Source organism: Triticum urartu, chromosome 3 (genome assembly GCF_003073215.2).
Source record: "Triticum urartu cultivar G1812 chromosome 3, Tu2.1, whole genome shotgun sequence".
NCBI classification, from domain to species: Eukaryota; Viridiplantae; Streptophyta; class Magnoliopsida; order Poales; family Poaceae; genus Triticum; species Triticum urartu.
This window is the reverse complement of record NC_053024.1, coordinates 564,223,817-564,367,995: the sequence shown is the minus strand read 5'-3', so window position 1 is coordinate 564,367,995 and position 144,179 is coordinate 564,223,817. Positions and strand designations below refer to the sequence as shown.

At 46.0% G+C, this 144,179-nt stretch overlaps 1 protein-coding gene across 1 annotated transcript; it reads left to right on the top strand.

Annotated features, from left to right (window-relative positions):
• The first annotated feature begins 43,312 nt into the window (after positions 1 to 43,312).
• On the top strand, positions 43,313 to 46,719 carry LOC125545027 (disease resistance protein RPS2-like). Its single transcript, XM_048708866.1, has one exon. It carries the CDS (start codon positions 43,743 to 43,745, stop codon positions 46,467 to 46,469), a length of 2,727 nt encoding a protein of 908 aa, XP_048564823.1. The 5' UTR covers positions 43,313 to 43,742; the 3' UTR covers positions 46,470 to 46,719.
• The last annotated feature ends 97,460 nt before the right edge of the window (positions 46,720 to 144,179 follow it).

The following is a 144,179-nucleotide window of genomic DNA, read 5'->3' as shown; positions in this document are numbered from 1 at the left end:
CAGAAGAAGGGCAAGAAGCGCAATAAGAAGCCAAGAGATAAGGCAGTAATGATTGTGGAAGGATTGGGCATGCCTGGTACCAGCAAGAAGGCCAAGGCTGAGGTCCCCGGCAAGGAAGCTACCGTGTGCACTGCCCGCCGGGAAGCCGCGGCCGCCAAAAAAGTTGGGAAAGGCGATGGGTCGTACTGCAAGATCCATCGACCAAAGGCCACAACCTTTAAGAGTGTTATCAGGTTGAGCAGCTCGTCAAGAAGAACATGGCAGAGTATGATAAGCATGACAAGGAGAAAGGTCAGAATGCTTCTGGCGATAAGGGCCAGGGTGGTGAAGCAAATCGCCCCAGTCGACCCATTCGGAACCAAGGAAAGCCCATCAGGGGTCAAGAGAAGGAAACATGTGATGATGCCAGTGATGGAGGGGATGAAGAGGAAACTAGTGAGCAGGAATTTCAGAAGGCCACTGACGCCCTATGCATTGATGAGGGTGCATCTTTGCACACCTCTCATCGCCAACTCAAGCGATGGGCACGAGAGGTCAATGCTGTGGAACTAGCGCCAGAGGCCCGGAAACTGCTCAAATGGTCCCGCCCACCCATCATATTTGACGAAGAGGATCACCTTGATCACACCACTGCGGTAGGGTGTTTTCCGTTGTTGGTCTCCCCAACAATTCGCAACCTCAAGGTTACAAAGATGCTAGTGGATGGCGGGGCCGGGTTGAATCTGATTTCCCCAGCAGTTATCAGCAAGCTTCAGATAGGAGAGGAAGAGCTAGAGGTCAGTGGCATGTTTCAAGGAGTTAATCCCAGCAGGAGTCATCCTAAGGGGAAGATTACATTGTCGGTGACATTTGGGGGAGAGCTGAACTATTGGACTGAGAAGATTGTGTTTGATGTGGTTGATCTCCCCATGCCGTAAAATGGACCAGCCCTGGCCATGTTCATGGCAGCATCTCACTATGCTTACAACACCTTGAAAATGTCTGGTCCACTGGGGGTCCTCACTATCCCATCTGATGAGAAAGATGCAATTATCTGTGTGGACAAGATGTATCGGGATGCAGTTGCAGCGAAGGCGGCAGCAACGGCAGTTTCCACCAAGGAAAGCAAAGGAAAGAAGAGGGATTGTAGGACCTCTGGCAAGGATTCCAGGAAGCGTGCCCCCTCTGAGTGCACGGCACCCGTTGACGACGTGTTGGAGTGTTCCAACAGCAAGAGATCCAAGGTTACTGCACCCCAAGTGAAGAAGGTCTCGGCAGAGCTAGCTGGCATTGATGGTACTTTCACTATCATAGCCACCCTCGATGAAAAATAGGAAAGCGCGCTCGTTGCCTTCCTGCGGGCAAATATCGATGTGTTTGCTTGGCAACCATCTGATATCCCCGGTGTTCCCAGGGAGGTAATTGAGAACCACCTTGTTGTCTGCCCACATGCCCGACCCGTCAAGTAGAAAGTACGGAAGCAGGCGTTGGAAAGGTAGCAGTTCATTGCCGAAGAGATCAAGAAATCGGAGGCAGCTAGTTTGGTCAAAGGAGTATTGCATCCTACATGGTTAGCAAATCTAGTAGTGGTCCTGAAGGCTAATGGGAAGTGGAGGCTTTGCATTGATTTCACATACCTCAACAAGGCTTGGCCGAAGGACCCATTTCCCTTGCCGCGCATCGACCAGGTCATGGATTCTACTTCAGGATGTGATTTTCTCTCCTTTCTGGATGCATACTCAGGATATCATCAGATCATCATGTCCAAGGAAGATGAACAGAAGACATCATTCATCACTCCGTGTGGTACGTACTGCTTTGTCTGCATGCCGTTCGGATTGAAGAAGGTCGAGCCTATGAAGTGGACCCCGGAAGCAGATGTAGCTCTGCAAGAGTTAAAAGCCTACCTGTCGTCCATACCTACCTTGGTTGAGCCCAAACCTCAAGAACCATTGCTTCTATACTTAGCGGCAACCAACCAGGTGGTCAGTGCGGCTTTGGTAGCACAGCGGGAGGTGGATGAGACAGGGACTGAATAGAAAACAACAGAGTCAGAGAAGGATCAGGACAGTAGTGAGCACGACAACGAAAACAACCCCAGGGACACGGCAAGGAATAAAGTGGTGCAGTGCCCGGTGTACTTTGTCAGCTCCTTGTTACAGGGGGCTGATTGAGGTACTCTGGTGTGCAAAAGTTGATCTTTGGTCTCATTATGGCCTCAAGGAAACTACGCCACTACTTCCAAGCCCATGAGATCACAGTTGTTACTCGTTTTCCGTTACAAAGGATACTCCAAAACCCTGAGGCAACTGGCAGAATAGTGGAATGGGCTTTGGAGTTATCCAGCTTTGGTTTGAAGTTTGAGAGCACTTCAACTATTCAGAGTAGGGCATTGGCAGAGTTTATTGCAGAATGGACGTCAACCCCTGATGAAGAATGGACACAGACAGCCGTCCCCGGCAAGGAATCACCCCAAGAATGGATCATGTATTTTGATGGTGCTTTTTCCCTACAAGGTGCAGGGGTTGGCGTGCTTCTTGTTGCCCCCTATGGGGAGCACCTGAAGTACGCCGTCCAGATGCACTTTGCCTAGGAAGAAGCCACCAACAATACAGCAGAGTATGAGGGGCTCCTCGCCGGGCTCAGGATTGCAGCAGAATTGGGAATTAAGAAGCTGATCATTCAAGGAGATTCATAGCTTGTGGTGAGACAAGTCAACAAGGATTACCAAAGCCCATTGATGGAAGAATACGTCGAGGAAGTAAGGAGATTGGAGGAGCACTTTGACGGGTTGCAAACAGAGCACGTACCCCGTGCGGAAAACAACATAGATGATCACCGGTTAAAGTGTGATGCGCAGAAGCTTCCTGTGGAACCAGGAACTTTTGTTCTCCATCTCTCTCAACCCTCCGTATCACTAGCCATAATGGCCCGAAAGAGGAGAAAGTTGGACTACGGTAAGCCTCTCCTGGCAGAGCCATCCGCTCCTAAAAGTGCTAGTTATCGACTAGAGGGGGGGTGAATAGGCGATTTTTATGAAAGTCTTCAAAACATGGGAGTTTCGAAGACAAACAATAGAAATGAACCTATTGACATGCAGCGGAAGGTAGACTACACTAGACAAGCCATAGTCAAGCAAGTAATGAAGCTTAAAGCATGAAGACTATTAGCAGCTAGGAAGTATGGATCAAGATGGAAGATGGTATGAAGCCAAACAACAATAGTCATCACACTGTGAAGTCAAACAGATAAGACAAGCAAGAAAAATACTTCACGGAGACAAACTGTAAATAAGTGAAGGAATAGATCGAACCAGTTGCTTGGTGAAGACAAAGGATTTCTTGGACCAGTTCCAGTTGTTGTGACAATTGTATGTCTGGTTAGGGAGGCTGAGATTCAACTCAGAAGACCGCGTCTTCACCTTATTCCCCTTGAGCTAAGGACACTTAGTCCTCGCCCAGTCACTCTGGTAAGTCTTCAAGGTAGACTTCCAAACCTTCACAGACTTCGTTCACCGGCAATCCACAATGACTCTTGGATGCTCAGAACGCGACGCCAAACCGGCTGGAGGATTCATAGTCCTCAAGTGTAAGTCTTTAGATCACGCAGACAAAAAGACTTCAGTGATGCCTAACACTCTTTGGCTCTGGGTGTTTAGGGCTTTGTCCTCGCAAGGATTTCTCTCTCAAAGGCTTCGAGGTGGGTTGCTCTCAAACGACAAAAGTCGTGCACTGACTCTGAGCAGCCACCAATTTATGGTGTAGGGGGTGGGCTATTTATAGCCACTAGGCAACCCGACCTGATTTGTTCGAAATGACCCTGGGTCACTAAGGAACTGACACGTGTTCCAATGGTCAGATTTCAAACACACGCGGCAGCTTAACTTGGGCTACAAGTAAAGCTGACTCATCCAGCTCTGGATAAGATTTGCTCTCATTGTCTTCGCTAGAAGACTTAGGATCTGGTTGAGCATCACTTCAGTCACTCTGACTTTGTTCACTTGTACCCCATTTAACAGTACGGTGGTTCATATGACTCAACAAAGAAGAAAAGGAAAACTTCGAAACGGCTATGTCTTCGCACTCCATAGTCTTCACGTGAATGTCTTCTCGAGTCATAATCTTCATTGTGAATATCTTCACATACCACCATTGTCTTCAATGTCTTCACACATTTTTAGGGATCATCTCCGGTAGGTAAACCAAATCAATGAGGGACTACTACATGTGTTATCCTGCAATTCTCACAAACACATTAGTCCCTCAACCAGGTTTGGCGTCAATACTCCAAAACCAACTAGGGGTGGCACTAGATGCACTTACAATCTCCCCCTTTTTGGTGATTGATGACAAACTGGTTGAAGTTTTCAACGGGGATAAAAATATGTGAAATTGTAAGGGTTAAGACATTGTCTTCATAAGTAGCAAAAGGCTCCCCCTGGAGATGTGCATATAAGTAATTTGCATTTGAATGCAAATGCACATGGCAGATTTTAGTTGTGGAGACCCTCTTCAACTAATGAAGACAATTCATCATGCATGAAAGGATATAACAAAGGTAATGACATGCATAATGGAAAATGGACGTCCGCAGAATGACTTCATGCGGGATTTATCATCGCACATGTGGAATTTATCATCGCATCACATAGTTGATAGAAAGGTAGCAGACGACCATCAAGTTTAAGTGTTACAACTCAAAGAACCAAAAGTATCAAAAGTGAGAGTTGTAAACACTTGGCAAAAAAATATAGCAACCACCCATAAAGACCCGCTTGAAGACTGTCAACTCATATGATTCTCCCCCTTTTGTCAGTAAGGACCAAAAAGGTTTGAAGACATAGAGCGTCTACTCGTCCCCATGAGGAGTAGGTGAAGCAGCAGGGTCGTCGTTGAGGTTCGGTGGCACAGAAGAACTTGGTGCAGTGTCGATACGCGGCGACGTTGTAGTTGGCGAAGTAGCATCATCTTCATCATCGATGACTCTTGCATTGACAGTTGCCGCTGAGGAGGAGTAGTCAGAGTCTTCGAGTGAGGGAGTCCGACGCAAGAAGGAATTCCTAGGAGGAGCTGAATCAAATTTGAATCTCTCTGTGAAGCCATCTTGTTGAAGATTATCTTTAGAGGTCATTAATGTCAGACTCTTCCACGACCGCCGACAGGTTTCATCAGCGACAAAAGCATTCTTGGTGGCAAGATTGTGACTGCGATTGACATCCACCAAGAGGCTTTGCATCTGACGTTTCAACTAGTCATGATGCTTATCCTGTTTTTGATGCAGGGCGACAAGAAGCTCTCGGTCATTGAGAACACGAGATCTCTTTCGAGGTCTTTGCGCAATGGTGCTTTCAGTGGCTTCGGTATGGGCACGATGAGGTGCACGTGTATTGCCAGCCAAAGGATAAACACGAGTTGTAGCAAGAACTCCTCCAATAGGTTGAGTGAAGCTTTGGTGATCAGCGTTGTGAAGATAAATTGGCTCCTTGGCAGGATCTGGGTAAATAGCATCGACAAACAGATCAACCTCCGACAAGAATATGAGATGATTGCACGCAGAAGGCTGATAGTTGATAGCCGAGTGAAGCTTGATGAGGCGCATTACCCATGGAGCATAAAACTTTAGACCAAATAAATCAGAGATAGATGCAGCCAATTGCCTGATGAAGAAGTCTTGAGCATTGAAGCTGATGCCATTGAAGATATAGAAAACCAATGTCTTCATTGCGCCTTCTAGCTTAGCTGCTGGAGAATGTCCTTTGACAGGCCATAGAGTTCGCCGTACGATGTGATAGATGGTGCGGGGCAGATACTCCAGGTATTCAACAAAGAACTCCTTTGGATATTCAGCATCTTGTGGCAGTGGCTTCATCATACTCAGCATTTGGCTCATGTCCGGCTCTGACTTCTGGAATATGCTCTCCAAAGCATTTATGTGTAGCTGACAACTAGGTTCATAGTATTCACCTGGAGTGGGCAGGGCAGTAAGCTCAATTATATCTTGGGCTTTGGCTTCATGGTGTACATCACCTGTCATCCACTCAAGGACCCCAAGTCTTCGGATCCCTGTTGTAGCCGCGAATGTGAAGAGTTGCATAGAATTGCAGCAGAAGTTCTTCATTCCAATTTTCCTTGTTGGTCACAAACTGTAGAAGGCCTGCATCTCTGAAATAGTCGAGGGCTTCTTCCAAGCATGGCAGACCAGCAATGGCTTCGCAGTCTAGAGCATATGGGGGGAAATGCGCCCCTGATTGTATAGAATACAGGAATAGTAACTGCGCTGCTGATAACTCCAGAACTGATCCGATGAGATTCTTGGCTTGGAATATGAGTTCTTGGCGCTATCAAAGAAGGTGTTGTGTGCCTTGAAGCCATTCACATTGAACGATCCCGGTGAAGTTGCAATACCTGGAAACCTTGGCAACCTTGGTTTAGGCTTCTGGACCTGAGGCATGTGCTCCACATGATAGTCAAATTGAGGTCCGAGAGCAGGAGGAGGAACCAGAATAGGCCAACGAACCATGAGAGGTTGGCCGCGGTCAAATTCTAGCTCAATAGTGTGAGGCCTTGGAGGAGGTACAGGAGCATCGGCATTGACATGGGCTTCAAGTTGTACAATGGCTTCAGGTGCAATATTGGCTTCAGGTGCCACGTTCCCTTCTGGCGCCACATTCCCTTCAGGCGCCACATTAGCTTCAGCCATGACAACGTCATTGGCTTCAGTATATGTGTTGGTGGTCGCGTCTGTATTTTAAACCTCCACATGTGTGGATGGAAGGTATGGCACAGACTCATTCTCCTCGAGAACAACTTCTTGGTTGGGAGGTGGTGTGGCAACTCGCTCTTCTTCTTGACAGGGTTCTTCTGGGTCATCAGTTGATGCAGCCGTAATGTCTTCAGCAGCTCTGGTTGCAGACGCAGAGATGTTCACAGTTGGAGTGGCGTCAGGAAACACTTGGCGTGCCACTGAGTTGTGTTGCTCTTCTCCTTCTGGAACACTCGACAGAGTGACTTGTGGCCTTGGTCCTTTGTGAAGCGTACGAAATGTGGGTGATGCTTCCGGAGAGGGTGTTGGCTGGACCACATAGTCGTCATCGTCAAGCACCGGAGTGGTGAGTTGAGGTGGGGGAGTACTTGGTGATTCTTCTTGACGGGGGGAGTCTTGAGGGTGATCAGCCCATGAATCATCCTAAGCAATTGGTGTCAAAGGACGACAAATGCTGATGAGTTCGTTGTTCGTGAGAACAGGCGATGATACCATTTGGTGCTCAATCTGAGGAAGGACTTCATCATCATCTACATTGTCTTGAGAACCAATGTCTTCAGCTATGATGGGATCAGTAGCTGGAATGTATTCAGCTTCAGGAGCCTCTGTGGAAGCAGGCTCGTGAACAATTAACTGACGCTCTTGGTGTTCAGATGAAGGACGAGCAACAGAGATGGGCTCGACAACAAGGGGCTCTGTGGGAGCAGCTCGATCTTTCTTCGAAGACTTTGTCTTCCGCTTCTTGGGTTGTGGGGTGTCATTAGTGGCATGCTTGGTCTTTCGCTTTCTGGCTTTAGCCTCGGCTGCCCTTGTCTTCTTCAGTTCAGACGCAGGTGTGGGGACCTTAGGCTTCGAGCCTGTCATGCTGGCAGGGAAGACAATGCTTGGTGCTTCCTGCCTTGATGCTTCAGCTTGGGCCACAGTAGGCTTCTCCTTCCTTTTGGCAGCCATTCTGGGGTCGATGCCAGGGCGCCCCAGAGCCTTGCGCTTTTCTGCTTCATTGTGAACACTTTTCTCAACAAAATACTTCATTCTCTCTCTTGAACCTTTGGCTTCCTGACGTTTCTGGTGAAACTGCTCCTTGAGCTCATGCATCATCTGCTTGAAGCTTTGAACATCATCCACGCTGAGATTGGCCATATTCTTCTTGAGCTGAGCTTTCTCATGATCAATCTTGTTCTTTAGTTCAACGATCTTCGGAGCCAGAGCCAGCTCAGTAGCAATGGCACTGTGAAAAGAGACACTGATGCCAATTGGAAGCTCAAGGTCATCGATGTTGATGATGGGGTTTTCAAACCACTCATCAATGAAGTTGTTCAAGATGTCCACATCGAAAAGGAGCAAATCATTGAAGATCTCCGCCTCCTCCTTGTTCTTTATGAGCATCTCAAGAGCATCATCACCAAGATCATCGTCGCTGGACAGATCAATGGTGGCTTCTTCATTCCGCAAAATATCAGCAGGGGTGAGCTCTTTCCCAGAGCGCTGGATTGGTTTCATCTACTTTGAAGACTTCTCGGTCTTATTGGAGATGCAAGAAAGATCTTCAGACTGCACACTTGCTTCAGGTGGTGCAGTGGCCAGTGGCTTCGCATGTGAAGCTTTTGGTGCAGTCGAGGCCTTTGAAGCCTTTGGTTTCTTCTGCTTCTGTTGCTTAGCTGGAGCAGGCGCTTCATCAGAAGAGTGCTCCACGGCTGTCCCCTGAACAGTAATGTATGTGATGAGACCTTCGAGGTTGTAGAAGGGCCCGACAATGTTGGGTTCAGCATCACGGGTGCCATCAGCTCGAGGAGCAGATGGACCGGGGTTGAAGTCTAATCCAAGCGATTTCTTGTTATCTTTGGCAGATGCCTTTGCAGTCTGAAAGTTGCGCTTGAACAGATTATCGTCACGACACCATAGCAATGATGATGGGTCGGCATTAGCAGGCTGTGGTCCACGGACCATACACGGGTAGAAATCCTGAGCAATAGCTTCAAATCTGTTCTTGGGTTGAAGATTTCAAAAGAGAATATCACCCCAACGACACTTGATGGCATTCTTCTCAGCATTCTCCTTGGTTACGAACCTGTATTTGAACCATTGCTCGGCAATATCTTCGAATCCATTGGATTCGTGTTTTGCACTGATTGTAATCCTCTTCGGGATCAGTCTTGTACAACTCATAGAGATCTTCGGGCAAATCCTTTGATGTATCCCCACGGTGCTTCCTACCGCCCTTTCTTGCTGACTTTTTTGTGGCCATTGTATTCAAGCAGAATGGCTTCAGTACTGTGAATGGCTTCCACTTGCTGGTCAAACAGGAACTTGCTGATGGTGAATGAATGTGATGCTGTAGGAACTCTGCAAATGAATGCAGACTGTGAGAACCAAGGGATTCTCCCACGGACATGTACCTGTGACAGCATTAGAGATGCGGGGGAAGGGGAAGAGGTCATATGCATTCTCAGACGATTTTGAAGATAAAACAGTTTGAAGACATTGACCTCATAGCACGAAGACATTCACTTATATGTTGAGTGTTGGTTCCAGATTTGTACGAATCCAAGAATAAGTACAAGTGAGGAATCTAACTATGTGTGAAGCATAAGTGAATATACTAGGCATGTTATGAGATGCAAAACAGGATAGATCCAAATTTGTAGGCACAGAAACCTGGTGGAGAAGGATGAATCTATCGGATCAAAAAGGCAGTAAAAGCAAGCTTTAATTACCACACGAAGAACTGCTAGATGGAGTAGAGAGGAGGCCGAGCAGTTCGATCTTCCATGCCCTAACTTGGCGACGTAGGACACCTACGGCAGCGGCGGAGGCGACGAGGTCCGCGGTGTGACACCCCGAGACCGATGCGCCAAGTGTCTTCTAGTTATTCGTTGTTGTTGCCTTGTCATCCGCTTGTGTGTTGCATTTTTTCATGTCATCATGTGCATTGCATCATCATGATTTCAAAACTTGCATCCGTCCGGGTTCCCCAGTTCTCTCTGTTGTTCGTTCTGAGCCCAGCCACACTTGCACGCGCCCGCGGCACGTCTGAAATATTATTTTATAAGTGGCCAGAAAATGTTCTCTGAATGGGTTGAAAGTTGGCGTCTGGTCTCGTTATGTTGTAGGTAGGCCGCCTGCCAAGTTTCATCGCATTCGGGGTCTGTTTGATGCCCCAACGGATAACTATAGCGACAATAGTAGCCAGTCATACGTCGGACGTTTCCGATATCCGGAAACATGTGCCGGGCTTTCCCTCTCTTTCCTCCCTAGACCATCTACACAATCCATTACTTACCGCCAGGCCCAATCTAACCTCTCTCATCAGCCCGCGGCCCTCCTCGCACGCGTGTCCGAAAGCTGTCCCGGACCCGACCCGGGCAGTCGTCACCGTTGGGTCCGGATCATCCCCAAACATCTATAAAACATCTCCGTTTTTTCTGTTTGGTCTTTGAGGGAGTCCTAGATTAGGGGGTGTCCGGATGGCTGGACTATACCTTCAGCCGGACTCCTGGACTATGAAGATACAAGATTGAAGACTTCGTCCCGTGTCCGGAAGGGACTTTCCTTGGCGTGGAAGGCAAGCTTGGCGATACGGATATGCAGATCTCCTACCATTGTAACCGACTTTGTGTAACTCTAACCCTCTCCGGTGTCTATATAAACCGGAGGGTTTTAGTCCGTAGGACAACATACACAATAACAATCATACCATAGGCTAGCTTCTAGGGTTTAGCCTCTCTGATCTCGTGGTAGATCTACTCTTGTACTACCCATATCATAAATATTAATCAAGCAGGACGTAGGGTTTTACCTCCATCGAGAGGGCCCGAACCTGGGTAAAACTTCATGTCCCTTGCCTCCTGTTACCATCCGGACTAGATGCACAGTTCGGGACCCCCTACCCGAGATCCGCCGGTTTTGACACCGACATTGGTGCTTTCATTGAGAGTTCCTCTGTGTCGTCGCCGTCACGCTTGATGGCTCCTACGATCATCAATGGCGATGCAGTCCAGGGTGAGACCTTCCTCCCCGGACAGATCTTCGTCTTCGGCGGCTTCACACTGCGGGCCAATTCACTTGGCCATCTGGAGCAGATCGAAAGCTACGCCCCTGGCCGTCAGGTCAGATTTGGAAGTTTGAACTACACGGCTGACATCCGCGGGGACTTGATCTTCGACGGATTCGAGCCATTGCCGAGCGCGCCGCACTGTCCCGACGAGCATGATCTAGCTCTGCCGCCGAACAGTGCCCTGGAGGCCGCACCCGCATCGGCTTCGACCCTTAATTCGGAGCCAACTGCGCCGATCGAGGATGGTTGGTTGGACGCCGCCTCGCGGGCTCCGATCCCAACGGCGATCGAGCCGAACACCAGCCCCGCACTCTGCGAGACTCGTGACTCCAAGGAGCCAGACTCCTCTCTGGACTCCGAACCCTCCGCGCCCCTGCCGATCGAATCCGATTGGGCGCCGATTATGGAGTTTACTGCCACGGACATCTTTCAGCACTCGCCTTTCGGCGACATTCTGAAGACACTGAAGTCTCTCTCTTTATCAGGAGAGCCCTGGCCGGACTACAGTCAGCAAGGTTGGGATTCGGACGATGAAGAAATTCAAATCCCACCCACCACCCACTTTGTAGCCACTGTCGACGACTTAACCGACATGCTCGACTTCGACTCCGAAGACATCAACGGTATGGACACCGATGAAGGAGACGATGAAGAACCAGCGCCTATCAGGCCCTGGAAAGCCACCTCGTCATATGACATATACATGGTGGACACCCCAAAAGAAGGATATGGCGATGGAACAGCGGAGGATGACCCCTCCAAGAAACAGCCTAAGCGCCGGCGTCAGCGGCGCCGCTCAAAATCCCGCCAAAACAAATACTCTGGAAAGTGCCGAAGAAAACCCCCTCCAGCAAGATTTAGCACAGGAGGATGGAGAAACTAGCCCTCATGAGAGAGCGGCAGACAGAGAGGTCGAGGACGATAACTATATGCGTCCCTCCGAAGACGAGGCAAGCCTCGACGACGACGAATTCGTCGTGCCAGAGGATCCCGTCGAGCAAGAGCGTTTTCAAGGCAGGCTTATGGCCACGGGAAGAAGCCTCAAGAAAAAATAGCAACAGCTTAGAGCTGATCAAGATTTGCTAGTCGACAGATGGACTGAAGTCCTTGCGGACGAAGAGCATAAACTCGAACGCCCCTCCAAGAGCTACCCAAAGCGCAGGTTGCTACCCCGATTAGAGGAGGAAGCACTTGATGCGGCCGACCGGCCACCTCGTGGCCGCGACAGAGAGGCCTCTCGGCCCTCCACTCAAGCCGCACCCCGTACCAAGGCACGGGAATATGCGCCGGACTTACGAGATATGTTGGAGGACAAGGCAAGGCAAACAAGATTGATTTACGGATCGCGTGGGCGCCCCACGACTCAAGACGGTATCCGTCACGCCAGCCAAAAATTCGGCAGGGCCGAACACAGTAGACAAAGCTCATTGGAGCTACGTCGTGATATAGCCCGGTACAGAGGCGCCGCACACCCACTATGCTTCACAGACGAAATAATGGATCATCAAATCCCCGAGGGTTTCAAACCCGTAAATATCGGATCATATGATGGCACAACAGATCCTGCGGTATGGATCGAGGATTATCTCCTTCATATCCACATGGCCCGCGGCGATGATTTCCACGCCATCAAATACCTCCCACTCAAGCTTAAAGGACCAGCTCGGCATTGGCTTAACAGCTTGCCAACAGGATCAATCAGTTGTTGGGAGGACCTGGAAGCCGCATTCCTCGACAATTTCCAGGACACTTATGTGTGACCCCCAGACGCCGATGACCTAAGTCACGTAATTCAGCAGCCAGAGGAATCGGCCAGGCAATTCTGGACACGGTTCCTAACAAAGAAAAATCAAATATTTGACTGTCCGGACGCTGAGGCCCTAGCAGCCTTCAAGCACAATATCCGTGACGAGTGGCTTGCCCGGCACCTTGGAAAGAAAAAGCCGAAGTCTATGGCAGCACTCACGACACTAATGACCCGCTTTTGCGCAGGAGAAGACAGCTGGCTTGCTTGTAGCAACAATATGACCAAGAACCCTGGTAATTCGGATACCAGGGACAGTAGTGGCAGGTCACGTCGCAATAAGCAGAAGCGCCGCATTAACGGCGACAATGCTGAGGATACGGCAATTAATGCCGGATTCAGAGGCTCTAAATCCGGTCAGCGGAAAAAAGCCATTCAAAAGGAATCCTAGGGGCCCGTCCAGTTTGGACCAAATACTCGACCGCTTGTGCCAGATACATGGCACCCCCGAAAAGCCGGCCAATCACACCAATAGGGATTGTTGGGTGTTCAAGCAGGCAGGCAAGTTAAACGCCGAAAATGAAGACAAGGGGCTGCATAGCGATGACGACGAGGAGCCCCGGCCGCCGAACAATAGTGGACAGAAGGGTTTTCCCCCACAAGTGCGGACGGTGAACATGATATACGCAACCCACGTCCCCAAAAGGGAGCGGAAGCGCGCGTTAAGGGATGTATACGCGGTAGAGCCAGTCGCCCCAAAGTTCAACCCATGGTCCTCCTGCCCGATCACCTTTGATCGAAGGGACCATCCCACTAGCATCCGTCATGGCAGATTCGCCGCATTGGTTCTAGACCCAATTATTGACGGATTTCATCTCACTAGAGTCCTTATGGACGGCGGCAGTAGCCTGAACCTGCTTTACCAGGATACAGTGCGGAAAATGGGCATAGATCCCTCGAGGATTAAGCCCACCAAAATGACCTTTAAAGGCGTAATACCAGGTGTAGAGGCCAACTGTACAGCCTCAGTCACACTTGAAGTGGTCTTCTGATCTCCGGATAATTTCCGAATCGAGGAGTTAATCTTCGACATAGTCCCATTCCGCAGTGGCTATCACGCACTGCTCGGGCGAACCGCATTCGCCAAGTTCAATACGGTACCGCACTACGCATACCTTAAACTCAAGATGCCAGGCCCTCGAGGAGTAATTACGGTCAGTGGAAACACCGAACGCTCCCTTCGAACGGAGGAGCACACGGCGGCCCTTGCAGCGGAAGTACAAAGCAGCCTCTCCAGGCAGTTCTCCAGTCCGGCCATTAAACGATCGGACACCGTCAAGCGCGCCCGAAGTAACCTACAACAAGACCGCCTGGCACGATCCGAGCAGGCGTAGCAATGCGGCCCCAACCCCAGCCCTCGCAAAAATGCGATACCAGTACTTCGCGTACATAACTACACTCTAGAAATACCATGGGTACAGGGGAAGGGGCACCATCATGGCACGCCCGAAACACGGCTTAAACCGCACCAGGGGCTGCCGATTTTTTAATTTTCTCTTACTTTCAGGACTCCACACTTCGGAAGGCCTGTTCGGCAGTTCAATTGCCGCACAAACGATGCAAGAACCAGGGAAGTAGACAAGCCGCGCCGCATTACGGAACTCCCAGGTGGTCTCTATCACGAGCAGTATACCTGTTTCGCATACTATTCCGCAGCTTGCCCCTGGAACAGACATGTTACATAGTCCAACCTTTTGCTTATCGCATTATTTTATCATTCTGCTTTGATCACGGCCCTCTTTAATAAACAGTGCATAGCTTTTGTCTATTTTTGCATTACTCTTATATATATATATATATGTTCCTTAACGATATATTGCACCCGTACACTTTGGTACGGCCTAAATACGCCAGGGGCTTTAGTACCCCTCAATATGGTGTGAGAAGTCCGAACACTTTAACAAGTGCGGCACCCCGAACTTATAGCATTATATGCATCGGCTCCGAATCATGTCTTGGGTCAATAGTTGGGTTTGCCCGGCTCCTATGTTTTGGTGCCTTACGTTCCGCTATATCGGCTAAGGTAGCACTAGGAGAACCACTGCGATTGTGCCCCAATTGAGCTGGGTCGAGCACCTCAGTGGAGAAAGCTAAAACTGACTATCATGATGAAGCGAGAGCTGGTCGCTGTTCGAGAGGTTTTTTTGAGTCCCTAACGACTTATGCCACTTAGAGCGAGGAGCCGGCTCTGTCCGGACAAGGCATGGATAGCGCCCCGAACTCGGTCTTCGGAATACCAGGGGCTTTGCCGAAATTTAAAATTATAGAATTCTATGGCTAAGTGAGAGTGTTCACGCATTATAGTCTGATTGCCTTGTTCGTTGGGCTGAGCGCCTCCCTCGAAGGACCCAAACATGGGGAAAAGAGTGCTCAGGTTTATCCCCGAACACCCCAGCACTAGCGGCACGGGGGCAGAAGCCGACGACTTGCCATCTCTCAGAATTGATAAACAGCCGCACAGAAGGTAATATTTTAAATTCCAACAGCATTGCTTAGCGCATATGAACAAGTTTTCAGCGCACAGGACAAAACGAGCAAGTTTCACTCAAAAATTACATCCCTAGAACATTCATTCGCCACAAGGCAGGCACCCTTCAGAACATCCTTATAATAATTCTCGGGCTTGCGATGCTCTTTCCCCGGCGGTGGCCCGTCCTTCACAAGCTTCTCAGCATCCAGCTTGCCCTAGTGCACCTTAGCATGGGCAAGGGCCCTACGGGCACCTTCAATGCAGACGGAGCGCTTGATGACTTTGAGCCTTGGACAGGCCTCCACCAGCCGCCGCACCAGCCCAAAATAGCTCCCAGGCAGAGCCCCTCCAGGCCACAGCCAAACTATGAGGCCCTTCATGGCCTATTCGGCCGCCTTGTGGAGCTCGACCAGTTGCTTCAGCTGGTCGCTCAGGGGCACGGGGTGTCCGGCCTCAGCATACTGAGACCAGAACACCTTCTCTGTCGAGCTGCCCTCCTCGGCTCGATAGAATGCAGCGGCATCGGACACACTCCGGGGAAGATCTGCGAACGCTCCTGGAGAGCTCCGGATTCGGGTAACTAACAAGTAACTCACGTTTATGTGTTTGCTTTGCATAAAGAATGCCTTACCCGCCGCTATCTTCTTCACCTCATCCAACTCCTGGAGGGTCTTCTGGGATTCGGCCTTGGTAGACTTGGCATTTTCAATAGCCACCGCGAGCTCGGACGCTCGCGTCTTTGAGTCAAGCTCCAAACTCTCATGTTTTTCCATGAGAGCCTGGAGCTCTTGTCGTACCTTGCCAACCTCGGCCTCATACTTCTCCCGCTCGGTGCGCTCCGTGGCCGCCCTCTTCTCGGCCTCGACCAGCGCTTGCTTAAGGGTCGCCACCTCAGACGTGGCCCCTACAATAGCCACGATAATCCTGTCATTTTTTGCAATTGCACCTTTTTATATATGTTTAAACAAGGTATTTCTTACCTTCATTGTCCTCGAGTTGCTTCTTGGCATGCCCAAGCTCTTGCTCGGACCGCTCGAGGTTCTGCTTTAGCGTGTCCACTTCCGCAGTCAGTGCGGCGGGCGCAAGCAGAGAAGCCTGCATACGCATATTGACTCCCTTTTGTTAGGCTCCTGTGAATTTTATTTGATCCTCTATTCGGCTTTTCTTCCCAAACGCCAAACAGAGTATCAGGGGCTACTGTCTATGTGGTAATATTATTTACACATTCTTTACTTACCTCAAAGCCTGTTAAAAGGCTAGTACAAGCTTCAGTCAGTCCGCTCTTGGCGGACTGAACCTTCTGGACCACCGCACTCATAATGGTGCGGTGCTCCTCGTCGATGGAGGCGCCTTGGAGCAACTCCAACATATTGCCCGGCGCCTCCGGTTGGACGGGGCTCACCGGCATGGTGGGCTTGCTCCTCTTGGAAGGAGGTCCCCCGCCGGACTCTGGAACCTTTGAAGGTTTCGGAGCGGTGTCCGGCCTAGAGCCGGACTTGGAGCCCTGGGGGGTTTCATCCCCTTTACTCCTGGAGTCCGGCAGGTCGCCTTGCGGCGCCTCCAGGACCACCTCCTCCCGGCTTGGAACCTATTGGGACAACACTTCGGTGTCGTCCATAGGGCGGGGGGAGGAAGCCGTCGGAAGCGAGTTCACATCCGACGAGTCCAGTGAGCTGCTCGACGACGCGTCGAGCCGGTCTTTGGGTGGGCTGCATAAACATATTCGACATAAGGGAAAGTTGTGCAATAAACGAATACTATGAATTACTCTGGTATCCGGATACTTACGATTTTGTCAGGGGCTTGGCCCTGGGCGGCCACTCCTCTCCGCCATTGTCGGCGTCGGTGGAGTAGTCCAGAGGAAGGGTTTTCCCCTTCTAGGACCCTCCGGCCTGCCCAGAGAGGGAGGCCTTCCTTTTCTTCTCTCCTCCCGCTGGAGGGGGAGAGGTCTCTTCTTCTTCCTCCGCGTCTTCACGGGAGGAATGCGCCTCGGAACCGTCGGATGATGGATCCGACACCTCCTGGCGCCGGGCACTCTTTCGAGTCCCCGTGGCCTTTTTCGCGGCCTTCTTCTCTGGCACCACATTGGGTGCCGGAACCAGCAGCTTCGCCAAGCGAGCGTCCGCTGGGCCTTCGGGCAAAGGAGTCGGACAGTTGATCTATCCGGACGTCACCTGTCAATCCTGTCAAAAGTAAGGGAGCTTAGATCCTGCATGGAGTCAAACTATGAAAAACTGATACCCTGTAAAAGGGAAAAAACAGCTTACCGCATGAGCGTGACGCTGCATACTGAATCCGCGATCCTCGGTAGCGGATGCGGGGGCCTCGGCGCCCTTGAAAAGCACCTTCCAGGCATCTTCGTACATCGTGTCGAAGAGCCTGCTCAGAGTTTGGTGCCGCGCCGGGTCGAACTCCCACAGGTTGAAAGCCCGTTGTTGACACTTGAGGATCAGGCGGATGAGCATAACCTGGACTACGTTGACAAGTTTGAGCTTCTTGTCCACCAGGGTTTGGACGCATGTTTGGAGTCCGGTCAGCTCTCCTTTTTTACCCCACGACAGGCTCGTCTCCTTCCAGGAGGTGAGCCGCGTAGGGGGTCCGGATCGAAACTCGGGGGCTGCGACCCATTCGGGGTCGCACGGCTTGGTGATGTAAAACCACCCCGATTGCCACCCCTTCAGGGTCTCCACAAAGGAGCCCTCGAGCCATAAGACGTTGGCCATCTTGCCCACCATGGTGCCTCCGCACTCCGCCTGGTTGCCGCGCACCACCTTCGGCTTGACATTGAAAGTCTTGAGCCATAGGCCGAAATGGGGGTGGATGCGGAGGAAAGCCTCGCACACGACGATAAACGCCGAGATGTTGAGGACAAAGTTCGGGGCCAGATCGTGGAAATCCAGGCCATAGTAGAACATGAGCCCCCGGACAAATGGGTGAAGAGGGAAGCCCAGTCCGCGGAGGAAGTGGGGGAGGAACACCACCCTCTCATGGGGCCTAGGGGTGGGGATGAGCTGCCCCTTTTCGGGAAGCCGGTACGCAATGTCGTTAGACAAGTATCCGGCCTTCCTTAGTTTTTTTATGTGTCCCTCCGTGACGGAGGAGACCATCCACTTGCCTCCCGCTCCGGACATGGCTGGAGAAGGTTGAGGTGGGGAGTGCGGACTTGGGCGCTGGAGCTCGAGTGCGCGAGAATGGATAAGCAAGGGAGGAAGAAGGCGTAGGTGAAAAGGTGGATCCTTATCCCCTTATATGGGTAGACGCAACTACGTGTCCCCACCAGCCTGGTAAAACTCGCTTATCTCCAAGCGCCGTAATCAATGGCGCGGTAGGGTTACCCACGCCCGTATTGATGAGAATCCCGGAATAAGGGGACACGATCTCTGCTTTAACAAGACGTGCCAAGGAAACCACCTCGCATGACGCGCTCGGGTGGGATAATGAAACGACTCGGATAAAGGCTTGGCCGTGGTGTGTCACGCTACGGAATACGTCAGCAGATTAGATTGGTGTAAATATTATTCTCTCTATGGCAATATGTGGAAACTTATTTTGCAGAGCCGGACACTATCTTTGTGTTCAAAATCTTCTATGAAGTACTTGGAGGAGGAACCCGCCTTGCAATGCCGAAGACAATCTGCGCGCCGGACTCGTCGTCATTGAAGCCTGGTTCAGGGGCTACTGAGGGAGTCCTGGATTAGGGGGTGTCCGGATGGCCGGACTATACCTTCAGCCGGACTCCTGGACTATGAAGATACAAGATTGAAGACTTCGTCCCGTGTCCGGAAGGGACTTTCCTTGGCGTGGAAGGCAAGCTTGGTGATACGGATATGCAGATCTCCTACCATTGTAACCGACTTTGTGTAACCCTAACCCTCTCCGGTGTCTATATAAACCAAAGGGTTTTAGTCCGTAGGACAACATACACAACAACAATCATACCATAGGCTAGCTTCTAGGGTTTAGCCTCTCTGATCTCGTGGTAGATCTACTCTTGTACTACCCATATCATCAATATTAATCAAGCAGGACATAGGGTTTTACCTCCATCGAGAGGGCCCGAACCTGGGTAAAACTTCGTGTCCCTTGCCTCCTGTTACCATCCGGCCTAGACGCACAGTTCGGGACCCCCTACCCGAGATCCGCTGGTTTTGACACCGACAGTATCCCTAGCCTATTTTTCCTGACCGTCCGATTCAAATCGAAGGGACCGAATACCCCTAACCAAAAACCCACTTAATATATATACAGGGCAAACCCTAAAATCTAGGCACATTGTCCCATCCACCAAATCCCCTCACCCGCCGCCGCCAGTCCTCACCTCTCTTTCTCGGGATCTTCCCCTATCCATCCGCAGCACCACCCACCTCCCTCGTTTTCTTCACCGGACCAACCAGCACCCCTCTCGATCCACCTCGCCAGCAGCCTGCTGCTCAGGTGTCGCGCCCGCAGCTCTTCTCGAGCGAGGGCCTCACGCTACTGGAGCCCCTGCCTCCTCTCGTCCAGGAGGAGAAGAGCCTTCCCGAGCTTCTCCTCACCTCCTCGGAGCACACCGCCGCTAGCGACCCCGACCATCAGGCCATCCCCTGCTCCCTTCCTCGTTCTCTTCATTGAAACTCTCTTTGTCTCACCCGTCTACCTCTATCTCTCTGATCCGTCCACAGGAGGAGCATCACCCTCGTCGGAGCAAGCGCGTCCCCAAATCCAGTCCTCTCCGACGCCTCCTCGCCGGATCCGGTCATCCCCGGCTCATTGAACCCCGTCGTGCCGCCGACGCCCACTTCCAGTCTCGCCGTCGTCGCCTTCGACCCTGCGTCGTCCTCCTGCTCGCCGCCAGGTCGCCGCTCACATTGACTGCCTGCAGAACGACCGAGTCACTCGCCCCTGCTGCCATGGCCGCCGGTGACCAGAGTCGTGTGTCCTCTCCTTCCCGTCCCGGCTGTCCTCGTCGCCAAGTTCATCTTCGAGCCCAGTCGCCGCCTTGGAGCTTCTCCGCTGTTGCGCCAAGTCCCTCTGCTCGATCCTGCTCGGCCCGTCGCCTCCTTTGCATCGCGGCCTCCCCTGCTTTGGCCTACAGACGCCTCTGCGAGCTACCTCCTTCCTCCTCGAGTTCCCCGCCTGGATCCATGCCACCCTGGCCTCCATCACGCCATCGCCGGAGTCCCAAGCCGCGCGAAGCCACCGCTCCATCCTCTGCTTCGAGCAACTGAACGAGCGCACTAGCGAGGCCGGTTGACTGCGTCGTTGCCTCCAGATCCGCAAGGCCCATTCGGCCCACCCAGCTGCCTGCCTCCTTCTCCACCGACTGGGTTTGGCCCGTGGTGGGCAGCCAGCTCCTCCAGTTTTGGCCCGATGTGAGCGCCCCACCTTATCCTGCGCACTGTGCGCCCTGTTGCTATCTTGTGCCATAGTTTTGCCCAGAGTCTATTTATTTTAGACTCTGCGATTTGTCTATTTTTCCAAATAATGTTGTTTTGCAGAAAAACCCCTAAGCTCCATGCATATCGTAAATCACTAACCGTGCATCGCATGTAAATAATTTATATATGTAACTTGACTAGAATTTCATCTAGTTTCATAATATCCAACTTTCATGCATGTTTGAAATGTTTAAAATGTTGTTTGTCTAATTTTGCTTAAATGCCATGCTAAAATGATTTAATTCATAACTAAATAACCGTAGCTCCAAACCCAACAAACTTTATATGTAAATGGGGTAGAAAAATGCCTAGTTTAACATGGAGTACTTACTTTGCATGTTTAGAAACTATAAAATGTGCTTTAGGACAGAATAGTACCAAATCTAATATATGCTCATGAGGATTTCTCCGGACTTGTTGCGTGTTGGTCCGGCCTCATTTAAACTTGCCTAGATAGGTAGTTTTCATATGCTTCACCTCTTGCCATGCTAACCAACATTTAATATTGTTGAGTACTTAAACGAGAAAGAACTAAATAAGTCACGTGGTGTTTTGTCAATATGCAACGGAGTTGCATATTGAGCTCCACTTAATTTGTTGGATTGTTTGTGCACTTTGCCATGCCATGAATCATTAAACCGGACATGCATCATACTTGGTTGTGCATCATGCCATGTTGATGTGATGGTTGTTTACCATGTTGTTTGCTTCTTTTCGGTGTTGCTTCTTCGGGTTGGTTCCGATAACGTCGCGTTTGTGAGGATTTGTTCGACTACGTCCGTTTGTCTTCTTCATGGACTCGTTCTTCTTCCTATCAAGATCTCAAGCAAGATGGCCATACCCTCGAAATCACTACTATCTTTGCTTGGTCTCCATTTGCCTTGATTTCCATAGCTTTTGGTGATCATAGCCTTGGTTTCACAACCTTGGAGAGTATGGCGTCTAGCGAGGGAAATTACCACCATAGAGATGGTACTAATTTTACTAGTTGGAAGCATAAGATGAAAATGCATATTCTTGGACATAACCCCGCCGTTTGGGCTATTGTGTGTGTTGGCTTGCAAGGTGAATTCTTTGATGGGAGAGAACCGAATCGTGAAGCTACCGAGGAAGAGTTGAAGATGCTGCAATACAATGCTCAAGCTTGTGATATCCTCTTCAACGGATTGTGCCCCGAAGAATTCAACAAAATCAGCCGTCTTGAGAATGCAAAGGAAATTTGGGGTACTTTGATTGATATGCACGAAGCTACCGATCCCGTCAAGGAATCCAAGTTGGATGTGCTTCAAAGTCAACTTGACAAGTTCAAAATTAAGGAAGGTGAAGGTGTCGCTGAAATGTACTCTAGGCTTGCTCTTATCACAAATGAGATTGCCGGCTTAGGAAGTGAAGAGATGATCGACAAATTCATCATCAAGAAGATCCTAAGAGCCTTGGATGGAAAATACGATACCGTATGCACATTGATCCAAGTGATGCCCAATTACAAAGATCTCAAGCCAACGGAAGTCATTGGAAGAATTGTTGCTCATGAGATGTCACTCAAGGATAAGGAGGAGCTCCATAACAAGTCAAGTGGTGCTTACAAAGCCTCATGTGAAGCTCCCACATCATCAAGTGAGAAACAAACCTTCAATGAAGAATTGAGCCTAATGGTGAAGAACTTCAACAAGTTCTACAAGAATAGAAACAAAAGATCTTCTAGTCGAGAGCGAAACTGCTACAATTGTGGAAGACCTGGACACTACTCCAATGAGTGTATGGCTCCCCACAAGAGAAGAGACAATTCTCCCAAAAGAGGAAGTAGATGAGAAGAATCACCATCAAGGGAGAGAAGGAGTAGGGATGATCGTTATGAATGAAGACCCTCTTGGAGAAGCAAGGATTCGGAAAGGAAGGACAAGTCATCAAGGAGCTACACAAAACGAAGACATCAAGCTCATGTTGGTGAATGGGTATCCGGCTCCGACTCCGACAGTCACTCCGAGAGAAGCTATCACTCCGACTCCGAATATACTCAAGATGAAGGTGTTGCCGGTCTAGCACTTGTGTCAACCAACTCCTATGACATATTTGATTCACCAAATGAAGGAATTGGAAGATGCTTCATGGCCAAAGGCCCAAAGGTATCACACCCCGAGTATGTTGATTTCAATAGTGATGAAGATGACTTGTTAGGTGATGATGATTTACTTGTTGACAACTCTAGTGATGAATACTATGATGAAACGTCAATTAATCATGCTAATCAAGATGAAACGAATGACAATGATAAGGAGAAGATTGAGTCTCTAACTAAAGAACTAAACACTCTTAAGTTAGCTCATGAAACTGTCTTAGGAGATCATCAAGAACTTTTAAGGACTCATGAGAAACTACGGTTTGAGAAGCTCAATCTTGAGCAAGAGCATGAGTTCTTAAAGGCAATCAATGATGATCTTCGCAATAAAAGGTCCTCTTACATTGCCAAGAGTTTGCTCTTATCCACTTACATGCCTCAAGTCAAGTCTAGCAACAAGAACAAGAAGGATTCTTCCTCTAGTAGTAACAATAATCATGCTAAAACCAATGTTGTTGCTTCTAGTAGTTCTCTTGATTCCACTAATGATTCTCTTAGCCAAGTTACACTTGAGCAAGAAAATAGCTTATTGAAGGGAATCATAGAGAAAGGTGTTTACAAGAGCCTTGCCGGGAGTAAGCAATTTGAGGAAATTGTACGCAAGCAAGGAAGGCACCGGAAGAATCAAGGTATTGGTTTTGAATGAAAGTTCAATGCCAATGGAGTTGAGTGGGAAGAAGATCAATACCCCAAGACGAAGTTTGTTCTTCAACAAGAGAAGTATGATCCTACTTCCTTCAAAGGGACACAAGCTCAAGATGATCTTCCACCACAAGACCACAAGCAAAAAGGCACGGACAAGCTTCAAGAGGAAATTGATGCATTTGAAGAAGCTCCTAAGGCCTTGGTCAAGTGGGTTCCCAAGACTACATCAAGTTCCACTTCATCAAGTACAACTACAACTCCGAGGATTCCCATCAAGATGGTGTGGATCCCGAAGAAGAAGAACTAGAGAGTTCTTGAGGGTGACTCCGCCAACACACTTCACTCTTATCATTTTGGCAAGAACAAGTTCAATCAACTTCCACATCTTGCACTAGTTCAAGGAGTCACAAACCCTCTTGTTGGTAAGACAAGGGACAAGGTAACCTAATGCTCTCATAGACATCATCTTGTGTGTGCATCACTCTATGTCTATGGATATCCTTGTTTGTTCCTTGTGGGACTAACCCGTGTAGGTATTGAAAGTGCAACTCACTCCAAAGGACAGCTCCGAATGATCTACATCAACTTAGAGAATCCACATCTTCAACACCTACATGAACTCATCATCGACAAAACCCAAGGTTACTGCATCCCTCTTAGGGGGGATCTCACATCTAGGGGAGCTTTGCTCTAACAATTGAGTTAAAGCAACTTTAATGGTGTGAACACAACAATGCTTTATGTAAAAGTGGTAACCCCACTTGTGCTTAAACGATGAGTATGACCTATGATCAAATGTTCTCATTTGACTCCTTAGTCAATATACTCATATATAGATGACCTAGTCATCGCTAATTGCTTGATAGATGCTAGAATTGTCTGTGCATGCTTTGCCACATATTTCATTTGTCATTTTATTGTGTGAGCATGTTGGTTGCATAATTTACTCATTCGAGGACATCCACTTGTTGTTTTGATTGGTTGGTTTCTTTTTCTTTTGGCCAAGTGGATGGACAAGAATGCCTAAGAACCTTCTCTAGCTATCTATGCTTTTCTAGTCTCAAACTCTATTCATGTTGCATCACAAAGTTTGATCAAGTCAGATTCGAACCACTCTGTGTGAGGAGCACTCGGAGTCCCCGATTCGTCATAGACTTAAACTTCCAAAACTTCTTTGTGCATTTCGGTCTGACCGATTCATCCATTTCGGTCATACCAAGATCACTAAGTCGATCTAGGTTTTCAATCTTGGTGCAAACGATTTGAACTTTTTGGTCACACCGAGTTTCAGTAACTGCTTGCAGTTATGAATCTCGGTGCCACTGAGTTGTTCCACTCGGTCACACCGACAGGGTAGGCTATATATATCCACGGGTTAAATTTTGGAAAACTTTCCGAACCTCCTCACCCGCGCTTAGCCTGCTCTGGCTCCCTGGGTCTCCGGATCATCCTCCTCGTCGCCAGCCGCCTCCTGTCGCTGGTCTCCGCCGCCGTCAACGGGATCGTCTCCGCCGTTGCCGCCGTAGCAAGTTCATTGCCGAACTAGGGTATGGACTTGAAATTTGTGCTGTTCTAACTCCGATTCCCCAGCACATTGCTTTGCCATGTATCTTGCCACGATTGACATCAATCTATCCATCAAAACACTCCATAGTTTAGTCATGAATTGAAAATTTAGGGTTAGGTTTCCGCCGAAACCATCTCGGACCGACCGAGTTGATGAAATCGGTTCCACCGATTTGGCTCAGGCCATTGCACATGTGATTCTCGGTCTGACCGAGAATTGCAAATCAGTGTGACCAAGTTCAGCACTTTGTGAAACCCTAGCAGTCTCGGTGCCACCGAATGTGACTCGGTCTGACCGAGTTCACTAGTTTAGGTTCCAAAAGCTGCTTCGGTATCACCGAGTTTGCAAATCGGTAGATCCGAAATGCTTTCTGTGGAAAACTAAAACTAAGTTTTTAACTCATTCTTTTGTAAAAACCTCTGTACTTTGTGATGCTCGTCCACTCTACCCATCTATAATCTATTCACAGGGTCTGCTATCAGTGTTTGCATCATGTCAGATCAAAGTGACAGTCAGAACATGTCTGAGGAACAGGTTCACATGAGTGAGGGCACTAGTCCCTCTAGCAGCTCAAATGATGGAAGCAGGAGCACACCCAGCAATCTGCCAAAGGCTGCCACAAGGGCCAGCAAGAAAAGAACCTCAGAGTCAGAGGATGAGGACTATGTGGCTGAGGAAGAAGAAACCACCTCAAAGAGGAAAGTCCTGAAAAAGGAATATGGCACAGCTGCTGCCACCAAGCCAGGGATGAAGCAAAAGGTTCCTGCCAAGAGAGCTCCAATGTCTAAAGCCAGAGCATCTACTCAAGAGACTTTGGGATCTGTACCCAAAGAGCAGGTTGTGGCAGAAAAGAAAAGGAAGGAAAGGGTCAAGAAGACCACTGCCAGAGTGCTTGGGAGATCTTCAATCATGAAAGACTCGGAAGAAGAGGAAGAGGATGCAGTACCAGCACCCAAAGCTCAAAAGCTTATGGGAGATGCCATAAGATCAGGGGCTGCTCCATCTAAGCCCAAAGGAACTCCTAAGCCAGCTGCTCCAAAACCCAAAATTGCACCCAAGAGGAACACCAGGAACATCCCAGCAGCAGAGAAGAACAAGGCCCAATGCCTGAAGCTGCAATGGAAGAAGAAGATGATTCTGTTGTCTTGAGGAAATTGAAGCCAAAAATTCCAGATCACAATGATGCTCATCCAGTTGCAGAGAACATGAAAGTCAGGAAGGACTCTGGTCTAAGGCTATGGAGAGAGTCTGATCCATATGCCACCAGGAGAAGGACTGTTGTGGACTATAGGTTCCATACAAAGGAACAGCAGGACTTCTATGAGACCATCTTGCTTGACAAGAAGCCCATAGTGTGTGACATGAGATGGGTCGATTGGTCATTCATTGAGGAAAATGAGGATCACTTCCCTGGTGTATATGACAGCTTCAAGGCTTGTGGAGTTGATGAGTTTGTGGCTCAAAAGCTCACAAAATGGAATGATGAGCTCATCATGAAGTTCTACTCCACGGCTCACTTCTACCCAGATGGAAGGATTGTCTGGATGTCTAAAGGTACTAGGTACCAATCCACAGTTGCAGAATGGGCTAAGTTGATCAATGCCCCAGAAGAGAGTGAAGATGACTTGGATGTTTATGCCAAGAAGAAGAAGGATCACAACACCATGGCACACATGTACAAGGAGATCCCAGATGCTGCTCTTGAGACACACAAGTTTGGATCTGTACATTACCTTCTGTCAGGCTTGCCCACTATCAACTGGATCATCAGGCACACTCTCTTGCCAAAGTCAGGTGATCACAAGATGATCAGAGGCCATGCAATTAACTTGCTTCACATCTTTGATGTCCCACAGAAGTTCAAAGTCATGAGCCTAATAGTGGAAACCATAAAGAGGACAGCTGTAGATCAGAAGAGGAGTTGTGGGTATGCCCCACAGATCCAGGAGCTGATCAACTCCAAGATGGGCACTGACACATATCTGCTGGACAAGGAGCACCTGCCCATCTACCTAGACTTTGAGGACAACACTGTGGTGATGGATGAAAATGAACCATCTTCTATGCACGCACAGCCAAGAAGGAGAAGGCAAAGGCTGAAAAGGCTGCAAGGATGCCAACTACTGAAGAAGCATCTCAGTATCTTCTAAAGAGCAAGCAAGATTAGCTTGGCTACTTGATTGCCTCCACCCTGAGGATTGAGAAGGGATTGGCTACCCTGACTCAAAACCAGGAGAGTTTGGAGAGGATCGTGGAGCAGAAGTTCTATGACTTAGATGTGAAGGTCACTGAGATCCAGTCAGTCGTTGAGAAACTTCAGGATGAAGTCGAGGAGAAGAAGGGCAAGACAACCGCTGATGCTTTTGCTAGAGTGCCCAGAGGTCAGAGGTCTGCTGCAGTGCCTATTCCAGACACCGGAGCTACTTCATCTGCACCAGCTACAGCTTCAGTGCCACCGGCTCCAGCATCTACTCCACTAGCTCCATCTACATCGACCGATGCCTTCGTTCTTGGAGTTCTGTCTACACCACCACCTGAAGACCAAGCCTGAGTGTCAATCTAGCATTATGCATTCTTTATGAACTTTTTGGTAACTTGTTACCAAAGCGGGAGAAAATGTATATATCATAGGCTTCGAGAGAGTGTTTCTTTTTATTCTCTCTTTTTGTTTGGTGGTTAAACTTCGTTTGTTTGCTTGGTTGAGATACTTTATACTTTGTGCTTTCTTAGATGATCATGTGTTTGATCATATGCTACCTTAATGCTTGTTGGATGACATTATCCTTTTATATGATCATTCACTTTTCTTGGTGATGAGTGCATGTATTTTAATTATTATCATTTTGAGCGCTCCACCAAGATGTATGTGACATGGAAGAGTAACCCATGATCCTAAATCTTTGTGCATTTGCAGTCCAAAGCAAATCTTAAACTATGCACAAATTTAGGGGGAGCTTTTGCTTTTCACATACTTCTCAAAGCGACAATGTTTTTCACTCTTATTATCATTTGTCGAAGCTTTGATCTATATGTTGTCATCAATTACCAAAAAGGGGGAGATTGAAAGTGCAACTATCCCTAGGTGGTTTTGGTAATTCCTAACAACATATAGCTCATTGAGCTAATGCTACTTCAAGATTAATATCTCAGGAAAGCTCAATGATTGGCATGGCAGGGATGAGAAAAGTGGACCCCTCAAAATGCTAAGGACAAAGGATTGGCTCAAGCTCAAAGCTCAAGACTCTACATTTTCTATTTTAGTGATCCAAGATCACATTGAGTCTATAGGAAAAGCCAATACTATCAAGGAGCGATGAGGTGTTGCTTAATGAGGTTCTTGCTCAAAATGCTTAATGATATGCTCCAAAACCCTCAACTACTTTCTCACATCCACATATGACCTAAACCAAAAGTCAAACTCGGCTCCACCGACTCTTTCTATCCGGCGCCACCGAGTTTCAAATGTCATAGCCACTGCCACAAACCCTAGGCAAATCGGTCTCACCGATAGGGATCTCGGTCTCACCGAGATGGGGTTGTAATCTCTCTGTTTCCCTTCATAACATTTCGGTCTCACCAAGATGAGCGATCGGTCCCACCGAGATTGCAATATAAACTCTCTGTTTTCTCTTCGTAACGTTTCGGTCTCACCGAAATGAGCGATCGGTCCCACGAAGTTTACCTGACCAACTCTCTGGTTAGCTTATTGCCAAAATCGGTCTCACCGAGTTTGTGTAATCGGTCTCACCGAGATTACGTTATGCCCTAACCCTAATCATATCGGTCCTACCGAGTTGCATGTCGGTCCCACCGAAAACCCTAACGGTCACTAGCTTTGCTGAATCGGTCCGACCGAGTTTAACCATTCGGTCCCACCGAGTTTGGAAAGTTATGTGTAACGGTTAGATTTTGTGTGGAGGCTATATATACCCCTCCACCTCCTCTTCATTCGTGGAGAGAGCCATCAGAACAAACCTACACTTTCAACCTATATTTTCTGAGAGAGAACCACCTACACTTGTGTTGAGACCAAGATATTCCATTCCTACCATATGAATCTTGATATCTAGCCTTCCCCAAGTTGCTTTCCACTCAAATCTTCTTTCCACCAAATCCATATCCTGTGAGAGAGAGTTGAGTGTTGGGGAGACTATCATTTGAAGCACAAGAGCAAGGAGTTCATCATCAACACACCATTTGTTACTTCTTGGAGAGTGGTGTCTCCTAGATTGGCTAGGTGTCACTTGGGAGCCTCCGACAAGATTGTGGAGTTGAACCAAGGAGTTTGTAAGGGCAAGGGGATCGCCTACTTCGTGAAGATCTACCTCTAGTGAGGCAAGTCCACGGAGGGCTCCACCCACGAAGGGTCCACGAAGAAGCAACCTTGTCTATCCTCCAAACCCTTCCCTTTACATTCTTGCAAGTTGCATGCTTTACTTTCCGTTGCTCATATACTCTTTGCATTCTTGCTTGAATTGTGTTAAGATTGCTTGACTTGTTCAAAGTTGCTAAAATCTGCCAAGAACTAAAATTGGGAAAAGGCTAGATTTTTATTTGGTCAAGTAGTCTAATCACCCCCCTCTAGACATACTTTTGATCCTACACACCCAGATCTTAGGTGGTCCATTCCTGCAGTTAGTACCAATATACCTGGCGAACACTTCACCATTCTGATTCTTAAACAGTTTATAGTTTGCATCAAAGGATTCATCAATGACAATCGGGTTAGCACAAGTGAAGCCATGTGGTTTTGGGGTACTACTCAGGCTTCCAGTAAGAACTATCAACATTCATTTTTCTCTCGAACCCAACACCCTCTTTTCTAGGGTTTTGGTTCAGAATCTGCTTATTGAGGACATATAGTGTCTGATGCCCTTTGAGACTTTTGTACATCCCAGTCTTAAGCAATGTCTTCAACCTAGCATTTTCATCAGCAATAGTAGTGGCATCCTCAATAGAGGGGATATTTACCACATCAGCAGTTGAAGATATTGTGACAGTAGTAGCAGTAGAACATTCAGCAACAGAAGTAGCGTTGTCACGCTCAAGGCATTTTAGACATGGTGGTTCAAATCCTTCCTAAGCGGGACTGATATGTTGAGCGCGAAGTGGCTCATTTTCTTTTTGAAGATCTTCATGAACTGCTCTCAATTTCTCAAGTTCTTGCTTCCTTTGAAGATAATCATAGGATAGCTTTTCATAAGTTGTTGAGAGCGTTTCATGACGACTTTCAAGTTCCTCGTACTTAACATGAAGATTTTTTATGTCTTCAATTAAGGACTGAGATCGGGTCATTTCCGCGTCCAACAGGTCATCGCTTTTGTCTAACAGTTTTTGAATATGTTCCATAGCTTTCTGTTGTTCAGTTGCAATTTTAGCAAGTGTTTTGTAGCTGGGTTTGGATTCACAATCAGAGTCATCTTCACTTGATGTTTGAAAGTAAGCATCGCGTGAGTTTACCTTGGCACCACATGCCATGAAGCAGTAGGTGGGGGCAGAGTCATCCTTGTCATTAGCATCAGCGTTGGTGACGGAGCCATTGTCTTCAGTGTTGAAGATGGACTTGGCAACGTAGGCTGTGGCTAGAGCCAGACTTGCAACCCCAGAGTCGGACTCCTTCTCAGACTCCACCTCTGCCTCCTCAGAAGCAGACTCCTCCTCCGAATCCATCTTCTTGCCAACAAAAGCACGAGCCTTGCCAGATGAACTCTTCTTATGTGATGAAGACTTGGAGGAAGACTTGGAAGAAGACTTTGAGGATTTCTTCTTCTTCTTGTCATCAGAATCATATTCCTTGCTCTTCTTCTTCTTATTGTTCTCATTGTCCCACTGAGGACACTCAGAGATGTAGTGACCAGATTTCTTGCACTTGTGGCATGTTCTCTTCTTGTGGTCATGAGTGGAAACTTCATCATTTCTTGAGCTGGATCTTGAAGACTTTCGGAAGCCTTTCTTCTTGGTGAATTTTTGGAACTTCTTCACAAGCATAGCAAGCTCCTTTCTAATGTCTTTAGGATCCCCAGAACTGCAGTCAGATTCTTCTTCAGATGAGGAAACAGCCTTTGCCTTCAAAGCGCGAGTTCGGCCATAGTTGGGACCATAGATGTCTCTTTTCTCAGATAGCTCAAACTCATTTGTGTTGAGCCTCTCAAGTATGTCAGACGGATTGAGTGTCTTGAAGTCAGGGCGTTCTTGAATCATCAGGGCTAGGGTGTCAAACGAGCTGTCAAGTGATCTCAGGAGTGTCTTGACGATTTCATGCTTGGTGATCTCAGTGGCGCCGAGAGCATGAAGCTCATTTGTGATATCAGTGAGGCGATCAAACATGAGCTGGACATTCTCATTGTCATTTCTCTTGAAGCGGTTGAAGAGGTTGCGAAGTACACTGATCCTTTGATCTCTCTGGGTTGAGACGCCTTCGTTGACCTTGGAGAGCCAGTCCTAGACTAGCTTCGACGTTTCCATAGCACTCACACGGCCATACTGTCCTTTGGTCAGATGACCGCAGATGATGTTCTTGGCTGTAGAATCCAGTTGAACAAACTTCTTGACATCAGCAGGGGTGACACCTTCACCAGTCTTGGGAACACCGTTCTTGACGACATACCATAGACCGACATCAATGGCTTCAAGATGCATGCGCATCTTATTCTTCCAGTAGGGGTAATCAGTGCCATCGAAGACAGGGCACGCAGTGGAGACTTTGATTATCCCTACAGTCAACATAGCTAAAACTCCAGGTGGTTAAACCGAATCACACAGAACAAGGGAGTACCTTGCTCTGATACCAATTGAAAGTGCTAGTTATCGACTAGAGGGGGTGAATAGGCGATTTTTATGAAAGTCTTCAAAACATGGGAGTTTCGAAGACAAACAATAGAAATGAACCTATTGACATGCAGCAGAAGGTAGACTACACTAAACAAGCCATAGTCAAGCAAGTAATGAAGCTTAAAGCACGAAGACTATTAGCAGCTAGGAAGTATGGATCAAGATGGAAGATGGTATGAAGCCAAACAAAAATAGTCGTCACACTGTGAAGTCAAACAGATAAGACAAGCAAGCAAAAGACTTCATGGAGACAAACTGTAAATAAGTGAAGGAAGAGATAGAACCAGTTGCTTGGTGAAGACAAAGGATTTGTTGGACCAGTTCCAGTTGCTGTGACAATTGTACATTTGGTTAGGGAGGTTGAGATTCAACTCAGAAGACCGCGTCTTCACCTTATTCCCCTTGAGCTAAGGACACTTAGTCCTCGCCCAGTCACTCTGGTAAGTCTTCAAGGTAGACTTCCAAACCTTCACAGACTTCGTTCACCGGCAATCCACAATGACTCTTGGATGCTCAGAACGCGACGCCAAACTGGCTGGAGGATTCACAGTCCTCAAGTGTAATAAGTCTTCAGATCACGCAGACAGAAAGACTTCAGTGATGCCTAACACTCTTTGGCTTTGGGTGTTTAGGGCTTTGTCCTCGCAAGGATTTCTCTCTCAAAGGCTTCGAGGTGGGTTGCTCTCAAACGACAAAAGCCGTGCACTAACTTTGAGCAGCCACCAATTTATGGTGTAGGGGGTGGGCTATTTATAGCCACTAGGCAACCTGAACTGGTTTGTCTGAAATGACCCTGAATCACTAAGGAACTGACACATGTTCCAATGGTCAGATTTCAAACACACGCGGCAGCTTAACTTGGGCTACAAGTAAAGCTGACTCATCTAGCTCTGGATAAGATTTTCTCTCATTGTCTTCGCTCGAAGACTTAGGATTTGGTTGAGCATCACTTCAGTCACTCTGACTTTGTTTACTTGGACCCCACTTAACAGTACGGTGGTTCCCATGACTCAACAAAGAAGAAAAGGAAAACTACAAAACAGCTATGTCTTCGCACTCCATAGTCTTCACGTGAATGTCTTCTTGAGTCATAATCTTCATTGTGAATATCTTCACATACCACCATTGTCTTCAATGTCTTCACACATTTTTAGGGGTCATCTCCGGTAGGTAAACCAAATCAATGAGGGACTACTACCTGTGTTATCCTGCAATTCTCACAAACACATTAGTCCCTCAACAAGGTTTGTCGTCAATACTCCAAAACCAACTAGGGGTGGCACTAGATGCACTTACAGCTCCCGGCAGAGACCTTGCTGGAAACAACTCCTCACAGCCTGCCGGACCACCCCCTCCAGCTGGGCCTATGGACCCTCGAACGAGGCTGGTGCTCCCGCATCAGAGGAGGTGCCGCTAGTCCTTTTGCCGAGCCCTAGGCTCCAACTTGGGCAAGGCACATTGTCCACTTCCTCCATACCGGAGAACTCCCTGGCAACCAAGATGAAGCTGAAAGAGTAGCCCAGAGGGCCAATATGTATCAGTTTGTCGATGACACTCTATACAGAAGGAGGCCCAACGGTGTGAAATTGAAGTCTGTTTGCCGGGAGGATGGAAAGGAACTGCTGGCTGAGATTCACAAAGGAATGTGCGGCTCCCACATTGGATCAAGGGCATTAGTTGGGAAAGCATTCCGGCAAGGATTCTATTAGCCCACAGCCCTCCAAGATGCGGTTAAGTTAGTCACGAAATGTGAAGCATGTCAGTTCCATTCCAAGAAAATACACCTGCCTACCCAAGCTCTTTAGACAATCCCTCTATCATGGCCATTTTCGGTCTGGGGGCTCGATATCCTCAGCCCCTTCCCCCGAGCAATCAGGGGCTTTGAATTCTTGTTTGTTGCCATCGACAAGTTTACAAAGTGGCCGAAAGTGACTGCCGTGAGAAAGGTGACTGCTCAGTCAGCTATCAAGTTCTTGAAAGAATTGGTGTGTCGTTTCGGGGTTCCAGCAAGGATCATCACTGACAACGGCACCCAGTTCACGAGCCACGCCTTCATGCAATATGTTCATACCCTTGGATGCAAAATCTGATTCACTTGTGTGGCACACCCCCAGAGCAATGGACAAGCTGAGAGGGCGAACGCTGAAGTGCTTCGTGGACTCAAGGCATGAACTTTTGATACGCTGCGGAAGCACGACAGGCGGTGGATCGAGGAGCTGCCGGTAATTCTCTGGTCCCTTAGAACTACACCTAACCGAGCTACCGGGCAGACTCCCTTCTCCCTGGTCTACGGGGCAGAAGCAATTATCCCGACGGAACTCATTTACGGGTTCCCTCAAGTGCTTGCCTATGATGAAGTAGTGCAAGATCAGCACCGGCGTGACGATGATGTGCTACTCGAGGAAAACCGTCTCCGGGCTGCTACGCGTGCTGCACACTACCAGCAAACCCTGCGTTGCTATCATAGCCGCAGGGTTCATGCCCGGTGTTTTGAGGAAGGTGACCTTGTCCTTAGGCGCGTTCAGTCCGCCAAGGGTACAAACAAGATGTCGCCGAAGTGGGAAGGCCCTTACCAGGTGGTACGAGTCACCAGACCTGGTGCAGTCCGTTTGGAGACCGGAGATGGCACACAGTTGCAAAACTCATGGAATATTGAGCATCTCCATAAGTACTACCGTAAGGTGCAAGGCCATCGGGCACTGCCCGGCAACCACCCTTTTGTACAGGCCTTGCCTCAGTTGCATGTAACCCTTTGTACAAAGCCAGGGCGATGACCCCGTGCAAGAGAAAATAAAGAAGCGATATGGGGGCCCCCGATCAAGATCGCATGCATGTACAAGCACACCCAGGTCACTGCATAAGCACTTCATGAGCATTTGCATATGCATATAGATAGGACTGCATCCTGCATTCATTCTCATCTACATGAAGCTGCAGGTTCCTGCCGTGAACTTGACTCCGGTAAAGGACGAGAAGATTGCACGACACAGCGATCCCTGGCAAGCCAAACAGATAAGTTTACCTCTTGTCCATTAGTGTTCTATAAGCTATAACTTGTGCATATAGAAACCTTGTCGCTCTCTTGAAACCAGGGTGCTCCCATCCTTGGCTTGAACGCTGCTTTGGCGTGGATGGTCGCGGTAGCCCTTGGTAAAAAGGGAGTGGGCGGGGGGCTAGCACCTCAGTCTGTTCCCCGGCAGACATGGTTCTCCAGCAGCCAAAAAGGGTGTCAGAAGGATATCCTACCGGGGAAAGCTCGTTTAATTACAGTAAAGAGGCACTCCACCTCTGCATGGACATATACATGCACGGGTTCCCGACAAGGCTTATCTCTTTCATTGACATGCAGATACAAGTATAAGCATTACAGAACACAAACATGGATGAAAGGATTACATTATTTGAATTAAAATTTGGCGATTGCCTACAAGTTTAAGATTGAAAAAAGATAAGTGCCATGTGATCCCCTCTATTCGTTTTCCCCCCTTCAGGCACTCTGGCGGAAGGAGGAAAAGACGAGAAAAGGAGCACCCAAGCAGGAGCCCACCTTGGTCTTGTCAGGCAGGGCCCGTCGGGCACGGCTTGACAAGACCGGGAGTGTCGAGGTTGCGAAGGAGGAATGCGGGGGATGGGGAGGCACCTTCTGGTCACCAGCTCCAGAACCAGCAAGAAGCCCCGGCTTGAGCGCCGGTAGAGTCATCCACCAAAGCTCAATCGGAAGACTGATGGAGGCGAGGAGAAGGCGCCAAGAGAACATCCCTCCCCGGCTACCACCCGAAGAGGCTGATGATGATGGTGCCGGGGAGGGAGGGGAAGAGCGGGAAGACGAGGCGGCAGGACGACGGTTGGAGGCGAATGCATCCACGCCATCGTACTCCGACCTGACCCCCCGCCACCCGCCTTCTCCGTCTTCCCTCACTTTCTCCTCACCACCGCTGCTCCTGGGAAGCGCCAAGACTCTGGTCCGACGCCTCCAGCGGAGAAACAACAAGCATCCAGAATGGCTAGGGGGCTCGAGGTGTGCCGCGCTCCACCTTGGAGGGCAGGAAGACGCACCCCTCGTCGACATCGGCTCCAAGGCCTCCGAGAGGGGCAGTGCTGGGATTACCAATGATCTCCGGCCCCTCCTCCCAAATGAGCATCGAAGATACCAAAAGACTCGCCACGCCAAGGACCAGGCTCACTCCCCAAGCATCAGCACCGGCATGAGGCAACAAACGCCCCGAGCCAGAGCCCGGGGGCTGGACCCAGGCTTCCTTCTCAAACATAACAAGCAGAAACCGAAGGTGGGGAGAGGAGGATTATGAAGGTGGGTGACTCCGCCCTCCCCCGCCCCTCCCTTTTTATAGACCAAGCGAGGAAGGGAAGTTGCTCCATCCACGGGTGACCACCGCCCTCCTCCACCAATTCAAGATGGGTGGGCCCTTTCCAAGGTACTCTCCCGTGCCACACGCCTCCGTTACCTACCCTGCGCGATGCATGCTGCATACGTGGCTAAGGATAAGGGCGCGTTGTGGGAAGAGTAAATTGGCAGTTTCTACCACGTGCGTTAAAGTCATTCACGGGCCATCACTAGAGCGGCCCCACCACTATTGGCTTTACACCACGCGCGGGAAAACCAAAAACTGGCCTGGAATCAAGGCTGGTGAAACAGCAACGGAAAACTCAAGGGGCCAACCCCTTCGGCAATCTTGCATGTGTACTTATTAGGCCCTACCCCGACGACGCTCAGCAGTGCGTTCGGGGCAGGCCCGGGGGCTCCTGTCGGTGCAACAAACCCTAGGTCTATTTCCCAGACTGTGCATAGGCACGAGATCAAGATTGAAGCACCAACCCAAGTCAGAGATTGAAGGACCATGAGACTGGAGGAACCAACATGCAGTTTGGAAGGACCAAGATCAAGCCAGAAGAGCAAGATATTGGCAAGAGAAGGGCCTCCCTTGCCGAGCAGGTGAGCCCGGCAAGGGGCAAGGCCATCGCAAGAAGCAGCCAACCAAGGCACCCCGGCAAGGTCTACCGGGGCTTGCGGGGGCAGAACCACTCCACCAACCACTCAAGCACGACCATGTCGTCAATCAGTGCGGTGTCAAGCCGCAAGATGATTAAGTGGTAGTCATTCGCCACATGGCAGCCATTTCCTACAGAAGAAGCCTACAGATGACACCCGTCCTGCGACGTGTCAAGGAAACAAGCGCGGAGCTAGCAAGATAGCCCGACAAGACTTCCAGGCGACCAGTGATGTGACACCAAGCGGCACATTTAATGCACCCTGTCAGCCCGCAGAGTTAGGTATGATAGCACTGTTCGCTATAATATCAGTGGATAATGACTACTTTGCCATTGTGGTGACCCCTTAATCTATAAAAGGAGGCCCATGGCACCCGTAGGAGGGGTTAGAGGGTTGGAAAGTTGATGAACCCAAGCCACCACACGCGCGTAGTCGGTGCAGCCCCTAGGTAGACCCTGCTGGGCAAGTGTACTACACATCACCATATTCATTCCACCATCAATCCACCAAAGCAGGAGTAGGTTCTTACGTCTCGCGACGACCCGAACCTGGGTAAATTGCTTGTGTGCTCTCCCCCGCACTGCCGAGCGCTGGTCTGCTCTTTGTGCAACGCGACGTCCCCCCGTCAAACTAGCAAGGGGTCGCCCGGTCCCATAGGTGGCCGCGGACATCCCGCGACAAACTCATTAAGCAAATCATCATGTGCCTTAAGTACTTCTTCTACTTGATTTCTAACCATGGAAGCATGTTTACTAATAAGCTTAAGATCATTAACAGTTCTACTCATGTAATCACCCAAGTGGTCAAGCATGTAAGCATTACGTTTCAATTGTCTACTAACATAAGCATTGAAGTTTTCTTGTTTAACAATAAAATTATCAAACTCATCCAAGCATTGACTAGCAGACTTATTATGAGGAATATCACCTTCATCAAATCTATGGAGAGAGTTTGCCTCTGATACCTGTGTCGGGTTATCAAGACCATGTTTTTCTTCAATAGGCGGTAAATTCTTAACATCTTCAGCTTTAATACCTTTTTATTTCATAGATTTCTTTGCCTCTTGCATATCTTCAGGACTGAGAAATAGAATACCCCTTTTCTTCGCAGTTGACTTAGGAGTTGATTCAGGAAGTGTCCAATCATTATCATTACTCAATATATTATTCAATAGCAATTCAGCTTGCTCAACAGTTCGTTCCCTGAAAACACAACCAGCACAACTATACAGGTGGTCTCTGGAAGCATCGGCTAGTCCATTATAAAAGATATCAAGTATTTCATTTTTCTTGAGAGGATGATCAAGCAAAGCATTAAGTAATTGGAGAAGCCTCCCCCAAGCTTGTGGAGACTCTCTTCTTCAATTTGCACAAAGTTAAATATTTCTCGTATGGCAGCTTCTTTCTTATGAGCAGGGAAATAGTTTTGAGAGAAGTAGTAAATCATATCATGGGGACTATGCACACAACCAGGAGCAAGAGAATTAAACAATAACTTAGCATTGCCCTTTGATGAGAAAGGAAACGATTTGAGAATATAGTATAGCGAATTTTTTCCTCATGAGCAAATAGGGTGGCTATATCATTCAATTTAGTAAGATGCGCCACCACAGTTTCAGATTCATAACCATAGAAAGGATCAGATTCAACCAAAGTGATTAACTCAGGATTGACAGAGAATTCATAATCCTTATTAGTAACAAAGATAGGTGAAGTAGCAAACATAGGATCATATTGCATTCTAGCATTCAAAGACTTTTCTTTCAGCTTAGCTAACAGTTTCTTAAGATCATCTCTATCATTACAAGCAAGAAAGTCTCTCGCAGTTTCCTCATCCATAATATAACCTTCAGGTACAACATGCAATTCATATCTAGGGGGAGAATCATAATCTTCAGTTTCAATAATATCATCAGTTTTAGTAATTTCGTTCTCTCTAGCCCTAGCAAGTTGTTCATCAAGGAATTCACCTAGTGGCATATTATTATCAAGCAGAGAAGTAGTTTCATCATAAGCATCATGCATAGCAGAAGTGGCATCATCAATAACATGCGACATATCGGAATCAATAGCAGGTGTAGGTGTCGCAAGTTTACTTAAAACAGAAGGAGAATCAAGTGCAGAGCTAGATGGCAGTTCCTTACCTCCCCTCGTAATTGAGGGATAGATCTTGGTTTTGTTGTCTTTCAGATTCCTCATAGTGATCAACAGATATAAATCCAAGTGACTTGGAGAATAGAGCTATGCTCCCCGGCAATGGTGCCAGAAAAAGGTCTTGATAACCCACAAGTATAGGGGATCGCAACAGTTTTCGAGGGTAGAGTATTCAACCCAAATTTATTGATTCGACACAAGGGGAGCCAAAGAATATTCTCAAGTATTAGCAGCTGAGTTGTTAATTCAACCACACCTGGAAGACTTAATATCTGCAGCAAAGTATTTAGTAGCAAATCAATATGGAAAAAACGGTAACAGTGGCAGAAGTAACAATAACAGTTTTGTAGCAATCGTAACAGTGGCAACGGAAAAGTAACGGAGCAAAGATCAATATGAGACGAACTCGTAGGCAATGGATCAATGATGGATAATTATGTCAGATGGCATTCATCATGCAACAGTTATAACATAGGGTGACACAGAACTAGCTCCAATTCATCAATATAATGTAGGCATCTATTCCGAATATAGTCATACGTGCCTATGGAAAAGAACTTGCATGACAGCTTTTGTCCCACCCTCCTGTGGCAGCGGGGTCCTATTGGAAACTAAGGGATATTAAGGCATCCTTTTAATAGAGTACCGGACCAAAGCATTAGCACTTAGTGAATACATGGACTCCTCAAACTACAGTCATCACCGGGAAGTGTCCCGACTATTGTCACTCCAGGGTTGCTGGATCATAACACGCAGTAGGTGACTATAACTTGCAAGATAGGATTAAGAACACAAATATATTCATGAAAACATAATAGGTTCAGATCTGGAATCATGACACTCGGGCCCTAGTGACAAGCATTAGGCATAGCAAAGTCATAGCAACATCAATCTTAGAACATAGTGGATACTAGGGATCAAACCCTAACAAAACTAACTCGATTACATGGTAAATCTCATCCAACCCATCACCGTCTAGCAAGCCTACGATGGGATTACTCACGCGCGATGGTGAGCATCATGAATTGGTGATGGAGGATGGTTGATGATGACGATGGCGATGATTTCCCCTCTCTGGAGCCCAAAACGGACTCCAGATCTGCCCTCCTGAGGAAGAATGAGGCTTGGCGGTGGCTCCATATCGTAAAACGCGATGAATCCTTCTTTCCGATTTTTTTCTCCCCGAACGTGAATATATGGAACTGGAGTTGAGGTTGGTGGAGGTCTGTGGGGCCCAAAAGGATAGAGGCCCCAGGGGGTGGGCGCACCCTCCACCCTTGTGCCCAGGGTGTGGGTCCCCTTTGGTTGATTCTTTTGCCAATATTTTTATTTATTCCAAAAATGATCTTCGTGAAGTTTCAGGTCATTCCGAGAACTTTTATTTCCTCACAAAAATAACACCATGGCAATTCTGCTGAAAACAGCGTCAGTCTGGGTTAGTTCCATTCAAATCATGCAAATTAGAGTCCAAAACAAGGGCAAAAGAGTTTGTAAAAGTAGATACGATGAAGACGTATCAGGTTCCTCAATATCCCTGAGAACTATGGAAACTACTCACACATTGATGAAGGCATAGACATTGCGGGGTGAATCATGATGAACATGGTGGTAGTGTCAACATAATACAAAAGTGTCCACACCGACTAATGTATTACATAGAGATTGTGATGGGATGGTAATGAATGGGGAGTTGTGGCGGCGGAGTCCCTGGATCAATTTCTCCACCGAAATCCTTCTCAGGCCTAAGGTTCTTTGTTCTGGATGTGTTTTCTGGTGGCTGCCTGTCTCTGATCCGCAATCCGTCTGCACGGGGATGAATTAGCTGACCAGGCAAAGGGGGTTGCAAGCGGCAAGACCAATGGTACAAGCGTGTGCGCTTGTACCTTGCATTGTCTTGCGCTCTGGAGGCTCCTACATGACTCCTTTCTTCTCCCAAGTGTTTAAATCTTATATGACAACATTCTATCACTTTAGTTGACAAGATTTTATCACCATAAGTTGGTGTTCTTTCCTTAAACTCTGAAACACTTCCATTCATGACAACCTAACAAAAACATATAAAAGAGGTGCAGGAACGGAGTAAAATCCGAAGAATCCTATAGCTACGGAATGAAATAAGGGGTGTAAAACATCGCACAATTTGGACTCATCAGAGTCACCCTTGTCTTCTGGTGCCTCTGGTCGCATAGGAATGTGATAGACTTTGATGATCGATCTAGAAGTCTCACACCCCGCCAACGTGTAGGTTCTTCTCGTGGCTCGTGGCTTGCGGCTCGTAACCGTTGTTGGATGACGAACCGACTCTTACATCATGGTCTGCCTCATTCGACTTATTTCCTATTTGGTGATCAGCAACCAGAGTCCATCCAACATCTTACGATCGATTGTGTGTTGATACGACAAATGTGGCATTGGTTGCTTGCTAAATGGGGACGACATGGGTGTCGAAGAGTGATTCACAACTCTTGGAGTGGTAGACGTCCTTGCAGCGGATACGAGGGCATTCAAGGATCTATGTGTGGGAGTCACCCTTGTCTTCTAGTGCCTCTAGCCACATAGGAATGCAACTGAATTTGATGGAGTTGTGGCATCCGCGCAGGAGGTCTTGTGTTGCATTGATGAGTATCAGGTGTGGCGAGTGGTAGGATTGTTTAGACGTGATAGGTTTACGTTCTCTAGGGTAGATACATTGAGAGCATGAGACTAGCCTTCAGTCTCGTCACATGCATGAACTAGGGAAGTTGTAGTCCAGTTATGATGAGGTGTTGTTGTTGTTGGATCTCTTCGAGCAACTCTAGCAGAGTCGCCATATACGGCCCCAATCGCCGTAATAACAACCAATATCGTGATTTTGACCAAAATGGCACTCTAGCAGAGTCCCATATGGGTGTCGGTCGGCATAATCGTGGAGTTCACTCCATAAACAACCTCGTAGCCTCATATCTGATGGATAAGGAGATCTAGTCGGAGCTTTGCTTCACACCTAACCACCAGCGCGGGAGGGAAGATTCAACTTCTTCCTCCTCGCACCATATCCATGGTTTGAAGCTGCCCGTCGCAGGTACACACACCACCGCGCAGACATAATCACTAGCGAGCAATGATGATGGGATGGCTAACCACCCGCTAAGTAATGGCCTCCATCGCTCCCCCAATTCCCAAGGAGGTCATTCAGATGACCATGTGGCTTCATCCTCGGTATAAAAGCATGGCGGCGAGACATCCCCATCACCAAAGCCTAGTTGCCTCCTCTCCTCCCATCTCCTCCACCATCCAGGAAAATATTGCCGCGCAAGATTGCAGCCTATTGGCTCAACTTGGTGGCGGAGCGAAACCTCCCATCCTAGACACCGTGGTCCGGCCGAACTCTTTGCCTGATGCACTAGCCGCCACAGCCAATGGATACTCCTCTCACGGCAGCGACGGATCTGCCAGCCGTGAGGGATCTAGCCCCCTCATCCGGGTGAATTATGAGGAAGACGTCGTCCCCGCTGACCCCCTTGTCCCGGGAATGACGCCATCCCCGTCGAGGCCCAGCCGGAGCCTAAGGACCCGTTCGACGCGATTATGCAGTTCTTCGACCTCGAAGCTTGAAACGAGCAGTGGATCCTCCTAGAGTCCGGCCCCGCACCGACTGACAAGGAGCAGTGGCTACTCGCGTTTGCTGCTCATGAGTCCGACCCCTAGGCCCGCTTCGAGGACCTCTCGAAGGAGGACAAGAAGGGGGGGAAGAAGAAAAGGAGGGCGATGACTAGTTGACGCCGACCACCGGTGAGTGTAGGTAGTAGTAGGTAGCAATGTCGCTCGAATAGAGACATTGCTTATTTTGAAAATGTCATTAAACGACATTTCAAATCACTAATATATGTAAAGCGACACATTTTGATCAATAAATATAGTTATTGCATTTGATACGGACTAACGTGATCTTAAATCGCCACTACAAAGTTGAAAACATGATTAAAACAGAAAAAAAAATAGACCACATTATGGCGATGACGACTCTTTGTTTTGTGCACAATGGTTACGGCCCCTATATATCCATATAAAGCGTGTTTTATATTTCATATGACGACTCTGCTAAATTGCTTCTATGGTTCTGTATTCTTCCCTACGTGTTTGTTTCGTCCAAACTGCTCTGCGTACGACAGCGCACGGACGATTGGATCGTTCACAAACCGGGTGAAAAGCTTTCGTTCCATGAATGATGTGTCCTGAAAAAGAAAACGAAAAACCACAGTGTGCTACCGCTTCGAGAGACACCTTCCGTGCCCTTGCAGACAGACACCTGTCGTTGACTGTCTCGAAGACATCGGAGATCAACGTTGAAAAGTAGTACGTAGTATGCACTGTCACTATGCACGCATATTTGTCTTGTTTGCACGTTCAACCGTACTGACATGCTCGGCCGTGGTCAGTTTCTCCGTGGAACAAACAGCCCGCCTGACGAAAGAAAAAGAAAAGAAAGAAAAACAACCCGCCCGACGCAATGGCCCAGTCAAGTCACCACCACCACCACACTCGCCACGCCAGTCGCCACCTTCCTCGCGGTCGCAGTGAGCCGGTGATGGACTCCAACTGTGCGCAGTCCAAGTCTTCGCCCCCGTCCATCTTCCTCCGCATCGCGGGTGCGCATTTCTCCGTGTGTTCCTTCTTGGCTAAGGATACTCCTGCTCTGAGCTCCAACCCCCAGCTACCAATTTGTCCATATCCCACAAGCTCCAACTGATTTCCCCCAGCACCAATTGCAGCTTGTCGCGTTCCTCCCTTCCGCCTCCGCGCGTCCCGTGTGCATCCACTTCTGTAATTAGCCCCCCATTCGGCTCCGTCGCCGCACAGATCCTTCAATCCGTGCCCAAATCAGGGTTCTTGGCCGACCGAATCCAGGCCTCGCTCGGCGGAGACTGAGGCATTCGGCTCGCGGCGGGCGGCGATGGAGTTCGTGGCGTCCATCGTCGACACGGCGTTCCGGCCGCTCAAGGACTACTTCGCGCGGACGTTCGGGTACGTCATGTCCTGCGCCGACTACATCGACGCGCTGGGCCACGAGGTGGACGAGCTCAAGAGCAAGCGCGACGACGTCAAGCGCATGGTGGACGCCGCCGAGCGCCAGGGGATGGAGGCCACCAGCCAGGTCAAGTGGTGGCTCGAGTGCGTCGCCAAGCTCGAGGACGCCGCCGCCCGGATCCACGCCGAGCACCAGGCGCGCCTCCAGCTCCCGCCCGACCAGGCGCCCGGCCTCAGGGCCACCTACCGCCTCAGCCAGAGGGCCGACGAGACGCTCGCCGAGGCCGCCGGCCTCAAGGACAAGGGCGACTTTCACAAGGTCGCCGACGAGCTCGTGCAGGTCCGCTTCGAGGAGATGCCCAGCGCGCCCGTCGTCGGCATGGACGAGATGCTCCAGGAGCTCAACGCCTGCATCCGGGGCGGCGACGCCGGCGTCGTCGGCGTCTACGGCATGGGCGGGATCGGCAAGACCGCGCTGCTCCACAAGTTCAACAACGACTTCCTCATCGGCTCGCAGGACATCAATGTCGTCATCTACGTCGAAGTTGGCAGGGAGTTCAGCCTCGACGGCATCCAGAAGGTCATCGGCGACCGGCTCGGGTTGAGCTGGGAGAACAGGACGCCCAAGGAGCGCGCTGGGGTGCTCTACAGGGTGCTCACCAAGATGAATTTTGTGTTGCTGCTGGACGACCTCTGGGAGCCACTCAACTTCCGGATGCTCGGCATTCCGGTTCCCAAGCACAACTCCAAGAGCAAGATCATCGTGGCCACGAGGATGGAGGACGTGTGCAACCGAATGGATGTCCGTCGCAAGCTCAAGATGGAGCGCCTGCCACCGATGGCCGCCTGGGAGCTCTTCCGTGACAAGGTCGGCGAGCACCTCGAGCGTGCCAGCCCAGAGATCTGGGGGCCGGCAATGGGAGTGGCCATGAAATGTGGTGGGCTGCCCCTTGCGCTCATCACCGTCGGCCGGGCTATGGCCAGCAAGCACACTGCAAAAGAATGGAAGCACGCCATCACCGTTCTAAATATTGCCCCATGGCAGCTTCTTGGCATGGAGACGGACGTTCTTATGCCTCTCAAGAGCAGCTATGACAACTTGCCCAGTGACAAGCTAAGGCTCTGCCTGCTGTACTGCTCGCTGTTTCCAGAGGACTTCATCATTTCCAAGGATTGGGTCATAGGCTACTGCATCGGTGAAGGTTTCATAGATGATCTATACACTGAGATGGATGAGATATACAACAAAGGGCATGACCTTCTGGGTGATCTCAAGATTGCATCCTTGCTGGAAAAAGGTAAAGACGACGAACACATCAGTATGCATCCCATGGTCCGCGCGATGGCTCTCTGGATAGCATCAGAATTCGGCACAAAAGAGACCAAATGGCTTGTCCGTGCCTGGGTTGGGCTCAAGGAAGCACCAGGTGCAGAGAAATGGAGCGAGGCTGAGCGGATTTGTTTCATGCGGAATAACATCGTGGAGCTGTATGAGACGCCTAATTGCCCTCTGTTGAAGACCTTGATGCTACAAAACAACGCTGGGTTGAAAAAGTTGTGCGACGGCTTCTTCCAGTTCATGCCATCTCTCAGGGTATTAGATCTCTCGCACACCTCTATCACTGAATTACCCTCAGGGATCAGTGCATTGGTTCAGTTGCAGTACCTTGATTTGTATCACACAGACATCATATCACTGCCAAGGGAGCTAGGATCACTGGTCACTCTGCGGTTCCTGCTCCTCTCACATATGCCGCTTGTAATGATCCCAGGTGGTGTCATAGATAGCCTCAAAATGCTGCAAGTTCTGTACATGGACTTCAGTTACCGAGACTGGAAAGTCGGTGAGAGTGGAAATGGTGTTGATTTTCAGGAGCTTGAGAGCCTACGCAGGCTCAAGGCAATCGACATCACAGTACAGTCGGTCGAGGCCCTAGAGAGGCTGGCACGGTCATATCGCCTCGCCGGTACAACAAGAAATCTGATGATAAAAGCATGCGGTAGCCTGACAAAGATGGAGCTCCCTTCAAGCCACCTCTGGAAGACCATGACAAACCTGAAGAGAGTGTGGATCTCAAACTGCAGCAATCTAGCTGAGGTGATCATTGACGGCAGCGAAGAAACTGATTGCCCCATTTTAGATCCCTGTGATTTTATGAGGAAGGGTGAAGTTATCGAGTGTGAACAGCCCGCCCTTGATAGCCTGCAGGGTATCATCCTGCAGAGCCTTCTGAAGGTAAAGATCGTCTACAGGGGTGGGTGCGTCGAGAATCTGTCGTCATTGTTCATCTGGTACTGCCTAGGACTGGAGGAGCTCATCACACTCAGCGATGGAGATCAAGAAGCAGCGGCGGACGAAGACGAACAAGCTGCAGGGACTACTAGCAAAGTGATCACACCCTTCCCTAAACTTAAGGAACTGCATCTCCAAGGCCTACCAAAGTTGAGGGCGCTGAGCAGTAGCGCATGCATGCTGCGGTTCCCGTCACTGAAGAGCCTCAAGATCGCCGATTGTCCAAGCCTCAAGAAGCTCAGACTCGCTGCCGCAGAACTGGAGAAGATACAATGCGCGAGGGACTGGTTCGATGGGTTGGAGTGGGATGATGATGAGGTCAAAGCATCTTACGAGCCACTGTTGGATGGAAGAATGTGAGTGAATTCAGTTTTTGCGTATTATGTTGGCCCAAAATTTGAGAGATACACTTTTGCCAGGCTTTGCGTCCCGGCTTTTCTCTGCTAGTTTCGAAGAAAATAAAAACAGGCTTACTCCACCCCCCCTTTTTTTTACTTTTTCAAAAAGATGCTTGGTACGTATTGATCAGTCACTGAATTCAGGGATTGATGTGCCCTTGTGTCATCATTCTAGTTTGAGATCTGCACAGTGGTGCCTGTCAGATGTTTGAGTTCAGGGATATGCCCTTGTGTCATCCTCCTTTTCTTCTGGGAGATTATGCTTTTGTTTTTGTGTGGGCTGAACAAATGCACATCTGATGAATATCGGCAGGTGTTGGTATGAATATCTTGCCGGTACCAACCAGTGTTGATCCAAATCTGTATGCAGTACGTACGGGTGATGGCTGATGCAGCTAACCTATCCCTTCTTTCCATGCGTGCTCTGCCCGTCTGCTGCAAATTGCAATCGACAATCCCTAAAAATCTACTCCCTCCGTTCGAAATTACTTGTCGCGGAAATGGATGTATCTAGACGTATTTTAATTCTAAATACATCCATATCCGAGACAAGTAGTTCCGAACGAAGGGAGTAACTGTGATAGATGTATCCTTCTCACAGATTTTAGACTTGGCTAAAGATGAAAGGAAAACCTAGTTGCAAGCTGTGATGAACTCACGGGCGCCGGTGTATTGCGTACCTCGAGTTGCTGCAATCTCATATACTCAGAATTCCTGATTCTAGCGTTGCTGCCAACAGCGAATCTGTAGGACTTCACGCATTGGGAATAAATAGGGATTTGGGAGGTGGCGACCGGGGCGAACCTGCGAGTCGGCGGCGTTCAGGAACGGGGAGGACTGGGGGTACTGCCTACCTCCAACTGGACGCAGCTCCCCTGGGCCCACACGTCAGTGACCAAAGTCAGGTCTGGCGCGGGGATCCAACTGGGCACTGGGCCGGTCCAAGGTTGTGCGCATAGTTAAAAAAAAGAGGGATTGAAATTATACTATGGGCTTTTCAAATAAACCTTGTCTCAGATCTAATTGATCGAATTGATTAGCGTCAGTCACCTCAAAAAACAAAGTTGATTAGCCTACAAAAATTCGATCAAATTGATGTAAATTAAGCAAACCAGAACCACATGGCGTATGTGGTAAACAATCTCAAAACAAATAATGTCAAGAAAAAAAAAGATAGCAATGGAGATGTTTTCTTTGCCGGTATGCTTTTTTTTACATGATGTCTTGGGATCTCAACCACCTCATCAAGACCTCCCTTTCGATGCAATGAGTAAGTAAAAATAAAATGGGAATCCTTAACGGAATGGTTTCAATGCAGATGAAGTTATTAACAAGAAAGGAAGGGAGATGAGCGGTGAACTGATTGTGCAATTGGTTGAAAATGGTAATAATGATAATTTGATAATGAGCATCAAAAGTTGGTGCCACCAAATGCACTAGAAGAGTGTGTGTGCGATCTTGTCTCTGGCCTTGCTAGCGCTCTCAGAATGCACAAGGTTCTCTGGCACGGTCTCAAAATCGATGACATCACACCGCAACTCTGGGCTCATCACCTCCCCTTTGACCTCACATATGTTGTGCAACACATGACACGCACCGATCACGATAGAGACGTTTGAGATATTCACATCTATGCGCTTTGCAAGAATGCCCATCGCCCCCTGAGCCTTGCAAAGGCATCCACGACCACACGATGAACCTTCATGACCTTCTTGTTGAAAGAATGTTGTTCCCTTGTTAAGTTTTGGTGTGGGTATGGGACGAGAAGCCACTCCATTAGTGGGTAGCTAGAGCCACCGACCACCCAGGAACTAGGCATCACCTGAGGTCTTCCACGCTGTTGTAGACCCGAAATACAGACGATCTCATCGTCACGCAGGGCCCCAGGGCAACCAATGCATACATCGGTGAAAGTGCCGAATGGGTTGACAACTCCTTGGATGGTGGTTGAGAGGTAGGTGCTATTCCTGTTGTAATTGTAAGGACCCCAACCGAGGTAACACCACTACAACAAAAACTGCCAGTAGAGACGTCGAATTCCATACCTAGGGACGCGTTATTTCACCTCTAGGCAACTATAGAGTCGTTTTAGTAAAGCGTCTTTCCACGGACCGTCTCAAACCATATAGACACGCTTGCTAAGCGTCTTTACATGACATGGGACGCTATATAGGAACGTTCAACATCGTGTCTACAAAGGTAGAGACGTTATGTTAGACACGCTCATATGACGTCTCTACTCACATAGACGTGTTTCATTTGCATCTCAAGACCATTGAGGCGCTTCTGTAAATATATTCATCATAGGCCCAGTACTTTATACACGTCGTGTACAGACGTTATATTTATCTTTAAATATACATAAGCGACTCAGTACAAATGGAATATTTTACTTTAAATATGGATTGATTTATTTTGAATTTGTATTTCATCATTTCAAATTTGATCATTTTACCATGACATGGCCGCACATGCAGATTAATCCAATAATACCATTATATGAAGGCACCATTCCACGTCACAGATTGCATTTGCAAACATCACATTATAAAAATTGGCAAGCTGAGTAGAATAATTACCCCGAACAAATACTTACACCAAAGTTTACAACTGAATAATAAAATACATTCATACAGAACATACAAATAAATAAGAAATATCCTATAGTCTAGAACTATGTTTCTTAGACTAAAATATAACATAAGCCATAATACATGTTCGTTCACAGACTAGTTCATCAACTGATCCTGGCTCCTTCAATGCACTCCTTTTCAAATCCGGAACTACCCAATTACTCCTGGCCGCCTTAATGCACTCTCTTTTCAAATCCTCAACTGGCCTGAAAAAGGAAATGACCAATGTTTTAGACAAGTGCAAGATAAGATGTTCTTTGATAAATTATAAGAAGTGTATCATACAAATGCTTCGTTGGAGTGGTCGTCTTAGTTTCTTTACCTAAAAACCACAAAAAAATTGATAACTAAAATATATTAAATGTGGATATTGGAGCATACTCGATGCTTGTATGGAAACATGAAAGTGCTAGTGATCGACTAGAGGGGGGGTGAATAGGCGATTTTTATGAAAGTTTTCAAAACATGGAAGTTTCGAAGACAAACGATAGAAATACACCTATTACCATGCAGCGGAAGGTAGACTACACTAGGCAAGCCATAGTCAAGTATACAATGAAGTGAAAGTACAAAGACTACTAGCAGCTAGGCAGTATGGATCAGGATGGAAGATGGTATGAAGCCAATCAGAATAAGCAGTCACAGAGGGAAGACAAAAGGATAATGCAAACAGGCAATGACTTCACAAGGATTAACTGCAAATAAAGAGATGGGAAGGATAGAACCAGTGGCTCGTTGAAGACAATGATTTGTTGGACCAGTTCCAGTTGCTGTGACGACTGTACGTCTGGTTAGGGAGGCTGAGATTTAACTCAAAAGACCGCGTCTTCACCTTATTCCCCTTGAGCTAAGGACACCCAGTCCTCGCTCAATCACTCTGGTAAGTCTTCAAGGTAGACTTCCAAACCTTCACAGACTTTGTTCACCGGCGATCCACAATGACTCTTGGATGCTCAGAACGCGACGCCTAACCGGCTGGAGGATTCACAGTCATCAATTGTAATAAGTCTTCATATCACACAGACAGGAAGACTTCAGTGATGCCTAACACTCTTTGGCTCTGTGTGTTTAGGGCTTTGTCCTCGCAAGGATTTCTCTCTCAAAGGCTTCGAGGTGGGTTGCTCTCAAACGACAAAAGCCGTGCACTAACTCTGAGCAGCCAACCAATTTATGGTGTAGGGGGTGGGCTATTTATAGCCACTAGGCAACCCGACCTGAATTGTCCGAAATGACCCTGGGTTACTAAGGAACTGACACGTGTTCCAATGGTCAGATTTCAAACACACACGGCAGCTTTACTTGGGCTACAAGCAAAGCTGACTTATCCAACTCTGAATAAGATTTGCTCTCATTGTCTTCGCTCGAAGACATAGGATTTTGGTTAAGCATCACTTCAGTCATTCTGACTGGTTCACTTGAACCCCACTTAACAGTACGGTGGTTCCTATGTCTCAACAAAGAAGAAAAGGAAACAACGAAACAACTGAGTCTTCGCGCTCCATAGTCTTCACGCGATGTCTTCTCTTGTCATAATCTTCAATGTGAGTGTCTTCACATACCACCTTTGTCTTCAATGCCTTCATACATTTTTAGGGGTCATCTCCGGTAGGAAAACCGAATCAACGAGGGACTTCTACCTATGTTATCCTGCAATTCTCACAAACACATTAGTCCCTCAACCAGGTTTGTCGTCAATACTCCAAAACCAACTAGGGGTGGCACTAGATGCACTTACAATCTCCCCCTTTTTGGTGATTGATGAAAAACTGGTTGAAGTTTTCAACGGGGATAGAAGTATGTGATATTGTAAAGGATTTAAGTATTGTCTTCGTAAGTAGCAGAAAGGCTCCCCCTGAAGATGTGCATATAAGTATTTTCTTTTGAATGCAAATGCACATGGCAGGTTGTACTTGCGGAGCTCCTCTTCTACTTATGAAGACAATTCATCATGCATGAAAGGATATAACGAAGATAATGACATGCATAATGAAAAATGGACGTCTGCAAAAAGACTTCGTGCGGAATTTATCGTCGCACATGCAGAATTTATCATCGCATCACATAGTGTCGAAAAGGTAGCAGACGACCATCAAGTTTAAGTGTTACAACTCAAAAACGAACCAAATGTATCAAAACGAGAGTTGTAAGCACTTGGCAAAAGTAGCAAAAGTAAACCAACCACCCATATGGACCCGCTTGAAGACTATCAACTCATATGCTTCTCCCCCTTTTGTCAGTAATGACCAAAAAGGTTTGAAGACATAGAGCTTCTACTCGTTCCCATGAGGAGTAGGCGAAGCAGCAGGGTCGTCGTTGAGGTCCGGTGGTGCAGAAGAACTTGGTGCGGTGTCGATACGCGCTGAAGGTGGAGGTGGTGAAGTGGCATCATCTTGATCATCTATGACTCTGGCATTCACCGTTGCAGCTGAGGAAGAATAGTCAGAGTCTTCAAGTGAGGGAGTTCGACGCAAGTGAGCATTCCTTGGAAGAGTGGAGTCAAACTTGAATCTTTCTGTGAAGCCATCGTCTTGAAGATCAGGTTCAGCACTGAGCAATGTCAAACTCTTCCAAGACCTCCGACAGGTTTCATGAGTAACAAAGGCATTCTTGGTGGCAAGATTGTGAATGCAATTGACGCCCGCCAAGAGGCTTTGCATCTGACGCTTTAGCCAGTCATGATGCTTATCCTGTTTCTAATGTAGAGCGACGAGAAGCTCTCGGTCATTGAGAACACGAGATCGCTTCCGAGGCCTTTGGGCAATGGTGCTTGCAGTGGCTTCATTTTGGGTGCGAGGGGCACGTGTGTTGCCAGCCAAGGGATAAACACGAGAGACGGCCTGAACTCCTTCAATGGGCTGGGTGAAGCTTTGACGATCAACATTGTGAAGATAAATTGGATCCTTTGCAGGCTCTGGGAAAAGAGCTTCAACAGACAGATCAACCTCTGGCAAGAATACTAGATGATTGCGCGCAGACGGCTGATAGTTGAAGGCAGAGTGAAGCTTGATATGGCGCATTACCCATGGAGCATAGAACTTCAGACCAAAGATGTCGGAGCCAGATGCAGCCAACTGCCTGATGAAGAAGTCTTGAGCACTGAAGCTGATGCCATTGAAGATATAGAAAACCAAAGTCTTCATTGCTCCTTCAAGCTTCGCTGCAGATGAATGTCCTTTGATAGGCCATAGAGTTTTCCTGATGATATGGTAAATGGTACGGGGCAGATACTCTAGGTCTTCGCCAAAGAATTCCGTTGAGTATTCAGCGTCGCGTGGCAGAGGCTTCATCATGCCTAGCATTTGGCTCATGTTAGGCTCAGGCTTCTGGAAAATGCTCTCCAAAGCATTCTGGTGTTGTTGACAGCCTAGTTCATAATATTCGCCAGGAGTGGGTAGGGCTGTAAGCTCAATGATGTCTTGGGCTTTAGCTTCATGATGGACATCGCCCGTCATCCACTCAAGGATCCAAGTCTTCGGATCCCTGTTGTAACCACGAATGTGGAGGGTAATGAAAGTGCTAGTGATCGACTAGAGGGGGGTGAATAGGCGATTTTTAAAGAAAGTCTTCAAAACATGGGAGTTTCGAAGACAAATGATAGAAATTAACCTATTACCATGCAGCGGAAGGTAGACTACACTAAGCAAACCATAATCAAGTATTCAATGAAGTGAAAGCACAACAACTAATGGCAGCTAGGCAGTATGGATCAGGTAGGAAGATAGTACGAAGCCAATCAGAACAAGCAGTCACTCAGTGAAGACAAGAGATAATGCAATCATACAATGACTTCACAAGGACCAACAGTAAATAAAGAGATGGGAAGGGTAGAACCAGTGACTCGTTGAAGACAATGATTTGTTGGACCAGTTCCAGTTGCTGTGACAACTGTACGTATGGTCAGGGAGGCTGAGATTCAACTCAGAAGACCGTGTCTTCACCTTATTCCCCTTGAGCTAAGGACACCCAGTCCTTGCCCAATCACTCTAGTAAGTCTTCAAGGCATACTTCCAAACCTTCACAGACTTTGTTCACCGGCGATCCACAATGACTCTTGGATGCTCAGAACGCGATGCCTAACCGGCTGGAGGATTCACAGTCCTCAAGTGTAATAAGTCTTCAGATCACACAGAAAGGAAGACTTAAGTGATGCCTAACACTCTTTTGCTCTAGGTGTTTAGGGCTTTATCCTCACAAGGAATTCTCTCTCAAAGGCTTCGAGGTGGGTTGCTCTCAAACGACAAAAGCCGTACACTAACTCTGAGCAGCCAACCGTTTATGGTTGTAGGGGGTGGGCTATTTATAGCCACTAGGCAACCCGACCTGATTTGTCCGAAATGACCCTGGGTCACTAAGGAACTGACACGTGTTCCAACTGTCAGATTTCAAACACACACGGCAACTTTACTTGGGCTACAAGCAAGGCTGACTTATCCAACTCTGAATAAGATTTGCTCTCATAGTCTTCACTCGAAGACATAGGATTTTGGTTAAGCATCACTTCAGTCATTCTGACTGGTTCTCTTGGACCCCACTTAACAGTACGGTGGTTCCTATGACTCAACAAAGAAGAAAAAGAACGACGAAACAACTAAGTCTTCGCGCTCCATAGTCTTCACGCGATGTATTCTCTTGTCATAGTCTTCAATGTGAATGTCTTCACATACCACCTTTGACTTCAGTGTCTTCATACATTTTTAGGGGTCATCTCTGGTAGGAAAACCGAATCAATGAGGGACTTCTACCTGTGTTATCCTGCAATTCTCACAAACACATTAGTCCCTCAACCAGGTTTGTCGTCAATACTCCAAAACCAACTAGGGGTGGCACTAGATGCACTTACAATCTCCCCCTTTTTGGTGATTGATGACAAACTGGTTGAAGTTTTCAACAGGGAATAAAATATGTGAAATTGTAAAGGATAGGGTATTGTCTTCATAAGTTGCAAGGGCTCCCCCTAAAGATGTGCATATAAGTACTTTGCTCTTGGAATGCAAATACACATGGCAGGTTTTACTTATGGAGATCCTCTTCAACCTATGATGACAATTCATCATGCATGATATGATGTAACGAAGATAATGACATGCATAATGGAAAATGGACGTCTGCAAAATGACCTAAGTGCGGAATTTATCATCGCATCATAGAATAGCAAATAAGTATCGGACGACCATCGAGTTTAAGTGTTACAATTCAAAGAACCAAATGTATCGAAAAGCAAGAGTTGTAAACACTTGGCAAAAGTAGCAAAAGGTAAAGCAACCACCCATATGGACCCGCTTGAAGACTATCAACTCATATGCTTCTCCCCCTTTTGTCAGTAAGGACCAAAAAGGTTCGAAGACATAGAGCGCCTACTCGTTCCCATGAGGTGCAGGCGAGGCAGCAGGGTCGTCGTTGAGGTCCGGTGGTGCAGAAGAACTTGGTGCAGTGTCGACACGCGCTGAAGTTGGAGGAGGTGAAGTTGCATCATCTTGGTCATCGATGACTCTGGCATTCACTGTCGCAGCTGAGGACGAATAGTCAGAGTCTTCAAGTGAGGGAGTCCGACGCAAGTGAGCATTCCTGGGAGGAGTTGAGTCAAACTTGAACTGTTCGGTGAAGCCATCGTCTTGCGGATCATCTTCAGCACTAAGTAATGTCAAACTCTTCCATGACCTCCGACAGGTTTCATGAGTGACAAAGGCATTTTTGGTGGCAAGATTGCGAATGTGGTTGACATCCACAAAGAGGCTTTGCATCTGACGCTTAAGCCAGTCGTGATGTTTGTCCTGTTTCTGGTGTAGTGCGACGAGAAGCTCTCGGTCATTTAGGACACGAGATCGCCTTCGAGGCCTTTGCGCAATGGTGCTATCAGTGGCATCAGTTTGAGCGCGAGGGGCACGTGTGTTGCCAGCAAGGGGATAAACACGAGAAACTGCTGGAACTCCTTCAATAGGCTGGGTGAAGCTTTGGTGATCAACATTGTGAAGATAAATGGGATCCTTAACAGGCTCTGGGTAAATAGCTTCAACTGACAGATCAACCTCTGGCAAGAATATAAGATGATTGCGCGCAGACGGCTGATAGTTGAAGGCAGAGTGAGCTTGATAAGATGCATGACCCATGGAGCATAGAATTTCAACCCAAAAATGTCGGAGCCAGATGCAGCCAACTGCCTGATGAAGAAGTCTTGAGCATTGAAGCTGATGCCATTGAAGATATAGAAAACCAAAGTCTTCATCGCTCCTTCAAGCTTCGCTGCAGATGAATGTCCTTTGACAGGCCATAGAGTCTTTCTGATAATATGATAAATGGTGCGAGGCAGGTACTCTAGGTCTTCAACAAAGAATTCAGACGGGTATTCAGCGTTTTGAGGCAGAGGCTTCATCATGCTCAGCATTTGACTCATGTTGGGTTCAGGCTTCTGAAAAATGCTTTCCAAGGCATTCTGGTGTTGTTGACAACCTGGTTCATAGTATTCACCAGGAGTGGGCAGGCCTGTGAGCTCAATGATATCAAGAGCTTTGTCTTCATGATGGACATTGCCTGTCATCCACTCAAGGACCCAAGTCTTTGGATCCCTGTTGTAGCCTCAGATGTGAAGAGTTGCATAGAACTGTAGCAGAAGCTCTTCATTCCAGTGTTCCTTATCTGTGACAAACTGCAGCAGTCCAGCATCTCTGAAGCAATCCAACGCTTCTTCAAGGCAGGGCAGGCCAGCTATAGCTTCAGAGTCGAGGCACATATGTGGAAATATGCGCCCTTGATTGTATAGGACGCAGGAATAGTAGTTGCGCTGCTGATAGCTCCAGAACTGATCTGATGAAATGTGAGGTTTGGTATATGGGTTCTTGGCGCTTTTGAAGAAGGTGTTATGTGCCACGAAGCCATTCACATTGAAGACCCCAGGTGAAGTTGCAGTGCCTGGGAATCGTGGAAGTCTTGGCTTGGGCTTTTGGACTTGAGGTCTGTGCTCGACATGATATTCAAATTATGGACCCGCAGCAGGTGGAGGAACCAGAATGGGCCAGCGGACCATAACAGGCTGACCACGATCAAATGCCAGCTCAATTGTATGAGGTCTTGGAGGGGGAACAGGAGCATTGGCATTGTCGTTGACATGAGCTTCAGGGGCCACATTGGCTTCAGGTGATGCAGTGGCTTCAGGCACTTGGACTTCTGGTACCGCAGTAGCTTCAGGCGCCGCATAAGCTTCAGCCATGACAACGTCATTGGCTTCAGTGGTGATGTTGGTGGCCGCCTGAGGATTGTTAACCTCCACTTCAGAAGCTGGAGGGTCGGACACGTTCTCCTTGAGAACAACATCTTGGTGGGACGGGGGTGTAGCAACTCTATCTGCTTCAACTCTTGGTTCTTCTTCTTCATCGGCTGATGCAGCCGGAATATCTTCAGCCATTTTGGCTTCAGACTCAGACACGTGCATAGTGGGAGTGACTTGGGGCCTTGGTCCTTTGAGAAGCTTGCGTAATGCTGGCGACGCTTGCGGATATGGAGTGTGCTGGGCCTCAAAGTCATCGTCATCTTGCACTGGTGAGGTAGCTTGCGATTGGGGAGAACTTGGGTGTCTTGTCGTTGTGGGTGATCAGCCCACGATGCATCCTGAGCAGTTGGCGTCAGAGGACGACCAATGCTGATGAGTTCGCTGTGCGTGAGCACAGGTGATGATACCAATTGGTGCTCGATCTGAGGAAGGACTTCATCATCTTCAACATTGTCATGAGGACCAATGTCTTCAGCTGCAGTGGGGTCAACAGCTGGATTGTCTTCAATGTCAGGAGCCTCTGGGGAAGCAGGCTCATGACCTATCACTTGGCGTTCTTGATTTTCAGACGCAGGATGAGCCACTGAGATTGGCTCGACCTCAAGGGGCTCTGTGGGAGCAGCCCGATCTCTCTTCTTGGTTTTGTGTTTCTTAGTTGGAGGAGCATCATCAGTGGTGCCCTTGGTTTTGCACTTTCTGGCTTCAGCTTCAGCTGCCCTTGTTTTCTTCAGTTCTGAAGCCACTGTGGGGACCTTAGGCTTCGAGCCTGTCATACTGGCTGGGAAGACAATTGGATGTACATCATGCCTTGGTGCTTCGGGTTCTGCCACAGTTGGCTTCTTCTTCTTCTTGGCCGCCATTCTGGGGTCGATGCATGCTCGCCCCAAAGCCTTGCGCTTTTCATCTTCATTGTATCCTTGAACACATTTAGCAGCAAGATCCTTCATGCACTCACGAGAACCTTTGGCTTCTTCGCGTTTGGTTCGGAATGCTTCCTTAAGCTCATGCATCATGGTCTGGAAGTTCTCAATGTCTTCAACATTGAGCTTGGCCATATGCTTCTTGAACTGAGCCTTTTCATAATCTATCTTATGCTTCAGCTCAACAATCTTCTAAGCTAGAGCCAGCTCAGCAGCAATGGCTCCGTGAAAGGCGACGTTGAGGCCAACGGGAAGCTGAAGATCATCAAAGCTAACATTTGGGCTGTCAAACCACTCATCAATAAATGTGTTGATGATTTCAACATCAAAGAGAGGAAGGTCATTGAAGATTTCTGCCTCTTGCTTGCTCTTGATCAACTGCTCAAGAGCGTCATCGCCAAGATCGTCGTCGCTGGACAGATCAATGGCGTCATTCTCATTTCGCAGAACAGCAGTAGGGGTCAGTGCTTGGCTGGTGGGTTGCATGGGCATCTTCACCTTGGAGGGCTTGGAGATGCGTGACAGATCTTCAGACTGCACACTGTGTTCAGGAGGTGAAGTGGCCAGAGGCTTCACCCGTGAGACCTTTGGTGCAGGGGCAGGCTTTGAAGCTTTAGGCTTCTTCAGCTTCTTTGGCTTCAGTGGTGCAGGCACTTCGTCAGATTCAGCATCGTCTGCAGGTTGATCCACGACTGCCCCTTGAACTATAATATGAGTGATGAGACCTTCCAGGTTGTAGAAGGGCCCAACAAGATTGGATTCAGCTTCGCGTGAGCCATCGGCACGAGAAGCAGAGGGACCTGGGTTGAAGTCTAATCCCCGCAACTTCTTGTTTTCTTTGGCTGAGTTCCTGGCAAACTGAAGGTTGCGCTTGAACAGATTGTCGTCACGACACCATAGCAATGACGATGGGTCTGCATCTGCAGGCTGTGGTCCACGGACCATGCAAGGATAGAAGCCTTGTTCAATGGCTTCAACTCTGGACCTGGGTTGAAGATTTTTGTATAGGATGTCTCCCCACGGTCGCTTGATGGCATTCTTCTCAGCATACTCCTGGGTCATGAACCTGTACTTGAACCATTGTTCTGCCCAATATCTTCGAATCCATTGGATTCAAGTTTTCTACTGATTGTAGTCCTCCTCCGGATCTGTCTTGTATAGCTCATAGAGGTCAGGAGGCAGATCTCTTGAGGTGTTACCACGACGTTGTCTGCCACCCTTCCTTGCAGATTTTTCTGGTGCCATGAAGTTTAGACTGAAAGGCTTCAAAACTGTCAAAGTCTTCCGTCTACTGGTCAGACAAGAACTGGCTTCAGGGGAATTTATATGATGCTGTAAGAATTCTGCAAATGAATGCAGACTATGAGAACCAAGGGATTCTCCCACAGACATGTACCTGTGACAGCATTAAGGTGCGAGGGAAGGGGAAGAGGTCATATGCATTCTCAGAAGATTTTGAAGATAAATCAGTTTAGAAGACATTGACCTCATAGTGCGAAGACATTCACTCATAGATAGAGAGTTGGTTCCAGATTTGTACGAATCCACGAATAAGTACAAGTGAGGAATCTAACTACTTTGTGAAGCATAAGTGAACATACTAGGCATATTATGAGATGCAGTATGAAATAGATCCAACTTGTGTGAATAGAAACTGCTTGTGGTAGAAAAGGATGAATCTATCGGATCAAAGAGACTGTAAAAAGGAGGTTTTATTTACCACACGAGGAACTGCTAGACTGAGTGGGGGAGGAGGCCGAGCAGTTTGATCTTCCGTGCCCTAACTTGGCGACAAAGGACACCTACGGCAATGGCGGAGAAGACGATGTCCGCGGTCGGCGTGAGGACGGCGTCGGTGAGGTTGCGGCAGCTGGGCACTTCGTCGCCGGCATCGTCGAGTGCTAGCGGTGGCGCTAGGGTTTGTGCTAGAGTGGGAGAAAGGATAATGACTGTGGTGAGGTGTGTATTTATAGGGACAGGGACGGCACAGTGTTATTACACAGGTGCCCCTGGCGGTTCACATCTGAAGGACACGTGGCTATCATGCAACACATCAGAGGTTGTTCCATGTTCCCACGCACGCCTGGATTGTCGGGTGGTCGTTCCCACTTCTCCGGGTTTTAGGTGGAAGGAGTTAGCATTGAAAATGAATTAATGTTTTTCTCTGTGTCTTCTGCTGACAAGGATGCAGAGAAGACATTTTGACAGTGTCAATAGAATGCATATGATTTGGATAGATAGACTTTGGAATGAAGCATAGAGGGGTTAGGGTCCGATCACATTCACTTAGTTCAAAAGATTCAGCAAGAAGTCATAGCTATAAGTGAATGCTATAGAGGACAAAAACCAAATCAGTACGTTCAAGATAAACATGAGGTCATGTTAACATTGAAGACAAACAAAAAGCGAAGACTTTGCAAATGTAACGCCATGTGAGAAACACTTCTTAGGGAAGAATTTTGTGGTGGCGTTACCCACCGTATAGGAAGTATTAGACCCAGACACAGCGCACAACTTCCATGGCGTTCTGAAGTCAAATTCCACGTTAATGTATTCACACTCAGAATGCAAGTCTTCATTGATTGAAGACATATGTTACTTCGTGTGTTGCACATCTAAGTCATCAACATGCAAAAGTGTTAGGAAGTGTTCCTGATCACAGGACATTTGAGGATTCCAAGATATTTAGCTCACACCGTAACTTGCAAAACCTCTTCTCATCCAAGGGCTTTGTGAAGATATCTGCCAATTGCTCTTCAGTGTTGACGTGTATGATATCAATATCTTCCTTCATAACATGATCTCTGAGAAAGTGATGACGAATTTCAATGTGCTTTGTCTTCGAGTGCTGAACTGGGTTGTTGGCAATCTTGATGGCGCTCTTGTTGTCGCAGTAGAGTGGCACTTGCTTCAGATGAATGACATAGTCTTTGAGTGTTTGCTTCATCCATAGAAGCTGAGCGCAGCAAGATCCAGCAGCAATGTATTCAGATTCAGCAGTGGAGAGAGATACACAGTTCTGCTTCTTTAAAGACCAACAAGCAAGTGATCGTCCCAGAAAATGACATGTGCCTGATGTAGACTTGCGATCCACCTTGTCACCAGCATAATCAGCATCCGAGAATCCAACTAGATCAAACTCTGAGCCCTTTGGATACCATAATCCTAGTGTTGGGGTGTGAGCCAAATATCTAAGAATTCGCTTCACAGCTAAGTGATGCAATTCCTTTGGTGCCGCTTGGAACCGGGCACACATGCAAACACTAAGCATGATATCTGGCCTAGATGCACATAAATAAAGCAAAGAACCAATCATGGATCGGTATACCTTTTGATCGAACTCTTTACCATTGTCGTCGGGACCCAGATGGTGTTTGGCTGGCATTGGCGTCGTGTAGCCTTTGCAGTCTTGCATTCCAAATTTCTTTAGGCAATCTTTGAGGTATTTCTCTTGAGATATGAAGATGTCGTTGCGTTGCTGACATATTTGAAGACCAAGGAAGAACTTCAGCTCACCCATCATGGACATCTGATATTGCTCTTGCATCATATATCCAAACTCTTCACTATATTTCTGGTTAGTGCAGCCGAAGTTAATGTCATCCACATATATTTGGCACACAAACAGTTCACCATCATATGTCTTCGTGAAGAGAGTGGGATCCAGGGAACCAGGTTTGAAGCCTTTGCTCTTTAGGAAGTCTTTGAGTGTGTCATACCAAGCTCGAGGGGCTTGTTTAAGGCCATATAGTGCCTTGTTGAGTTTGTAGACCATGTCAGGATGTTTTGGATCTTCAAAGCCAGGCGGTTGTGCAACATACACTTCTTCTTCAATCTTGCCATTGAGAAAAGCGCTCTTCACATCCATTTGATACAGAAGAATGTTATGATGATTTTCATAGGCCAGCAGTATGCGTATAGCTTCAAGTCTAGCCACAGGAGCAAATGTTTCATCAAAGTCAATTCGTTCAACTTGAGTGTATCCTTGAGCAACGAGACGAGCTTTGTTTTTGACAACTTGACCATGCTCATCTTGCTTGTTGCGATATATCCATTTAGTGCCTATTATATTGTTCTTACGAGGATCAGGACGCTTAACTAGTTCCCATACATTATTCAACTCAAACTGTTGAAGCTCTTCTTGCATAGCTTGAATCCATTCAGGTTCCATGAAGGCTTCATCAAATTTCTTGGGTTCAGATATTGAGACGAATGCGAAGTGCCCACAGAAATTTGCTAGGTGTGTTGCCCTTGAACGAGTGAGTGGACCTGGTGCATTGATGCTATCAATTATTATCTCAATCTGTACTTCATTTGCAACACGAGGATGAACAGGACGAAGATTTTGCTCTTGCTGATCATTGTCATTGTTAGAAGGATTGTCGTCAGGCTGAGCATTGTTTGCAGGTTGATCCGGTGCAGAGATGATGAGTTCCTCTTCAGGCTGAGCTTCAGACGGTATGATTTCTCCAGTTCCCATGAGTTTGATGGTTTCACTGGATGGAGCTTCATCTAGCACATTTGGCAGGTGGTCTCTTTGCGAGCCGTTAGTCTCATCGAACCGCACATCCACAGTTTCAACCACTTTATAGTTAAAGAGGTTGACGACTCTGTAGGAGTGTGAATCCTTTCCATATCCAAGAATAAAACCTTCATGTGCCTTCGGTGCAAATTTTGAAGTGTGATGTGGATCCTTGATCCAGCACCTGGCACCAAATACTCTGAAGTAACTGACATTTGGCTTCTTGCCAGTAAGGAGCTCATAGGATGTCTTGTTCAGAAGCTTGTGAAGATAAACACGGTTGATGATATGGCATGCAGTATCAATGGCTTCAGGCCAGAACTTTCTTGGAGTCTTGTATTCATCGAGCATCGTCCGGGCCATCTCAATAAGTGTTCTATTCTTGCGTTCCACGACGCCATTCTGCTGTGGCGTGTACGGAGCTAAGAATTCATGAGTGATGCCCAAAGTATCAAGATAAGTGTCTAGGCCAGTGTTCTTGAATTTAGTGCCATTGTCACTTCTGATGTGCTTGATCTTGACGCCATAGTTGTTCATGGCTCGATTGGCGAAGCGTCTGAAGACATCCTGCACTTCAGTCTTGTAGAGGATTATATGCACCCAAGTATATCTTGAATAATCATCAACAATGACAAAGCCATAGAGACAAGCAGTAGTAGTAAGAGTTGAGTAGTGAGTGGGACCGAAGAGGTCCATGTGGAGCAGTTCAAAGGGTTGAGTCGTTGTCATGATTGTCTTCGAGGGATGCTTGGCCCTCGTCATCTTTCCTGCTTCACAGGCACCGCATAAGTGATCCTTCTTGAACTTGACGCCCTCGATGCCTATGACATGCTTCTTCTTTGCAAGAGTGTGCAAGTTCCTCATGCCAGCATGCCCTAGCCTTCGATGCCAGAGCTAGCATTCTGAAGCTTTTGCTAGAATACATACGGCAAGATGTGGTCCTGCTGAGAAATCTACCACGTACAAATCATCTTTCCGATACCCTTCAAAGACTAGAGACTTGTCAGATTCCGTTAGAACAAGGCAACGATATTTTCCAAATATTACAATCATGTTTAAGTCACAAAGCATTGAGACAGACATTAAGTTGAAACCAAGGGATTCAACAAGCATTACTTTATCCATGTGTTGATCCCTCGAGATTGCAACTCTACCTAGACCCAACACCTTGCTTTTACCAGTATCAGCAAATGTGATGTGACTCTTGTAAGATGGACGTAAAGTTGAGTCCATGAGAAAACTTCGCTTGCCAGTCATGTGATTAGTACACCCACTATCAATAATCCATTCTGAAGCAGCTGGTGTCATACCCTACAGTGCAGTTAGGGGGATAGGCTTCACGAAGAGAATTGTGAAGCATAAACATTTGACGAGAAAGTGGATTATGAAAGCTTAGATCGAGGTTAGGAGTGATAGGGCAAGTAGCAAGCGACTCAGGAACAAAATACATAATAAGTCCATTTGGGCATTTGATCTTGCGCCCTACAAGATATGTAAGGTCCCCAGCAATAGCTTCGGACGAATTTGATTTTCGGCTGGAGACCCTTCCCTGCAAAAGAGAGTTAAGCTTTCTTAGCCACCCACATCTTCAAGGGTGGCTTCGAAGGAATGAGTCTAAGTGCAGCATCTGAGAACTTTGGCTTTGGAGCCCTAGAAAAAAGTCTTGCAGGTGGACAATAGTACTCATAAGAATAAGCAGAGTGGTTCTTGGTCTTATGAACATGGCGGTTTGATGAAACGCGCTCATATTCATAGGTCTGAATATGGTTTCCCTGCAAAACATTTGCATTAGTGCGACTCAGGTGAATCCTTTGTCTGTATGAAGCCTTTGGACCATATGAAGCCTGTGGTCTGGGGTTTGTCTTCTTCACTTGTGGTGTCATGACGACATTCACACGAAGATTCTCCAACCACTTTTTCGGCACCCAGACTTTCTTCATAGGTGGCCCATTCCTGCAGTTAGTACCAATATACCTGGCAAACACTTCACCATTATAATTCTTAAACAGTTTATAGTTTGCATCAAAGGATTCATCAATAACAATGGGATTAGCACAAGTGAAGCCAGATAGGGTGGATGGATCCACTGAAGGTTCCTTTGCAGCAACCCATGTGGTTTTGGGGTACTGCTCAGGTTTCTAGTAAGAGCCATCAGCATTCATTTTCCTTTCGAACCCAAGACCCTCTTTCCTAGGGTTTCGGTTCAGGATCTGCCTTTTGAGGACATCACATAGTGTCTGATGCCCTTTGAGACTTTTGTACATCCCTGTTTCAAGCAATGTCTTCAACCTAGCATTTTCATCAGCAATAGCAGTGGTATCCTCAGCAGAGGGGTTAGTTACCACATCAACATTTGAAGATATTGCAATAGTAGCAGCAGTAGAACATCCAGCAATAGAAGTAGCGTTGTCACGCTCAATGCATTTAAGACATGGTGGTTCAAATCCTTCCTGAGCGGAACTGATCTGTTTGGCGCGAAGTGACTCGTTTTCCTTTTGAAGATCTTCATGAGCCGCTCTCAATTTCCCAAGATCTTGCTTCCTTTGAAGATAATCATAGGAAAGATTTTCATGAGTTGTTGAGAGCGTTTCATGACGACTTTCAAGTTCCTCATACTTAACATGAAGATTTTTTATGTCTTCAGTTAAGGACTGAGATCGAGTCATTTCAGCATCTAACAGATCATCGCTTTTGTCTAACAGTTTTTGAATATGTTCCATAGCTTTCTGTTGTTCAGTTGCAATTTTAGCAAGTGTTTTGTAGCTGGGATTGGAACCACAATTAGAGTCATCTTCACTGGATGTTTGATAGCGAGTAGTGCGTGTGTTTACCTTGGCACCACGTGCCATGAAGCAGTAGGTGGGAGCAGAGTAGTCCTTGTCATTTGCATCGGCGTCGGAGATGAAGCCATTGTCTTCAGTGTTGAAGATGGACTTGGCAACGTATGCTGTAGCCAGACTTGCAGCGCCAGAATCGGACTCCTCCTCAGACTCCACCTCCGCCTCCTCAGAAGCGAACTCCTTCTCTGAATCCATTTCCTTGCCAACGAACGCATGAGCCTTGCCAGATGAGCTCTTCTTTTAAGATGAAGACTTTGAGGAAGACTTGGAAGAAGACTTTGAGTGTTTCTTCTTCTTCTTGTCGTCAGAATCATACTCCTTGCTCTTATTCTTCTTGTTGTTCTCATTTTCCCACTGTGGACACTCAGAGATGTAGTGGCCAGGTTTCTTGCACTTGTGGCATGTTCTCTTCTTGTAGTCATTAGCAGAAGCTTCATCATTCCTTGAGCTTGATCGTGAAGACTTTCTGAAGCCTTTCTTCTTGGTGAATTTTTGGAACTTCTTCACAAGCATAGCAAGCTCCTTTCCAATGTCTTCAGGATCATCAGAACTGCTGTCAAATTCTTCTTCAGATGAAGAGACAGCTTTTTCCTTCAGGGCACGAGTTCGCCCATAGTTGGGACCGTAGATGTCTCTTTTCTCAGAAAGCTGAAGCTCATGTGTGTTGAGCCTCTCAAGTATGTCAGACGGATCGAGTGTCTTAAAATCAGGACGTTCTTGAATCATCAGGGCTAGGGTGTCAAACGAGCTGTCAAGTGATCTCAGGAGTGTCTTGACGACTTCATGCTTGGTGATCTCAGTAGCGCCAAGGGCTTGAAGTTCATTTGTGATGTCAGTGAGTCGATCAAACGTGAGCTGAACATTCTCATTGTCGTTTCTCTTGAAGCAGTTGAAGAGGTTGCGAAGGACACTGATTCTTTGATCTCTCTGGGTGGAGACGCCTTCATTGGCCTTGGAGAGCCAGTCCCAGACTAGCTTAGATGTTTCCAAAGCACTCACACGGCCATACTGTCCTTTGGTCAGATGACTGATGACCCACAAGTATAGGAGATCTATTGTAGTCCTTTCGATAAGTAAGAGTGTCGAACCCAACGAGGAGCAGAAGGAAATGATAAGCGGTTTTCAGCAAGGTATTCTCTGCAAGTACTGAAATAAGTGGTAACAGATAGTTTTGTGACGGGATAAATTGTAATGAGCAACAAGTAACAAAAGTAAATAAAGTGCAGCAAGGTGGCCCAATCCTTTTGTAGCAAAGGACAAGCCGGAACAAACTCTTATAATAGGAAAAGCGCTCCCGAGGACACATGGGAATATCGTCAAGCTAGTTTTCATCACGTTCATATGATTCGCGTTCGATACTTTGATAATTTGATATGTGGGTGGACCGGTGCTTGGGTGTCGTTCTTACTTGAACAAGCATCCCACTTATGATTAACCTCTATTGCAAGCATCCGCAACTACAACAAAAGTATTAAGGTAAACCTAACCATAGCATGAAACATGTGGATCCAAATCAGCCCCTTACGAAGCAACGCATAAACTAGGGTTTAAGCTTCTGTCACTCTAGCAACCCATCATCTACTTATTACTTCCCAATGCCTTCCTCTAGGCCCAAATAATGGTGAAGTGTTATGTAGTCGACATTCACATAACACCACTAGAGGCTAGACAACATACATCTTATCAAAATATCAAATGAATACCAAATTCACATGACTACTCATAGAAAGACTTCTCCCTTGTCCTCGGGAACAAACGTAAATACTCACAAAGCATATTCATGTTCATAATCAGAGGGGTAATAATATGCATATAGGATCTGAACATATGATCTTCCACCAATTAAACCAACTAGCATCAACTACAAGGAGTAATCAACACTACTAGCAACCTACTAGCACCAATCCCGGACTTTGAGACAAGAATTGGATACAAGAGATGAACTAGGGTTTGGAGATGAGATGGTGTTGGTGAAGATGTTGATGGAGATTGCCCTCTCCCGATGAGAGGAGCGTTGGTGATGACGACGGTGATTATTTCCCCCTTCCGGAGGGAAGTTTCCCCGGCAGAACAGCTCTGCCGGAGCTCTAGATTGGATCCGCCAAAGTTCCGCCTCATGGTGGCGGAGTCTCGTCCCGAAAAGTTCCTCTTTATTTTTTTCTCATTGAAAGACCTCATATAGGAGAAGATGGGCGTCGGAGAACCACCAGGGGGCCCACGAGGTAGGGGGGGGGGCGCCCCCCACCCTTGTGAGAAGGGTGTGGCCCCCTGGCCTTCATCTTTGGCGAGGATTTTTCTTTCTTTATTTTAAGATGTTCCGTGGAGTTTCGGGACTTTTGGAGTTGCGCAGAATAGGTCTCTAATATTTGCTCTTTTTCCAGCCCAGAATTCCAGCTGTCGGCATTCTCCCTCCTTATGTAAACCTTGTAAAATAAGAGAGAATAGCCATAAGTATTGTGACATAAAGTGAAATAATAGTCCATAATGCGATAAATATCGATATAAAAGCATGATGCAAAATGGACGTATCAACTCCCCCAAGCTTAGACCTCGCTTGTCCTCAAGCGAAAAGCCGATAACAATAAATATGTCCTCATGTTTAGAGGTAGAGGCGTTGATAAAAATAAAATACGGACATGAAGGCATCATGATTATTCTCATAACAGCAACATATATAGATTTTGTCATATGATTACTTATGTTCAAGTGATGATCTATTCACAATGCAAAAGTATAAATCATAAACCTTATTGGGCTCCGACAAACTATAATCTCAGTCATTAAAGCAATTGCAATTTATCATAACATCGGAAAGAGTCTATGTCAGAGCTAAAAAGCAAGTCCACATACTCAACTATCATTTAGTCCTCCATAATTGCTAACACTCACACGATACTTGTGGTTACGGAGTTTTAATTGGACACAGAGAAAGATAGGGGCTTATAGTTTTGCCCCACAACCTTTTACCTCAAGGGTAATGTCAACAATAATGGTTCATGCTCCCCTACATCCAATTAGATATATATATATATATATATCATGTTCTTTCCAACATGCTGAGCTTGCCAGAGGATAAAATGAAAATGAAAAGGTGAAGATCACCATAACTCTTGCATAAGGTAGAAGATAATAATAAAGGATAGGCCCTTCGCGGAGGGAAGCAGAGGTTGCCATGCGCTTTTATGGTTGGATGCATAAAATCTCAATGCGAAAGAACGTCACTTTATATTGCCCCTTGTGATATGAACCTTTATTATGCAGTCGTCGCTTTTATTACTTCCACATCACAAGATCGTATAAAGCTTATTTCTCCCACACCAATCAATCATACACATTTAGAGCAATTTTTATTGCTTTGCACTGATGACAACTTACTTGAAGGATCTTACTCAATCCATAGGTAGATATGGTGGACTCTCATGGCAAAACTGGTTTAAGGGTATTTGGAAGCACAAGTAGTATTTCTACTTAGTGTTGAGAATTTGGCTAGCATGATGGGGAAAGGCAAGCTCAACAAGTTAGCGGATCCATGACAACATACTTTATCTCAAATATAATAAAGACATAACTCATTACGTTGTCTTCCTTGTCCAACATCAACTCTTTAGCATGTCATATTTTAATGAGTGCTCCCAATCATAAAAGATGTCAATGATAATATATCTATATGTGAAAACCTCTCTTTCCTTATTACTTCCTATTAATTGCAACAATGACCAAAGCTATGTTTGCCAACTCCTAACAACTTTTAATCATCATACTCTTTCTATGTGAAGTCATTACTCTCAATAAGATCAATATGAACTTTTTGTTACTTTTTATTCTTCTTCTCTTTTCTTTTATTCACCCAAGATCATGGCTAAATACTCAAGCCCTTGACTCAACACTAATCTTTATTATATATAGCTCACGGACTCGATTACATAGAGAGATCATAAAGCAAAACTCAAAACTAGGTCATGCCATAAACTTTATTCTACTAGATCAAGATACTACTAATAGGATCGAACTAAGAAAAACGGTAAAGATAGGAGTTGTGATTGTGATATGATACTGGGGCACCTCCCCCAAGCTTGGCAGTTGCCAAGGGGAGTGCCCATACCCATGTGATTATATCTCCTTGGTTGGTGAAGAAGGTGGAGGTGTTGTTGATGATGCGGGCTTGTCATCCATCTTCCAAGGCATAGGTTCACCATCATAGAAGGATGATCGAGTCTCCGGAATCCTCGAATCTGCAGCCAAACACATTCTTTTGAATCTATATTCATACTCACAGTTTTGGTTTTGTAGGTCATAGATTTGGGCTTGGAGGTGCTCGATCTTCTCATATAGCTTGAAGATGGCCTCCTCGGTGTTCTTGGCATCCGGCTTGTAGTTGTTGGTGAACTCCGCGAGCATCGTGTGGCTAGCGTTGATTCCACGCTCCACCATCCCCTGGCACTTGAAAACTTGTTGCTCCATTGCTTCGAGCCTCGTCTCCACACTTCTGGTTCCCTTTGGTCCCTCAACATCGCGGATGTGCAACAACCCATCACGCATCTCAATGGTTTGAGGGTGTCGCAGCACCTCCGCGGGGTAAGGGTTGATGACCTTCTCGAAGAACTCGTCCTTAGAAGCACTTGGGGACGTCATGATAATCTAGATCTGTCAGAAAAACAGCTCGAAACAAGAACAGAGGAGGTTTGCGTGATACGGGAGTCAAAACCTTCGAGAGAATATATAATGAATTTTTACCGACCAAAATACGTATCATGCAAGAAAACGGAGTCCGGAAGGCACACGAGGTAGGGGGCGCGCCCAGGGGGTAGGGCGCGCCCACCACCCTCGTGGGGCCCTCGTGTCCTTCCCGGACTGCTACTTATTTTTCTATTTTTTCTAAATATTCCAAAACGGAGAATATTGACTTAAAAATTGTTTTGGAGTCGGTTTACTTACCGTACCACATACCTATTCCTTTCCGGAGTCTAAAACATTCCGGAAAGTGTCTCTTATGTATTCCTCCGGGGTTACGGTTTCAATAATATTGGTTTCAACATTTATGGGATTACCTGAGATATAATGTTTGATTCTTTGATCGTTTACCACTTTCGGATTTGTGCCCTCGAAGTTGTTGATCTTTATGGCACCGACACGATAGACCTCTTCGATAACATAGAGGCCTTCCCATTTAGAGAGAAGTTTTCCTGCAAAAAATCATAAACGAGAGTTGTGTAGCAATACATAATCACCTACATTAAACTCACGCTTTTGTATCCTTTTGTCATGCCATCTTTTAACTTTTTCTTTAAACAGCTTGGCATTTTCATAAGCTTGGGTTCTCCATTCATCAAGTGAGCTAATATCAAATAACCTCTTCTCACCGGCAAGTTTAAAATCATAATTGAGCTCTTTAATAGCCCAATATGCCTTATGTTCTAGTTCAAGAGGTAAGTGACATGCTTTTCCATAAACCATTTTATACGGAGACATACCCATAGGATTTTTGTATGCAGTTCTATAAGCCCATAATGCATCATCAAGTTTCTTGGATCAATTCTTTCTAGACCTATTAACAGTCTTTTGCAAAATTAATTTGAGCTCTCTATTGCTCAACTCTACTTGACCACTAGACTGCGGGTGATAAGGAGATGCAATTCTATGATTAACATCATATTTAGCAAGCATTTTACGGAAAGCACCATGAATAAAGTGTGAACCGCCATCAGTCATTAAATATCTAGGGACTCCAAACCTCGGGAAAATAACTTCCTTAAGCATTTTAATAGAAGTGTTATGATCAACACTACTAGTTGGAATAGCTTCTACCCACTTAGTAACGTAATCAACCGCAACTAAAATATGTGTGTATCCATTAGAGGCAGGAAAAGGTCCCATATAATCAAAGCCCCAAACATCAAACGGTTCAATAACAAGAGAATAATTCATAGGCATTTCTTGACGTCTACTAATATTACCAATTCTTTGACATTCATCACAAGACAAGACAAACTTACGGGCATCCTTGAAGAGAGTAGGCCAATAAAAACCAGATTGCAATACCTTATGTGCAGTTCTATCTCCAGCGTGGTGTCCTCCATAAGACTCGGAATGACACTTGCCTAGGATCTGTTCCTGTTCATGCTCAGGTACACAACGTCTAATAACACCATCTACTCCTTCCTTATAAAGATGTGGGTCATCCCAAAAGTAATGTCTTAAATCATAGAAAAACTTTTTCTTTTGCTGGTATGTGAAGCTAGGTGGTATAAATTTAGCAACAATATAATTAGCATAATCAGCATACCATGGAGTACTACGAGAAGTACTTATAACATTTAATTGTTCATCAGGAAAGCTATCATTAATAGGTAGTGGGTCATCAAGAATATTTTCTAACCTAGACAAGTTGTCTACAACGGGGTTCTCAGCTCCCTTTCTATCAACAATATGCAAATCAAATTCTTGTAGCAAGAGAACCCATCTAATAAGTCTAGGCTTAGCATCTTTCTTTTCCATAAGATATTTAATAGCAGCATGATCAGTTTGAATAGTTACTTTAGAATCAACAATATAAAATCTAAACTTATCACAAGCAAATACAACTGCTAAAAGCTCTTTTTCAGTAGTAGCATAATTTCTTTGAGCATTGTCTAGAGTCTTACTAGCATAATGAATAACATTTAATTTCTTATCAACTCTTTGCCCTAGAACAGCACCTATAGCATAATCACTAGCATCACACATAATTTCAAAGGGTGGGTTCCAATCAGGTGGCTAAACAACAGGTGCAGAGACTAATGCTTTCTTAAGTATCTCAAATGCTTCTACACAATCATCATCAAAGACAAATGGTATATCTTTTTGCAATAAATTAGTCAGAGGCCGAGAAATTTTTAAGAAGTCCTTAATGAACCTCCTATAAAATCCGGCGTGACCAAGGAAACTTCTTATACCTTTGATGTCCTTGGGACATGGCATCTTTTCAAAAGCATCAACCTTGGCTTTATCAACTTCAATACCTCTTTCAGAAACTTTATGCCCCAAGACAATACCTTCATTAACCATAAAGTGGCACTTTTCCCAATTCAAGACAAGATTAGTTTCTTCACATCTTTGCAAAACTTGATCAAGATTGCTCAAGCAATCATCAAAAGAGGAACCATAGACGGAAAAGTCATCCATGAAAACCTCACAAATCTTTTCACAAAAGTCAGATAATATAGCCATCATGCATCTTTGAAAGGTAGCAGGTGCATTACATAAACCAAAAGGCATGCGTCTATAAGCAAAAGTGCCAAAAGGGCATGTAAAAGTAGTCTTTGATTGATCTCTAGCCGACACAGGTATTTGAGAGAAACCAGAATAACCATCTAGAAAGCAATAGTGTGTATATTTGCATAATCTTTCTAGCATTTGATCAATAAAAGGTAAGGGGTAATGATCTTTCTTAGTAGCTTTATTTAATTTGTGGAAATAAATTACCATCCTATAACCTGTGATAATTCTTTGTGGAATCAATTCATCTTTATCGTTAGGAACAACAGTAATACCTCCTTTCTTAGGGACACAATGGACAGGACTTACCCACTCACTATCAGCAACGGGATAGATTATACCTGCCTCCAGAAGATTTAGTATTTCTTTTCTTACCACTTCTTTCATTTTAGGATTCAGACGTCGTTGAGGATCACAAACTGGTTTGGCATTTGCTTCCAAATTTATTTTATGTTGATATAGAGTGGGACTAATGCCCTTAAGATCATCAAGAGTATATCCAATAGCAGCACGATGCTTCTTCAGAGTTTTCAATAATCTTTCTTCTTCATGCTCTGAAAAGTTAGCACTAATAATAACAGGATATATCTTCTTTTCATCAAGATAAGCATATTTAAGATTATCAGGCAAAGGTTTAAGCTCAAACACGGGATCACCCTTGGGTGGAGGAGGATCCCCTAAGATTTCAACGGGCAACTTGTGATGCAGAATAGGTTCCTGTTTAAAGAATACTTCATCTATTTCCCTTCTTTCATTCATGAACATATCATTTTCATGGTCTAGCAAATAGTGTTCTAAAGGATCACTAGGAGGTACGGCAATAGAAGCAAGACCAATAATTTCATCCTTACTAGGTAATTCTTCCTCACGATGTTGTTTACTAAATTTAGAGAAATTAAACTCATGAACCATATCATCCAAGCCAACAGTAACAACATTCTTTGTGCAATCTATGGTAGCATTGACAGTATTTAAGAAGGGTCTACCAAATATAATGGGACAAAAGCTATCTTGTGGAGAAGTAAGAACAAGAAAATCAGCAGGATATTTAGTTTTCCCACACAAGACTTCAACATCTCTAACAATTCCAATTGGTGAAATGGTATCTCTATTGGCAAGTTTAATTGTGACATCAATACCTTCTAACTCAGCAGGTGCAATTTCATTCTTAATTTCTTCGTATAAAATATGCGGTATAACACTAGAACTTGCACCCATATCACATAAGCCATGATAACAATGATCTCCTATTTTAACAGAAATAACAGGCACGCCTACCACAGGTCTATGTTTATCTTTAGCACAAGGTTTAGCAATTCTAGCAGTTTCACCTTCGAACTGAATAACATGCCCATCAATATTATCAGACAAGAGATCTTTAACAATAGCAATATTAGGTTCTACTTTAACTTGCTCAGGAGATGTATAAGTTCTAATATTGCTTTTACAAACAACAGTTGAAGCTTTAGCATGATCCTTTATTCTAACAGGGAAAGGTGGATTCTCAATATAAGAAGTAGGAACAATAGGATCATTATAAGTGACAGTCTTTTCTTCAACTTTAATAGGTGCAGCTACTTTTACTTCTATGGGAGGATGGTATTTAAACCACTTCTCCTTAGGGAGATCAACATAAGTAGCAAAAGATTCACAGAAAGAAGCTACTATCTCAGAGTCAAGTCCATATTTAGTGCTAAACTTACGGAAAATATCAGTATCCATAAAAGATTTAACACAATTAAACTTAGGTGTCATACCTGACTCCTTACCTTCGTCGAGGTCCCAATCTTCAGAGTTGCGTTTAATTCTATCCAATAAATTCCATCTGAATTCGTTGACCTTGGAGAGCCAGTCCCAGACTAGCTTAAATGTTTCCAAAGCACTCACACGGCCATACTGTCCTTTGGTCAGATGAATGATGACCCACAAGTATAGGGGATCTATCGTAGTCCTTTCGATAAGTAAGGGTGTCGAACCCAACGAGGAGCAGAAGGAAATGATAAGCGGTTTTTAGCAAGGTATTCTCTGCAAGTACTGAAATAAGTGGTAACAGATAGTTTTGTGACGGGATAAATTGTAATGAGCAACAAGTAACAAAAGTAAATAAAGTGCAGCAAGGTGGCCCAATCCTTTTGTAGCAAAGGACAAGTCGGAACAAACTCTTATAATAGGAAAAGCGCTCCGGAGGACACATGGGAATATCGTCAAGCTAGTTTTCATCACGTTCATATGATTCGCGTTCGATACTTTGATAATTTGATATGTGGGTGGACCCGTGCTTGGGTGCTGTTCTTACTTGAACAAGCATCCCACTTATGATTAACCTCTATTTCAAGCATCCGCAACTACAACAAAAGTATTAAGGTAAACCTAACCATAGCATGAAACATGTGGATGCAAATCAGCCCCTTACGAAGCAATGCATAAACTAGGGTTTAAGCTTCTGTCACTCTAGCAACCCATCATCTACTTATTACTTCCCAATGGCTTCCTCTAGGCCCAAATAATGATGAAGTGTTATGTAGTCGACGTTCACATAACACCACTAGAGGCTAGACAACATACATCTTATCAAAATATCAAACGAATACCAAATTCACATGACTACTCATAGCAAGACTTCTCCCTTGTCCTCGGGAACGAACGTAATTACTCACAAAGCATATTCATGTTCATAATCAGAGGGGTAATAATATGCATATAGGATCTGAACATATGATCTTCCACCAATTAAACCAACTAGCATCAACTACAAGGAGTAATCAACACTACTAGCAACCTACTAGCACCAATCCCAGACTTTGAGACAAGAATTAGATACAAGAGATGAACTAGGGTTTGGAGATGAGATGGTGCTGGTGAAGATGATGATGGAGATTGCCCTCTCCCGAAGAGAGGAGCGTTGGTGATGACGATGGTGATGATTTCCCCCTTCCGGAGGAAAGTTTCCCCGGCAGAACAGCTCTGCCGGAGCTCTAGATTGGATCCGCCAAGGTTCCGCCTCGTGGCAGCGGAGTCTCGTGCCGAAAAGTTCCTCGTTATTTTTTTCTCATCGAAAGACCTCATATAGGAGAAGATGGGCGTTGGAGAGCCACCAGGGGCCCACGAGGTAGGGGGCGCGCCCCCCTAGGGCGCGCCCCCACCCTCGTGAGAAGGGTGTGGGCCCCTTGGCCTTCATCTTTGGCGAGGATTTTTCTTTATTTATTTTAAGATGTTTCGTGGAGTTTCAGGACTTTTGGAGTTGCGCAGAATAGGTCTTTAATATTTGCTCCTTTTCCAGCCCAGAATTCCAGCTATCGGCATTCTCCCTCCTTATGTAAACCTTGTAAAATAAGAGAGAATAGCCATAAGTATTGTGACATAAAGTGAAATAACAGTCAATAATGCGATAAATATCGATATAAAAGCATGATACAAAACGGACGTATCAATGACCACAGATGATGTTCTTGGCAGTGGAGTCCAGTTGAACGAACTTCTTGACATCAGCAGCGGTGACACCTTCACCCGCCTTGGGAACGCCATTCTTGACGACATACCATAGGTCGACATCAATGGCTTCAAGATGCATGCGCATCTTATTCTTCCAGTAGGGATATTCAGTTCCATCGAAGATTGGGCACGCAGCAGAGACTTTCATTATCCTTGCAGTCGACATAGCTAAAACTCCATGTGGTTAAACCGAATCACACAAAACAAGGGAGTACCTAGCTCTGATACCAATTGAAAGAGCTAGTGATCGACTAGAGGGGGGTGAATAGGCAATTTTTAAAGAAAGTCTTCAAAACATGGGAGTTTCGAAGACAAATGATAGAAATTAACCTATTACCATGCAGCGGAAGGTAGACTACACTAAGCAAACCATAGTCAAGTATTCAATGAAGTGAAAGCACAACAACTAATGGCAGCTAGGCAGTATGGATCAGGTAGGAAGATAGTACGAAGACAATCAGAACAAGCAGTCACTCAGTGAAGACAAAAGATAATGCAATCATAAAGTGACTTCATAAGGACCAACAGTAAATAAAGAGATGGGAAGGATAGAACCAGTGACTCGTTGAAGACAATGATTTGTTGGACCAGTTCGAGTTGGTGTGACAACTGTACGTCTGGTTAGGGAGGCTGAGATTCAACTCAGAAGACCGTGTCTTCACCTTATTCCCCTTGAGCTAAGGACACCCAGTCCTCGCCCAATCACTCTGGTAAGTCTTCAAGGCAGACTTCCAAACCTTCACAGACTTTGTTCACCGGCGATCCACAATGACTCTTGGATGCTCAGAACACGACGCCTAACCGGCTGAAGGATTCACAGTCCTCAAGTGTAATAAGTCTTCAGATCACACAGACAGGAATACTTAAGTGATGCCTAACACTCTTTGGCTCTGGGTGTTTAGGGCTTTATCCTCGCAAGGAATTCTCTCTCAAAGGCTTCGAGGTGGGTTGCTCTCAAACAACAAAAGCCGTACACTAACTCTGAGCAGCCAATCGTTTATGGTTGTAGGGGGTGGGCTATTTATAGCCACTAGGCAACCCGACCTGATTTGTCCGAAATGACCCTGGGTTACTAAGGAACTGACACGTGTTCCAACGGTCAGATTTCAGACACACACGGCAACTTTACTTGGGCTACAAGCAAGGCTGACTTAGCCAACTCTGAATAAGATTTACTCTCATAGTCTTCACTCGAAGACATAGGATTTTGGTTAAGCATCACTTCAGTCATTCTGACTGGTTCTCTTGGACCCCACTTAACAGTACGGTGATTCCTATGACTCAACAAAGAAGAAAAAGAATGACGAAACAACTAAGTCTTCGCGCTCCATAGTCCACTACTAGAAAAAGGGCTGCTAGTGGCGCACCTGTTTTCGCTACTAATGGCGCACTACAGGTGCGCCACTAGCACCACACCATTAGATTTTTTACTAATGACGCACCACCGGTGCGCCATTATTATCTGGTATACTAATGGCGCACCACGCAGGAGTGTGCCATTAGTAGTATTTTTTTCAAAAAAAATTTCAATTTTTTTATTTTTTTTCTTAATCTCAGGTCACTATGGCTTAATCTCGGGTCAATATGCTTAATCTCAGGTCAAATCACAGTCTAACCGGCTGGAGGATTCACAGTCCTCAAGTGTAATAAGTCTTCAGATCACACAGACAGGAATACTTAAGTGATGCCTAACACTCTTTGGCTCTGGGTGTTTAGGGCTTTATCCTCGCAAGGAATTCTCTCTCAAAGGCTTTGAGGTGGGTTGCTCTCAAACAACAAAAGCCGTACACTAATTCTGAGCAGCCAACCGTTTATGGTTGTAGGGGGTGGGCTATTTATAGCCACTAGGCAACCCAACCTGATTTGTCCGAAATGACCCTGGGTCACTAAGGAACTGACACGTGTTCCAACGGTCAGATTTCAGACACACACGGCAACTTTACTTGGGCTACAAGAAAGGCTGACTTAGCCAACTCTGAATAAGATTTGCTCTCATAGTCTTCACTCGAAGACATAGGATTTTGGTTAAGCATCACTTCAGTCATTCTGACTGGTTCTCTTGGACCCCACTTAACAGTACGGTGATTCCTATGACTCAACAAAGAAGAAAAAGAACGACGAAACAACTAAGTCTTCGTGCTCCATAGTCCACTACTAGAAAAAGGGCTGCTAGTGGCGCACCTGTTTTTGCTACTAATGGCGCACTACAGGTGCGCCACTAGCACCACACCATTAGATTTTTTACTAATGACGCACCACCGGTGCGCCATTATTATCTGGTATACTAATGGCGCACCACGCAGGAGTGTGCCATTAGTAGTATTTTTTTCAAAAAAAATTCAATTTTTTTATTTTTTTTCTTAATCTCAGGTCACTATGGCTTGGCTTAATCTCAGGTCAAATCACACTCTATGGTCAAACTTCCCAAAAGGTCACCCATCCTCACACTACTCTAGCTCGAGCACGCTTAACTTCATAGTTCTATCCAACCCCAGCACCACCTCACTTCACAAGCACTTGTTGATATATCTATCATATCAATCATATTAAACATTGCTGATGTCTAGGACTTAGTTCATGAGTATGATGAAATTTTGAAAAAATATTTCAAACTTCCCGGTCATATTACGTATCATATTTTGAAAAATAATTCAATTTTTTTTCGAAACCAATTTTTTTTCTGTTACTAGTGGCGCACCTAGCATAAGGTGCGCCACTAGTAAGTTTGAATTTTTTTGAATTTTTTTGCCTCCGGATCTTAAAAGCCCTGTAACTTTTTGAGTAGATGATTTTTCATATAGAAAACTTTTTAATCCGAGTTCGTATGCAAAAGTTATGCCCATTTTACAAATTCCAGAGAGATTTTGCAAATAAAGTTGAAATTCATATTTGTAAATTTTCCCAACAACTAGACCACATATAACATAGGAAACTTATTTTCTTTTATTTTTTTACGTTTCCATCAATTTCTTTTATTTTTTTAAACTAAAAAGGTGGTCCACGGGGGGGGGGGGGGGGGGGGGGGGGGGGGAGTGCATTCGGTGGAAGTTTTGGGCCAAGTTAGTAATGGCGCACCGTGGGTGTGGTGCGCCATTACTAGTTAAAAAAACAAATTCTGAAAAAAAATTAAAAAAACTTAGTAATGGCGCACCAGTTGACAGTGCGCCATTACTAGTTTTAACTAGTAATGGTGCACTGTCCACTGGTGCGCCATTACTAGTTTTGAAAAAATAAATTAAAAAAATTGAAATTTTTTTACTAGTGGCGCACCGTGGATGTGGTGCGCCATTACTAGTTTAGCTAGTAATGGCACACTATCCACTGGTGCGCCATTACTAGTTTTGAAAAAAAATGAAAAAAATTGTTACTAATAGCGCACCGTGGATGTGGTGCGCCATTAGTATTTGGACACTAATGGCGCACCTACACATGGTGCGCCATTAGTATATACTAATTGCGCACCACATGTCTGGTGCGCTATTAGTGGCCATATCATCTATAGCCCTTTTTCTATTAGTGGTCTTCACGCGATGTCTTCTCTTGTCATAGTCTTCAATGTGAATGTCTTCACATACCACCTTTGACTTCAATGTCTTCATACATTTTTAGGGGTCATCTCTGGTAGGAAAACCGAATCAATGAGGGACTTCTACCTGTGTTATCCTGCAATTCTCACAAACACATTAGTCCCTCAACCAGGTTTGTCGTCAATACTCCAAAACCAACTAGGGATGGCACTAGATGCACTTACAGGTAGCATAGAATTGAATCAGAAGTTCTTCATTCCAGTGTTCCTTAGCAGTCACAAAGTTGAGCAGACCGCATCACTGAAGCAGTCAAGGGCTTCTTCAAGGCATGGCAGTCCAGCAATGGCTTCATAATCAAGACGCATATGTGGGAAGATGCGCCCCTGATTGTACAAGATGCAAGAATAGTAGCTTCGCTGTTGATAACTCCAGAATCGATCTGAGGAGATTCTTGGCCTTGTGTAGGGATTCTTGTCACTGTCAAAGAATGTGTTATGTGCCTTGAATCCATTCAGATTAAACGATCCTGGTGACATTGCAGTATCTAGGAACCGTGGTAGCCTTGGCTTTGGCTTCTGGACCTGAGGCCTGTGCTCCACATGATAGGCAAATTGAGGGCTGGGAGCAGGCGGAGGAACCAGAATTGGCCAGCGGACTGTAACAAACTGACCACGATCATATGCTTGCTCGATGGTGTGTGGCCGTGGAGGTGGTACAAGAGCAGAGGCATTGGCTTCAAGCTGCAGATTTGCATCAGGTGCAGCATTAGCTTCAGGTGCAGCGACATCTGGCACCACATTAGCTTCAGGCGCCACATTAGGTTGTCATTGGCTTCATTGTTGATGTTGGTGGCCGCCTCAGTCTTGGTAACCTCCATTTCAGGAGCTGGAGGGTCAGACACGTTCTCCTCGAGAACAACTTCAGGGTTGGACGGGGGTGTAGCAACACGTTCTTCTTCTCTTGGTTCTTCTTGGTCATCGGCTGATGCAGCCGGAATATCTTCAGCCATTTTGGCTTTAGATTCAGGGATGTTCGTAGTAGGAGAGGCTTCAGGAAAGACGTCGCGTGAAATGGATTGGCGCTCTTCTCCTTCTGGAACACTTGACAATGTGATCTGTGGCCTTGGTCCTTTACGAAGCCTGCGAAATGCTGGCGACGCCTATGGAGATGGAGTTGGTTGGGCCTTAAAGTCTTCATTGTCAATCACCGGAGTGGTGACCTGGGTTGGGGGAGTAACTGGTGTTTCTTCATCACGAGGGGATTCTTGTGGGTGATCATCCCATGAGTCATCCTGAGCAATTGGTGCCAATGGACGACTAATGCTGATGAATTCATTGTTCGTGAGAACAGGCGATGATACCAAATTGTGCTCGATCTGACGAAGGACTTCATCATCTTCAACATTGTCTTGATGACCAATGTCTTTAGCTGCGGTGGGGTCAACAGCTGGATTCTCTTCAGCTTTAGGAGCCTTTGTGGAAGCAGGCTCATGAACTACCAAACAACGTTCTTGATGTGTAGAGGAAGGACGAGCAACAGAAATTGGCTCGACAACAAGGGGCTTTGTGGAAGCAGCCCGGTCTCTCTTCTTTGTTTTTCTTTTCTTGGTTGGTGGAGCATCATCAGTGGTAGCTTTGGTCTTGCGCTTTCTGGCTTCGGCTTCAGCTGCTCTAGTTTTCTTGAACTCTGAAGCCACTGTGGGGACCTTAGGCTTCGAGCCTGTCATACTGGCCGGGAAGACAATGTGAGGTTCTTCCTGCCTTGATGCTTCTGGTTCGGCCACAACTGGCTTCTTCTTCTTCTTGGCAGCCATTCTGGGGTCGATGCCTGGTCGCCCCAAAGCCTTGTGCTTTTTAGCTTCATTGTAGCCTTGAACACATTTGGCAGCAAGATTCTTCATGCGCTCACAAGAACCTTTTGCTTCTTTTCGTTTCTTGTGGAATGCCTCCTTGAGCTCATGCATCATGACCTTGAAGTTTTGAATGTCTTCAACATTTAGCTTGGCCATGTGCTTCTTGAACTGAGCCTTTTCATAGTCAATCTTGTGCTTCAGCTCAACAATCTTCTGGGCAAGAGCCAGCTCAGGAGCAATGGCTCCGTGGAAGGAGACGCTGAGGCCAATTGGGAGCTGAAGATCATCAAAACTGAGGTCTGGGCTGTCAAACCACTCATTAATAAACTTGTACAGAATCTCCACATCACAGAGGGGAAGATCATTGAAGATTTCCGCCTCTTGCTTGCTCTTTATCAATTGCTCAAGGGCGTCATCGCCAAGATCATCGTCGCTAGACAGATCAATGGCGTCATTCTCATTTCTCAAAACAGCAGCAGGAGTCAGTGCTTGACCAGTTGGTTGCATGGGCTTTTTCAACTTGTCAGACTTGGAGATGCGAGAGAGATCTGCAGACTGCACACTAGCTTCAGGAGGTGTAGTGGCCAGAGGCTTCGCCCGTGAGACAATAAAGACATAGAGACAAGCAGTAGCAGTAAGGGTTGAGTAGTGAGTAGGGCCGAAGAGGTCCATGTGTAGTAGTTCGAAGGGTTGAGTCGTTGTCATGATTGTCTTCGAGGGATGCTTGGCCCTCGTCATCTTTCCAGCTTCGCAGGCACCGCATAAGTGATCCTTCTTGAACTTGACGCCGTCGATGCCTATGACGTGCTTCTTCTTTACAAGAGTGTGCAAGTTTCTCATGCCAGCATGCCTTAGCCTCCGATGCCAGAGCCAGCATTCTGAAACTTTTGCAAGAAGACATATGCCAAGCTGTGGTCCTGCTGAGAAATCTACCATGTATAAATCATCTTTCCGATACCCTTCAGAGACTAGAGACTTGTCAGATTCCATTAGAACTAGGCAACGATATTTTTCAAATATCACAATCATGTTCAAATCGCAAAGCATTGAGACGGACATTAAGTTGAAACCAAGGGATTCAACAAGCATCACTTTATCCATGTGCTAATCCTTTGAGATTGCAACTCTACCTAGACCCAATACCTTGCTTTTACCAGTATCAGCAAATGTGATGTGACTTTTGTCAGATGGACGTAAGGTTGAGTCCATAAGAAAACTTCGCTTGCCAGTCATGTGATTAGTACATCCACTATAAATAATCCATTCTGAAGCAGCTGGTGTCATACCCTACAGTGCAGTTAGAGGGATAGGATTCACGAAGAGCATTGTGAAGCATAAACATTTGACGAGCAAGAAAATTATTAAAGCTTAGATCGAGGTTAGGACTGATAGGGCAAGTAGCAAGCGACTCAGGAACAAAATACATAATAAGACCATTTTGGCATTTGATCTTGCACCCTACAAGATGTTTAAGGTCCCTAGCAATAGCTTCAGACGCATTTGATTTTCGGCGACCTTTCCCTGCAAAGGAGAGTTAAGCTTTCTTAGCCACCCACATCTTCAAGGGTGGCTTCGAAGCAATGAGTCTAAGTGCAGCATCTGAGAATTTTGGCTTTGGAGCCCTAACAAATAGTCTTGCAGGTGGAGAATAGTACTCATAAGAATAAGCAGAGTAGTTCTGGGTCTTATGAACATGGCGGTTTGAGGAAACACGCTCATATTCATAGGCCTGAATATGGTTTATCTGCAAAACATTTGCGTTAGTGCGACTCAGGTGAGTCCTCTGTCTCTATGAAACCTTTGGACCATATGAAGCCTGTGGTCTGGGGTTTGTCTTCTTCCCTTGTGGTGTCATGACGACATTCATAGGAAGATTTTCTAGACACTTTTTCAGCACCCAGACTTTCTTCATAGGTGGCCCATTCCTGCAGTTAGTACCAATATATCTGGCAAACACTTCACCATTCTGATTCTTAAACAGTTTATAGTTTGCATCAAAGGATTCATCAATGACAATGGGATTAGTACAAGTGAAGCTAGATAGGGTGGATGGATCCACTGAAGGTTCCTTTGTAGCAACCCATGTGGTTTTGGGGTACTGCTCAGGTTTCCAGTAAGAGCCATCAGCATTCATTTTCCTTTCGAATCCAACACCCTCTTTCCTAGGGTTTCAGTTCAGGATCTACCTTTTGAGGACATCACATAGTGTCTGATGCCCTTTGAGACTTTTGTACATCCCTGTTTCAAGCAATGTCTTCAACCTAGCATTTTCATCAGCAATAGCAGTGGCATCCTCAGCAGAGGGGTTAGTTACCACATCAACAGTAGAAGATATTGCAACAGTAGCAGCAGTAGAACATCCAGCAACAGAAGTAGCGGTGTCACGCTCAATGCATTTAAGACATGGTGGTTCAAATCCTTCCTGAGCGGGACTGATCTATTTGACGTGAAGTGACTCGTTTTCATTTTGAAGATCTTCATGAGCCGCTCTCAATTTCCCAAGATCTTGCTTCCTTCGAAGATAATCATAGGAAAGATTTTCATGAATTGTTGAGAGCGTTTCATGACGACTTTCAAGTTCCTCATACTTAACATGAAGATTTTTTATGTCCTCAATTAAGGACTGGGATCGAGTCATTTCAGTGTCTAACAGGTCATCGCTTTTATCTAACAGTTTTTGAATATGTTCCATAGCTTTCTGTTGTTCAGTTGCAATTTTAGCAAGTATTTTGAAGCTGGGTTTGGAACCACAATCAGAGTCATCTTCACTGGAAGTTTGATAGTGAGTAGTGCATGAGTTTACCTTGGCACCGCGTGCCATGAAGCAGTAGGTGGGAGCGGAGTTGTCCTTGTCATCAGCATCGGCGTCGGTGATGTAGTCATTGTCTTTAGTGTTGAAGATGGACTTGGCAACGTAGGTTGTAGCCAGACTTGCAACGCCGGAATCGGACTCCTCCTCACACTCCACCTCCGCCTCCTCAGAAGCAGACTCCTCCTCTAAATCCATCTCCTTGCCAACAAATGCACGAGCCTTGCCAGATGAGCTCTTCTTGTATGATGAAGACTTTGAGGAAGACTTGGAAGAAGACTTTGAGTATTTCTTCTTCTTCTTGTCGTCAGAATCATACTCCTTGCTCTTCTTCTTCTTGTTCTCATTGTCCCACTGCGGACACTCAGAAATGTAGTGACCAGGTTTCTTGCACTTGTGGCATGTTCTCTTCTTGTAGTCATGAGCAGAAGCTTCATCATTCGTTGAGCTTGATCGTGAAGACATTCTGAAGTCTTTCTTCTTGGTGAATTTTTGAAACTTTTTCACAAGCATAGCAAGCTCCTTTCCAATGTCTTCAGGATCATCAGAACTGTAGTCAGATTCTTCTTCAGATGAGGAGACAACTTTTGCCTTCAAGGCACGAGTTCGGCCATAGTTGGGACCATAGATATCTCTTTTCTCAGAAAGCTGAAACTCATGTGTGTTGAGCCTTTCAAGTATGTCAGACGGATCAAGTGTCTTGAAGTCAGGGCGTTCTTGAATCATCAGGGCTAGGGTGTCAAATGAGCTGTCAAGTGATCTCAGGAGTGTCTTGACGATTTCATGCTGGGTGATCTCTGTAGCACTGAGAGCTTGAAGCTCATTTGTGATGTTAGTAAGGCGATCAAACGTGAGCTGAACATTCTCATTGTCGTTTCTCTTGAAGCGGTTGAATATGTTGCGAAGGACACTGATCCTTTGATCTCTTTGGGTTGAGACGCCTTCGTTGACCTTGAAGAGCCAGTCCCAGACTAGCTTAGATGTTTCCAGAGCGCTCATACGACCATATTGCCCTTTGGTCAGATGACCACAGATGATATTCTTGGCAGTGGAATCCAGTTGAACAAACTTCTTGACATCAGCAGCGGTGACACCTTCACCAGCCTTGGGAACGCCATTCTTGACAACATACCAGAGGTCGACATCAATGGCTTCAAGATGCATGCACATCTTATTCTTCCAGTAGGGATATTCAGTTCCATCGAAGACGGGGCATGCAGCGGAGACTTTGATTATTCCTACAGTCAACATAGCTAAAACTTCAGGTGGTTAAACCGAATCACACAGAACAAGGGAATACATTGCTCTGATATCAATTGAAAGTGCTAGTGATCGACTAGAGGGGGGTGAATAGGCGATTTTTATGAAAGTCTTCAAAACATGGAATTTTTAAAGACAAACGATAGAAATACACCTATTACCATGCAGCGGAAGGTAGACTACACTAGGCAAGCCATAGTCAAGTATACAATGAAGTAAAAGTACAAAGACTACTAGCAGCTAGGCAGTATGGATCAGGATGGAAGATAGTATGAAGCCAATCAGAAAAAGCAGTCACAGAGTGAAGACAAAAGGATAATGCAAACAGACAATGACTTCACAAGGATTAACTGCAAATAAAGAGATGGAAAGGATAGAACCAGTGGCTCGTTCAAGACAATTATTTGTTGGACCAGTTCCAATTGCTGTGACAACTGTATGTCTGGTTAGGGAGGCTGAGATTTAACTCAGAAGACCGCGTCTTCACCTTATTCCCCTTGAGCTAAGGACACCCAGTCCTCGCTCAATCACTCTGATAAGTCTTCAAGGTATACTTCCAAGCCTTCACAGACTTTGTTCACCGGCGATCCACAATAACTCTTGGATGCTCAGAACGCGACACCTAACCGGCTGGAGGATTCACAGTCCTCAAGTGTAATAAGTCTTCAGATCCCACAGACAGGAAGACTTCAGTGATGTCTAACACTCTTTGACTCTGGGTGTTTAGGGCTTTGTCCTCGCAAGGATTTCTCTCTCAAAGGCTTCGAGGTGAGTTGCTCTCAAACGACAAAAGTCGTGCACTAACTCTGAGCAGCCAACCAATTTATGGTGTAGGGATGGGCTATTTATAGCCACTAGATAACCCGACCTGATTTGTCCGAAATGACCCTGTGTCACTAAGGAACTGACACGTGTTCCAACGGTCAAATTTCAAACACACACGGAAACTTTACTTGGGCTACAAGCAAAGCTGACTTATCCAACTCTGGATAAGATTTGCTCTCATTGTCTTCGCTCGAAGACATAGGATTTTGGTTAAGCATCACTTCAGTCATTCTGACTGGTTCACTTGGACCGCACTTAACAGTACGGTGGTTCCTATGTCTCAACAAAGAAGAAAAGGAAACGACGAAACAACTGAGTCTTCGGGCTTCATAGTCTTCACGCGATGTCTTTTCTTGTCATAGTCTTCAATGTGAGTGTCTTCACATACCACCTTTGTCTTCAATATCTTCATACATTTTTAGGGGTCATCTCCGGTAGGAAAACCTAATCAATGAGGGACTTCTACCTGTGTTATCCTGTAATTCTCACAAAAACACATTAGTCCCTCAACCAGGTTTGTTGTCAATACTCCAAAACCAACTAGGGGTGGCACTAGATGCACTTACAAAACATACTTGCATTTGAGCAAGGCCAAGCAATAACATAACTAGCATCTCCTACTGTTTGGAACTTTTCATCTGGTCTAACTAGTTCTCATCTCCTAGATTTAGCCACGTATAGAGACTGCAACATATTGCTCTCCAAGCTTTTTTCCTTCAACCACATATGTTCTATCTTTACTCCCTAAAATTCCATTGGCCACAGGTTTGTTTTTGTTTCTCGAATTGATCAAAAAGAACAAGACTTCAGTTATATCCCATTTTTTCCAAGAAAAATGAAACATTTGTTATTCATAAAACTGGGAAGAGTTCACTTTACACAAATAAGGAAATTTTCATAGAGAATTAGACCAACTACAATTAGAGAACCGTTTGGATACCTAGCATATATGTACCTGCTTAGTGACTTGGTGAAGACCACCTAGCTGGACTACACTGCTATTTTCAGTATGAGCATTCTGCAATTAAATAGGAAGAGGTGTGAATGGAGAGACATAATCAGCTAAAGAATGATAATTTCCAAGAGTTCCGATATCAAGTAGTACAAATGCACTAAATAACCATTAATCATGAACCAAATAAACAGGGAAGTGGACTTCATGAATTTTGTCATCAAAATGCATGAGCAAAATAGCTTGCCATCTAACCTTATACCTCCAGTCCATGCTTCCTTTGAAATGCTCTCCCCTGAAATGGACTAAGAGGTTGTAAATAATTTGCATGCTTTATCAAAGGTAACACCTGTTGAGCATGAAAAACATGACAATTTTTCAGTGCTAGGAATGGCAACATTGTTAGACATTTATGTTTCTCCTTAGAGATAGTAAGGCTAGTAGGCCGTTGAAGTAGCTAAATAATGGACGGTGAATGAAATCAAATCCTTCGCTATAGGCAGAATTAAACTAAGAGTAGTATCATCAATGGCAAATGATAGCCATTATCAGATAAGAACTGCCAGATAGCAGAAAGAAGAAAATCCTCTTTGGAAACAGGAGAAGCAGAGCCAAATCACTGGAGTAACACCTATATAACTCTATTATACTTCTGAATATATATAGCCAACATTTCATTAGGCAAATAATTACCATATTTGTATATTATCACTGATATAGTTGGTTTCAAACAATCATATATTCTCCTGATAATTTTTTTTGCTGAACTAGATGTACTATTCATGCTCATAACAAAAGATAATATTGTTGTTCTATTTTCTAATCAACTAAGGTGATAAAGAAAATTTAAGTAAATATGTTCTGTGATCTTTTTTTCCTTGGGTGAAACATAACATGCTATGTGATTGTTGAATACTTGGATGCAATCAAAACATGGATGCGCCGTTTTCGTGTCCCCTGTCTATCAGATTTTACTTGGTTGTGTGATGTGACAATTCTCAACATGTTGTCAATTTTCTACTAACTTCGAATCTTAATCCATTTGTTTGGCAATGCAAGGGGACAAGTGCAGCTGTGGGCTGTGGTAGACCAATTTGTATTGCTTGCCAAAAAGCAGCAACTACGGACAAACAAGGGAGGAGGCTACACAGACCAGGGGATCAAGTGGAGTGAGGAGTCCAGTAAATAGCCTCGGGCATAAAACGTCAAAGGTCAAATCGCGAGCTGGTAGCTCCAAGGCAACAACGTCAATGGTCACCAATCCTCGTGCGACGTCTAGAGTTGGTGGTCTCCGGCGCTCGGCTTCAACACCACCGCCCGCCGCCCTGCAAAGTCGTCATTGCAACGCAACAGGTTGTACGCCAGACACGACGAGCGTTGTCGTAGTTTTTCACCTCTCCCCAGGATCTGTAAACAACATGCAACCCAACCGAGAAGCAATCAAACCGAGCGAACTGTATGTACGCCAATGTTCAGAAGATTTTTTATTGATGTGAATATCTACTCTACTCCTACCACGGAGCAGAGCACCTGCAGTTTGCAGAGTCGAACACTAAAAATTACAGAGCTTAAGCAGGAAATCAATTTACTACATAAGTTTGAGATACTAGAAGAATTTGAGGATTTCCCGTACCAGCTTGAGTGATCAGACCAGAATGGGCAGAGGCACGACGAATCTGGGGCGGTTACCGTAGGCGGCACGGATGTACTTCCGTGCTTGCTCTGCATATTCCACCTGTAGATTGAAGACGAAGATGTTCATCGCAGCAGATGCTTCCTCCGACCTGCCCGCCCAATCGCCGCCGCCGCCGCCACGAGGCACCTGTCGGCCGGTCTCTGTCCCCCAACCTCCGGCGCATCCAATCGCTCACCGCCCATCGAGTCTCACTCAGTCCGCCACCGAACGAATCGATTGCCGCTCCTGTGTTGAGGAGATGCACATCACCGGCCAGGGAGGGATCCCATTAGATGGATTAGGAGGTTGAAGAAAGGAGATAATGAGGGAGATGGCGCCGTGGGTGAGAGGAGAAAATATATACGGGGAGCTATTTTCTGGCAGCAAAAGAAAAACAGGAGTGCCAAGGGCCAAAAAAAATTCCTCCAAAAAAATTCAGGAAAACTTAATTTTTATCATTTAGGGAAATGCTAATTTATTTCTGTTATAGATAAAACAACTAGGAAAGGGGTTAGTGATCGTACACTTGCTCTATTATTACTTTTTGCATGTATGCCATTAAGAAGCACACATTAGACCCGTGTCGCTCCACACGAGCAACATAGGCGGTGAACCTAGCCACCACCGACAGCTACCTCCCCCCTCGCTGCCACCATGGTGCATTGCCGGGGAAAGCCCGTGTGGCAGCGGCAGCGTCGGGCTTCTTCTTCAAGGAGCGGGCGTCGTCATGGCAGGCTCGTGTGGTGCCGGCGATGGACGTCGCATGCTCTGTGTCGGAGGTCTGAAGGTCCTCTCCTCTGGAAAAGAGGCGGATACGGGGCCCTCGCGCTTGGATCTGGTGTGTGGGCGGCAATCGGCCAGCAGGGGCGGCCCTGGCGGCGTGGGGTGGTGGCCTGTGCTTTGGCCGATCTGGTCAGGCACGACGTGGGCCTCGCAAAGGTATGTGCGGGCCGGTGGTGCTCTGGTCATGGCTAGGATGCGATGAGTCTACGAGGGGAGGTGCGGCACAAGCGGTTCAGCGGTGTGGTTCTGCCACCATGAGGTCACTCTACGACGTGATGAGGGGCCGCTGCTCGGGCGGCGCAGCACCCCAGGGGTGGCGTGGAGGAGTGGCTCATAGTGATGGAGCAGGGGCGTACGGGCGGCTGTTGGATCTTCTGTATTCTCCGGCGAACGCGCGTGGGAGCCTGGTCATGGCTGGGGATGATGGGGCTTCGTGGTCTCGGATGGCATATCTCTGGTCCATGGCGGTGTGGTCATCGATCTATAAGGATTGGTTTGTGCTGCATCCGGTGACCCAATTATCGATCGGCGGTTGGTGGATCTAGCAGTTGTTATTGGTCAGCGGCCTCCGCAAGGTGTGGTTGGCTGCTCCGACGATGAGCTTCTTTGATTTGTGAGTTCCCTCGATGGTGGTGCTAGGTGGGCGTTGTTGTGAGATGATGTGTAGATGAGGTGGTGTCAGGAGCTTGGGTGAAAACCCTGTCTCAGTTGTGGGCGTGACCAACAATGGCGACGACCGTGGTCGTCGTTTACCTTCTTGAAGGCATCGATGTATTGTTGCCACACCACTCCCCGCGCGGATCGCTGCAGCTCCGGAGGAAACACTTGATCTGGTTTGATCAGACGATGGCGCGGCCTTCGTGTCGTATCGCCCCTCCCATGGGGGCTTCTTCTTTGGAGTTGGGTATTAGTGAGCTGGATCAGTCGACGACGGTGGTGTTCGCGTCGAGGCTTTTTGTGGCAATGATGATGAGGAGAGCAATATGAGAGACTTGGATATGGTTGAGGCGTAGTCGGCTCTTCTTCGATGCCTTGTTTGTTGATGAAGTCGAATCTGTGATGGTGGGGTCTCGAATGGCATACGATGACGAGAGTAGCTGGTTTGTTCAATGATCGTCTGCGGCACCAGCCGTGCCTAGTTCTCCTTTGTGATTCTCCGCCAGAGTCGGAGTTGCGATGTCTGGTCGTGGGAGCTGAGTTCTGATGCGGATCTTCATACATCTCCACACACAGTGTATAGTGTGGGATGGGTCGACGATCGCCTACGGCAAAGTCGAAGTCGTTGGCTCAGGGTTTAGGGATGGTGAGGATGCCTCTAGTGAGGAGCAATAATGATGACGCATGCGTGCTGGCTTGATGAGGCTCTCATTGGAGTACTGTGCGGTGGGGGTATATTCTATGTGCCGCTTAGTGGTTGTGTTGGTTTCTGTCCGGTTCTTCATAATTAACTAGACAATTTGGTTTTTGCTCAGTTTTTTCCAATTAACTGAGCAACTATTTTTATCCTTAATGAAGGCAGGAATCCTATCAATTTAAGAAAAATATCATTTATTGCACATATATTTGTGAAGTGATTGTCCTTTAGAGAAATAAAATAATTATATCGAATTTTATATAATGTTTCGATGTACAATGTTGACCATAACCAGTAGGACACACGAGGATTCGTACTAGGGACCTCCTGGTAGTACGCAGTGGTACATAACCAGTACATTACATTATCTTGGTGTCTAAAAATTGCAGCATGGCTTATAAGAACTGTGAGTGTCGACAGATCTAAATATTATTTGAAATTTTGAACGCCTTTTTATTTAGGAAAGTGAATATTTAAGGAAAAAACATTTCAAATTTGTGAAAAAATTCTACAAATTGGTAAATTATTTGAAAATACAATTTTTTATGGAAACGTCAAACATTTTTCAATCTTGAACAAATTTCAGAAAATAATGGACACTCTTGAAATTTATTGAAAACATAAACTTCTAAAAAAATGAACACTTTTTGGAAAAAATGAAACATTTATTAAAAATCTAAAGAAAATTTTAAAATGAACAATTTTTGAAACTGTGAACAAAATTAAGAAAATGCGAACATTTTTTAACATCAAGAACATTTTTTGAATTTGTAAACAAAAATTGGAAAACCAGGAACATTTCTGAAATTCTAAACAAGTTTTTAAACTCTGAACAAAACTAAGAAAAACGAGTATTTGTTTTCCAATTTGTGAACTTTTTTTGAAAATAGCAAACATTTTTTGAATTTATGAACAAAACTCTAAAGAAAGGAACATTTTTTTAACTTCTGATTTTTTTGAAACTGGCGAACTATATTTGGAAAAGGCAATAATTTTTTGTTATATGAACAATATTTGAAACCAAGAATATTTTGGAAAGATGTGAACAAAAATTTTAAAGGAACATTTTTTGAACTTTTAAACAATATTTTGAAATTTGAAAATGTGAACATTTTTTGAATTTTGAACAATTTTTGGAAAGCATGAACAGTTTTTAAAGTCCGGAACAAAATTTGAAAATGAGAACATTTTGTGAAGTTTTAAACAATTTTTTGAAAGCATGAACATTTTTTTAAGTCAGGAACAAAATTTGAAAATGAGAACATTTTGTGAAGTTTTGAACAACTTATGGGCAACACAAATATTTTTTGAAAAAAAGAGAATAACTTTGAAAACAGAAAAATGAAAAACGAAAAAATGAAAAAGAAAGAAAAAGAACCAGAAAACAGAAAAAAGAAACATAAAAAGGAAAAAAAGAAAAAACAAACGTTTCAGGAACTTCTAGAAGCTCCCAAAACCGGAGAAACCCGGCTGGGAACCAGCTACCGGAAACGCTCAAGCATTTAATGGGCCAGCCCATCCCGAGCGCTTGATCAGATTCCCTGTGCGTGTTCCGGCAGTTTGCCGCAGCGAGCGGCAAGGCAAACCCTAATTAACGCTGCAGGCGCCCGGCATTCTGCTAATGGGCGCCTGCATTGCACACCCTCTGCCCGATTTGGGTCCAGCCCAGTTCCTTCCCTTCCCTTCTCCTTTTCTGTAAAAACTCGAATAAATGGAATGCATCGAAGGATTCAAACCTGTAACCTATCCATACTATTTATAAAAAAGCAAATATTATCTTTTTTAAGTACATTCACAAAACGTACATGAATACATGACCACCGCATGATTAGTCTCATTAAATTTGATCTAACGGCTAGCCTTAACATAATCTGTTTTTTATGTGCAGTTAGCAATTTACATTGACTGACCGTACTCCACCGTGAAGAAAAATATGAAAGCGTCTGGTCAATTAGAAAACTATAATCACGGACACATCCTATTAAGAAACTAATCACAGGCACATCTAATTATTAAGAAACTAATTACAAACGCATCTTATTATTAGGAAATTAATTACGGACGAATTCTATTATTAGGAAAATGATCACGCGCGCATCATATTATTAGGAAATAATCACAAGCACATCCTATTAGGAATTTAATCACGGACGCATTTAATTATTAGAAAACTAATCTATATATATAATACTTATAAAAGAGCAAACATTATCTTTTCTAAATGCACCTCACAAAACATACACGAATACATGATCATCGCATAATTAGTTTCATTAAACTCAATCTAACGGCTAGCCTTAACGTAATCTATTCTCTGTATGCACTTAGCAGTTTATATTGACTGATCGTATTCCACCGCGGAGGAAAATATAATAGCGTCTGGTCAATTAGGAAACTATAATCACGGACACATCCTATTAAGAAACTAATCACGGACGCATCTAATTATTAGGAAACTATTCACAAACGCATCCTATTATTAGAAAACTAATCACGGAGGCATCCTATTATTAGGAAAATGATCACGTACGCATCATATTATTAGGAAATAATCACAAGCACATCCTATTAGGAATTTAATCACAGACGCATCTAATTATTAGGAAACTAATCACGAATGCATCCTATTAGATAACTAATCATGAACACATCTAATTATTAGTAGGAAACTAATCGCGAGCGCATCCTATTGTCTCCTATCAGGGAATTGCGATCGCGAGTCGCATGCCATCACCAGCCCACCACCCATGCAAGCCACAGTGGGAGACACGCGAGGAGGAGCTGCGGCTTTCTCCGAACACACACACGTGCCGTCGTCGCCTTCGTCTTCTGCTTGGAGGCCAGGTCACTCTTTCTACTGACTGCAACGACTTCGTCCACGTCCTGGGCATGCTCTCCGGGAACCACCGGCATCCGCGTCGACTTCAGCTGCGTCCACAACACCCACGCTGACAACCACCCACCGCCGACGCCCTTCAAGTGGGGGCAACGCTGGGTATCCTGGACCAGTATAAGCGGGCCATGCATGTAGATTCGCCTGGTCGCCAACCATCGTCGTTCCCAGGGCGGCGCAGGTCTCGGCCATTGCGCAGCAGGTGAAGCTAATCACGGCCCCATCTCACTCACCCGAAGCCACCGCCGACTCCCTCAACTCTGACGCGTGCTGCTCCGTTGGACACGCTTGTCCAGTACTCATGCGTGGACGACGTCTTCCAAAGACATCCTACCTTCGTCGGACGTTGGAACTCCCCACGCCCCGGTGCATGGAGGCCGCGCCTCAAAGCTGGACGACTGACTCACCTGCGTCGACAACGCCGCCTAGCTGGTGAGATGACATGGTCGCCGCGGCCGCTCGCAGGCTTGAACGACGGAGACGCTCGCCTTCACGCGAATGCGTCGCACGCACGCACTAATCAGGTAAGTACCGAGTGTTGTTTTTTTATTGTCATCGCTACCTCGCTTGTGGTAACACATCTAGAAGTACAAGAACTAGAGATGAGGCAATGAGAAACAGAGGAACGCTGGAGCACACACAATTGGGTTTCAGGCAACCAATGCCTTCTTTTTTTTTCTTTATTATTTTTTCACTGATTTTCGTGTACCTGCAACGGACATCCCTGTTTTCTTAAGTATTGACTACCGGTTATTACATGGCCAACTCACGACTACACAGTGAACTCACAGACAAATTCACTGAACCTAGACCTTACTTGCAGTCATGAAATTGCGTTTCACTGAAAAAACCCCAGAAGTTTGCATAAGTTTTAGTGAAAAGAAACTAAAGTTCGCATAAGTTTTACTAAAAAAAACCTGAAGTTTGCATAAGTGTTATTTGTTTGTCCAGCAGATACATGGCAATTGTAATTTTACATGCGCATTTTCATACCGTCCTTATCTACAGTTGAGTTAACATGTTTTCTTGATAGAAAACTTGGACACATACAAGAAAAGCAAAAAATGCATGTTGATTATGATGATGACGAATGTAGGATATTTTGTGGTCATGGTAAATTCTCATATCATTTATTTTATTTCATTATTGCACTCTACATTACATACTACACACGACCACTTTGGTAGAGGTGACGAGTTCGCATCAGAGAGACCAACCATGTTTCTCCGAATATCTTGAATCATGATCCTTATGACTTCATCTCTACTACTTATAAGAAGTACATTTTTTCATTTGACTATTTCCTGACTTGAGAGGTAAGATATGTTTTATCCACTAGAGTTGCTAAAATTGAAAACATGTCTACAGTTTTTTTTTTCTAAACCGGCATTTGCTGGCCTTTTTTGCCACTGTTATTCTTACAAGTGGTAGCCTACGCATGTTGAAGACCATTTCCAAATTATTTATCTTCGTATCATTATTACTACAAACTGAGAGGATATTTCTTATATTGTCAAAATTTTAGAATGATGAGCCCTTAAAGAAATGTGTAGTACTCAAGTAATTGTTCCAAATTGTCATATTATTGCTTTTGTCCAGTGAATAACAAGTATAATTATGCAATTTGTCATTGTAATTTTTATTTGGTTTACATGTTCTATTTTCGTAATAAAGTAAGTCACTTTTCTTGCTTCCAGACATTACGACACTTGTGGTGCAATAGTAGAATCGAATGGTCCAACTAGCATTTCTTTGTCTTGTTTCACAGTTGATTCTATGCAGTCAAGACATCTCTACACTTCTCTATCTGACAATTGCTTCCTCTTTTCAACAAACCATAGAGGTCTCTTCCCACTATTGTGGTTGACACTTAATTGTAATAATAATTCTTGATTGGAGTTTGTTGGCACTGAAATGCTTCCTTAGCTTGTCCTAAGTGACAATTTCATGTGTGATTATGCTTGCATAAATGTGTGCATATGGAGAATCATGATGAATCTTCTAAATATTTTTAAGTTTTATACATTGGGAAAAGTGGGTGGTCTTTTAATACAAGAGACATGTTGATTAAGGAGAAACGACATTTCAAATTATTTGTACAAGTTGGGAATAAGAGATTGTGTACTTTATAGGGAAATTTCAAATTTATGAATAAATTGTCTTGTATTAATTTAGTATAATGTGTTAATCTAAATAGACGCGTGTTGCATATGCACACTTATTAGTCTAAATAGACGTGCGTTGCACGTGCACACTTACTAGTACCATAGGGTAACAACCACTTGGGACAACCCATCCCATGTGACAGGTAGCTTATTTTTCTCCAAATCGCGACCGGTTTTCTTTTTCTTTCTTATCTTTTTTTCTGTTTCTTTTTTGTTTTCTTTTTTCTTTTGCAAATGCATCAATTTTTGCAAATAAAAATTAAAATCAATGAACTCTTTTTAGATTTGTGAACTTTTTTCAGAATCGATGATTTTTTTTTCAAATTTGATGAACTTTTTTAATCATCAATGATTTTTTTCCAAATTCGTGAACTCTTTTAAAATTCGGTGATCTTTTAAAAAACTGATGAACTTTTTAAATTCGATGAAAGTTTTTTCCAAATTCGTGAACTTTTTTTTAAATTCGGTGAACTTTTAGAAAAAGTTATGAATTTTTTCAATTCAATGAACTGTTTTCAAAAATTGATTAACGTTTTTTTCAAATTTGATGAACATTTATCAAAATCGCTGAACCTTTTATCAAAAATGATAAACCTTTCTCAATTTTGATGAACATTTTACAAATTTGATTTTTTTTCTCTTAAAAATCTGTGAACATTTTTCAAATTTGTTGAACTTTTCTGCAAAATCGATGAACTTTTTCGAAAATCAATGAGCTTTTTTCAAAACACGATCTTTTTCCAATTAATTCAAAAATAAAATAAATGGTATAATAGATGAATAAAATAGTGCTGCAGCCTTGTTATTTTGCATTTGCCTCTATTACTAATCAACAACGGGAAGTAGCTCGTTTGGCTGGTGGCACCTGCACGTTAACACGATGTGATGAGTTCGAATCTACTCCCTTCGTTCCTAAATATTTGTCTTTCTAGACATTTCAAATGACTACTACATACGGATGTATGTAGACATATTTTAGAGTGTAGATTCACTGTTTTTGTTCCGTATGTAGTCACTTGTTAAAATGTCTAGAAAGACAAGTATTTAGAAACGGAGGGAGTAGTATGGAGCAGTTTTATTTTCCATTTTTTTGGCGAGGTTTTTGCGTCACCATGGTTCGTGGGCCGGCCCAGCATGAGGCACTGTAGGCGCCAGGAGCGCGAACGGGGGCGCCGTATAGAAGCTCCCGAGCGGCAAATAGGAAAGATCTAAGTAGCGGCAGGTTCCGAGTTCACTGGTCACCATGGTTCGTGGGCTGGCCCAGCGCGGGGCACTGTAGGCGTCAGGAGCGCGAACAGGCGCCTGCAGCGCAGTATAGAAGCTCCCGAGCGGCAAATAGGAAAGATCTACTCCCTTTGTTTCATAATATAAGAATGTTTTTAACATTAGTATAGTGTAAAAAATATTCTTATATTATGGGACGGAGGGAGTAGTTAAGTAGCGGCAGGTTCCGAGTTCATGTTCCCCAGGTCACTCCTTTTTTGGGCTTTTTATGTCGCACGTTAAACAAAAATACTCACATTGCATCTGGTGAGCCAGCCCAGTCGTCTGGACCCGTGCGTCGCGCTCCTTTATGACGCAAGGCCAGGGAGGTAGTGAGATTTCAGTTCCTTGTTTCATCCAAAAAATTGAGTTTCGTCAAGAGATTTCTGTTTCGTTTGTGGGCAGAGATGGGCAGGTCAATTCCAATCCATGTTTTCTCCATTTTATTAGCTTGATTTCATTGAAACCTACTATTACAAAATTATATGTTATTTCTCTTTAAAAAGATTATAGATTATTGTTAAAATCTTTTCTAAGCCCTAGCGTCTTATTCTAAACGTCTCAAAAATCGTCCCTACCTATTTACACATGAAAAAAATAATGAATATGATGCACCTGTAAAAATAAAATTTGTGACGCTATGCATATCGTTCTAAAATGCGTCTCTACATAATAGGTACTTCCTAATGTAGGGATGAATATAAAAGCGTCCTAGAAAAAGCGTATCTACTGACATATTTGGTTGTAGTGTAATCACTGGCCCACAATATCGGTTGGATGATCTGGACATGGGTGGTATAGATGGCACCAACGACGTCTAGGATACCAGAGATGGCCTTAAAGTCGTCCTTCAAGGTGATTGCCTGGTCAGGCCACTGGATAAAGCGGGGCATAAGTATGTGCCAGATAGCCGCACAAATTTCGTGAAAGATCTTTTGGCAGGTAGAGAGTGCAATGCCAAAGCGTTGAGAGACGACATTGAGGGGCTCACCATTGGCGAGGCGCCAGACACAAATAGCAACACATTGGCGCACGGGGATGGCAGGACGGAGTGGGGTGTCCTTTTTGGCAATAGAGGAAGCCAATGCATCGCAGATCATGTCAAAGGTGCCCCAACCCATCCGGAAGTGGCTGCGGAATTTTGCCTCAGGGTAGTCAGGGCTAATGCACCGCTTCCACCATGTGCCCGATTGGTCATTTCCCCATAGTTTCCCTTATTGCTGAGCTAAGGTATCAACCCCTAGCTCCAACGATGTGGTGGGGCTCTTGGATGGACTACCAGTCTCCTTCCCATCCACTTGAGTTAGTTGAATCTCCACCTCGGCCTCATGTTCATCTCCATTCTTTTGGTTTCCACTCTTGAACTCGAGGAGATGCAAATCATGTCTTGTAGAGCCAAAGGGTGTTAGGCATCACTGAAGTCTTTCTGTCCGCGTGACCTGAAGACTTGTTACACTTGAGGACCGTGAATCCTCCAGCCGGTTAGGCGTCGCGTTCTGAGCATCCAAGAGTCATTGTGGATCGCCGGTGAACGAAGTATGTGAAGGTTTGGAAGTCTACCTTGAAGACTTACCTGAGTGATTGGGCGAGGACTGGGTGTCCTTAGCTCAAGGGGAATAAGGTGAAGACACGGTCTTCTGAGTTAAATCTCAGCCTCCCTAACCAGACATACATTTGTCACAACAACTGGAACTGGTCCAACAAATCCTTGTCCTCACCAAGCGACTGGTTCTATCTTCTCCCTCTCTTTATTTACAGTTTGTCTTCGTGAAGTCATTGCCTGCCTGTGTTACCTGTTTGACTTCACTGTGTGACTTCTATTGTTGTTTGGCTTCATACTATCTTCCATCCTGATCATCACTACCTAGCTGCTATTAGCCTTCATGCTTTCACTTCATTGAATACTTGACTATGGCTTGCCTAGTGTAGTCTACCTTCCACTACATGTCAATAGGTTCATTTCTACTATTTGTCTTCAAAACTCCCATGTTTTGAAGACGTTCATAAAAATCGCCTATTCACCCCCCTCTAGTCGATAACTAGCACTTTCAGTGACTAATGAGTTAGTCACGGGATGATGCATTACGGAACGAGTAAAGAGATTTGTCGGTAACGAGATTGAACTAGGTATGATGATACCACGATTGAATCTCGGACAAGTAACATACCGATGACAAAGGGAACAACGTATGTTGTTATGCGATTTGACCGATAGAGATCTTCGTAGAATATGTAGAAACCAATATGAGCATCCAGGTTCTGCTATTGGTTATTGACCGGAGATGTGTCTCGGTCATGTCTACGTAGTTCTTGAACCCGTAGGGTCCGCACACTTAACGTTCGATGACAATTTGTATTATGAGTTATGTGATTTGATGTACCGAAGTTTGTTCGGAGTCCCGGATGAGATCACATAAATGACGAGGAGTCTCGAAATGGTCGAGAGGTAAAGATTCATATATTGAAAGGTTGCATTTGGATATCTAAATGGTTCCGAGTGGTTCGGGCATTTTTCCGGAGTACCGGGAGGTTACCAGAACCCCCCGGGAGAAGTTATGGGCCTTATGGGCCATAAGAGGGAAGCACACCAGCCCACAAGGGGCTGGTGCGCCCCTCCTTGGGCAGGAGGCCAGTTAGGACTAGGAGAAGGGGGCCGGCCCCCCTTTCCTTCTCCTTCTCACTTCCCCCTTTCCTACTCCGTGTGGGAGGTGGAATCCTATTAGGACTAGGGAGTCCTAGTAGGACTCCACACCTTGGCACGCCCCCCTAGGGCCAGCTGCCTCTCCCTCCTTTATATACGGAGGCAGGGGGCATCCCAAAGACACATAAGTTGATCTTTTAGCCATGTGTGGTGCCCCCCTCCATAGTTACACACCTTGGTCATATCATTGTAGTGCTTAGGCGAAGCCCTGCGTCGGTAACTTCATCATCACCGTCACCACGCCATCGTGCTGACGGAATTCTCCCTCGGCCTCAATTGGATCAAGAGTTTGAGGGACGCCATTGATCTGAACGTGTGCTGATCGCGGAGGTGCCGTACGTTTAGTACTTGGATCGGTTGGATCACGGAGACGTTCGACTACATCAACCGCGTTACTAAACGCTTCCGCTTTCGGTCTACGAGGGTACGTAGACACACTCTCCCCTCTCGTTGCTATGCATCTCCTAGATAGATCTTGTGTGATCGTAGGAATTTTTTTGAAATACTGCATTCCCCGACATCTTGTCCATCACATCATTCTCTAATGATGTGATCCCGTTCATCAAATGATAATTGAAAGATCGTGGATGTCGCCTAGAGGGGGGGGGTGAATAGGCGTTTTAAAATAATTACGGTTTAGGCTTGAACAAATGCGGAATAAACCTAGCGGTTAATTTGTCAAGCACAAAACCTAAAACAACTAGGCTCACCTATGTGCACCAACAACTTAAGCTAAGCAAGATAAGCAACTATGTGATAGCAAGATATATGACAAGAAACAATATGGCTATCACAAAGCAAAGTGCATAAGTAAAGGGGCTCGGGTAAGAGATAACCGAGGCACACAGAGACGACGATGTATCCCGAAGTTCACACCCTTGCGGATGCTAATCTCCGTTTGGAGCGGTGTGGAGGCACAATGCTCCCCAAGAAGCCACTAGGGCCACCGTAATCTCCTCACGCCCTCACACAATGCAAGATGCCGTGATTCCACTAAGGGACCCTTGAGGGCGGTCACCGAACCCGTACAAATGGCAACCCTTGGGGGCGGTTACCGAACCCGTACACTTTGGAAACCTTTGGGGGCGGTCAATGGAACCCGTCAAATTACCCGGGGCGATCTCCACAACCTAATTGGAGACCCCGACGCTTTCTCGGAGCTTTACACCACAATGTTTGAGCTCCGAACACCACCAACCGTCTAGGGCGCTGTCTGTGTCAAAACCGGCGGATCTCGGGTAGGGGGTCCCGAACTGTGCATCTAAGGCGGATGGTAACAGGAGGCAGGGGACACGATGTTTACCCAGGTTCGGGCCCTCTTGATGGAGGTAATACCCTACGTCCTGCTTGATTGTTCTTGATGATATGAGTATTACAAGAGTTGATCTACCATGAGATCAGAGAGGCTAAACCCTAGAAGCTAGCCTATGGTATGATTGTATGTTGCCCTACGGACTAAAACCCTCCGGTTTCTATAGACACCGGAGGGGTCTAGGGTTACACAAGGTCGGTTACAAAGGAGGAGATATACATATCCGTATTGCCTAGCTTGCCTTCCATGCCAAGTAGAGTCCCATCCGGACACGGGACGAAGTCTTCAATCTTGTATCTTCATAGTCCAACAGTCCGGCCAAAGGATATAGTCCGGCTGTCCGGAGACCCCCTAATCCAGGACTCCCTCAGTAGCCCCTGAACCAGGCTTCAATGACGATGAGTCCGGCGCGCAGTGTTGTCTTCGGCATTGCAAGGCGGGTTCCTCCTCCGAATACAGCATGGAAGAGCTTGAATGCAAGGATAGTGTCCGACCCTGCAAAATAAGTTCCACATACCACCGTAGAGAGAATAATACTTCCACAAATCTAATCTGCTGACACGTTTTGACAGTATGACATCACTTCTAACCAGCTCCGCACATATCGCGAGGCGGTTTTCTCGACACGTCTTGTCAAAGCAGAGATCGTGTTCCCCTTATCACGGGCTTCTCATCAATACGGACGTGGGTAACCCAACCGCGCCATCAATTACGGCGCCTGGGGAACAAGCGGTTTTGCCAGGCAAGTGGGGAGACTCATCGCCTCCTCCGCCCTTATAAAGGGACAAAGATTTACTTTTTTCACCCACGCCTTCTTCCTTCTCGCTTACCCATTCCCGCACCCCCGAGCTCTAGCGCCCAAGCTCGCGTTCTTCTTCTCGAACCACTCCAATCATGTTCGGAGCAGGAGGCAAGTGGATGGTGATGGAGGAGAACATCAAAAAGTTACGGGAAGCCGGATACCAAGCTGCGAATATCGCGCACCGGCTGCCGAATGCGGGGCAGATCGTCCCAACGCCCGAACCCCATGAGAGGGTAGTTTTTCTTACCCATTTCGTCCGCGGACTAGGATTTCCTCTCCACCCGTTTGTCCGCGGGCTCATATTCTACTATGGGCTGGATTTTCATGATCTGGCCCCCCAACTTCATCCTCAACATCTCGGCGTTTATCGTCGTGTGCGAGGCCTTCCTCCGCATCAGGCCCCACTTCGGCCTATGGCTGAAAACCTTCAATGTCAAACCGAAGGTGGTAAGTGGCCAGCAAGCAGAGTGCGGAGGCGCCATGGTGGGCAAGATGCCTAATGTCACCTGGCTCGAGGGTACCTACGTGGATACCATAAAGGGGTGGCAATCGGGGTGGTTCTACATCACCGAGCCGCGCGACTCCAACTGGGTGGCGGCCCCCAAATTTCGATCCGGAATCCCCACGTGGCCCACCTCCTGGAAAAAGAAGGGTCTGTCCTGGGGTTCTTCGGTAGAGCTGACCGGACTACAGACCTGCATCCAGAACATGACGAACAAGAAAATCAAGCTTGTCAACATGGTCCAGGTTATGCTCTTCCGCCGGATCCTTCCGTGCCAACGACGGGCATTTGTTTTGTGGGAGTTCGACTCGGCCCAGCACCAGACGCTGCGAGAGCTCTACGACACGACGCACGAGGACGTCTGGAGGGTGCTGTTCAAGGGCGCCGAGATGCCTCCTTCCCTCACCGAGGACCGCAGACTCAGCGCAAAGCGCCGCGCCCATCTGGTAGGCTTTTATATCTCTCAGGGTATTTATTTGCCCTGGTATAGTTATGTCCTGGATCTAAGCTTTCATGTCATTAACAAGACTGGATAAAGACAGCGGAGCAGCTTGATTGCCCATCCCCCTGCCCGAAGATCCCGCAAACTTTCTTCTAACGAAGATGCTGACTCCGGCACCTTACGAGGTGCCAGAAAAGAAGGCCAAGAAGAAGGCCACGGGGACCCGAAAGGGTCTCCGACGCAAGGTTCTATCGGACTCATTGTCCGATGAGTCCGACGCGCACTCCTCCCACGGAAATGAGGAGGAGGAGAAAAGTTCCCCCCCCAGCCGGGGGAGACAACAAAAGGAAGGCCGACCCATCCGGTGAGGCCGAAGGGTCCAAGAAGGGAAAGACCCTCCCTCCGGCCTGTGCCACGACGGCCGCCGACAGCGGCGACGAGTGGCTACACAGGGACAAGCCCCTGGCGAAGTCGTAAGTGTCCGGACACCATAGTACTTCATGGTATGTTTTATTGTACTACCTTTGCTCATGCCGAACATGATTATGCAGTCCGGCCCGAGCTCATCTCGACGTACCCTTGTCGAGCGGCTCTTTGGGCTCGTCGGATATGAACAGCGGTTCTCCTCCGACGGCTTCCACCCCTTGCCCTACGGACAACACTGAGGTGGTGTCTCAAAAGGCACCGAGCCAAGGGGAGGTGATCCTGGGGGCGCCTCACGGCGACCTCCCGGACCCTGGGTACCAAGGGAGCGAGGCTCCTACAGGCTTCGAGTTCGGGCCCCAGCCGGACACTGCGCCGGAACCTTCGATGGTTCCGGACTCCGGCAGGCAGTCCCCCATTAAGGGGGGTGTAAGTGCATCTAGTGCCACCCCTAGCAAGTTGGTTTTGGAGTATTGACGACAAACCTGGTTGAGGGACTAATGTGTTTGTGAGAATTGCAGGATAACACAGGTAGAAGTCCCTCATTGATTCGGTTTTCCTACCGGAGATGACCCCTAAAAATGTATGAAGACATTGAAGTCAAAGGTGGTATGTGAATACATTCACATTGAAGACTATGACAAGAGAAGACATCGCGTGAAGACTATGGAGCGCGAAGACTTAGTTGTTTCGTCGTTCTTTTTCTTCTTTGTTGAGTCATAGGAACCACCGTACTGTTAAGTGGGGTCCAAGTGAACCAGTCAGAATGACTGAAGTGATGCTTAACCAAAATCTTATGTCTTCGAGCGAAGACAATGAGAGAAAATCTTATCCAGAGTTGGATATTGCTTGTAGCCCAAGTAAAGTTGACGTGTGTGTTTGAAATCTGACCGTTGGAACACGTGTCAGTTCCTTAGTGACCCAGGGTCATTTCGGACAAATCAGGTCGGGTTGCCTAGTGGCTATAAATAGCCCACCCTCTACACCATAAATTGGTTGGCTGCTCAGAGTTAGTGCACGCTTTTGTCGTTTGAGAGCAACCCACCTCGAAGCCTTTGAGAGAGAAATCCTTGCGAGGACAAAGCCCTAAACACCCAGAGCTAAAGAGTGTTAGGAATCACTTAAGTCTTCTTGTCTGTATGATCTGAAGACTTATTACACTTGAGGACTGTGAATCCTCCAGCCGGTTAGGCGTCGCGTTCTGAGCATCCAAGAGTCATTGTGGATCGCATGTGAACGAAGTCTGTGAAGGTTTGGAAGTCTACCTTGAAGACTTACCAGAGTGATTGGGCGAGGACTGGGTGTCCTTAGCTCAAGGGGAATAAGGTGAAGACGCGGTCTTCTGAGTTAAATCTCAGCCTCCCTAACCAGACGTACAATTGTCACAGCAACTGGAACTGGTCCAACAAATCATTGTCTTCAACGAGCCACTGGTTCTATCCTTCGCATCTCTTTATTTGCAGTTGGTCCTTCTAAAGTCATTGCCTGTTTGCATTATCCTTTTGTCTTCACTGTGTGACTGCTTGTTCTGATTGGCTTCATACTATCTTCCGTCCTGATCTATACTGCCTAGCTCCTATTAGTCTTTGTGCCTTCACTTCATTGAATACTTGGCTATGGCTTGCCTAGTGTAGTCTACCTTCCGCTGCATGGTAATAGGTTTGTTTCTATCGCTTGTCTTCGAAACTTCCATGTTTTGAAGACTTTCATAAAAATCTCCTATTCACCCCCCCTCTAGTCGATCACTAGCTCTTTCAATTGGTATCAGAGCAAGGTACTCCCTTGTTTGTGTGATTCGGTTTAACCACCTGGAGTTTTAGCTATGTCGACTGTAGGGATAATCAAAGTCTCCATGCGTGCCCAGTCTTGATGGAACTGAATATCCTACTGGAAGAATAAGATGCGCATGCATTTGAAGCCATGATGTCGAGCCTCTGTATGTCGTCAAGAATGGCGTCCCCAAGGCTGGTGAAGGTGTCACCGCTGCTGATGTCAAGAAGTTCGTTCAACTGGATTCCACTGCCAAGAATATCATCTGTGGTCATCTACCAAAGGACAGTATGGCCGTGTGAGTGCTCTGGAAACATCCAAGATAGTCTGGGACTGCTCTCCAAGGTTAACGAAGGCGTCTCAACCCAAGAGAGATCAAAGGATCAGTGTCCTTCGCAACCTCTTCAACCACTTCAAGAGAACGACAATGAGAATGTTCAGCTCACGTTTGATCGACTCACTGACATCACAAATGAGCTTCAAGCTCTCGGCGCTACTGAGATAACAAGCATGAAATCGTTAAGACACTCCTGAGATCACTTGACAACTCATTTGACACCCTAGCCCTGATGATTCAAGAATGCCCTGACTTCAAACAGTCGATCCGTCTGACATACTTGAAAGGCTCAACACACATGAGTTTCAGCTTTCTGATAAAAGTGAAATCTATGGTCCCAACTATGGGCGAACTCGCGCTTATGAAGGCAAAGTTGTTTCCTCATCTAAAGAAGAATCTGACTGCAGTTCTGATGATCTTAAAGACATTGGAAAGGAGCTGCTATGCTTGTGAAGAAGTTCCAGAAATTCACCAAGAAGAAAGGCTTCAGAAAGTCCTCACGATCCAGCTCAAGGAATGATGAAGCTTCTGCCCATGACTACGAGAAGAGAACATGCCACAAGTGCAAGAAACCTGGTCACTACATCTCTGAGTGTCCACAGTGGGACAATGAGAACAAGAAGAAGAAGAAGAAGAAGAAGAAGAGCAAGGAATATGATTCTGATGACAAGAAGAAGAAGAAGAAATACTCAAAGTTTTCTTCCAAGTCTTCCTCAAAGTCTTCATCACACAAGAAGAGCTCATCTGGCAAGGCTCGTGCGTTTGTTGGCAAGGAAATGGATTCAGAGGAGGATTCTGCTTCTGAGGAGGTGGAGGTGGAGTCTGAGGAGGAGTCCGATTCTGGTGTTGCAAGTCTGGCTACAGCCTACGTTGCCAAGTCCATATTCAACACTAAAGACAATGACTTCGTCACCGACGCCGATGCTGATGATAAGGACAACTCCGCTCCCACCTACTGCTTCATGGAACGCGGTGCTAAGGTAAACTCACGCACTAGTCACTATCAAACATCCAGTAAAGATGACTCTGATTGTGGTTCCAAACCCAGCTACAAAACAGCTACAAAACACTTGCTAAAATTGCAACTGAACAACAGAAAGCTATGGAACATATTCAAAAACTGTTAGACAAAAGCGATGACCTGTTAGACGCTGAAATAACTCGATCTCAGTCCTTAATTGAAGACATTAAAAATCTTCATGTTAAGTATGAGTAACTTGAAAGTCATCATGAAACGCTCTCAACAACTCATGAAAAGCTTTCCTATGATTATCTTCAAAGGAAGCAAGATCTTGAGAAATTGAGAGCGGCTCATGAAGATCTTCAAAAGGAAAACGAGTCACTTCGCGCCAAACAGATCTGTTCTGCTCAGGAAGGATTTGAACCACCATGTCTTAAATGCATTGAGCGTGACAATGCTACTTCTGTTGCTGGATGTTCTACTGCTGCTACTGTTGCAATATCTTCAACTGTTGATGAGGTAACTAACCCCTCTGCTGAGGATACCACTTCTATTGCTGATGAAAATGCTAGGTTGAAGACATTGCTTGAAACAGGGATGTACAAAAGTCTCAAAGGGCATCAGACACTATGTGGTGTCCTCAGAAGGCAGATCCTGAACCGAAACCCTAGGAAAGAGGGTGTTGGGTTCGAAAGGAAAATGAATGCTGATGGCTCTTACTGGAAACCTGAGCAGTACCCCAAAACCACATGGGTTGCTGCAAAGGAACCTTCAGTGGATCCATCCACCCTATCTAGCTTCACTTGTACTAATCCCATTGTCATTGATGAATCCTTTGATGCAAACTATAAACTGTTTAAGAATCAGAATGGTGAAGTGTTTGCCAGGTATATTGGTACTAACTGCAGGAATGGGCCACCTATGAAGAAAGTTTGGGTGCTGAAAAAGTGTCTAGAAAATCTTCCTATGAATGCCGTCATGACACCACAAGTGAAGAAGACAAACCCCAGACCACAGGCTTCATATGGTCCAAAGGCTTCATACAGACAGAGGACTCATCTGAGTCGCACTAACGCAAATGTTTTGCAGGGAAACCATACTCAGGCCTATGAATATGAGCGCGTTTCATCAAACCGCCATGTTCATAAGACCAAGAACTACTCTGCTTATTCTTATGAGTACTATTGTCCACCTGCAAGACTATTTGCTAGGGATCCAAAGCCAAAGTTCTCAGATGCTACACTTAGACTCATTGCTTCGAAGCCACCCTTGAACATGTGGGTGGCTAAGAAAGCTTAACTCTCTTTTGCAGGGAAGGGTCTCCAGCCGAAAATCCAATGCGTCTGAAGCTATCGCTGGGGACCTTAAACATCTTGTAGGGCGCAAGATCAAATGCCCAAATGGTCTTATTATGTATTTTATTCCTGAGTCGCTTGCTACTTGCCCTATCAGTACTAACCTCGATCTAAGCTTTCATAATCCACTTGCTCGTCAAATGTTTATGCTTCACAATTCTCTTCGTGAAGCCTATCCCCCTAACTGCACTGTAGGGTATGACACCAGGTGCTTCAGAATGGATTATTGATAGTGGATGTACTAATCACATGACTGGCAAGCAAAGTCTTCTCATGGACTCAACCTTACGTCCATCTGACAAGAGTCACATCACATTTGCTGATACTGGTAAAAGCAAGGTATTGGGTCTAGGTAGAGTTGCAATCTCAAGGGATCAACACATGGATAAAGTGATGCTTGTTGAATCCCTTGGTTTCAACTTAATGTCTGTCTCAATGCTTTGCGATTTTAATATGATTGTGATGTTTGGAAAATATCGTTGCCTTGTTCTAATGGAATCTGACAAGTCTCTAGTCTTTGAAGGGTATCGGAAATATGATTTGTACATGGTAGATTTGTCAGCAGGACCACAGCTTGCCGTATGTCTTCTTGCAAAAGCTTCAGAATGCTGGCTCTGGCATCGGAGACTAGGGCATGCTGGCATGAGGAACTTGCATACTCTTGCAAAGAAGAAGCACGTCATAGGCATCGAGGGCGTCAAGTTCAAGAAGGATCACTTATGCGGTGCCTGCGAAGCAGGAAAGATGACGAGGGCCAAGCATCCCTCGAAGACAATCATGACAACGACTCAACCCTTCGAACTGCTACACATGGACCTCTTCGGTCCCACTCACTACTCAACTCTTACTACTACTGCTTGTCTCTATGGCTTCGTCATTGTTGATGATTATTCAAGATATACATGGGTGCATATAATCCTCTACAAGACCGAAGTGCAGGATGTCTTCAGATGCTTCGCCAATCGAGCCATGAACAATTATGGCGTCAAGATCAAGCACATCAGAAGTGAAAATGGCACTGAATTCAAGAACACCAGCCTCGACACTTATCTTGATACCTTTGGCATCACTCATGAGTTCTCAGCTCTGTACACGACGCAGCAGAATCGCATCGTGGAACGCAAGAACAGAACACTCATTGAGATCACCCGGACGATGCTCGATGAATACAAGACTCCAAGGAAGTTCTGGTGTGAAGCCATTGATACTGCATGCCATGTCATCAATCGTGTTTATCTTCACAAGCTTCTGAACAAAACATCGTATGAGCTCCTCACTGGTAAGAAGCCAAATGTCAGTTACTTCAGAGTATTTGGTGCCAGGTGCTGGATCAAGGATCCTCATCACACTTCAAAATTTGCACCGAAAGCACATGAAGGTTTTATGCTTGGTTACGGGAAGGATTCGCACTCCTACATAGTCTTCAACCTCTTTCACTATAAAGTGGTTGAAACTGTGGATGTGCGGTTCGATGAGACTAACGGCTCGCAAAGAGAGCACCTACCAAATGTGCTAGATGAAGTTCCATCCAGTGAATCCATCAAGCTTATGGGAACTGGAGAAATCATACTGTCTGAAGCACAGCCTGAAGAGGAACTCATCATCTCTGCACCTGATCAACCTGAAGACAATACTCAGCCTGAAGACAATCCTTCAAACGATGACAATGATCAGCAAGAGCAAAATCTTCGTCCAGTTCATCCTTGTGTTGCAAATGAAGTACATATTGAGAAGATAATCGACAGCATCAATGCACCTGGTCCACTCACTCGTTCAAGGGCAACACAACTAGCAAATTTCTGTGGGCACTTTGCATTCGTCTCAATATCTGAACCCAAGAAAGTTGATGAAGCCTTCATGGAACCTGAATGGATTCAAGCTATGCAAGAAGAGCTTCAACAGTTTGAGCTGAATAATGTATGGGAACTGGTCAAGCGTCCTGATCCTCGTAAACACAATATCATAGGCACTAAATGGATATATCGCAACAAGCAAGATGAGCATGGTCAAGTTGTCAAAAACAAGGCTCGTCTCGTTGCTCAAGGATACACTCAAGTTGAAGGAATTGACTTCGATGAAACATTTGCTCCTGTGGCTAGGCTTGAAGCCATACGCATACTGCTAGCCTATGCAAATTATCATAACATCCTTTTGTATCAAATGGATGTGAAGAGTGCTTTTCTCAATGGCAAGATTGAAGAAGAAATGTATGTTGCACAACCGCCTGGCTTTGAAGATCCAAAACATCCTGACATGGTTTACAAGCTCAACAAGGCACTGTATGGACTCAAACAATCCCCTCGTGCTTGGTATGACACACTCAAGGACTTCCTGAAGAGCAAATGCTTCAAACCTGCTTCCCTGGATCCCACGCTCTTCACGAAGACATATGATGGTGAACTGTTTGTGTGCCAAATATATGTGGATGACATTATCTTCAGCCGCACTAATCAGAAATATAGTGATGAGTTTGGATACATGATGCAAGAGCAATATCAGATGTCCATGATGGGTGAGCTAAAGTTCTTCCTTGGTCTTCAAATACGACAGCAACGCAACGACATCTTCATATCTCAAGAGAAATACCTCAAGGATTGCCTGAAGAAGTTTGGAATGCAAGACTGCAAAGGTTACACGACGCCAATGCCTACCAAGAGTCATCTAGATTCTGACGCCAATGGTAAAGAGTTTGATCAAAAGGTATACCGCTCCATGATTGTTTCCTTGCTTTACTTATGTCATCTAGGCTAGATATCATGCTTAGTGTTTGCATGTGTGCCCGATTCCAAGCGGCACCAAAGGAATCACATCACATAGCTATGAAGCGAATTCTTCGATATTTGGCTCACACCTCAACACTAGGATTATGGTATCCAAAGGGCTCAGAGTTTGATCTACTTGGATTCTCGGATGCTGATTATGCTAGTGACAAGGTGGATCACAAGTCTACATCAAGCACATGTCACTTTCTGGGACGATCACTTGTGTGTTAGTCTTCAAAGAAGCAGAACTGTGTATATCTCTCCACTGCTGAATCTGAATACATTGCTGCTGGATCTTGCTGCACTCAGCTTCTATGGAAGAAGCAAACACTCAAAGATTATGACATTCATCTGAAGCAAGTGCCACTCTACTGCGACAATGAAAGCGCCATCAAGATCGCCAACAACCCAGTTCAGCACTCGAAGACAAAGCACATTCAGATCCGTCATCACTTTCTCAGAGATCATGTCAATAAGGAAGATATTTATATCATTCACGTTAGCACTGAAGAGCAACTGGCAGATATCTTCACAAAGCCCTTGGATGAGAAAAGGTTTTGCAAGTTGCGATGTGAGCTAAATATCTTGGAATCCTCAAATGTCCTGTGATCATGCACACATCCTAACACTGATGCATGTTGATGACTTAGATGTGCAAACACACGAAGTAACGTATATCTTCAACAAATGAAGAGTTACACTCTAAGTGTGAATACATTAACGCAGAATTTGACTTCGGAGCGCCACGATAATTGTGCGACGTGTCTGGGTCTAATACTTCCTATATGGTGGGTAACGCTACCACCACACTTGTGTTTGGAATACTTTCTGTTGGCTTTACATTTGCAAAGTCTTCACATTTTGTTTGTCTTCAATGTTAACATGTCTTCATGTTTATCTTCAATGTACTGATTTGGTTTCTGTCCTCTACAACATTCACTTATAGCTATGTCTTCTAGTTGAATCTTTTGAACTAAGTGAATGTGATCGGACCCTGACCTTTCTATGCTCCCGTCTTAAGTCTACCTATCCAAATCATATGCATTCTATTGAAACTGTCGAATGTCTTCGCTGCGTCCTTGTCAGCAAAAGATATAGAGACAAACATTAAATCTGTTTTAAATGATCAATCCTTTTTGCCTGAAACCCGGAGAAGCAGGAACGACCACCCGACAATCCAGGCATGCATGGGAACGTGGAACAACCTCCTATGTGTTGCATGATCTCCACGTGTCCTTCAGATGTGAACCGCCAGGGGCACCTATGTAATAACGTTGTGCCGCCCCTGTTCCTATAAATACACGCCTCACCCTAGTCATTATCTCTTCTTCCACTCTCGCACAAACCCTAGCGCCACCGCTACCCCTCGACGACGCCGGCGACGAAGCGCTTAGCTGCCGCAACCTCACTGACGCCGTCATCACGCCGGCCGCGGACATCGTCTTCTCCGCCGTCGCCGTAGGTGTCCTCCGTCGCCAAGTTAGGGCACAGAAGATCAAACTGCTCGGCCTCCTCTCCCACTCTGTCTATCAGTTCCTCGTGTGGTGAATAAAACCTATTTTTACAGTCTTTTTGATCCGATAGATTCATCCTTTCCAACCACAAGTGGTTTCTGTTGCTACAAAATTGGATTTGTCCTGTTCTGCATCTCATAGCATGCCTAGTATGTTCACTTATGCTTCACAAAGTAGTTAGATTCCTCACTTGTACTTATTTGTGGATTCGTACAAATCTGGAACCAACTCACTACATATGAGTGAATGTCTTCGCACTATGAGGTCAATGTCTTCTAAACTGATTTATCTTCAAAATCTTCTAAGAATGCATATGACCTCTTCCCCTTCCCTCACATCTCTAATGCTGTCACAGGTACATGTCCGTGGGAGAATCCCTTGGTTCTCATAGTCTGCATTCATTTGCAGAGTTCTTACAACGTCACATAAATTCTCCTGAAGCCAGTTCCTGTCTGACCAGTAGACGGAAGACTTCAACAGTGTTGAAGCCTTTTAGTCTAAACTTCATGACAACTCAAAAATCAGTTAGGAAGGGCGGCAGACAACGCCGTGGAAACACTGCTAAGGACTTGCCACCGGATCTCTATGAGTTATACAAGTCAGATCTAGAAGAAACCTATGGAGAACGTAAGAACCAAATCTAATGGATTCGAAGACATTGGGCAGAGGAATGGTTCAAGTACAGATTCGTCACCAAGGAGTATGCTGAGAATAATGCCTTAAAGGGCCCCTGGGGAGATATAATATACAAAGGTCTTCAGCCCAAGTCGAAGTCCAAAGCTATTACTCAAGGCTTCTACCCCTGCATGATTCGTGGACCTCAGCCTGCTAATGCTGACCCATCTTCTGTGTTATGGTGTTGTGAAGATAATCTGTTCAAGCGCAACTATCAGGCTGCAAAGAACTCGACCAAGAAAAGCAAGAAGTCTTTGGGATTAGACTTCAACCCAGGACCCTCTGCGCCACGTGCTGACGGCACACGCGAAGCTGAACCCAATCTTATTGGGCCCTTCTACAACTTAGAAGGTCTCATCACTCACATTCAGGTTCAAGGGGCAGCTGTGGACCACTCTGCAGATGACACTGATTCGGACGAAGCACCTGCACCACCGAATCATGTGAAGCAAAAGAAACCAAAGGCTTCAAAGCCCTCTTTTGCACCAAAGGTCTCACGGGCAAAGCCTCTGGCCACTGCACCTCCTGAAGTCAGTGTGCAGTCTGAAGATCTCTCACGCATCTCCAAGTCTGACAAGTTGAAAAAGCCCATGCAACCCACTGGCCAAGCACTGACTCCTGCTATTGTTTTGAGAAACGAGAATGACGCCATTGATCTGTCCAGCGACGACGATCTTGGCCATGACGCTCTTGAGAAATTAATAAAGAGTAAGCAAGAGGCGGAAATCTTCAATGATCTTCCCCTCTTTGATGTGGAAATCTTATACAAGTTTATTGATGAGTGGTTTGACAGCCCAGATCTCAGTTTTGATGATCTTCAACTTCCAATTGGCCTCAGCGTCTCTTTCCACGGAGCCATTGCTCCTGAGCTGGCTCTAGCATAGAAGATTGTTGAGCTAAAGCACAAAATTGACTATGAAAAGGCTTAGTTCAAGAAGCACATGGCCAAGCTCAATGTTGAAGACATTCAAAACTTCAAGGTCATGATGCATGAGCTCAAGGAGGCGTTCCACAAGAAACGAGAAGAAGCAAAAGGTTCTCGTGAGCGCATGAAGAATCTTGCTGCCAAATGTGTTCAAGGCTACAATGAAGCTGAAAAGCACAAGGCTTTGGGGCGACCAGGCATCGACCCCAGAATGGCTGCCAAGAAGAAGAAGAAGCTAGCTGTGGCTGAACCAAAAGCATCAAGGCAGGAAGAACCTCGCATTGTCTTCCCAGCCAGCATGACAGGCTCGAAGCCTAAGGTCCCCACAGTGGCTTCAGAATTCAAGAAAACTAGAGCAGCTGAAGCCGAAGCCAGAAAGCGCAAGACCAAAGCCACCACTGATGATGCTCCCCCAACCAAGAAAAGAAAAACAAAGAAGAGAGACTGGGCTGCTTCCACAGAGCCCCTTGTTGTCGAGCCAATTTCTATCGAGAACGTCGTTTGGTAGCTCATGAGCCTTCTTCCACAGAGGCTCCTGAAGCTGAAGAGAATCCAGTTGTTGACCCCACCATAGCTGAAGACATTGGTCCTCACGACAATGCTGAAGATGATGAAGTCCTTCCTCAGATCGAGCACAATTTGGTATCATCGCATGTTCTCATGAATAGCGAACTCATCAGCATTGGTCGTCCATTGACGCCAATTGCTCAGGATGACTCATGGGCTGATCACCCTCAAGAATCCCCTCATGCTGAAGAAATACCAGTCACTCCCCCACCACAGGTCACCACTCCGGTGATTGACAATGAAGACTTTGAGGCCCAACCAACTCCATCTCCACAGGCGTCGCCAGCATTTCACAGGCTTCGCAAAGGACCAAGGCCACAGGTCACATTGTCAAGTGTTCCAGAAGGAGAAGAGCGCCAATCTGTTTCATGTGAAGTCTTTCCTGAAGCCTCTCCTACTACAAACATCCCTGAATCTGAATCCAAAACGGCTGAAGATATTCCGGCTGCATCAGCCGATGACCATGAAGAAGAACCAAGAGAAGAAGAACGTTTTGGTACACCCCCGTCCAACCCTGAAGTTGTTCTCGAGGAGAACGTGTCCGACCCTCCAGCTCCTGAAGTGGGGGTTACCAATACTGAGGCGGCCACCAACATCAACACTGAAGCCAATGACGTTGTCATGGCTGAAGCTAATGTGGCGCCTGAAGATACTGTGGTGCCATAAGTGAATGCACCTGAAGCCAATGCAGCACCCGAAGCAAATCCGCTGCCTGAAGCCAATGCCTCTGCTCCTGTACCTCCTCCAAGGCCACACACCATCGAGCAAGCATATGATCATGGAAATCTTGTTACCGTCCGCTGGCCAATCCTGGTTCCTCCGCCTGCTCCCGGACCTCAGTTTGCCTATCATGTGGAGCACAGTCCTCAGGTCCAGAAGCCAAAGCCAATGCTACCACGGTTTCCAGGTACTGCAACTTCACCAGGATCATTTAATCAGAATGGATTCAAGGCACACAACAAATTCTTCGACAGTGATAAGAACCCCTACACAAGGCCAAGAATATCTTTGGACCGATCCTGGAGTTATCAGCAGCGAAGCTATTATTCATGCATCTTGTACAATTAGGGACGCATCTTCCCTCATATGCATCTTGATTGTGAAGCCATTGCTGGACTGCCATGCCTTGAAGAAGCCCTTGATTGCTTCCGTGATGCGGGTCTGCTCAACTTTGTGACTGCAAAGGAACACTGGAATGAAGAACTTCTGCTTCAATTCTATGCTACCCTCCACATTCGTGGATACAACAGGGATCCGAAGACTTGGATCCTTGAGTGGATGACAGGCGATGTTCATCATGAAGCTAAAGCCCAAGACATCATTGAGCTCACAGCCCTGCCCACCCCTGGTGAATATTATGAACCAGGTTGTCAACAACACCAGAATGCTTTGGAGAGCATTTTCCAGAAGCCAGAACCCAACATGAGGCAAATGCTGAGCATGATGAAGCCTTTGCCTCACGACGCTGAATACCCAACCGAATTCTTTGTTGAAGACCTAGAGTATCTGCCCCGCACCATTTACCATATCATCAGAAAAACTCTATGGCCTGTCAAAGGACATTCATCTGCAGCGAAGCTTGAAGGAGCAATGAAGACTTTGGTTTTCTATATCTTCAATGGCATAAGCTTCAATGCTCAAGACTTCTTCTCAGGCAGTTGGCTGCATCTGGCTCCAACATTTTTGGTCTGAAGTTCTATGCTCCATGGGTGATGCGCCCTATCAAGCTTCATTCTGCCTTCAACTATCAGCCGTCTGCGCGCAATCATCTTGTATTCTTGCCAAAGGTTGATCTGTATGTTGAAGCTATTTGCCCAGAGCCTGCTAAGGATCCAATCTATCTTCACAAAGTTGATCATCAAAGCTTCACCCAGCCCATTGAAGGAGTTCAGGCAGTCTCTTGTGTTTATCCCTTGGCTGGTAACACATGTGCCCCTCGCGCCCAAACTGACGCAACTGGAAGCACCATTTCCCAAAGGCCTCAGAAGCGATCTCGTGTTCTCAATGACCGAGAGCTTCTCGTCGCGCTACATTAGAAACAGGATAAGCATCATGACTGGATTAAGCGTCAGATGCAAAGCCTCTTGGTGGACGTCAATCGCATTCGCAATCTTGCCACCAAGAATGCCTTTGTTACACATGAAACCTGTCGGAGGTCTTGGAAGAGTTTGACTTTGCTCACTGCTGAAGAAGATCTTCAGGGCGATGGCTTCACAGAAGGATTCAAGTTTGACTCCACTCCTCCAAGGAATGCTCACTTGCGTCGAACTCCCTCCCTTGAAGACTCTGACTATTCTTCCTCAGTTGCAACGGTGAATGCCAGAGTTATCGATGATCAAGATGATGCCACTTCACCACCTCCACCTTCAGCGCGTCTCGACACTGCACCAAGGTCTTCTGCACCACCGGACCTCAACGACGACCCTGCTGCTTCACCTACTCCTCATGGGAACGAGTAGAAGCTCTATGTCTTCAAACCTTTTTGGTCATTACTGACAAAAGGGGGAGAAGCATATGAGTTGATAGTCTTCAAGCGGGTCCATATGGGTGGTTGCTTTACTTTTTGCTACTTTTTCCAAGTGCTTACAACTCTCGCTTTTGAAACATTTGGTTCGTTTTGAGTTGTAACACTTAAACTTGATGGTCGTCTGCTACCTTTTTCGACACTATGTGATGCGATGATAAATTCCGCATGTGCGACGATAAATTCCGCACGAAGTCATTTTGCAGACGTCCATTTTTCATTATGCATGTCATTATCTTCATTATATCAATTCATGCATGATGAATTTTCTTCATAAGTAGAAGAGGAGCTCCGCGAGTACAATCTGCCATGTGCATTTGCATTCAAAAGCAAAATACTTATATGCACATCTTCAGGGGGAGTGTCGTGGGTTTGTCACGGTAGATGTCCTTGTGAAAGGACTTAGTCGTGGAGCCATCGCTACGGGTTAGCTTAAAGGGGTTAAACTGGACAAGGGGACACGGGGATTTTATACTAGTTCGGCCCCTTCAAGGAAGGTAAAAGCATACGTCTAGTTGTGATTGGTATTGCTAGGGTTTCGAAGGCCAGGGAGCGAATCCGCTTTGTCTGGCTCTCGAGTTGTTGTCTGTCCCTAAACCGCTGCCGGGTCGTCCCTTTATATACATAGGTTGACGCCCGCCGGGCTACAGAGTCCCTGAGCCGGATCATAAACGTGTCCGGTACGGTCTCTATCCTTCCTATCTTACAACACAAGTTACATGACTAGGTCGGTTTAAATTTACAGGCTTTAACCCGCCTTTGGGCCTTGGGCCTTCGTGAAGCGCCATCATCCTTGCATCTTCATGGGCTTCTAATCTTCAAGGAGTTAACCCGGCTACATAAGGCCAGTTTACCTCCAGTAATAATATCCCCAACATTAGGCCCCAGATTGGTTTGAACTTGTTCATGTCAATCTTCTACACTTAGAAAAATTCCTCCCTCATATCTTCACCTTGATCTTGTAAACCGCCGTGACGTCATACTTCAAGATTATGATAAACCGCCCTGACGTCATCCATCCGTTGGTGTCGAAGATTACCTTCATTTAATGTGTCTTCAGTCACCGAGGCGACACCCTTATTAACTTATCCATTTTTGGGCTCCTCGATTCCCGCACTTGCCGTTTCATCGCTTCATCTTATAAATAGGGGCAGCGGACCCCTTTATTTTCTTTATGCTCTCCTTTCCTCCCTTCTTCTTCCTCGCAACGTCTTCGCACCTGAGCGCCGCCGTCATCGCCAAGCCTCACCTCCGCTTCACCGTCGGCCGCTGCATCGACCTGTTCGCACCAGAGTTCCGCAGCACACCTCCGCTGCTTCCGCGGCCGCAGTAAGTCCTTCCCCCCTTCCTTTCTAGATCCATTAGGGTTTCCATGTTCTTCGCGGTTCTTGAAGTTCATCAGAGCTTTTGGTGTTGTTCTTCCTTGGCCTGTAGATGAATGCTTCGCACTTATCGTATCCCTTCCCGTGGCTAATCTTCTGTTACCACCATAGATCCTTATGCGCAAAAGCTGATGTAGTCCTTCATAAACTGTTTCGGGTCTAACCCCCTTTTTAGGTCAAAATATTTTTTGCTTTTCTGTCTTACCTTAGATCTGAAATTTTCATATGTCTCTATGAAATCTGTTTCTCCTCACGCCAACCTAGGCGGTTTAACTTTGCATAATCAATCTATACCATTAGCCCTCTGATAAACCGGAGGAGCCCTTTACCTTTATAGTTATACTCCGGTTTAACAGTGTCTGAATACCCCTGTCCTGGTATTACCTTTTTCCCTTATTGCATTGGTCTCCGGTTGATGCCATTTCACATATCAGTACTTTTCTTACTCCATTGTATCTGGCATATCCTCATGCGTGATTTATAAACCGGCCTTTCATTTTCAGCTTGTTTGTTTCACAATGGCCAAACAATTCACTGCTTGCAACTGGGCTCGTTCCCGGGTTACTGAAATTCAGCTGAATGAGATGGTTAGCATCGGCTGCTTGCCTAAGAAAACTAAAATTAAATGGCGAGTTCCAGGAACAGAAAATCCTCCGACCCCAAGGCAGGGTGAGGTGGTGGTATTTGTTGACCACATAAGCCGTGGCTTCAAACCGCCAGGATCAAAGTTTTACCGAGATGTGCTTGCCAATTTCCAACTCCATCCCCAAGATATTGGGCCAAATTCAGTATCCAACCTATGCAACTTCCAGGTCTTCTGTGAAGCACACTTACAGGAAGAACCAACTACAGAACTGTTCCGGGATTTCTTTCACTTAAACCGGCGCACAGAGTTTGTAAATGGTCCGAACACAGAACTTGGTGGTGTCTCGATTCAAAAGCAGAAAGAAGTTGAGTTTCCTCATGCCAAACATCATAGCCACCCAAAGTAATGGAGCCAAACTTGGTTTTATTGCAGAGACACTTCGCCTGAAGACGAAAATCCCCTTCCAGGCTTTCGTGATCACCGGCTTTCCAATACTCATCCGATGCCGCAACGCTTGAGGTCCGCCGAAAGGGCGAAATATGCCCCTCAACTCGCCAAACTCCGAGCCTTTATGGCCAACGGTTTAACAGGTGTGGATTTCGTGCGCTGTTGGATATCTTGGAGCATCTTGCCTCTAAGCCGGCGTCCCGGTTTAATGTGTGACTATACCGGTGAGGTTGACGACCCTCAACGCCATTGCAACCTTCAATTATCTGATGAAGAAGTCACTGAAGGTGTAAAGAAAATTCTGAACAAATCGGAACTGGCCTGTAGTCAAACCGGTTTGAGTCCCTTCTATGCCAAGAACAAACCGCCTGCTGTAAGCATTATACTTCTTTTTCACCTTTAATATTTTTATCTTGTGCAACCTGTAATCCTTCTTCTGTGTATGTATGTATAGGGTGATGACCCCTTCTAGAAATGGAAAACCGTAGAAAAAGCGGTAAAACCAACTGGGGACAAAGCGGTCAAACCATCTCGCCCAAAAACCAAAGCCGTCAAACAAACGTCAAAACGGAAAATGGCTGACCGGATCAACATGGAGCTTGATGATGACACTGATGATCCAGAAGTTGAGGTAGAACTTGACTCACTTGGTTCTCTTTTCATGCATCTCATTAACAATGATCTTCCTCAGGAGGACGCAGAAGCTAGTCAAGCTGATGATGTAGAGGTAATTATCCTTTCCTCCGGTTCAGACTCTATGCCAACACAAAAAACCCGCCAAGCAGTCCGGAAAGTAGGCTTTTCTCATCCTATTGCTCACTTGGATCCAACATTTATTTTGAAGACTCAGCAGCATGAAGCTCGCCGGACAACCCGGCACAGTGGCCAACAGGTCACTTCAGCCGGTTTACCTGATACCCCGGTTCAGAAGCGCCGGTCTGAGGTCTCTCCTACTTCTGACCATTCTTACCCCAAGGCAGGTTATTTCAGACAACCTATTAATCCGTCTGATTCAAATTATCAGGTGACACCTCCCTCATCATCTGGCGAGTCGACAGCAACTCAACTCCCTCCTCTGAAAACTGTGGCCGGGTAAGCTGTAACACCTTTTCCTTCAATGCATCATAGAACTTGAATAAGATATTAATCCTTTTGTAATTTTGTTTGCAGGGCCAAAGCCAGACCTAGCAAGAAAGCTCGGGTCACCAATCCGCCCGAAGACCCGGCCACTTTTGAAGAAGAACTCAGAGGTGAACCGGAACAAACTTGTGAACCGGAGGGCTTTCATCCTGAAGCCGCCTCAGGCGAACCGCCCCTTTAAGGCCAAAATACCAATGAACCAGCTGATGCTGAACCTGCAGCACCTGATGTTGAACCGGCAGAGCAAAACTGGGCTAGTCCGGTGAGAAATGGTGATACTCCATTGTCACCAGCCAAACATACTGAAGATCAAGGAGACGATGTTATCATTACTGGAATGGGCCATAGCTCTCCTAGCCATCCCGTTATCTTGGCTCAACATAATGCCAAAGAAGAGCAAGCTGCTAGGGAAAAAGGGAAATGGATCAGTGATTTATCAAGCTATGCTCATCTTAACACTGAAGAGCTTCACTCTGGCTTTTTGAACCGTCTGCACTCAAACCGGGACTATGAGGCCGGTTTGGTGAACTTGATGAAAGAGCGATATGAGGTAAATTCCTCTCCCTTTATGTATTGATTTATAGCCGAAACACTATCCCAAGTAGCCCCCAAGGGCCGTTTCATGATGTTAATCATAAACCGGGTCTTTGTAACAGCTTAAGTTTCTTATCATTGATCCTCATAATGGCAGGTCTCTAAGAAGAGACAAGACTCATCTTTTAACAATTAAATAACTTTCTGCAGCATAACCCCCAAAGGCCGCTTTAACTTGGCAAGTTAATCCGAATTTTAATCCATACATCCGTTTTAGAACAGACGCACATTAGCCCCCAAGTGTCAAGGATAATGCTTGCATTGTTCTGGAGACTTGTATAACATGTACCACTTTAGAGCAAATAGGCATTAGCCCCCAAGTATGAAGTGCATAACTTGTTATACGCTTTGTACTTAGAACATATATAACCTGTTTCTTAATAGACCTTCAATGTTGCAGGCTGAACTGAGAAGCAAAGATGCCCGAAACTCTGACTTGCAAGAGAATGTAAAGTCACAACAAGAAGAGGCTACAAAAGCCAAAGAGGAGCTGACCCAAGCCCTGGCCGCAATGGAGAAACTTAAATAATCTTTCAACAATGATCAGGCTAACTGGGAAACCGAAAAATCCAGTTTAACCAAAAGAGCTGAAGACGCCGAGGCAGCCCTGAAACCAGTTGCAGATGAACTAGCTGGTTTGAAACGGCAAATCAATGCTATGACTTCTGCTATCTTTGGTAAGTGTCTACTTATGTGTTTTGCGTAAGTCAATGAACCTTATCATTGACCAGCACATTGGAAAAATCTTTGGCAGGTACTCGGATTGCTCATCTTGGTACAGATATGCGTATGAAGCTCAAAGCGGCATACACATTGGTTGAATAGCTGTACTCTGGGTCTCAGCGGGCTATTTGCACGAAAGCTTACAACAAACCGGCCCCAACATTGATTAAGGAAACACTTGAGAAATTGTCCATGTTACCAGCCCGTATTGCCGAATTGAAGAAAGCAGCTGCCAGGTCAGGAGCTTTAACCGCACTTATTCGAGCCAAAGCCTGGATTCCAGATCTTGAAGCGAAGGATATCATTAAAGGATACCCAGATGTGAAGGAAGACGGTTCAAACTTTGATAATGATGACCTCCGGCGGCTGACCAAACAGATGCGGTCAGTAGCCAGCAAACTGGCCGATGATACAGACTTGTCCCATTTCCAACCGGTTTACGACGCTGAAGGGAAAAGACAGCCGTCCGACATCCATGAAGTTGAAGAACTCATGCCTCCGATTCGTAAGCACACTTATGCTCCTGATATTAACCCCTCCAATCTTATCCATGAGGAAACAGTATTTCAAGCTTTAACTAGAATCGATTGGTCGACGGTTGATTTCCAGCGTCTGGGGAGGGATGAAGAAGTGCCCACACCAACTGACCCTCAACCATCAAACCATCCAGACGAAGCGTCCTAAGCCGGTCGCCAGTTTACTAGCTACCATGTGCCGATCTTATGAAAAACAATTATGCTATTGGAGCCGCTTTGAAAGCTTCTTGTAATAGGATAGCCAAAACTTCGTTATTTGCCATGTCATCGAGCATGTTTTGTAATGCCTCATGACAACTTGTGCCACCTTTTGGGATACATTGATGCATAACCCATGATGAATTGTGTTCCTGGGTACAACAACTTAAAAGTATCTAGCGGTCTACCGCTAGACGGGTCATAATGTCCAGAAAGTGTATAGTACATAGATGAAATAATCGAAGTGTTTGTACAAAAAGCAATATACATAACATACCTCATTGGTTGACCAACGGTGCATACGGCAAAGGTGTTAATACCAATCCGGAACGTTGATAACCCCATCTTTGTAATGCCGGTCTATATACTAAACCGGACCGGGATAACTAACGGGTTTTCTTTATAACACTGGTGATTTAATCACACCAGACCGGGTCAATAAACACCGGTTTATAATTGATGATGTGCCGACAACTTGTAGTTTAAAAGCAAGCCGGGTCAAGGACGCCGGTTTATCAAAAAATACTTATGAACTTCAACAAATAAAACTCAAAAAGGAAAATATGCAAGGCTTTTTACGAGCTGCCAGGCTCCAAATCGAGGCTTTTCATGGGCTGCCAGGCCTCTAAGTTAAACCATTTAACAAAGCCTTTTAAGGTGGGACTCCAATTAACCAATCATCGTTTTAATTTGACAAGTTCAGGGTCTATAAAAGATTGACATGTCAAACATTCGATGGGTCATACCAGGATTACCTAGACAGGAGTGGCTTACTTGATGAAGGCAGGTTAACCCGGGTTTTTAGGTGAATACACCAGGCTTCCAAGCCGTGGCTTGATAGACAATTACAAGGGTCCTTTCAAACTCTTTGTTGCTTTGCAAAAAGAGCCCCCAAGTAACTTTGTGAGTTGTGCTAAGTGCGTGCCCATGTTTGAGTCTGTGCTTTGTGCAACACTCTCTTTGGCTCCACATATTTTTCTTTTGTGGCCTAAATGCCTATCAAGAGGTGTAGCTATGGTGTGATAACAACCAAGCCCCCTAGTGATATCCCTTCATGGTTTCAAAACCGATCAAGAGGTGTAGCTGTAGTTCAAATATGACCAAGCCCCCTAGTGATTTTCTTTATACCCGTGCAACTGCTAAGACCGGATTAAAAAACTCCGCTTTGTCAATAAACTCATATAGCATACACAGGATGTAAAAAGAACAGATATCCCGCTTAATCGGAGTCTCTGGTTTATTATATAATATATACACTGTCATAAATATGTACAGATGAAGAGCCTATGGCTTCAAGTATAGTAAGGCCGAAGGAGAGCTATGTTCCATGGCCGCTTGGTCTCCTCCTCCGATTGACGTGAGTCTTTATGCTCTCGAACATCAATGAGGTAGTAAGATCCGTTGTGCAGATTTTTGCTGACCACAAAGGGTCCTTCCCAAGGTGGGGATAACTTGTGCATATCAGTCTGATCCTGGATGAGCCGGAGCAACAAATCGCCTTCTTGAAAGGTTCTGGTTTTAACCCGACGGCTGTGATAACGTCGGAGATCTTTTTGATAAATCACCGATCGTGCTGCGGCCAGATCACGCCCTTCATCCAACAGGTCCAGAGAATCTTGACGTGCCTTCTCATTATCAGCTTCAACATAAGCTGTCACACGGGGCGAGTCGTGATGGATGTCACTAGGAAGAATTGCCTCCGCTCCATAGACCATGAAGAAAGGTGTGTAACCCGTAGACCTATTGGGTGTGGTGTTGATGCTCCATAACACAGAAGGTAGCTCCTCAACCCAACAACCCGGCGTCCGCTTTAAGGGAACCATAAGCCTGGGTTTGATACCTCATAGAATTTCCTGATTTGCCCTCTCTACTTGACCATTAGACTGGGGGTGAGCCACCGATGCTAGATCAAGCCGGATGTGCTCACGTTGACAAAATTCTTCCATCTCCCCTTTTGACAGGTTAGTACCATTATTAGTTATAATGTTGTGTGGAAAGCCAAACCGGAATATCACCTTTTTGATGAATTGAACCGCCGTGGCTGCATCACACTTGCTGACTGGCTCTGCCTCCACCCATTTGGTGAATTTATCAACTGCTACTAATAGATGGGTCTTTTTGTCCTTGGATCGCTTGAAGGGTCCAACCATATCAAGCCCCCAAGTCGCAAACGGCCAGGTAATTGGAATCATCCGCAACTCTTGAGCCGGAATGTGCGCACGGCGGGCGAATTTTTGACACCCGTCACATCTCTTGACTAAATCTTCTGCATCAGCATGCGCCGTCAACCAGTAAAAACCGTGGCGAAAAGCTTTAGCCACCAAAGACTTTGAACCGGCGTGGTGACCGCAGTCCCCTTCATGGATTTCTCGCAAAATCTCACAACCTTCTTGAGGAGAAACACAACGCTGAATTGCTCCTGAAACACTGTAGCGATGTAACTCCCCGTTGAGTATGGTCATGGACTTGGAACGCCGGATTATCTGTCGGGCCAACGTTTCATCGTCTGGTAACTCGCCCCGGTTCATGTAAGCCAGATAGGGGATTTTCCAATCCGTTATGGCATGCAGAGTTGCCACCAACTGAGCCTCCGGATCAGGAATATCCAAATCTTCTTCGGTTGGCACCTTGACTGACGGATTATGCAATACATCAAGAAAGACGTTGGGCGGGACCGGTTTACGCTGGGAACCAAGACGACTTAAAGCGTCCGCTGCTTCATTCTTCTGCCGGTCTATATGGTCCACCTGATAACCCTTAAAGTGACCAGCCACTGTGTCCACCTCTCGCCGATATGCAGCCATGAGTGGGTCCTTAGAATCCCAAGTGCCAGACACCTGTTGCGCCACTAGATCTGAATTGTTGCAATCTTTTCCGGATTAGCCTCAATGCCTCTATTTGACACCAGAAAACCCAAGAGCTTGCCTGCCGGGACACCAAAGACACACTTCTCCGGATTGAGCATCATCTTGTAAACCCGGAGATTGTCAAAGGTTTCTCTCAAATCATCTATCAATGTCTCCTCCTTTCTGGACTTTACCACAATGTCATCCACATATGCATGAACATTGCGCCCAATTTGCTTATGAAGGCAATTCTGAACACATCGCTGGTAAGTTGCCTGGGCACTCTTGAGTCCAAAAGGCATGGAAACATAGCAGAAGGCTCCAAAGGGAGTTATGAAAGCTGTCTTCTCCTGGTCCTTAACTTCCATCTTGATCTGATGATAACCAGAATACGCATCCAGAAAACACAAACGGTCACAACCTGCCGTAGCATCAATTATCTGATCAATGCGAGGGAGAGCAAAGGGGTCTGTAGGGCAAGCCTTGTTTAAATCTATGTAATCCACACACATACGCCAAGTGCCATTTTTCTTGAGAACCAGCACCGGATTAGCCAACCACTCTGGATGAAAGACCTCTACAATAAACCCTGCGGCCAATAAACGGGCTACCTCTTCACCGATAGCCTTACGCCTTTCTTCATTGAAGCGGCGGAGAAACTGCCGGACCGGTTTAAACTTAGGATCAATGTTGAGTGTGTGCTCAGCGAGTTCCCTCGGTACACCTGGCATGTCAGAAGGTTTCCATGCAAAGATGTCCCGATTCTCACGGATGAACTCAATGAGCGCGCTTTCCTATTTGGGATCCAGGTTAGCGCTGATGCTGAACTGTTTGGATGAATCGCCAGGAACAAAGTCAACCATCTTAGTATCTGTAGACGATTTGAACTTCAATGCCGGATCATGTTCTGTAGTCGGCTTTTTCAAAGAGGTCATATCTGCCGGATCAACTTGCTCCTTATAAAATTTCAATTCTTCCGTGGCACAAACCGACTCAGCATAAGCCGCATCACCTTCCTCACATTCCAAAGCGATCTTTCTGCTTCCATGTACTGTGATAGTCCCCTTATGACCTGGCATTTTAAGCTGTAGATAAACATAGCATGGCCTCACCATGAACTTAGCATAAGCCGGCCGTCCAAACAAGGCGTGGTACGGACTTTTGATCTTTACCACCTCAAACATCAATGTTTCTGACCTTGAATCATAATCATCTCCAAAAGCTACCTCTAAGGCTATCTTGCCAACAGGATATGCAGACTTACCAGGCACCACCCCATGAAAGACTGTATTTGACGGTTTAAGATTCTTATCTGTCAACCCCATACAGCGGAATGTGTCATAATATAGAATGTTGATACTGCTTCCCCCATCCATGAGCACTTTAGTAAACTTGTAACCCCCAACTTGCGGGGCTACCACCAGGGCCAAGTGACCCGGATTATCAACCCGGGGTGGGTGATCCTCTCTACTCCATAAAATGGGTTGCTCAAACCAGCGTAGATACTGAGGCACTGCCGGTTCAACAGAGTTTACCGCCCTTTTGTGAAGCTTCTGATCACGCTTACGCAAACTAGTAGTGAAAACATGATATTGCCCGCTATTTAGCTACTTGGGATTGCTCTGGTAACCCGACTGCTGCTGTTGCTGCTGATTCCCCTGATGGTTATAGCCTCCTTATTGCCTTGGTGCCCTTGATTGATGTGTCTGGTTTGGTTGCCCTGAAACCCTAAACCGGAACCACCACCTCCGTAAACCGGCCCGTGGAAACCACCTCCTGAACCGCCGGGCGGGCCGTTATCATACTGGAACATATTGGAGTTTTTGAAATCCCGCATGATATAACAATCCTTCCAAAGATGCGATGTTGGCTTCTCCTTTGATCCATGCTTTGGACAGGGCTGATTTAGCAAGCGCTCCAAATTGGGGCATGAGCCTCCACCCCTCTGGGGTTGCTTGCCCTTACGGCGCTGGCCATTCCCCTGAGCATTGGTGTTAGCAACAAAGTCCAAGCTGTTGTCAGCCTTGCGCTTACCGCTGTTCCCATGGCCTGCCGGATTATGCTGCTGGCCCTTGGCGTTGCCGTTCATTTTCCCTTTCCTCGGTTTGTCCTCCTCTGAATCCGGGTCCTTGGTATTATCTGAATCGGTGTACTTAACCAAAGCGGCCATGTGCGTTGACATATCATTGCAGTGACGTTTGAGCCTTCCTAATTTCTGTTTGAGTGGTAGGAAACGGCAATTGCCCTCTAATGTTAACACTGCGGTGTCTGCATTGATACGATCTGATGAGTGCAAAATCACTGAGACCCGTTTAACCCAATGGGTCGTGGACTCCCCTTCCTCTTGGACACAAGCGGCCAGATCCACGATTGACATTGGCTGCTTACAAGTATCTTTGAAGTTCTAGATAAACCGGTGCTTCAATTCAGCCCATGATCCGACAGAGTTAGTTGGCAAGCTCTTCAACCAAATACGAGCCGTTCCTTCCAACATCATGGTGAAATACTTAGCACACACTGCCTCATCCACATCTAACATCTCCATTGCCATCTCATAGCTCTCCACCCACGCCTCTGGTTGCAAGTTGGCGGTGTAATTTGGTACCTTACGAGGTCCCTTGAAGTCCTTGGGCAGTCTCACATTACGCAAAGCGGGGGTGAGACACGGCACCCCTAAGGAACTGAACACCACACCTGGCTCTACTGAAGCTGTAGGGTGAACCGGAGTATGTTGTCGTGCTCCGTGTTGAGCTACCAACTCGGCCTCCCGACGTGCGCGGCCATGGTCCACAACATCCTGCGCATTAGCGCCTCCCTTTGCCGGGTTGTTTCCTCACGGTGAATTTCGGCGACGTGCACTGCTGGACACAGCCGGTTCGTCCTCCACGTGTCTGCTATAGCTCCAGCTTGGACAGGGAGTGGAATGAATCCTCTCACGACTGTGTGAATATGCCTGCTGTTGATTTAGCGTTGTTTGAAGGAGATCCCTGGCCCGACGTGCTTCCACCGCAACTGGTGACTCGCCGTCGGTTGGGAGGGCTGCCAGGCATGAAGCGGCGGCCACAATATTGTTCAACGGGTTGGAATAATGCCTGGGAGGTGTTGGTACATACTGTGGCACCATGTTGTTCTGGCGAGGCGGGCCCATCATGCGTGGTTGAACCGGCGCTCCTGTTCCCGGTGCCTCCGCCCGGTTTAATATGGGTTGGTTACCAGCTCCTGCTCCTGGTGTGTTGAAGAGATTTTGCGGCTCATAAACCGACGGGAGACGCGATCAGTACCTTCTTCTCATGACTTCCTTGGAAGCATTCTGATCCAGCCTAATCCGGTAGGCTTGTGCTTCCAATTCAGCCTGTTCTGTAGCCATCCCGGCATTCTCTGTCGCCAGGTCTGCTTTAGCCTAAGCTATCTGATCTTTCACCTTTGCAATCTCTGCATTGTGCTAATCCCTGGCTGCTGCATCCACCTCTGCGGCTATCAACGTTGCCAAAGCGTCGAACAAATCAGACAGGACTTGGGATGGAGGCGGCGCAGAGCTTCCTGCCCCTTCCGGTGTAGCCGTTGTTGAACCGGAGAGTATTGCTGTGGCGGTCGATGAATGAGGCGCTGATTGTGTGCCGGCCATGAAGATGGCGGCCCGGTTTGGCAGATCAGGGGAATCCGGAATACTGTTGCCCTCGGATCCTCCATCAATCCGGCCGTCCTACAACTGATAAAGCAATTCGGTCTCTCCAGAAGACTCATCACAGAACAGACCACGGTCTCTCCATCGGACACCGGCCCGTCCTCGTATCTCGATCCATGGATGATACCTATGAAAACATGCCTTGCCTCGGGCTGAACCGGCGAAGAACTTGCATGCCGAGCCGTTTCGATGATGTCGGTGCAGATGTCCATCTCAGGGGCCGGTTCGCCGATCTTGCCGATGAAGATGTGAATCCCACCAAAGGGGACCCAGTACCCGTACTCGATTGAATCGGCCTCGGGACCCCATCCTGCATTGTCGATGTAGAGCTTGCTGCGATGACTCTTCGTCATCCGGCCCACAACGTATCCCTTAAGTCCATCAAAGCTGCCCTTCAAGAACTCAAAACCATCATGCGATAGCCCCACTGTGGGCGCCAACTGTCGTGGGTTTGTCACGGCAGATGTCCTTGTGAAAGGACTTAGTCGTGGAGCCATCGCTACGGGTTAGCTTAAAGGGGTTAAACTGGACAAGGGGGACACGGGGATTTTATACTAGTTCGGCCCCTTCAAGGAAGGTAAAAGCCTACGTCTAGTTGTGATTGGTATTGCTAGGGTTTCGAAGGCCAGGGAGCGAATCCGCTTTGTCTGGCTCTCGAGTTGTTGTCTGTCCCTAAACCACTGCCGGGTCGTCCCTTTATATACATAGGTTGACGCCCGCCGGGCTACAGAGTCCCTGAGCCGGATCATAAACGTGTCCGGTTCGGTCTCTATCCTTCCTATCTTACAACACAAGTTACATGACTAGGTCGGTTTACATTTACAGGCTTTAATCCACCTTTGGGCCTTGGGCCTTCGTGAAGCGCCATCAACCTTGCATCTTCATGGGCTTCTAATCCTTTACATAAGGCCGGTTTACCTCCAGTAGTAATATCCCCAACAGGGAGCCTTTCTGCTACTTACGAAGACAATACTTAAATCCTTTACAATTTCACATACTTTTATCCCCGTTGAAAACTTCAACCAGTTTGTCATCAATCACCAAAAAGAGGGAGATTGTAAGTGCATCTAGTGCCACCCCTAGTTGGTTTTAGAGTATTGACAACAAACCTGGTTGAGGGACTAATGTGTTTGTGAGAATTGCATGATAACACAGGTAGAAGTCCCTCATTGATTCGGTTTCCTACCGGAGATGACCCCTAAAAATGTATGAAGACATTGAAGTCAAAGGTGGTATGTGAAGACATTCACATTGAAGACTATGACAAGAGAAGACATCGCGTGAAGACTATGGAGCGCGAAGACTTAGTTGTTTCGTCATTCTTTTTCTTCTTTGTTGAGTCATAGGAACCACCATACTGTTAAGTGGGGTCCAAGTGAACCAGTCAGAATGACTGAAGTGATGCTGAACCAAAATCCTATGTCTTCGAGCGAAGACAATGAGAGCAAATCTTATCCAGAGTTGGATAAGTCAGCTTTGCTTCTAGCCCAAGTAAAGTTGTCGTGTGTGTTTGAAATCTGACCGTTGGAACACGTGTTAGTTCCTTAGTGACCCAGGGTCATTTCGGACAAATCAGGTCAGGTTGCCTAGTGGCTATAAATAGCCCACCCTCTACACCATAAATTGGTTGGCTGCTCAGAGTTACTGCACGGCTTTTGTCGTTTGAGAGCAACCCACCACGAAGCCTTTGAGAGAGAAATACTTGCGAGGACAAAGCCCTAAACACCCAGAGCTAAAGAGTGTTAGGCATCACTTAAGTCTTCTTGTCTGTGTGATCTGAAGACTTATTACACTTGAGGACTGTGAATCCTCCAGCCGGTTAGGCGTCGCGTTCTGAGCATCCAAGAGTTACTGTGCATCGCCGGTGAACAAAGTCTGTGAAGGTTTGGAAGTCTACCTTGAAGACTTACCAGAGTGATTGGGCTAGGACTGGGTGTCCTTAGCTCAAGGGGAATAAGGTGAAGACGCGGTCTTCTGAATTGAATCTCAGCCTCCCTAACCAGACGTACAGTTGTCACAGCAACTGGAACTGGTCCAACAAATCATTGTCTTCAACGAGCCACTGGTTCTATCCTTCACATCTCTTTATTTGCAGTTGGTCCTTCTAAAGTCATTGCCTGTTTGCATTATCCCTTTGTCTTCACTGTCTGACTGCTTGTTCTGATTGGCTTCATACTATCTTCCGTCCTGATCTATACTGCCTAGCTGTTATTAGTCTTTGTGCCTTCACTTCATTGAATACTTGACTATGGCTTGCCTAGTGTAGTCTACCTTCCGTTGCATGGTAATAGGTTTGTTTCTATCGTTTGTCTTTGAAACTTCCATGTTTTCAAGACTTTCATAAAAATCGCCTATTCACCCCCCCTCTAGTCGATCACTAGCACTTTCAGGGGGCCAACCATCCGTGCCGATGTCCTCTGTCCAACCGGAGGCACCGGACAACTTGCTGGAAGCGCTTCGCAGCGCTTCCATCGATGAAGAGCACCGCACTATCATGAGTGTGGTGGTCAAGAAGGTCCAGTCCGCCAAAAAAGGACTGACCGAAGCTTGTGCCAGCCTCCTAACAGGCTTTGAGGTAAGCATTCAAAATATAAGAAAATATTACTGCATAGATAGTAGCCCCTGATGCTCTGTTCGGTGTTCGCGAAGAAAAGCCAAATAGAGTATCAAATGATAACTCAGGAGTCTAATTAGAGTATGTCTATGTCTATGTGCAGGCTTCCCTGCTGGCCGTTGCCGCACGTACTGCGGAGGTCTCTGCGCGGAAGCAGGCCCTGAAGCGGTCCGAGGACGAGCTCGGCCTTACCAAGGGGCAGCTCGAAGAGAGAAAAGGTAAGATATACCCCAGTTTATATAGTTAAAAAAGAAGTTTGGTGTGAAGTAATAGGATCATCATGAATTTGTCAGGGGCCACGATCGAGGTGGAGACCCTGAGGAAGGCGTTGTCTGAGGCCGAAGACAAAGCGGCCAAAGAACGCATTGAACGGGAGAAACAAGAAGCCCGAGTGGGCGAGGTGCAGCAAGAGCTCAAGGCACTTGCCAAAAAGCACGAGTCCTTGGAGCTTGACTCCAAGACGCGAGAGTCCAAGCTCACGCAGGTGCTTGAAAGCGTCTGGAGCGCCAAGGCCGAAGCCCACAAGACCCTCCAGGAGATTGATGAGGTGAAGAAGATAGCAGCGGGTAAGGCATTCAATATGCAAAGCAAGCATGTGAAGGAGACTTTCCTTTTTCTTACCCGAGTTCGGAGCTCTCCGGGAGCGTTTGCAGATCTTCCCCGCAGTGTGCTGGATGCCGCGGAGTTTTACCGGGCTGAGGAGGGGAGCTCAACGGAGAAGTTGTTCCGGTCTCAGTATACTGGGACCAAACACCCCGTGTCCTTGAGAGACCAGCTGAAGCAGTTGGTCGAACTTCACAAGGTGGCCGAATAGGCCATGAGGGGCCTTATAGTCCGGATGTGGCCTGGCGAGCCCCTGTCCGGCAGCTACTTTGGTCTGGTGAGGCGGCTGGTGGAAGCCTGCCCACGGCTTGAAGCCATCAAGTGGTCCATCTGCATCGAAGGTGCACGCAGGGCTTTTGCCCGGGCAAAGGTGCACTGGGTGAAGCTGGACGCCGTGAAGCTTGTGAAGGAGGGGCCGCCGGAGGGCAAGGAGCATCGCTGCCCTGAGAATTACTATGAGAGCGTCCTGAAGGGTTCCCGCTTAGTGGCAGATGAGTGTGCCAAGGATGTAATTTTTGAATGAACATGCCCATGTGATCCTGTAATATGAAACCAGTTCTTTTGCGCCATGCGACGCTTTCTTAATTTAAAATATTACCTTCTGTGCGGCCGTTTATAAAATCTGAGAGTTGGCCAGTCGTCGGCTTCTACCCCCATGTAACTAGTACTGTGGTGTTCGGGGTAAACCTGAACACTCTTTACCCCAATTTTGGGTCCTTCAAGAGAGGTGTTCAGCGTAACGAACCAGGCAATCGGACTATAATGCTTTATTACTCTCACTTAGCCATAGAAGTCTATGATTTTAAATTTTTGGTGAAGCCCCTGGTATTCGGAGGGCCGAATTTGGGGCGCTATACACGCCTAAGCCGGAAAAGGCTGACTCCTCGCCCGAAGCAGAAAAAGTCTTTAAGGACTTGAGACCTCTCGAACAGCGACCAGTCTCTCGCCTTATCATGACAGTCAGTTTTTGGCTTTCTCTACTGAGGTGCTCGTCCGGAAGAACCGGGATACAATCGCAGTAGTTCTCCCATCGCTACCTTAGCCGATATAGCGGAACGTAAGGTACCAAAGCATGGGAGCCGGGCAACCCAACATTTGACCCAAGACATGATTCGGAGCTGATGCATATAATGCTATAAGTTCGGGGTGCCGCACTGTCGAAAGTGTTCGGACTTCTTGCGCCGTATTATGGGGTAAACGAGAGCCCCTAGCGTACTGACCATACCCGAGCGTGCAGGTGCGGAATGTCGTAAATGGACATATAAGAGAAAGATAAAAACTTAAATAATGCAATGACAGATTAATAATATGCATTGTTATTTGAATAATACGTCAAAGCGTACTGGTACAAGTAGTGCAATAAGCATAAAGTAGGACAATTCGAAATGTCCTATCCAAAGGCAAGCTACGCATAAATAGTGAAAAGCGGGTATATCAAGTATTACTAGAGACCACCTGGCGGTTCGCGTGTTCATCTTAGCTTCTTGCCACCTTGGTTGTTGCTTCCGGAATGTGTCCGGAAATCGAACTGCCGGAAAGGGCTTCCGAAGAGTTAGGCCCTGAAAGAGAAAAGGAATGTCAAAGGTATCACTACAAAAAAATACACTTCCGTGATGATACGTGTTTGTCACAGTAGGTCACTTTTTTTGTCATGCATGTACATCCATGACAAATTTATGACAGAATCAAGATAGTCATACCTGTGCTGTCGTAGAAGTGTTCCATGACATTACCAAAATTATCATCACGGAAGTGTCCACTTCCATGACGATAAATCGCGCGTCACAGAAGTGCTTTCGTCAAGGGTGACCGACACGTGGCATCCACCGTAACGGAACGCCGTTAAGCTATCGGGTCGGGTTTTGGATCCGATAACCCGTTAACAGCCCTGACCAATGGGGATTTTCCATGTGTAAAATCATCATTGGCTGGAGGAAACACATGTCGGCTCATCGTCGGGACAGATGTCATCCACTCATTGGACAGAAGGCGCGTGTTCGCATATAGCCCATTTACAGCCCGCTAACCCAAGGCCCGTTACGCCCTATTCGAATTAGGCCCAGTAGCGTCATCTGGGCCATCCAATATGATTCCAGCCCGTTTTCACTTCTGGCCCATGTATGGCCCATGACGTCTTTCGGCCCATATGAGGCCCTATGTAACTCTTGGCCTATTAATGGCCCGTGGTGAAACTGTCCCGTAATGAACAGTGTATCACTTTACACCCATTAACGGCCCGTGGTTAAACTGGCCCGTAATGAACAGTGTATCACTTTATACCCATTAACGGCCCGTTATTCTGTTGGGCCGTCTCTAGCCCATGTTATCTTTCGGCCTTCTCAGAGCCCATTTATTCTTGGGCTCATTTCCAGCATTCGTTTACTTACGGCCCGTTACTGTCATTTTCTGCTTGTGGGCCAAATTTAGCCTGTGGTTACAGTCGGCCCGTTTGTGGCCCGTTAATACGTTGGGCCATTTTCATAGCGTCATCAAATACGGCCTATTAACGATGGCCCGTTATGGTCGGCCCATGAACGGACGATTCCAACTCTAGCCCATTTACGGCCAGAATGCGGTCTGTTTGGCCCATGTTTGGCCAATCGATCATACGGCCCGTATAAGGCCCATTGATGATACGGCCCGTAGAAGGCCCATTGATGATACAGCCCGTAGAAGGCCCATTGTTTCTACGGCCCATAAAAGGCCCATTGTTTCTACGGCCCATAGAAGGCCCACTGTTTATATGGCCCATAGAAGGCCCACTGTTTCTATGGCCCGTAGGAAGCCCAGTGTCACTACAGTAAATATTAGCCCATGGTTATTGTGGCCTAGTTTTAAAAAATAGGTTATTGCAGCCACTAGCAAACCGCAGAAAAAGAACTGCACTGATTACAAGCAAACAAATAAACAAGACAACAAGGAAATAAATAAGCAAGCAACTTACACTAGGCTATCACGGCTATTACACATATTACATCCACTGGGCATCAAAGTTGACCACCAGTGCAAATATAGGGAACACAGCAGCATATAAACGCCACAGCAACACAAGTCTAGAACTGAAACCACTTCAAAAGAGCTCAAGGAACAATATCCTGGGTACCCATAATGCTGGAAAGATGCTTAGCAAGCTTATTAAGTTTCTCTTGTTTGGCGCTTAAGTCCTCCAGCGCTTGCTGTTGCACCAGAAAGTATGCATCTGAATTCTGCAGGGACTTCCTCAGTCCTTTGACTTCCTGTCGCATAACATCTGATCGGTGTCTTTCAACTTGAAGTTGAGACTCAAGAAGCCGAACTGATTCAGGCAATGAGTTCGAAGAGCTGGTGCCAGCAGTGGTAGCCAGTAATTCGAACACTACATCAAGACAGGACATTGGGGTTGTCTCGGTGTCTTCAATATAGTTTTTATCAGCTTTCTTGGAGACCAACATGGATGTCTCACTATCTTGAACCTTATCTGCATTACTTCCTTTACCATTGTATAACAGGGTACTCTTCTCCAATATTTTATCCGCGTTCTAAAAGAGAAACAAACAAACACATATCAGGTTTACAATGTAGTATATGAAACTCATTTTGGTAAACCAGTTCAGTAGTAGGGTGGACAGGATAACAGCATGAAACAAACATATATCTATGTAGTATGGTCACTGTATGGTCTATATCATTCTAGTTTATGTTGCCAAATCAAGATAGATACAGTTCGAATCATATCTATTTAAGACAAAGCAGCATAGACAGAATATAAGTGTGGGAAACTACACAGCAATAACAACACTTGTAATGTGCATGGCATGAGAACATAACTGTTTATTCAATTGAAACTGAAATCAACATAGAGCAAGTTACAACAGCAAATAGCCAAACACGTTGAAGAAACAGGTTTAAAACATACCTGTTGCGCCATTGGAGTTTCAATTGCATCCTTCAAATTTGAAATTAGTTGGTATCAGTAAATACAGTTATGCAAGAGCAAAGTAGTATGAACCATAGCTACGGAACCTGACCTGAGAACAATTCTTCTTCTGCTTTAAGCGTTGACTTCGGGTTCGGAGTGGTGGTCCTCGTGATTTGGGCACTGCAGTTGCCTTACTAACTGCTCGTGTTTGGGTGCTCTGTGGTGGAGACAGTGATGTGTCAATGGGAACTGGGTGTCTATCTACTGGGGTTGGGGTTAGAAGGGGTGTAGCTGGTTCTCTGTCCAACTGGGTAGGGGTACAATCTGCATGAGTGTGGGTTATGTGTGGTGGGGCTGGTTCTTGGGAAAGTACAACCGTGGTTCTATCTGCATCGACAGGTAGCATGATCTTTTCTGAAGGTCGTGTTTTTACTCCCACAGATACTGCCATCACTCCCTCCAATTGAAATGGCTGATAAACAAGAAAAGTAATTGAATGTATAGACATTGTAAGATAGACAGGTGCAATGGATAGTAGGGAAGAAAACAGGGCATGAAATAATTCACATTTATGTTGTCTAAGCAAACAGAATAGCAGGACATAATTTCACATATATGATGGCTAATTAAATAGGATAGCATGACACAATTTCACATGTATGATGGCTAACTAAACAGGATAGAATGACATACTTCAAAATATGATGACTATGTAAACAGGATGACATGATATAACTATACGATGTGTCTATTAAAGTGGTTGGCATGCCATAAATCACAAACATGCCGTCGATGGAAACATGATGGCATGATATAATTCACGGATAGAATGACATAATTTAAATATGATGACTATGTAAACGGGATGAGATGATATAACTATATTATGTCTTTAGAAAATGGGTTGGCATGCCATAATTCAGACACATGCTGTCTATGTAAACATCATGGCATGACATAATTCAAATATATGATTTATATACTAAGGAAGTGAGCAGAGGGCAATCGCATATATGATGTGTCAACTAAGGAGATGGCATTCAATATTGTGTATATGATGTAAAAACTAAGCATTGCAATACAACATATGCATTATATGAGTAATATAACCCTGCCAAGTTTGAGCATACACCTCAGGGGGATAATAGGACTGGTCATCTGCCTCTGAATCCTCCTCTGAAGAGCTATCTGTAACCAGCAAGATATCTGCTTCAGCAGGTAGCATTGTCTGCTCTGAAGACCTTGTTTTCACTCCAGATTTCTCCATCACCAATTCAAATGGCTGATGCACAGGAAGAGCAGTTGAATATACAAACATTGTCGACAAAAGCAATGAGAAATACAAAAAAAGGACGGCATGATATAATTCACATATATGACGCTTGCCTAAACAACATGGCATTGCATAATTCACATACATAATGCCTTGCAACAAGATAACATTGCATAATTCACATATATAATGTCTTGCAACAAGATGGCATTGCATAATTCACATATATGGTAATTAGACACTAAACAGGTGGCATTCACACAAAGCATGTCTAAACTAAGCAAATGACATAGCAATGCAAGGTACCATACGCATGATATGAGCAACATAACCCTACCAAGTTAGGGCATGCACCTGGGGGGATATGACTGGTCATCTGTCTCTGAATCCTCCTCTGAGGAGCTATCGGTAACCAGCAAGACACGCGCTTCGTCAGATAGCATTGTCTGCTCTGAAGACCTTGTTTCCACTCTAGATTTTTCCATGACCGTGCCAAATGGCTGATGCACAGGAAGAGTAATTGAATGTACTAAAATTGTTGACAAATTTAACATGTAATAAAAAAATGATGGCATGATATAATTCACATATAAGATGACTGGCTAACCAGGGTGGCATTGCAAAATTCACATATATGATGCCTGGCTAGACAAGATGGAATTGCATGATTCACATATACGATAAAGAAACTAAACAGATGGCATTGACACAAAGCATGTCTAAACTAAGCAGATGACATCTTTAATGTATATAGTAAGCAATGCAAGGCACCATATGCATGATATTACCAACATCAGCATGCCAAGTTAGAGCGAAGACCTCATGGGGTAAATAGGAGTGGTCTTCTCCTTCTGAATCCCCCTCATAACAGTTATCTTCCTCTTGATTACGATCCTAAATGGGTGGAGGGGGGCTGCCTTTGCGCCCACCATGGAACGAGGTCTGCATGAAATTTTATTGCCACACAAGGCTCGTCTCTTTTGCTCTACATGATCAGTTCCATTGTGTACAATAACTGGCATGCATAGGAATAAAACATAGTGAGATTATGTAAGGAGTGCATGCACAAATCCAGAGTGATGGTAGCAAACTGTGGATAGACCCAAAACCAATGATAGCAGGCAGATAATAGCTTTAGTTAAAAATATAGATAATGGCTCCTTTAATGTTTGTTTGCACCCAACATGAAACTCATAGTAGACACCGGAGATTAACCAGATAGTAGACAGATAGTACTGATTGCTGCCCCAATATGTACCCCACAACCATTTAAAAACTCAAGTTTCAGCATTAGTTTGGACCTGACTCAGAGTCTAATAGGTGAACACGACGATAATGTAGCATGTCATCATATTAAGCGACGCATAACGTAAGCAGACACGGAAGAGTGCGACCTCTCTTGCGGACCCGTGTAGTCCTCAAGGTCATTTGCTCAGTTGATGATGGTAATGCAGTTGCCGTGGCTGCCAGCGGCGGGGAAGAAGATCTGAGGCGGCGAAAGACAGTCTGGAGAGCGGATCCCTGCGGTGGTGAACCCTTCCGTCGTTGGAGCAGCTGAGCTGGGGTGGAACACAGCACCGCAGGAGTAGGACAAACCACACAAGGTTTTCTTTGACACATATCTGTAACAGAAGTAATTGAGTAAGGGCTTGTTTGAATTTGAGGATTCTAACAATGCAGGAATAGGAAATAGGCATGAATAGGATAGGAATGCATGTGCAAAACAAAGAATTTAAAAACACAGGATTTCTGCCAATCTGGGTGTTTGATTCACAACAATTGGAAGATCACAGGATGCAAAAAAGCATGGTGAGATTAAGTCAAACCACAAGAAAATGTACGGTTATAGTGCTATTATTCTACTATCTCTTAGTCTTGTGCTTGATGAATAGGAATATGAAAAGGAGGAGAAGTGGAAATTAGAATTCCTACGGTTTTTCTTTCAAGGAGACACTAAAGGAACAAATCCTACAGTTTTCCTTTGCACCAAATTCATGAAAAGTAGTACCATAGGAAACTTTCCAATTCCGATGTTTTTCATTCACTTTTCCTTTCAAGCACTGGCGATTCTAGTAGGCAGGCTTGAGCAAGGAAAATCCTACACTAAAAAAATGTTTTTGTGCTACTTCTATTACTTTGGACCCAGGCCACTGCCATACTAGCTCAACTCCCAGGCCCATCGACAAATGCACAGCTCAAACGCGCAGAGATAAATAATGATGGCGTTCAAGAGAGTCCATCATGGATAGCTAAGTTGCCTGGTACCTCACTGCTTGTCATATAGTAGGATAAAATAATCGTATTTCCCGTTACTACGAGTGCTCAGTGGACAATATATATATATATAACATGTAGAGTAAAAAAGAGATGCAACAAGTGTACAACCTCTTTGGCGAAGCCATGTCGATCTCAGCGTGATTGGGTTGGCCGGTGAGGATTCACCGGCGGACTTGGCTGTCGAAGGAGGGGAAGAAGATCTTAGGCGTCTGGAGATGGAGCCCGAGGTACTGCTCCGCTGTGATGGAGGGTTTCGTTGTTGGAGCAGCTCCGGTGAGTTGTACGACGCCGAGGCTGAAGCAGGACAAGAGAGACAACAAACAACGTTAACCTGAGTGGAATTCTAATAGCATCTCCAATACATGACGTAAAATACATAACCACAAAGTGCTAGATGTAAAATACATCAGCCGCTCATCTCTGAACTTAACTGTCGAAACTGAATTTAACTGTCGAAACTAAACTTAACTATCGAAACTGAACTTAACTGTCGAAACTGAATTTTGCTGTCGAAACTCAATTTTGCTGTCGAAACTGAATGCACTAGCAAGGTGAGGCTACACGTCGGTCGACTGACTTTTACATCTCTGGTCAGTTGATTTTGTAGCCGTTGGATACGAAATCAAGGGCCTGCGGTTCATCTTCAACCTCCACCCCCCTGAGCTGGCCAAACAGCAGCCCCCCGCCGCCCACGGCCGGTGGTGCGCCGCCCCGCCTGCCCCGAAAACACTCCCCACCGCCGGTTCGCCGCCGCCCCAGCCATCCCTCTAGCCCTCCCCCAGCCGAGCTTTTTCTCCGGCGATCCCCACGCCACCGCCCCGCCACCCCGCCGGCGACCACCGCCCCCATCTGAACCCCTAAGATAGATAGTGGGGTACCTCTCCAGCAAGCCCCCCTCCCCGCTGCGGCTAGTTCTTCCTTCACCCCGGCGGCATCGGAGTGAAGTGTAGCTAAATCGGAACAACATCGCAAGCAAGAGCAAGAGCGAGAGCAGCAGCGCGAGCAAGAGCAATAGCAAGAGCAGACCAGGCAGGGGACCGAGAGCAAGAGCAGAGCAGCAGCGCGAGCGAGAGCTAAAGCAGCAGCAGGTCCTACTGATGTGGACGTCGCCGCCGAGGGAGCGACACCGTGGAGGAAGTGGCCGACTACGCCGCCGTGGATGGAGCCGTGCCGTGTCGGCTCGGGACCGAGCGCCGGCAGCACCGTGAGATCGAATCAAGAGAAAATGTGGCGATTAGTGTACAACCTCTTTGGTGGCACCGATTAGGCCGCAGCTTCATCCGAGGAAACGGTGATGATGATGCTCTTTTGGTGGTGCAGGTGAAGACGGCGGTGTGGGAATGGAGGTGGCGCGATAGACGAGGGGAACATTGGAGCAGCTCCTTGGAGGTGGAGGACGGGGTGGCTGAACCGGCGGGACGATGAGATCGACGACGGATCCTCATCCGGTACGGTGGATGAGGGACGTCGAGGTGTTGCTGTGGACGATGTCGTTGGGGAAGAGGCTCCGGCTGGGTGGTAGACGCAGCAGGTTGTGGGGTTTCGTCGCGGGTTTTCGCGGCCTCGGTGTACGAATGGGTGGGTGGATGGGATGGCAGTGGGGAACCATGGCTTAGAGACGCGCTTGTCCGAAATGTGGGGTAAGTTACGAAAGTACCCCCACCGATTTGAGGTGGTTCTTTCGGTTCAGGGGTACCACGGGCATTTCGCGTGTCGGGATTTCACAGGAGGTGGGAGTTTTCGCGTGCGTTGTAATTTCGGAATAGCAAGGCGCGGGTTGAGATGGAGGGAGTTGTCGGAGCACAACGAGACAAAGATATATCTTAAATATTTCGGGCTAACAGGCACGGGTTGAAGAGGCGGGAGTTTCGCAGCACGATAGACAGAGACGCTAGCTTGAATTTTCCGGATAACAAGGCGCGGCTTGAAATTTCGGAAGAACAGGCTTAACGTGTACCCAAAAAAAGACAATTTGCACCTCAACACGCACAACACACACACAAACACCATTAAGACTAGAGTAAGGTACACGTGCATTGCACGCATGAGATTTGGCAACCAAATTATGAATAAATACCACATTATAGCATGCAAGCTTTGAGTCATATATGCATGATGTAGATGTTCGTTTAATTCTTATAGTTCATTTCATTCAAAATCATCTAGTTTTTATAAGAAAGCTAATCTATTTTAAGATTCATGGAATTGTGCGTCGCAAGACATAAAGTAAAAAACAAATAATGGCAAATCATGTAGAAAAACATTTGGGCAATTCTGATACGGAAGATTCTAGAACAAATAAGAAGTGCTTGTGTTTTGATGTTTGTACATTATGCTTAAGTTCAACCATGGAGTCTTCTAGATTATACATGTGGCGAAATCTGGTGGAATCTACATGATATCCAACGGCCAATAGTGCTCAAATTTGCCAACTTTGGACCCTCGGATTCGCCTCATCCAACGACCATCTTTCAAAGTTAAAGTTACCCGCACACAATAAAAAAAATATAAAATATAATATATATAGGGGTATATATATAGATATGTGATGCAAAATCCGCCCATCATCTCCAATTAGAATAGTGTGTCCATGCACGGATGCGACGTGGCCAAATGATGTCTTCCATCGGTATCTCAAATTCAAATCAGTCTGACCTTGTTCAATGTGTATACATTACAACATGCTCGTTTCCAAACCACACCGCGCAGATCTCCGTTATATTCATGCATGCATGGGTTTCAAACATCGGGATCTCTTATTCAAATATTTGAATTCAACTTTACATTGATTGTGACCTCACCTATTCAGCATTCTTTTACACCCACACAATAGTCTTCTCTTTATAATTGTACCACTAACTTTATCTCGTGCATGCATGCACACACACTACCAGTCGGCATTATTCATCGCACGCATGAAATCTTTTTCTTTAGGTCGGTCTCCCATGAAGGCACACACCAACACACATCCCCTTCTCCATCATATCGGGCATTCTTTATCTCTCACGCATGCATGCGCAACGATCAATGTTCCTCTATGTATGTGTGTATATATCTAGGTCTTTCATAGTTTTCCATACAAACCGATCAATCGATATATCCAGTGAGGTCTCACCCTCTTTCCCACGTCCACATCGATCAATCTATGCCTCTCTATATAGGATTAACATATATAGCTAATACACCCACATTAATTATGTATCCAACGTCCCCCTCTCATCATCCATGCCTTCCGCTTCATCTCTCAGACGCGTGCACAATGGCGAAGACAGGGGGCAGTAAGGGCCCTGCCCCCTCTCCCTAACATCACTATATATCAAGGCTAATATGAATGTGATCATTAGACAATTGCTGCTAAAAATGGTTTAAGTTCATGAATTGACCCTCCTCGTAAAGGATTAGCAATGCTTGGCCCCCTAGCTCATTTATTTTTCATGGCTCCGCCACTGCGCGCATCAACGCACGTGTTCGCCCCCTCTCTCTAAATATCGATCTCGCACTTGTGCATTCCTTCATAGTCTCCCTCCACTCGGCCCCTCGCACCATCTTCTATCCCCCCACCGAATTTTGCCACATGTACAATCTAGCAGACTCCATGGTTGAACTTAAGCATAATGCACAAACCTCAAAACAACAGTGGTTCTCTTTTGTTCTAGAATCTTCCGTATCATAACTGCCCAAACTTTTTTCTAGTTGAATTGCCATTATTTGTTTTTACTTTATGCTTTACAACGCACAATTCCATGAATCATAAAATAGATTAAGGGCTTCTTTGATTCAAAGGATTCTCAAAGGAATTTTGGAGGATTCTAATCATTAGGAATTTTTCCTATCTTGGTTGTTTGATTCGTAGGATTGTAAACCATAGGAATTTTTTCATATGATTCATTTGCACTAGATTTCATAGGAAACATCCCATCCACTCAAACCTCTTTGAAAGAATTCTATGTTTTTTATGCACAATCAAACACTCGTACAATCCTATAGGATTCAAGACGACATTCCACTATAATCCCATGTTTTTCCTATTCCCGCGTTCTTAGCTTTTTTATAAAAACTAATTGATTTTGAATGAGATGAACTATAAGAATTAAACAAAGGGCTACATCAGGCATATATGACTCAGAGCTTACATGCTATAGTGTGGTATTTATTCATAATTTGGTTGCAAAATCTGATGCGTGCAATGCACATGTACCTTACTAGTACTTCGAGTATGTGCAAAACACGTAAATTAGAATACCAATGGCACGCTACACAGTGTCTCTCTTACAGTTCATGAAGCCACAAGGCACATGTGTAGGCGTTGTCGCGACCTCCTTGCATGGATTGATCACAGTGACGTGCTGCTGGTTCCAGAAGAATGTACTCGTCCTCCCTGAGCCATACTGGCGGTACATGCACGAAGCGAAGATGTGCACGCATGCCATGCATGCACTCATTCCTCGCACGCACACACGGGTACACGGGCGGACGCAATTTTGTACCAAGATCCACCCCATGTGATAATTTGACGCGTGTAAAGTCGTTCACTTCATTGATGGTCAATTAATACAGCGCATGCAAATTGAGTGGACGTGAGGGCGGAAGAAAGACATTATTACTCCACTGCGCGCATGCGAGTAGTTAAATCGTGGGTTGCTAGTAGTACTTCCATTGGTCTCCTTCGTATTTTGTGCCAATTTTTGACTGTAACATAATATTTACGCATTTGAGCAATGTAGTACTTGAAATTTATGTTCCACTAAACTCATCGGGAGCCGTTTTGGGCCTCGAAACTAAAACCATCAATTAATCTTTACCTTGTTCCCATCACATTCGAAAGCCTGCTCACACCTACTAGTAGTACGTACCAAACCTGAACATGTTCCCACTATGCAGGTATTAGTACTAGTGCTAGTACTTAGGTTATAAAAAGGGGAACTACCTAACCGAAAATCACTCTACCTTTCCTCCTCATAAGTGCTTCTTCTTCATCCGTCGTTGCCATGGCCGGTGAGCAGGGCTCTAGGTCA

Excerpts from the sequence above, each read along its gene's own strand:
- LOC125545027 (XM_048708866.1), top strand. The coding sequence starts at position 43,743 with ATGGAGTTCGTGGCGTCCATCGTCGACACGGCGTTCCGGCCGCTCAAG.